Source organism: Haliotis asinina, chromosome 10, assembly GCF_037392515.1.
Source record: "Haliotis asinina isolate JCU_RB_2024 chromosome 10, JCU_Hal_asi_v2, whole genome shotgun sequence".
NCBI lineage: Eukaryota > Metazoa > Mollusca > Gastropoda > Lepetellida > Haliotidae > Haliotis > Haliotis asinina.
Genome location: NC_090289.1, coordinates 17,432,485 through 17,576,663, shown reverse-complemented (window position 1 = coordinate 17,576,663; position 144,179 = coordinate 17,432,485). Strand labels below are relative to the sequence as shown.

At 40.1% G+C, this 144,179-nt stretch overlaps 3 protein-coding genes across 4 annotated transcripts in view; 2 read left to right on the top strand and 1 right to left on the bottom strand.

Moving 5' to 3' along the window:
- Positions 1 to 5,223, top strand: part of LOC137299039 (protein arginine N-methyltransferase 2-like) — an 11,620-nt gene extending 6,397 nt beyond the window's left edge. The window contains exons 7-9 of the mRNA XM_067831514.1: positions 166 to 432; positions 1,859 to 2,021; positions 2,444 to 5,223. Coding sequence (XP_067687615.1) covers positions 166 to 432; positions 1,859 to 2,021; positions 2,444 to 2,482 — 469 coding nt within the window. The 3' untranslated portion in view covers positions 2,483 to 5,223. The remainder of the gene's footprint in view (positions 1 to 165; positions 433 to 1,858; positions 2,022 to 2,443) is intronic.
- A 37,446-nt stretch (positions 5,224 to 42,669) lies between these two features.
- Positions 42,670 to 114,620, top strand: LOC137298045 (metabotropic glycine receptor-like). Its single transcript, XM_067830086.1, has 10 exons — positions 42,670 to 44,058; positions 81,429 to 81,537; positions 84,933 to 85,220; positions 94,991 to 95,059; positions 98,799 to 98,908; positions 102,063 to 102,298; positions 104,491 to 104,629; positions 105,073 to 105,178; positions 109,049 to 109,228; positions 109,530 to 114,620. The coding sequence occupies exons 1-10, from the start codon at positions 43,160 to 43,162 to the stop codon at positions 109,842 to 109,844; spliced, it is 2,451 nt and encodes an 816-aa protein (XP_067686187.1). The 5' UTR covers positions 42,670 to 43,159; the 3' UTR covers positions 109,845 to 114,620.
- A 1,819-nt stretch (positions 114,621 to 116,439) lies between these two features.
- LOC137299131 (sodium- and chloride-dependent glycine transporter 1-like) lies at positions 116,440 to 138,536 on the bottom strand. Of its 2 annotated transcripts, none has more exons than XM_067831662.1 (15): positions 138,241 to 138,536; positions 136,531 to 136,651; positions 135,512 to 135,643; positions 134,188 to 134,388; positions 133,065 to 133,122; positions 131,850 to 131,982; positions 125,728 to 125,862; positions 124,680 to 124,783; positions 124,158 to 124,282; positions 122,881 to 122,993; positions 122,336 to 122,470; positions 121,536 to 121,635; positions 119,291 to 119,412; positions 118,476 to 118,631; positions 116,440 to 117,632 (listed from the first exon to the last, which is right to left on the bottom strand). In XM_067831662.1, the coding sequence occupies exons 1-15, from the start codon at positions 138,283 to 138,285 to the stop codon at positions 117,453 to 117,455; spliced, it is 1,860 nt and encodes a 619-aa protein (XP_067687763.1). In that variant the 5' UTR covers positions 138,286 to 138,536; the 3' UTR covers positions 116,440 to 117,452. The 2 variants fall into 2 exon arrangements, with proteins under 2 accessions (XP_067687763.1, XP_067687762.1); XM_067831661.1 differs by lacking the exon at positions 138,241 to 138,536 and adding an exon at positions 137,770 to 137,889.
- Between the last annotated feature and the right edge of the window lie 5,643 nt (positions 138,537 to 144,179).

The window sequence follows — 144,179 nt, the reverse complement described above, 5'->3', positions numbered from 1 at the left end:
ATGTTATTATCCTGTATTAATACTGTACTCTACTTTGAATGTACTTTTATTCTGTAACCCACTGAGTGTAATAAAGAAATGGAAAAAAAAAACTTAAAAAAAAAAATGTTATTATCCTGCTGTTTCTGTAACTTTAGATCCTGGAGTCATTGCTTGTGTTTTCAGAGGTCCAGCCACCAGTGAGTTCTTCGAGAAGCCATACCACAACTACATATTACAGAGAGAGCAGTGTCTGGCCACGGAGACAGAACTCTTCTCTCTTGATCTCCACACTGTCGTCATCGGCGACCTCGAGAAGATCACACAGCAGTTTGAATTCCATATCACGAAGGATGGCCAGCTCCACGGCTTCTCCACATGGTTCCAGACAGACTTCAAGGGACTTGGATCAGGGGTGAAACTGACCATTCTCAACACTGGACCCGACTATGAGTAAGTATAACCTTGCAGCTGATTGGGTAGTGTAGCAAAGCATGGACCTTTCCTCTATCAGAAATCAAACGCCTTGTCCACATGACCAAAGAAGTTAACACTGTCTGGAAGGATTATTTCTGACATTGTTTACTTGTCATACATTCCAGTAAACCTCTGTTCTAATATGGCCATATGTCCTGGTTCTCTTGAAATGCCCTAGTGGCAAAAAATTGCAACATGAATCATCTTCCTTCTATCCAATCAGACCATGTGTTACATGACTAAGACAAGCAATGGTAGGGCCACAAATGTCCTCCTCTTTCGGGAACTTCTGTTGATGTTTCATACAAGACATGTTGTCTGTTGTCAACAAGGGCAATGGAGACGCAATTGTCCCACCAGTATGTGACTGAGTTCTGTCTAGAAGTAATGTTTGCGCAGGTATGACAAGATAGTAAGGTATGACAAGTAACCTCTGTGTGAAGAGAATGGTCTGCAACCTGACATTGGGCGCCAGTGTAGCAGTCATAAAAGTCCTATTCAAACCAAAGACCATGAGGACTGAAGGTGCACATGACAATAGGGGTTAACTCTATCATCAAGTTGACAGGATAAAGATACCATCAGTGGGATGACTTCACACCCAGCTACAGTAGCTTTGTTCCTAGGTCACAATGGAGCATGAAAACGTTAGTGAAATATGTAAGAACTTTATGGATGACAACTTTTTAAATTATATTGTGGTGAAATGTTTCAGTATCAATTCTCATACCATTGTCAAGCAATTGTACAAATCGTATTCGGAGAGCAGTTCCATATGTGAGTTATCTCTCTTGAATCAACAATTGTATAGTTATGCCAAACTTTTATGCTTGTCTGACCATATACATATAGTCTTACATTGGTATTAGTTAGAATTGATCCTCAGTAACCCTTACTTGTCGTAAGAGGCAATTAAGGGGATTGTGTGGTCAGGCTCATTGATTTGGTTGACACGTCATCGTATCCCGATTGCATAGGTCGATGCTCATGCTGTTGATCACTGGATTGTCTTGTCCACTCTCAATATGTACAGACTGCTGCCATATAGCTGGAATATTGCTGAGAACTGTGTTAGACAACAAACGAAGCAAAGATATATATTATAATGGCTCATCTGCCTAGAGGACCGTCACATCATACATTCATCGGCTTACATTTATGGTATATTGGGTCTTAAACCTGTTGATTACCGCATTTACGGGACACAATTCCCCTTTTCCTCAAAACAACAATGAAGAAAATAACTTCCTTGGCGTCCTCCATCAGTGTAAGAAGTAGTATGTCCTCAGTGTCCAATGGAGCTCTATCTTACATCTAGTTCAGTTGTGGACCATGCTGACACATACAAAGACAGATGGCTTCAAGCAATATCTGTCACCTCCTTGCATATTTTCCTTTTCAGCTTGACACACTGGAAGCAGAATTTGTTTTTGCTGGACACTCCTGTGGATGTTAAATCAAAAGACAGGCTGGAGGGAGTGGCGACGCTCACACGACACCCAGAGTGGAGACGGCATCTTAGGTTTTGGCTGAAGTTTGATCACATCAGCAGTGAAACAAATCAGGTAAAATAGATGTACAGATTTGAAGGACTGTTTCTTCTATGGGAGGTGTTCCTGTTCTGTTTATAGTATTGTCTGTTCTAAGTTCTGATTACATCATGAATAACATTGTACTGTTATATTGTACTGTACAAATCTGTTAGCAGAGTCGAGGGTTAGAATTGACCCTCAGTAACCCATGCTTGTTTGAAAAGGTGACTAATGGGATCAGGTGGTCAGTCTCGCTCATTTGGTATGTCATCATATTCCCGTTGTGTAGATCTATGATCATGCTGTTGATCACTGGATTGTCTGGTTCCAGCTTCAGTTATTTACAGACTCAAGCCATATAGCTGGAATATTGCTGAGAGCGGCATAAAACTAAACCCGCTCACTGTAAGGCAGATATTTCATCCATTGAATAACTTACTTGTTTTATATTTCAGACTGAATCCCATGAGAAGGAGTTCCTAGTATGGAGATGACAAGGAAACCATGAAGATAGCACTCCTGATACTGCTCAACATTTTATCATATTTAGTTACTAATTGCATGTAACGTTTTACTGACATATTACTTGAGCTGACAATTGGCATTACTGATAGTGAGTTGGTGTTGTGTCCACAGTCAGGTGTTGCTGCGTGCCGCAAGTATCTTAGTGAGTGCAAAATGCTGCATCGTCTTCAAGTTTGCAGCCTTTTCTATTTTTATAGCAAATATAATTTAGCACCATTTTATTTACATGACCCAATGTTACCCTGTTCCACATTACTGACCTGGTGCTACACTGTTTCATGTGGATAATAACACTGGTCTTCGTACAAGACCACATACTGACACTGTTCTAATCTCAGGATCTGAGGGTACTGTGCACTTCATGCATGGCCTGGTGTTACCCTGTTCCACATTACTGACCTGGTGCTACACTGTTTCATGTGGATAATAACACTGGTCTTCGTACAAGGCCACATACTGACACTGTTTTTTCTAATCTCAGGATCTGAGGGTACTGTGCACTTCATGCATGGCCTGGTGTTACTTTGTGTGTGACATGATATTGACACTGTTATACACATAGGTATAACATTGTTCTTAGCACATGCTCTGATTTAACAGTATCTGTTTATGAAAGACCATAACTGCTTTTCAGACATGACTTTATTTTAACACTGGTTTACAGACATGTGATATTAACACTGTTTTATAGACATGATGTGATATTAACACTGATTTACAGAAATGACGTGATATTAGCACTGTTTTACAGACATGAAGTGAAACACACACACACAAAATATTATTCCTCAAATCTACATGAAAATGTTGACTTTCCTTTTAATGACTCTAAAAGTTTTTGTGAGCATTATGCTGATTTATGGAGACAAATACCTACCAAAGTAGGCAAGGCTGTGTGTCCAGGATTAAGCAACAACACCAACAAGTTCACAACTTCAAAATATGTTTAGCTCAGGTATCATCTGGAAAGATTCAGTATGTGTTCTGATGCAATGCATGCCATTTTCAACAACCTCTCATACTAACGTTATTGATTGTTGGTAGGGAAATAAGTCTCTAACAAACATGAACATCTCTATTATCTGTATTAATTCAGTAGCAATGTCCGTTTAATGATCTCGTATATTCATTGTCATTTTTCCATTTCAACGCTCATATACTTCATATCTTTAACTTGGTGAGGTTCAGAAAACTACAAAGCAGAAATAAAGGCTCTCATAGTAAATTATTCTTAACAGAAAATTCAAAGTAAATTACTTCAAAATTAACAGTTACAAATTAGGTGGACAAAATGTACAATTAACGAAACCTTCAGATGCTATTACCTTATTATACATTAATATGTATTGTTACAGCAAACAATGCTATGTTTGTGTTCTTGCCTAACAAACAAACAATCTCCAACATGGAGGCAGTGAAGTGGTATGAGTTCTGTGATTAGCATCACTAAGAGAAGGGGGAAGTAATCTTGTCTTGGCAATCCTGGTAATAACTTATAGAAAACTAATAACAGTTGTAACCTAGGTAGACTTTCTGAACCTCTTATATTCTTATGAACCTCTTATCAAATTATTTTAATATTTTTTGTACTTTGCAACATGCAATTATAACCTTTTTGATAAAAATAACATTAAAGCATGAAAGTATAAACTACTTGAAATAAACATTTTTCTGCATCAGCATGGAGTGTGGATCAAGTGGATGCAGGTTCCACAGATACTCATGATATACAGCAACCAGATACAGCATGATACAAGGAGATACAGCTAGATACAAGCAGGTGCAAACAGATACAAGCAGGTTCAGCCAGATACAAGCCAGTACAAGCAGGAACAAGCACAGACAAACAAATACAATCAGGTACAAAGAGATACTAGCACGTACAAGCAGGTATAAACCGATACAAGCAGGGTACAACCAAATACAAGCAGGCATAATCAGGTACAAATGGATACAAACAGATCCAAACAGATCCAAGCAGGTACAATCAGGTGCAAACAAAAAATGCAGGAATGAACAGACACGGTGTCACACCCTATTGCATTACACATTGATGGCTGCTTTGGCAGAGATGATGTATTTTGTGATTGAGATGCACAAATGAAGATGGGTTGGTGATGGATGCCTTACTGCATGATACATGAAACTGGTGTTCCAGTGCTATATCTCGTTTGTATTTGTGATTCAGAGTGTGGAAGTTATGTATGTTTGATCTCATGTTTGTAGTTCGGTCCATGAACTGTGTAAGGATTCTTCAGGTCTAAGAAATACCAGATTTTCATCCTTCCTTACAGAAATATATCATCTGGGGACATTTTATGACTAGATTTTAATGAAATGTCCAAGCGGTGTTGCATGTTTCATTTCACAGATATGATTCTGGATGCATGAATGCCCTACTGGACTGAGGGCTGTTGGAGAGTTTCAGCTAGTAATATGAGTAGGGAATGCAATACTTGAAGACAATGAGGCAGAGTCTTTGATAGTTAGGGTTGAGTTCATGCAGTGTAATAATTAATGTTTGTCTGCTTTTGGTTAATATTTACCTGTTTTACTGTGAGTTCTGAATCCTACTCCAGTGATTCAAAAGGCATGTGGAGGTTAATAGTAAGAAAACCAATGGGTGCTTCATTGTATTGTTCATGCAATAACAGTGTGAGGTCTGTACCTTGTTCAGATTGATTGATGTGCAATAAACTATTTTATCATAGTGTGTGGATCATCATTACCTCACACAAAGGACGGTGTGTGTGTGACCAAGTTCAGTCCTGGATGTATACGTTTGGACATTTGAAATGTAATGGAAGCGTTTTGGGTACGTTTTAACTTTATGAATGTCTAAGGTTGGTGGGTGAAGAACTCTCCTGTCACCATTCTGATACCACATGGGGATTTTCTTTACATTATGTTTGAATGTTCTCAAATTTTTGGACATTACATCAGTGCTTCTAATGTTGTTTTTGGGTTTTGGGCGTATAGTAGTCATGGAAAAAGAGTGTACGTTCATTCACATAGGGTCAGTTTGTGTGTGGTTTTCTTTGCACCCTGTCAGGAAGACCGTGGGTGGAAAGCATAAGACCTGGATTCAGTTCCTGCTTGTGTGAGACACATTTCTGGTTTCTGACCATCAGGGTATCTTTGTGTCACCCACTTATGATATGGCCTTATGGTGAAAGCGTTCGTTCATCCGGGGTTTGATTCCCCACATGGGTGCAACGTGTGAGGGCCATTTCTGGTGTCCCAAGCCGTTTCTGGAATATTGCTAAAAGCGGCATAAAACTAAACTCATCCGCATGTGTAATGCAGGTTTAGATGGGGATGGGGTGTGTGTGATGTTTAGTGTCGCGATCAGTATTTATAGATGAGGAACACTAGATCCGACCTGTATTTAGTATGCGTTATTGTTTACCGAGTACAGTTGAACTGGCAATTTCGCTCCGTGGGGAACCGACGCCATGAAATATTTCACTACGCGGAACTAGTAAGACTGGAGTTAAAGTTTCCCTGACAGCCTCTGAGAACAAAACTAAAATGAAGCCCCACGTAAACGTGAGGTAGTGAAAGTAGCACGAGCGCGTGGTATGAGCCGACTAAACTGATGATTAGGAGTGCTATGGCGTTTCACGAATGTCTAAACTGATTATTACTCTATCAACTACTGGTCTGTGTTCGTCAAATTTGATAAGCTACTCACTACGAAACATGCTTGTTGAAAAATCCTACTTACCTCACGTCGCATAATCAGTGATAGACCCCAGATGAACATTGCTCTTTCGGATTTCAAATGTTGAAACAGAATATGTTCTCACGAATTTGCCAGTGAAGGTTCAAAGATACATCTGCTGCTCCCCGATTACAATTAATTACACCCTTGCAGAGAGTCCAGTGATTTAGTGGTTGGTCAGGTTCTGTATCTTGGTGTCCCGTGAAGACATGGTTTAGAATTGATCTTCTGTAACTCAAGCTTACTACAAAGGCGACTATACTTGTCGTAAGAAGCGACTGACGGGATCTGTTGATCAGTCCCGCTAACTCTCTTGACACATGCCATCGGTACCCAGTTGTGCAGATCGATGCTCATGCTGTTGATCACTGGATTGTCTGGTGCAGACTCGATTATTTACAGACCGCCTCCATATAGTTGGAATATTGCTGAGTGCAGCGTAAAACTTAACTCACTTCATCATTGTTGAGTCCATGTCACCCTACCTCAATCGCGTTAATTCACGATATCAATCAATCAGCAGGTCCTACCGAGTCTTATAGCTCAAACACTGAGTTGAGCATTACAAACACATTCACAGATCACTACATGGTGAAAGCCCTGTAATAACTGCCGACCAATTGCGCTGACCACCGACCTCCATGCAATGCCAAGTATATATGAAGTTACTTAGGTTGTCAGTACGCCAGGCTTCTGTAAGGATGAAGTGTGGTGGTGTGGTGTGTGTGCTGACCTTATCCCAGGGGAAATAACCGGGAACTAAAACTGACATAACCCTTATACGCATCGAAACAGTTGCGTGGGTATAAAATGTGGGACTCGGCCTTTCTACCTTAAACAAATAATTATTCCCAGTTTATCCCAGCAAAGAGGTTAATATCGTGCAGTTTTACAAAGCACACCGACAAAGCACACAGACACAGAATGGAATTGTTCAACAGACGAAGTCGAAATAAACTTCTGTGCAGTAAGAAAACCCCTCCGTATATTTGTGATAGTATTTCCGATTTAACCACCACTGGTGGATGTTGTCTGTCAATCAGGGGAAAGTGATCTGAAGCCACTTTCTCCTGATTTACGTATTGTCATGTCTCTGGTGGTAGTACATAAAACGTAATGTAGAAGTCAGGAACTGTTAGAGAAATCTGTGGAATACACACTCATGTCTGTGTATTTTCAACAGACGGACCTGCAAAGAAGGACGTTTCACTACATTTCCTGCTGGGCACATGCTGCATATAGCTAAGATGGGTACAGGTGTGCTCTAAGTCTGGATAGGCGTGAGACTCTACGTCAAACTGATAAATAATGCATTTTGTCAGGATGATGATAACACGTTTAATGGCGGTGGACACCTGTATGCTTCACCTGAAGTGGTTCTTTTGACATCTTTATCGTAGCCCAACGCCTTCAGATGTTTCGATTTTATTCTCTCTATCCCCGTGGCGTATTGTGAGGATGGTGAAGCCCATTTCTAGTGTCTCCCGTTGTGATATTGCAGGACTGTTGCAAATTCGAAGGCGGCGTAACACTATACTTGCTCGTGAATAAGAACTGTGATAGAACTGAATCATTGGCACATGTGAATAAACACCATGTTCATAGGATTACTTTAGATAGCTATCGAGCTGTTTTAATGAGGCTTTATAACTCTTCCATCATTGAGGAATTTAATTGTCACAATTTCAATTTCAATTTATCACTTGATAATAAGAAAGTTGTCTGTAAGAGCTGTTATTATTTCAAGTCACAACACCTCACATGTCGAGGATGTTGAGCTACTTACCGGAACAGTGACCCGGTCATGCAAATAGGCAGGTCACGTGTCAAATCCTTACATTATGCTCGGCAGATCATGTCACGTGACTTCAAGCACGTGCATTTTGCATTAGTTAAATCCTCAGTGGTGGAAGAATTATGAAGCCCCATACCATATTGGAAAAGGATAGCACTTACAGTTTTAAAGTATAGTTACCAAACACCGTCCTGAAACATTTTCTGCCAGACTATACTTACCAGAAAACTATTTATCTCTGATCTCATCTTTTGGCATGGGTAGTGCTCTCCTCATCACTGTCCAAGTGGCAGTTGACACAATGGCAACTCATAGCATGTGCAGACTGGAAATGTGACCAGTGTGATGAAATGCATAAATAGAAGATTCCAACTTTCCGGACTCAACTTCCGACTCGCCGGACTAGCCTGCTCGTCTAGTTTCCACGGAAATACTGTTGGAACAAATATGGCTTCCTCGTGCAGCCATGACAATAGCATCATCATATCCTCATTAACGGAAACACCTGTCTTAATACTCTGTCGTCCTCATTGGACACCAACTGTTTGCTCAAGTTCGCGGTGGGGCAGCCTTGTGGTTGAAGCGTTCGCTTTGATTCCCACATCAGAACATACAGTGTGTGAAGCCCTTTTCTGATGTCCTCCGTCGTGATGTTGCTTTAATATTGCATAAAACCATACTCACTCACTGTTGTGAGTTTACAACGTATACTTTGAACACAGAGCGACAGGATGTATGGTCATCTTACTCTTACATCTGTGCTGTCACAAATACGTTGCGGAGTTGTAACCTGATTTGTACGTTAGCCCGATGTGAAGTCACTTGCAGCAACGAGATTTGCGGTGGTTGTGTATTGTCTGACTACTACAGCCCAGCAGTTGTGCACCTACTACAAAGGGCTGGTCAGGTCAGCGTTAAGCCTACCCAAGCTGAATCTGTGATATTTACTATCAAATGTGGAAACATGAATTAAATTCTTTGAGTGAATCTAGATTATATTTGCAAATTAAAGACTGTTTAAATTTTGAAAGGTATCTAGGACATATTCATATAATAAAATATTGTTACGGTTAATAATTTGCCGTGACAAAAAATATAAGATATACCTATAAACCAGCAAAATATACCACTGACAAGGCTAAAATATTCAATAATATGTATTGAGCAGACAAATAGCAAGGTACAACGATTAAACATAGAGGCTTCTAGTGCAGTGCCCCCGAGACAAATCTAACGTAATGTGTCACAAATATAATCTCAGCTCACCAAAGTCTTGGTTTTCCGTGAGAAACAGTTCTACTAAATGTTACACAGCGAACAGTCTTGAATGTAGGTCAAGTGTTGACTCCAGTATAATGTATGTCCGTACCTTTATATATACAGTCACTGATTCTTGAACGTTCGAGCACTGTGCCAGTCCCTTATTATTTCTCTGATAGATCATTGTATATCATTTTTATGTACATCCACAAATACCCACAGCTGTGCAATTTTGAAACGGTATAAACCGTTGTTTTTTGCCCATGTCTTCAACCCCCTTTTTCAACCTCCTGTCTGTCTGTTTTGTGGCATTTTTCTGATGCCTCTTCTAGTTAAGCAAGATTTGTGTGCTTGTAGTCCAATGGGATTGTTATGCTGAGGACACGAATTGCACACATATATATATTGTTGTTGTTCACGATATGTCGCCAAATATGTTTCCCAAGAACATGTTCAGACAGATCATGTCATTATTGCCCATTGTATGTCACAACAAAAAACCTAACATTAATTACCCCCCGACACAGTTACTGTCATCATTGGAGGTGTCCAGTTTGTAACTTTGTTGTGTATAAATACTGCCTATATGCTGATTTCCAAAGATAGAAATATCGGTATTTCAGATAGTATTTTATATATGTATTTTCATTAAAAAATAGTTCATAAATAGTTTTATAATGGTATGAACACGTGTTATCACTAGATGAATAGTTGAATGTATTTTACGTCAGTACGGGTCATGAGGCTGGGGCAAATGGACTTGGAGAGACATACGCGGTCTGTGTAGGTTACAATCCCTGACTAGGCCACGTATTGAGCCAGTTCAGACACGTACGACACACAACAGACGGACAGACTGTGTCTTCAGACAAACATATGCAGCTTGGCGCAATATGTTTAGGGGTCTAAATTGGACGCTACTAGTGGCAGAATCCATACACGTGTTCCTAGCCCCCTCACAAACGAACCCTAGAGCTTTGACCCAATCATTGTGATGGAAACTACCTTTTCCGTGCTTTATGAAGAGATCTGAGATGAGCAGAACAAACACTTCTGTTGGTCGTCCAGTTGTTGACCACTGACATACATACAAGTAAATACTTGCCCATTGGACATTCTAGCATGGCCATGTATCTTGTCGGTCAGTATAAAGTTCAGAAGGTATCAGTTCTGAGATCAGGTCACCCTCGAGAGTAATAGTAGCTTATTAGGTCACCCTCGGGGAGATCAGGTCTAGGACCAGGTCACCCTAGAGTGTATCAGTTCCAGGATCGAGTCACCCAGATCGTATCAGTCCTTGGATTAGGTCACCCCAGATCGCATCACTTCTAGGATTATGTCAACCCATATCGTATCAGTTCTAGGATCAGGTCACCCCAGAGCCTATCAGTTTTAAGATCAATAATTTGTATCAATTCTACAATCAGGATGCCCTACAGGATATCAATTCTAAGATCAAGTCGCCATAATGGGTATCAGTTCTGGAATCAGGTATCCCTACAGGGTATCGGTTCTAAGATGAAGTCTCCATAGACGGCATCAGTTGTAGGATCAGCTCACCCCAGGATGTATCAGTCCTAGGATCAGGTCATTATATGACTGAAACTACACTAGAACAGGATCACTCTAGTTTGATATTTAGGCAGGATAGTGTCATTCTACCCTGCCACACCAGCAGTTAGACGATTGCTATCGGTGATAGTTCATTAGCGGTTTGAATGCAAAAGTTGTGCATATTTCTGTCTTCTTATAGTTGTTGCTGGTAATGTATGTACGCTGCTAAATATAGCCTCTTGTGGTCACCTTACTGCCAACCATCACCCGGGGTGAAACTACGTGATTTAAACCCGATGATGTTTATCGCCAGCGAAATGGATATTTCATGAAAATCGCATTTTGCGTTCCTTATCATTATCGTAATTAACGTCTAAAAGACGAAAAGGATAGTCGCCAATGTGTCAGCATATCGCCCATGCACTTATCCTCGTCAATAACTAATCGTGGTATTCAATAATTGTCTTACAAGCGGCAAGGACAACAGTATCAGCAGTTATAAAAATTCTATCTTACTCACAAAACTGCCATTTAAAGAGTCAAAGTGAATATTCATGACGGTACGTTTAGATTTGCCCTATGTTCCCATATATATTCCTCCGCTCAGATGTTCCGAGTCAACGTTGTTTGTTCGATTGACCATACCGCAGTCATAATTTGCTTTTGTGGTCAAGTCACACGTTCTGACATTACCGACTGACGCGGGAAAATATTCCCAGCACACCAGAGTGTGTTCTTCCTCTACCACCACACCGTCTCAAAACAAACCTAACACTCAGCGTTTTCGATCGATGGGAGGAAGATCATTACATTGCAGCAGAAGGATACACGCTCCATACGCTAGCTTCTGTGTCGTCTGCCGCGCAGGCGCAGACGTTGCCACCAGTTCCACGCCCAAGGCAAGCGTGAGTAACAGTTGGTTGTAACAGTGAAAAAGGCGAGTGTGAGAATTTGCTACACCAGCAAGTTGAAGAAAGGTTGGCCAGCAAGCGACGAGCAGCAATATGTCGAGTCAATGGCAGCACGGACTATGCGGATGTTTTGACAACTGTGGATTATGCATTATTTCCTATTTTGCACCATGTTACAGGTTTGGGAAGAACGCTGAGGCGGTTGGAGATAGCTGTGTCTTGTGTGGCCTTCTGTTCTTAGTCCCTGGAGTTGATCTGGTGTTAGGAGCTGTGATAAGAGGAAAAATTCGAGAGTCTAAAGGAATCGAAGGAAGTTTTGTGTCAGATTTGATGATGTGGTGCTGCTGTCCATTCTGTGCTCTTGTCCAAGAGGCTCAAGAAGTGGATGGAATGGTCCCTCAGGCTATAGCGAGGGAATAACTCACCATCGTCTGCATGCCTTAAGAACTCCCGCCAAAATGCAAGTAGTATTCAGTCCTTGCATGCACCTTTCCATGAAGCTGTTAACGTGAGGTTCTTCTGCAAGACGAAATGAGTACTGTTTCAGTGTAAGCTGTCAGCCCTGTTTCAAGCTGGTGCTAGACTGTCGTAGCAAGCTACCATACCCTACCATGTATCCAGTCAGACATTATGTTCGCTGTATGCTAAATGATACTCTGATGGCACAGTTTCGATGCCATTTCGGACTATTGGTTAAACGGATCATTCGCATGTCACTGAACAGACTATATGTTAACCGGATCATTCGTATATCTCTGCTGATATTTTTGTAAACTCGTTTACAGGCCTGTCTTCGATTCAGAATGCAGACGATGACGTATGGTACTGATTCATACTATGCCATTTATGCTTCCATTTCTTTTTCTGATGTTCCAACATTTATGGAATCATGCACATTTCATGTATTTTGCCATGGGTTTTTAACACCAGGAACTATTTTACTATAGTAGTCAATACAAGTCAACCTCAGTACTTTATGTGTCTGTATATTTATATATGCCAGTTAACCCCGGTTCAAGTCAGGATATTTTACTTCCAGTGGATTTATTTTCTGAAGCAATTTTTCAAAACGATGTCGTAGCCCAGCATTGAGCGGTCATTCTGTAACTGTGGTCATCATTTACGGCACATTCTGATATTCTGTCGACAGTCTATTCTATGAATTAATATTACGTTCGCCTTAGTATTGCGAAACTGCTGTGTACTTTAAGTGCTGTTTTGAGCATTCTTTGTCGATCACAGAATATATTGTACACGATCGACCTTTGTATTAAAGGGAGATAACTGCTGTTTCTATTTTCGTATATTTCGGTAGCAACCATATACATATACATATGATATACCAATTTTTATCCTCATATTTCGTTCTTGAAAGATGTATGTTATTTCAACGTCATTCTTATCAATCATGATTTCTTTATGCTATATAAATAAATGCTAAAACTGTATTCGTTGTGTCGTGGTTGTATCCACATCAGGTGTTTGTGGGATTCACGTGACACCTTATAGTATACATGTGTAGTTTCATGGAAGGATCCAGTCAGCCTGGCTCATAAGCTCATATTTCACAAGTCAAATCAGCAATGTCGTAGCTCACCTGTGTGGAATGAGACACACTATTGCGTTGCTACCCGGGTTAGAATTGGTCTTCTGCATCCCATGCTTGTGTGAGGCGAGTAAAGATCGGATGGTCAGACTCGCTGACTTGGTGGACACACGTCATCCTATCCCAATTCCATAGAGCGATGCTCATACTGTTGACCACTGGATAGTCTGGCCCAGACTCGATTATTTGCAGACCGACACCATATAGCTGACATATTGCTAAGTGCGGCGTTACTCAATAAACGAAGAAACATTGAACATTTTACACAGCTTAAGGGGATTCTGAAGCCGTTAAATCGCACACTCGTCATGCTGAAGAACTGTGCTTGGCTCTCGCAATGAGATGTGTCTGTGTGGCATTTCATCATGTAATTGGTGAGTGAGTGAACTTGACAGAACAACCACTGATGTCTCTTGCACGTGGTGTCTGGTACTGACAGGTAGTTATGGCAGTGCGCGCAAAGTGTTTGTCCAAAAGTGATTTGCATTAGGTCGTCTGCTCCAGATGCATCAGATGTATGTCGGTTGTTGAGCGCGTGGGGACTAGATGTAACTTGTATACACTTCACAGTCACGGCATACGGGTGCTTTGAGTTATGCTGATGTGACACTGGGGATGCCAGGGGATAGCACATATTCAATGTTTGTGGTAAATGCCGACATTATTTAGATGTTTCGGTATGACTTAGACAACATGGTTCTATGCTCAGAATGTGTTATCAACTTGTACTTGGAATATGTAGCATGATGTCAATCACTGTATTGTCTGGCCCAGACTCGATTGTTTTAAGACTGTCGTCAAAAACAGTAACTTGCTGAGCAGGGCGTTAAACACAAACATACACACGAGAAGGAAGGGCAATTAAGTGTTCAGCAGTTCCGGGGTTGGATCCACAAGAATAGTCCCTAGCTTGTATTGGCCCCGAAGAGAAACAGATACAGGAATGTTATAATCACTCATAAAATATGCCATTATGTGTGAAGTACAACATGCTGTGTGTTTTTCTTGTCTGTTACATTAATCATGTCTGTGATGAGGAACACTTCAGTCATCCCTGGAATGTTAAATATTCGTCCAGCTAACGTATGAACATTATTGCTGTGGATAATTGGTAGTGCAATCAAATGTAACATTTAAATGTTTCTGCACCATAATGGTTCAGAAAGGATGAATGAAAACTCTTCCGTAAGACTGCTTCTTTCAATACGTCATGCCAACCCTGTACATTAATAAATCTCGAGTGATTATACGAGTTGCTTCTTAATCATCGTCCGCCATCTTGTGTACAAATGTGTAATAATGTAGTCTATTTAAAGACGATGAAAGAGAAGTAATACGTCTTCTCGAACCAGTGATCGTATATATTGTTCATCAAACTGACAATTAATGCACATTAAAACCAGCTATGCATTATGTTTCCTTAATTGAACGTTACTGTCTCTGAGACTGTTATGTGGACTTAAGAGGTGAGATCCTTGCGTTTCAAGTTGATTTCTGTTTGTTGACCGCGTTTCGTTAACCCTCTGACTTTTGTATTGTCACTACAAAAACAAATGGGGATAGTGAACCTCGATCGTGTTGTTTAGCACATGTTTGTTGATGGACTTTGGGGGAAATGTAAACTATTTTGACGGGTTTGGTACTATATACAGAGCATTCTCGAGCCAATGCCAGAACATAAACGGTTTGGTGAGAAATATGTAGGTTGTGATCTTGCGCCTATCGAAGTCACGTGAGTTGCTGCCATAATCTTTGGTTCAATATTATATTTAGCTCACCTGACGTGAGCTTAAGGCACATTGCCTTTGTGTTCAAAGTCTTCGGACAACAGAAGACGCCTTCTGGGAGAAGCCTGTGTTCTATCGAAACGTGTTCAGTTTAGCAATATCACATCGGGGAACATCAGAAATAGGATTCACACTCTCATGTTTGTCTTTTGAGGTTCGTTGATTTTTTTCAATACACGGAAGTTCTGACTAGTGACATGTGATTGTTGTAACGAGTGTGTAGTCTGGTGTTATATGTTTAATTATCGTGCAGTATGTTTGAACATACGAGAGATATGATGTAATTGTAAACGTATGGACATACTAGTATATGATACGCAACGTAATGGCAACCTATTGATATACGTGATATGTGACGTAAGGGTGAACTTATGGACATAGGTGATGTGTGACGTACATGGCAAACCTATGAACATGTGTGCAATTAAGTTATGTCATGACAACCACATGGGCATTTGTGACATTTGACGTACTGTAAACATATGTCACATAACAGAACATATGAGTATGTGTGACATGTAACGTGATGTTTGACCTAAAGGTGACACGTGACGTGATGATAAATGTATATAGGGGTGCACTTTGACTCTCGAGGGACTAATGCCTTCTAAATGTTCAGTACAGTGTGAGAAATCTACACTCTTGCCTTGATAGTGCTGGAATATTGCTAAAGTGTCGTAAAACCAACCTCACTCACTCAGTGTTGCACCCTGCTTCAAGTCGTAAACATTTTCACAACCAAACATTCTCCTGAAATTAGATTCCGCCGGAAGATTTCCACTTTTTCATAAGCATGAATCACATTATAGGTTTTCACTGATCTATTCATATAGGTTTTCAGTTATATATTTATATGGGTTTTCGCTGCTCTATGATATATTGGTTTTCACTGATCTGTTTATGTAGGTTTTCACTGATCTATTTATATAGGCTTCTAGTTATACATTTATGTAGGGTTTCACTACTCTATATATGTAGGGTTTCAGTTATCTATTTGTGTAGGGTTTCAGATATCTATTTGTGTAGGTTTACAGGCTTTTGCTTTTCACGCCTAGTGGAATATGTTTCGCTAGCCATTCGAGACAGAATATTGTTTGAAGTTGACGTATTCTGCTTACTGAGTTTGGTGGGTGCGTCAAGGTAGAAATCATGTCTTAACAAGGGGTGTAGTTATACAGGATGTGTTATGTGGGGCAAAGGCGTACCTAGTCTGACATGTATTTTCGTACACATATGTTATGTAGATATATTGACACTATTTCCAGACCTCCATCATATGGCTGGAATACAGCAGAGTATTCAAACAAACAAACAAACAAACAAACAAACAAACAAACAAGTGTTAACTAAAGAAAGTGAGTGATCTCAGTCAGAGCAACTTCTCTTAATCCATTGATATTTAAGAACACAATGTGCCTCACTGTATAGCCGCGCCAGTACGTCACATATATATGTCACGGAGGGACAAACCTGGCTCAGGAAAGATATGAGATAAAATCTCACATGGAACAAAAAAAAATGACATTTTTCAAATCTTATGAGATTTAACTGTTCATGATCGTTCACAAGAAAAGGAATACACGACAAATGCACTTTCGTGTGTAGTCTTTAAAAATTTAAATATCCCTTTTTGGACGCATGATAATGTTGCAGAACATAACTTCCGTAATCGAACTCCGTACAGCGTCGCTCCGTGCATAAACAACACAGTACTGCCAGGTTCAGAGTTTGCCATACACCTTTGCAGCGCAGCTCGTTTTGTACAGAACTGTGTAACGATGTTGGAAGTTTCATATCGTACATTATATTTCGAAGATTAAAAATAGGTAGAAAGTAACGGGAATATCTTTGACAGAACAAAATAACGACAAAGACTTTGTCAGTAAAACAGATTTAAACACCTCATTATTTCCAGTCGTACAGGTGAGAAGGATGCGTCTTTCAATCGCTGCAGATACATTTGAGTGCGATTTTATAGCAATTGGTACGTGAAAATGGCGATATCGCGGCTAAGTCAATCCCTGTTTCGATAACCTATTGCCGTTACCGCTGATTTCATTCACAGTGCTGTTTAGTGGTGTCACTTTATGCTGACGTTTTAGAAATTACCCTCAGACAGTGAGGTTTGTTTTACACCAGCCGCTCTTAGCAATGTTCCAGCAATATCACAGCGGGAAACACCAAAAATGGGCTTCGAACCCATGTAAGGAGTCCAACCCGCGTCTTCAGGGTGACGAGCGAACGCTGTAACCGCTAGGCTACTCCACCGCCCCTAAACACTCTGACCAGACGATATATTCCACTGTCAGTATTACCGTTCGGGATATAATCGTCCCGCGCCATGTAAATCTAATGTTAATCATATACGACATAACTGCCATCCGGGCATCAGTAATATTGACCGCGTGTGTTTGATAATCGATAGCTCCAGCCAGTGTCCGCATCTTTCTCTTTTCAGTTGGCATCCCTTCATGTACGAGGTAAAACAAGAAATACTGGCGTGTATAAACCGACTAGTTAAATACCCGGCATGGACAGTTGGGACTGGCCCCATTACCAGGAGGCACACCGGCCCTCCAGTGCCATTTACCAACTTGGGGCGAAGTACCTGAAATCCTTAGTTTACAATGATATAAAGAATCCATTAGCCGTCAATGTTGGCAGATTTTCCCCCAACAGCTGTAAAACACCCATTTATTGCGGTATTGATAAACAGAAGCTATATTTCCCCTTTCTCTGGAAAACCGGGTAACTTCGCAATTCCATCGTGATAAATACATGCCGTCGAAACCGTGAATTGACCTGGAATGTAAATAATTTTGGTACTAATACGATGTTACCGTATTAGAAAATCTATTGGAATTCTTTGACTGGTTGAAGTGATTGTTAATGTATCAAATGTGGTTCATCACCTGATTTAGTACCAATAGTCTTTAACTAGGATCATTCTTGGATATGGCGGACCCACGAAAACGCTGGACGTTTGGCGATTTCAGTACTGATCCGTGTCACAAATGAGGATTTCGGATCTAAATTAACCTGGAAAATCATATTTTGGCGTCCCGTTGTGAACGGATCGATAAACTATTAACCACTGCTCTCTGTGCTACAGACAATAGTTTATCCGCCACGGTCATATGGCCGCAACTTTGATAATTTCGTATCGTAAAATGCCCCTTCAATCGTGGTATGAACGATGTTTCTAACATTGCATGAAATGAAATCTTCACCCGTTCGATGTTGCTTCGATCTTTATCCACGATTTATTGACTGCATCTTGATCTCGGCTTCACTTCAAGTTATCCAGTAAGGTCATTACTGGGGACTTTAAACTGCTTGCTTATACTGTGGCACATGTCGATAAAAAGAAATGCAAGCAGTATTTGAAAATATTATCACATATGTCTGCTTGAAATATAAATGTACCTTGCGGGAGTGATGAAGAATTTGAAAGTCCCAAATCTGTCAATGTTCTGTCAGTGTGATACACATTTGGCAACAGTGTTCACTTGATGAGGGAACGCTTCATTGAGATCTGAAGTGAGAGAGAGAGAGAGAACGAGAGAGAGAAAGAGGGGATAAAGACAACGGGAGAGAGCGAGGGCGAAGGAGGAAGAGAGAGACAGAGGGAGAGAGATGTGCTCGAGAGAAAGGGGAAAGTGGGAGAGGGAGAAGGGAGAGAGAGGGGAGATAGAGAGAAGAGGGACAGAGAGAGAAAAGTGGAGGGAGAGAGAGAGCAGGTGTAGGGGAGAGAGAGAGGTGAGAGAGTAGCGTGATATGTAGAGAGAGCCAGTCAGAAGTAAAGAGACAGTACGTTTGGTGGAACAATAAACGAACAGACACAATGAATACATAGTGAAGACTAATAATTAGTTAACAGAATGTAGACAGAAAGCTAGAGCGACGTCACAGAGACAGCTGACCTGCAGCTTCCCGGCTCATTTTCCAGCTCATCCACGGCTGGACTGCAGCATAGTCGGCAAAGTAAACATGCTGGTTAATGTCGGAGCGCCGATTTCGAGACAAAAGCGTCGATATCGAGATATTGATATCAGTATTTGTACATCCTGCTGATGCAATCCCCGTGTTTGGAAATCCATATAATATATCTGTGTTGTAAATCACCCATTGCCATGACAACATGTCATATGGGAGGAGGATCTTGTCAGTGGCCGTATGTGCCCGTGCACAATCATCTCCGCACACAAAGTGCATCTCCATCAGTAATCTCCATATTACGAATATTTTCATGTAATTTGCGTGCTATAGCGCCAGGTCTTCGCTGAGGGAGGCCCTCTGAGGTTTCACAATCGCTCATCATGGTTGCTATAGGAACCGATTTTCACCCATTTACAGCGAGGAATACAGGCTAGTCGTTGCACGACCACCACTTTACAGAACGTGAAGTCGTTGCCGTGCCGATGATGACAGCTGGTAGCTGGTAATTCCAACCTGTAGTCTGAAGTCATATGCGATACGTGTAGATTCGTTGTCCTAAACACCTGTTTAGTGAGTGTCTTAATTAAGAGAGGACGTGGATGTCCTGGCCCTACATTTTCGAAGCTCTCTTAGCACTAAGACAGTCGTAAGTGCCATGCATTACCATTAACTTACGACTATCTTAGCACTAGGAGAATTTGAAAATCTAGGCCCTGGGGTCTTGAATATACTCGCTGAGGTCCATCTGGATAATATTCAACCGTCGAAACAGCTTTCTATTCGAATACTACGGTTACTTAGGAGTATCTTGAGCCCATTGCTATGTATGAACTTGGGGAGATTCAACTGTAGAACAGACAATACTACTGTCACCACATCAAGCCGTGTATTGTGACCAGCTCATCCTCTGTCATCGGTTCTTAACGGAAGCCAGCATTGGTCAGCTACATCATCATCATCATCATCATCATCATCATCATCATCACCATCATCATTAGCAGCAGTAGCAGTAGTAGTAGTCGTCGTCGTACTCGTAGTAATAGTAGTAGTAACAATTGCCGCAGTAGTAGTGGTAGTAGTGGACATTGTAGTTACTGTAGTAGCACTGGTAGCAGCAATAGTAGTAGTATAAATTGTAGCAGTAGTAAGTAGTATTAGCCATAGCAAACAGTAGTAGTAGTAGTAGTAGTAGTAGTAGTAGTAGTAGTAGTAGTAGTAGTAGTAGTAAAACACATTGGAAACCTTGTCTAGCCGAGTATAAGGAGTTATGAGTATTAAGCAGTTAAGGCAGCATCCTTCACTTGACGCCTTGCTTTCAGGTAGGTTACATGTAGTTGTTTTTGAGCAGACATATCGCCTCCTGTTATTGTGCATATATCTATCTTGACAGCATGAGCAGGTTTGACGCAACAAGGCTCGCACTTAACGGAGCGATAACATTATGTACTCTTGTTTGGGCCTCACTCGTCCACGTGTCACTCAAAGGAATCGAGGAATAACACTTTTTGACATGCCAACTTGAAATATTGGCGTCCCTCACCCCGCCTATCGTGTCTACCATTCTCCGATTTCTGTCTGTTACAAGAAATACTATCCGTGAAGGTTCGGTTAAGGAATGACTTTCAGTAACTCATGCTTGTCGTAAGGGGCAACTAAGGGGCTCAGGTGGTCAGGCTCGCTGACTTGGTTGGGACATGTCATCTGTTCTCAGTTGCACAGATCGAGGCTCATACTGTTGATTGTCTGAGGCAGACTCCATTATTTACTGGCCGCCGTCATATAGCTGGAATATTGCTGAGTGTGGCGTAAAACGAAACTCACTCCAAGAAATGCTGTCTCGAATTAGTTTTCCAGTGTATTACGAGCCAATTTGCACCAATGAAGGTTCGCTTGTCAGCACACACCATTTGTATCTGTGTACACCAACATCACTTGCTCCTCATGTCAAGATGAAATGCCATGGTATTGCAAATGTACACCAAAACGAATGCTACGCTATTAATATTAGTTTCATTATTTCGCGTCGTCAGTATACTATACTCCTTCTTGTTGAGTTGCATTGTATATAATAAGTGATATAATTAAACTGTGAGGCATAAATAAACGATAGCATACTGGTATTGTAAATAGAATAATTGTCATATATCTTCAATAAATGTAACCCCGAGGACCTCCTAAACGTCACTAGGTTTAATCACATCCTATATCTGTCTAATCCAAGCTTGCCCCACCTATTAATAGTCTACTGAAAGTTCACAGATACGGTTTACTGCAGGGTTTAATAGGCTTGGATTTGCTTTTCAGAAGGCTAACAGTTGCACGCAACACACTTGTAGTATAAATGTTACCTAGTACTCAGCCAGTGCAAGTGTTTATTTTGTGTTTGATTTTGACCACCAGCTTGCACTTGGTAAATATGGTGTGTACGAAATAAACCCTTCAATCAATACGTTCTTAGGAGAACAAGCGGCCTGAGTTGGGCAAATGACGAGCATTTATCTGTCGAGATATGCAGATGTGGTGTCTTAGTCTGAGATTGCATTCTACAGTTAAATGAACAAATCGCACGCCATATGCATTGTGTGGACGTCCTTATGTGGAAACTGTCACTGAGAGATATTCAGTTGAGATAGGTGTATCGGCGTCTAGAGTGCCTTCCCAACTTTGAAATTTCCCGACATTCTAACTGCCGTATGGACGACTACACTTCCTTGAGTACATTGATTCGTGGCTCCTTCATTTTGCTGTGCCAGCCTGGCATCGATGGACCTGGAATAGGCCATTTTCATTTTACGAAAGCGTGCTCGTTTAGCACAGTTTTAGGGACGTTTAGTGTTAGTGTTTTATCTCGTCCGAGGTCTGGTAAATTGCCTATCGACTACAGCATTTGATTGCCCACCCGGGCAAATTGTGGAGCCATTCATCCTCCGCGCTGCAAAGAACTTCAAGAAAATGTTTATGAGTGACTTGAATATACTTACTGTTCAATTACTTTAGCTACATACTGAGGCTTGGAGCACATATTAGCGCTTAGGGTCTCACCTTCATAATGACAAGCCGCAATCATATACTAACTACATAATGGCTATATATATATAGCTGGTGATTTGGGTTCTCTTTAGTTCATTCACAGTATAGCTACTGTACTCATCTTGGTTTCACTAGCCGCATACATTGTCAGTAGAGACGGTTACGACTGTTAATATTAGTTCTCCCTAAGCTCATGCACAGTCGAGCAGTAAGTCAACTCACTTAATCACTTCTGAAAAAAACAAATTAGACGTAAGCATTGGTGTTTACTCCCCACGTTTGACAGGGTGTTTAATTGGTTACTTTGCGAGGTCAAAATCTGAAATAAATCACAGTGAGGGACTGAACCCATAGTGTCTGAACTGGGGTATGTTTGCGAATTTCTCATACAGGTACCAACCGAACATTCTGTGTGCCTGTTAGGAAAGCTTAAACACGAAGACGACATCTCTGGGTCACCGTTAGTAGCTGGTGAATTTACCAGAGACAATCTGAATTAACAGACACAGTGGTATTTCAGTGACTGTTCGGATCTGTTTTGATTCCCTGAGGAGAGCAGGTGACTCCTGAGCGTCATTCTAAAGCTCTCGAAGTTCAAGGCACACGAAGTATAGGACCTGTCGTAGAACAAAACATTAATTTTACAATTAGCTTCAAAATGAAACTGATATGTATTTAATTCACGAAACAAAATGCAAAAAACGCGTATAATTTCAACAGAGCAAAGGAGGCCCCTCACTATGTGCCCAATATTTAAGGAGCACATTGTGTCGTGTTTGCAAGTTAGGTCTGTTTGTTTCCAGATTAGACTTTTTCATTTTGATGCATTCAAATATAAATGCATATATGCTTTTAATAGTATTTGCAGTAAAGACATCAGGACACAGTGCTACAAACATATGTTCGTCCGTCTTGACTTTCATATTTTGTTGATATAATTTGTAACAAAACTCGCTGTTGCCATTCGTTGTATTTTCTGGCCAGGATAGGATTTGGACAAGTCAGGAGCTATATCTGACAAGCTTGACACAGAGCTCACATTGCGTTCAGTGTTATTGTAGTGGCAGTTGTCGTGTACCTGGCCGCACATAGCAAGTTTTCCTGATTTCAGCGAAAAAGGAATATTTCAGAAATCACTCATGTATATGGGAGGGGAATTTGACAAATTATCAGGCTTAATTCCCTGATTGTTGCCAGGAACATATCTCAGCTGTGACGTACTAGTATCTCAGCTGTGACGTACTAGCTGAAAGCACAACGACCTCCAAGTTCCATCTTTCTCAATAATACCTGCTCACGTCTCTATGTCAAACACTTCCCTGACTCATCATACACCCTCCCAAATACCTCTGCCTCCCCCACATCTTTCACAGAATCTCCCCTTATTGAGGAAGAGAGGTGTTATTGAGGGAGAAACGATAGCGGTGTTAATAAAAGAGAGATGAAACACAACTCTGTCCATCCCTTCACCTCAGTAACACCTATCTCCATCTCTACCTTAATCACACTTCTCTCCATATCTCCCTGAATAACACCACACCGTCAATAATATCTCACACCCCATGAGAGACTGTGTATATACAGTTACGTATGGCCACAGTAAATAACCTGTTTCTCGAAACAGTCTCCAAAATACATGGATACATGGACTCTTCTTGGTAGAACGATATTTGCAGTGTATGTTTGTGTAAAAAAACTTTCAACATACAACATTAACAAGTACTTCACAAAGATCAAACAGCATCTTCTCTTGAGACATTAACGTTTTTATTGACTATCCTTTGCAGACAAATTCAGATAATCATTCGTCAAAGAGGAATAAAACACATCCCTGTCAACCCCGAGATGTACATATACAGTTTTTGTTTTCGCGTCCTGGCTTTGTCACAATGTTTGGGCTTTATATATTTTTTGGACTGATCAGCCATGCTTGATATATGGGCCATATGATTTGAGGGATACATAATTGAGACAAATTCTGTGAGATAATATTGAACAATAGTGTCTTCTCTTTACCTACATGCATGTATCTCGTGAAGACCGCTTGACCGTGAAGCACGGTATGCAGGTGGTAGGTGGATAATATTCCATCTGGAATATTTACTATAATGAGCAAGAAATGTACTTGCAACATGTCTATATCATAGTAGATTTATCTATGAGAATAATTTTTCACGATCTGATTAATCACGATCCACACTAGTCCAAACAACACAAACGAAGAGAGTCGAGGAGTTGTTGCAGACGATACTGGCTTGGACGTCGGACTGCATGACTTGAGTACCCAGGCATCAGGCCATTTGTCACCATGGCTTAATAGACCAGCCATGGCAGTCTTGTCCGCTCCGTAATAACACTGGTAAGTGACATTGGGATACGTGCTGTTGTTGCACAGAACGAAAGTCTTTCTCCACGTGCCTTGGCAGGACGGAATGTCGTCGTACTGATCAGGGTTTAAATCAGGGATGTTGTTGGCTCTGTCTCCTGGTGGGATAAAACAACTGTTAAAACAAGCATATAATCTGTCTATTAGAAGTGGTTGATGCAACGATATTTTGATACTAGTACATTGAATGACAAAGACAGCAACAGTCAAACACCGCTGTGTCGAACTTCGACGAGTCACACTCACTGTTGTCCCGGGTTGGTCCATGTGTGTTACGTCAATTTTCCGTCGCCTAAGACTCGCTGTTCCATAATGTTGTAGTTTACTCCATCAGATACACCGTGTCACATTTTAATATTCCCAGGTTGGTTTGCACGCTGTTCTGAGAAGTGTTAACTATCGCGAGACACACACTGTTCCATATAATGATACACTAGCTACACCTGGGAACACGTTGATACACACCTACTGAGGCAGGTATTCATAACAAAATGAGGTTAATGTTATTTCGATGTCTTGTCATTCTAACGTTGTTCGGGGATCAAGGGTAAACTTTACCTATAAATCATTCTTCGTTATGTTTAACTGCTACAAACGCAAACAATGAAAAGTGATCTTCTGACATGCTTTTTTATTACGTCCACGCCGATTTTTGCAATCTTTCAGAAGTAACACAGCCGGGGATACCACCTGCACACAGTGTACCCATGTGGGTGTGACCTTCACACAAGGCACTGCGAACTGCACAAGACGAAATAGAATCGGCTCAAATGGACCAAAATCGGGGTAATATGGTTAACAGATGCTGCATGTCACCGCCTGACTGTAGCTAGTGGTCGCCCTGGAGGATTAGCTGACCACAACTACCCCACAAGTGTGTGGGCCACTTCTGCGCCCTATGTCTGGCCATACTGAGGACATGGGCATCTTAGGTCACATAATCAGCGTTATCCATTTGACTTGGTACCACCTGTACACGAGGGCGAGAAACTAAAACTGCCAGTCAGGAGGTGTTTACAATTTAATATTCTGAGCCGCTCTCAAGCATGCGGATAAGATAACCCAAGATTAACTTGAAAGTGTGATCGTACTGTTGCAAGAAAGCCCAGGTAGAATGCCTCCAGGAGAAGCACCTTTCCCGTAGTGTTCCATGTACTTCTGCTGATTTCAGGGTCTGCCCTCGTCTTGCAAAACACATCCTAATCTTCCAGGCCTCTAACAGTCTGCTGGGTTTGCTGTTGGACATAAGTAGTGGGCAATCCGCTGATATCCCTAGGAGTGCTGGGCACCTTATCCTTTCTGATAGTTACTCAAGCTAGGTCAACATGGGACCTGTTTTTCACACTATATGTTTACACCATGCTGTCTCTGAAGGATGTTGGTAATTTTGTGCTGTGGTTCAGTTAAAGTAAGCACTGAAAGTATATCTTGAACCAAAGGCAGCAGATATTCCGGCAAGGTATCAGTACCGATTTGTTCCAAGGTGCAACAGACACTGTCTACAACACACCTTTATCTCTGGGTTGCAAGCACAGAGTCATATGATCCAGACAGATGATGATTCGAAGAAGTTGGCAATCACACGTCTTTGAAATGCATAATGGTAGCTAGAAAGACTGAAACAGTTTTTCCCTTTTCATGGAGAAGATCAATTTCATTTGTTGACTCGCCATCGGGTCAAGGAAGTGTGCATGCATCCCTCGAGTCTTGCTTGCTGGTGTAATTGTTCTCCCGTATGATGGCGTCTTTGTGGCCAGAGTCTTTTCATGTGAAGCGCGAGTTAGGAATAAACGTATTCAGTCTCTGTAGATTGATTATTGATCTCAGTCTCTGTAGATTGATTATTGATCTCAGTCTCTGTAGATTGGCTATTGATCTTTCTCCTTCGTCTTTTGGGGTAACTACAAACATAAGTTTCACAACCCGCGATGGGAAACCAAACGTATTCAAATACTGAGATACCTCCCATTCTCCTCGGTCTGGAACATTTTCTTAATAACGTTTGAAAACCTTACCGTCCGAAGAATACATAGTGGCGATGATGTCTTGTATCAGCTTGTTTGAGGTTTCGATCATCCCTTTGAACATTTGGAAGGTTGTACATAGGATCGCAATTAATCATGTGAGGTATAAATTACCGACATGAGCGAAGCTGTGCTAACGCCATGTTGAAAAGGGTGTATGAGTAATAATATTATAACTTCGTTTTCTTTTACGATCTACCGCAACCTGTGAAAGTGATATTTTTGGCATGAGGTGATTAACAAACTTCTTTCACGTTTGCAAGCTTTTTGTTGTGAATTAGAAATTTCCACACATGACATAAAGCAAGATACACACAGTACTGAACGGTTATACGTACTGATCCAGAACACCATGAACAGAATGAGAGTCAGGATGATGAGAAACAGCGCCGTTAACCACCATAACACACAACAGCAACACCGTCTACCATGGCGCCGTCTGTCTTCAGGAGAGGCTTTGTCCTTCAGGCAAACATATAATCGGTTTGTAATATGTTCTTAAAACCAACATGCTCTTAGCCTATCTTTGAATACGCCACTGTAATATCTAGCAATGTGTCCCTATATATTTCCTCTACTGTTCAACTGAAGTTAGGTTTACCCTGTGATATTTGCAGAGCTTGAGTTAGATCTGTAATTGTTTAATTTTGTCCCCACAGGCAGCATCACTTACGTAAAGTCTTATACTGACATGTACGTTTTTACATGCCAAAGTATTCCAGTTAGAGGGTTATAGTATATGAGTCTTAGAACTGGATTTTAAGTTATGGTGCCCTTAGGTGTTTTGAGTGGAATAAAATTTGTAATATTTTGTCGGTTCGTTTTCTTAAGAAAGTCTTCAGAGTATGCTGAAACAGTTACAAACTCGTGTGTGAATGAGATATATTTATATGTGTAATATTTGATAAAAGATCTCAGAGTTCACATTTACTTGTATATATTTGGAGATGGGATACAACTGGACGCAACTTTGTCTTGTTGGTATTTTTAACAAACGTTTAAATAAATGTGTTACAAATAGAACATTGTAGATATGATATATAAATATATGGGATAGCCACACCTATACCTTCTTCTTCTTTCGATTGTTTCGCATCTTCTTCCATGTCCAGTTACGATAGGCATAATGGCGTGACCAGGGGTCGTCGTTGTCGAAGCCGGTGGCGATGTTGTCGACGGCTGTCGGTTTGGCATAGTAACTAACTGGCCAGTCGAGCGCGCCGCTGGATATAGGCATTTTCGGCCACGACTGAAAGAAGACAGATAATCGCAATAGCAATATGAGGGCAACCTATTGTTTTCAGTGTAGTTGATTTACAAAGGCGCTGCAACATTGAATCAATACTTACTCGCGTCTGTCATTTTGTTAAAAGAAAAGGGGAATAGAAAGATGAGAGAGATTCATTATTGATTCAAACCACAATCAATAAATTAACTGGACAGTCCTTAAATTATCGAGATTATACCTCGAAAACCAGTGACTGATAGCATTAACAACAAAGTTTGCGGTCGAGAAACGATGGCGTCGACAACTGTATCCCGTCTTCATCGCTTTAAAAGACGACAAGACTTTTACAATGCAGGCCCGTTCTGATCTGAAATGTCTGGGTGGATCGAGAAGAACGAATAAACCTTTCTCTATTGAACTAATCACCATGAAACACCTGCTTCTAACAGAAATTCATTTAGCCTGTTTAGCCTTAGCACTCCCATGACAAACAAGATTTCTTACCTGGCAATGTTCAGTATTCAGTAGTACATTTGACGTGTTCACCCTTCAGAATGGATACTTGAGGGTATGTAGATATGCACCACAGTCCCACGGACCTACAGGGCCTTAACACATACCTATACATGATCCTTTATCTGCACATGCCGATACGGGCTTTATCTGACGTACTTATCCAATTTGACTCGATATCTGACGACAGACGTCGAAATGAATTGATCTATTTATCTTTTGTAAGATAAGAAATTAATTGTGTTCTGTTTATACCTTTCCCTTTATATGACAGTGTAATTTATCAGGTTATTCTTTTCTGCCCAGTCGCCATGATTACATTGTTGTCTGGGTTGCGTACAACCTCTGTTGTTAGTCTACCAGCAGGGCATGTATGTGTTCATGGTGAATTGTAAAAGAAGAAGCAATTTTAAACATTTAAGGCTATTGCCAAGCGTCTGTCTACACACACATGTAACATGTTGTCACTACGTGTCCTCGGTGTATAGGTTCTTCAAGTAACGAAGTATGCCTACGGATTGTCACTAAGTACGTAGGTCATGGTGTTGATGTTAGGAGGATAGTAGGAAATGGTGTGACCACATAGGTCGATCATATGACATGTCGTCCCTACATACGTCGATCATGTGACATGGTGTCTGCATGCCTAGATCATGTGACATGGCGTGACAACATATGTCGATCATATGACATGTCTTTCCTACATACGTCGATCATGTGGTATGGGGTCGCTGCATACATCAGTTATGTGACATTGTTTTTGCGACATGGGTCCGCCATGTGACATGATGTCGCTTACATGTGTCGATCACGTAACATTGTGTCGATTTTGTGACTTTTGATCACTCGGTGATGATATGTGGTGGCGAGATGTTCGTCGATCAAGTCAAATCTGTTCGATATGATGTACAATATTTCAATGCGTGGTGTCGACTTACGCTTCGATGACAATACATGTTGTGTATACATTCGTCGATGATTTGACGGTGTTGATAATTGTTATGCATGTATTCGTCTGTCATTTGACGGTGTCGATATTTGCTCTGTATGCATTCGTCGGTCATTTGACGGTGTCGATATTTGCTGTGTATGCATTCGTCGGTCATTTGACGCTGTCTATACATGTTGTGTACACATTCGTCGGTCATTTGACGGTGTCTATACATGTTGTGTACACATTCGTCGGTCATTTGACGGTGTCTATACATGATGTGAAAATATTCGTCGGTCATTTTTATCACTTTATAACGCCGATGCGCGATGCCAGTGCATTAAATCTCCGTGGCTAAAACAACCTAGTATTATCACCAAAAAACAAGAAATACTACATTTATACAATATACAGCTTCCTACTACTTTAAATTGCCGCTATCTGACAGGTACTTTTGTTTGGTGGAAGGGGTTAAAAATTGGTGACAATGTACATCAGTCTCAATCAGTTTCCCCAAAGTAAATAGATAAATGTTGTGTTTTAGCAGATAGGAAGACTGAAATTACGTGTGTTTTAACAGTATAGATTAGATGTATGATCTGGTTATTCAGTGACGCGTAAGCAAAATGACGACATGTGGCAGTTTAAGGAACATTCCTCATCACCTGCCAACGATTATCTTCCACGCGTGAGTGAGTGAGTGAGTGACGCCAGAATTCCATCTACATCATGGGGTGTGACTGTTAAGGAGGAAGTAAAGTCCGGTAATTTGAAGTCTTCTTGACTATGTTGTTGTTGACCCTAACAACCTTATTGGTCTGTGAAGATCCGAGTTAGAATTGATCTTCAGTAACCCATGCTTTGGGTGGTCAGGCTTGCTGACTTGGTTGACACAACTCATTGTATCCTAATTGCGTAGATCAATAGTCATGCTGTTCATCACTAAATTGTCTGGTTCAGACTCAATGTTTCACAGACCACCGCCATATAGCTTGAATATTACTAAGAGCTGCGTAGAACAAAATTATCTCACTCACTGCAACTTTTGTTAACTCATGATTAGGGGTAACGTGCTTTCACACGATGGATTAGAAGAACAGGAGAACCCGCTTCGGGGATCGTGTATATTCTCCATACACTGCATCTATGACCCGATGTCCCTTCCCGTTGCTCTACCTAAACAGCAAGTCACTGTGTATGTGTCTGTGCCTAAATGTGTGAAGTGTGCCCCTCTCTCCTATTTTGTGAGATTGTCTTGATTATTACTTTTATGCGTGTAGGTACTACGCTGGAATGTTTATAAGCTGTTCATGTCGATGCAAAACGAGCACATAAAAGGAGGGGGATTATTGGGCCGCTTCAAACCATTGGGTATGTTCAGAAACGTGTATGTTCCTCATACGTATATCAGCTCTTACACATTTAACGCGAATGGTAGTGCTGTCAGTCATACTTCCGTTCATACAGAATGAACAGAGCTTCATTCCAAATTTATCACAATTAATCTAAGGACTATGCAGATGTAAGGGATGCAAGTACTTTTTGCTCATCTTGATAACATTGATTTCTGCATATCCAAGGGAGCTGACTCCTGAAGCTTTACAATCAAAAAGACTCCGAGGATAAATGCTTTCTTCCATCCTGTTGAGGTGCAATGTGAAATGGAGATATATATTCACATCCTAAACGATTTGAATTTTCATTTTACTGTACCGCAACTGGCGGAGTTTGGACAGCAAAGGTCAAAGACCTTAATACAAATGTTTGATTGGCATTTTAGAACTTAGTGCCTCAATGATAAAATTTGCTACTTTATGAATAAGAACATATTGTTTAATGCATATAGCGACGTTTCAGTGAACAGTTTTTCACCGTTTCCAAGTTAAACAGCGAAAGCGATGTAAAAATCTGTGCACTAAACAATAAGTTATTATCCAGATTATTTATCCACAAGTCGTCTGCATTATTACTGACGTTCGTGTAGTTTGAAGCCCATACTGTGTAGCTTTGTACTTGAATTACCTTACATGAACTTCTGAAATTCTGAATACTTCTTCCTTCAAATAAATATCCTACATGTACATATTCCAGATGTAAAATATAGCACACGCCGAATGCTGCCCTGATAAATGCAATCCCAACTTAATCCTGGTAGTACTGTATATAACAGGACCAGCATCAATGTTCCAGGGTAGCAGATGGAGAGTTACAATATACCAGTGATGACAGCGGTACCTGCTACGACAGGACTAACATCAATGTTCCAGGGTAGCAGATGGAGAGTTACAATATACCAGTGATGACAGCGGTACCTGCTACGACAGGACTAACATCAATGTTCCAGGGTAGCAGATGGAGAGTTACAATATACCAATGATGACAGCGGTACCTGCTACGACAGGACTAACATCAATGTTCCAGGGTAGCAGATGGAGAGTTACAATATACCAGTGATGACAGCGGTACCTGCTACGACAGGACTAACATCAATGTTCCAGGGTAGCAGATGGAGAGTTACAATATACCAGTGATGACAGCGGTACCTGCTACGACAGGACTAACATCAATGTTCCAGGGTAGCAGATGGAGAGTTACAATATACCAGTGATGACAGCGGTACCTGCTACGACAGGACTAACATCAATGTTCCAGGGTAGCAGATGGAGAGTTACAACATACTTAGCATGACGGTATCTGTTACGACAGGACTAGCGCCACTGTTACACGTGAAGCTAATACGCACTTCTGAAAGTACGGCATTCTTAAAGTTGATCCGTTTTTTCACCGAGTTTGCTACTTATTTGCATCTGCATTTAGTTATGTTTTTGTCTGGCTGGTTTTTCAAAGGCGAAAAGTTTTTAGTCGTATCTTTATGCATGTAGAAATCTACATTAAAAATTTTTTAACCCACTGTCAATTTCTAAGCAGAAATATTGCAGGGTGTGTGTGAGAGAGGGAGAGAGAGAGAGAGAGAGAGAGAGAGAGAGAGAGCGAGCGAGATAGAGAGAGAGAGAGAGAGAGAGAGAGAGATAAGTGTAAAGTGGTATGCTGTTGATAATACAATTTCAGTACACCCTCATTAGATTGGCATGTTGCAATAAGAATGCTATGATCAACGATTAACAAAACTTTGTAAGCATAGAATCATGGTTACTACTATATATTTTGTCAATGCCGGAGCTTGTACCATATGCTGGTTTTTGACGGTCAGTCAGTTGATGGTATGTTGTACCCTTTCATACGCCCCGATGATAGTTCCCCAACTCTCTTGTTAAATATAGGTGACATCGTTGACTTACAGTAACCACATGCACAGAAAACGGAACGTCAGCATATCGGTGATGACAACCGCGCCATTAATCATGTGAATTCACAAACGACTCGTCTTCCTATATAAGCGTTCTTATATATCAAGATGAAGGAAAATGTCACTCGGGAAACTAGTTTGTGCTAGTTCAAGATGAATAATTGTGCTAGTTCATCATGAGTAGTCGTGCTAATTTATCATGAATAGTTGTGATATGGTTTGATCCAAGAACATTATTGTGCGGTGATCTGTTAAGAAAATATTGCACATTTTGCGATTTAAATTTGTTTACCACATCTGATTTCGCTGACTAAGACAGACATTCCTATCAATATTACACTTACACTAAGGCGGACTGTAAGTAATCGAGTCTGGGCCGGAAATTCTGTGATATTCATTATGAGCATTGATCTACGCAGTTGGGATGCGATGATTTGTATCAACCCTGACCGACCCTGAAAACACGCTATCGTAAGTTGCCTCAAAGAACAACATAATTTGAAGAAGACAATTTTAAACCGGATGTTCACGGCGTTCAAGGCATATAGTATAATAATTATGTAAAGGGTAATAGATTTATCCAGTCAGAAAAGACATAACCGATGGTATTCATCATCATATACAAATATTCATACGGAAAACAAACATTTAACATTCATCTCTGACTTATTGCAAAGGAATGCAACCATGTTCTGATACTTATAACTAAACAAACACTTGTCTTTCTCTTTATATGTGAATCAACAATATTTGTTCATCATTGTAGGTTGTGTCTGGTTGAATGGTGGGTAAACAATGGATGGTCACTTAGAGGATGCTTGCCCTTATTCACAGACGATTACTATTGTATATGTTCCGTTTTCTCTCGTAAAGGGCTATAACTCTGATAACACTATTCGCCCAAGACGAACGTTAACCGTTATGATCACAGTGGTGATTATGGTTACACACACACACACACACACACACACACACACACACACACACACACACACACACAAACACACACACACACACACACACACACACACACGCACACGCACGCACAGACGCATAAACATGTAAATACACACATGCACATAGACACAGAGAGAGAGAGAGAGAGAGAGAGAGAGAGAGAGAGAGAGAGAACACAAACAACCGCACTCCCGTACCTATCATTTATTACACACACTCTCCCCCTAACTCTCACTCTCTCACACACTTTCTCTCTCACACACGCAAACACAAATACACACACACGCACAGACAATCACACAAACACACCACAGACATGCTCACATTTTCATAACACACACAGACACGCGCGCGCAAGCACGTATGCACGTATATGATCAAACACGTATTTCATTACACAATCCACATTTACAACCGTGTGGCATAAACAACACCTTCTCTACAGTGGAAAGATACAAGAAAGTGTTTTGGGGGGTGACATCGGGCTATAACAGGTTACACCACATGCATCATGCTAATAGGTATCTTACAAGGCGTCGATAGTCTAAACTTTATCAGGACGTTTGTAATTTGAGTCCACCTTTCCAGCATATTCTCTCTTGAGTCCATCAGTTTTGAATTTTCAAGTATGTTACAGGCATTTGCGTCATCTTCACCCCGGAATTGTAATACATTTGTGATTGTGGTACATTTAAACTGCTTCGCTGATATGTTTAAATCCACTAAAATTCTTTTGTATAAAAAAAACCCCAACACATTTTCATTTTTGCCGGTGTAGTTTTCGGTTAAAGAGATTTAATTGCACTCACGAGTAAGTGTTTTTTTCATACCTTTAACATTGTATCTACCCGATGTTTTAAGGTGCTCGTGAACCTTTATACCGAGATGTGGAATTGACTTCTTTTCAGTTTTCTTCATTACTTAATTTGTTAGTTTCTAAATAACTGATCATTGCGAGCGCTTAAGAAAAAGAGCATCCCTTGAAATACATTTTCCGTTCTTGGTTTCATTGTCTAGACCATAACATAGTGTATCTTCTTCACATGTGGTTTAGATAACATTACGTTATTCAAATAAACACATACCACAATTGCAACTCAGTGTGTTCCCATTAAACAGCAAAGCTACAAACAAATCCATTGATATTCTTTCGCACAAAGATTGGGCATTTCATGGAATCGAACACGCGCCACTCGAGCGAGACGATGAGACTGCTACTCCAACTCCTGCCAGGTCAACTAATGAGCCAGCATGCTCGCAGGAGGGGGAGCTTCAACTATAATCCGGGTGAAGTGTAACGTCCAACAGGGCCACAGACAATCAATAGAGAGCTTTGGCTTCTTGTATTGGGTGAACGCCAGTTGGGCCTGTCGTGTCAATAGCCTGCTGCGAGCGGCGCGGCGTTAAAGCTGGCGGAATTTCTTAGTAATGAATTAAGTCCGTCCGTTGTAATACGATCAGTTTTCATATGACCATAGCAAGAATACTAACATAGCCAAGCCATGGCAAAAATGCTTGCATTATTAGAAGGTCACGTGATCAGATTGAGGCCAGTCGATTGGTTGAAGATATTGAGGAAAAGAGAAAGCCAAAGCAATGTGCGGTGCCTACACCAGTAAGAAATGCCTCTCGCATGGAATGAAATCGATAATGTACGGTGCTCTGTTGGGGACATTTCGCCCCTATGCACTCATCGGTTTTCTCCTATGAAATTCCGATCGATTATGGAACGCGATGACTCTCATGTTAATTAAACTGTGTCTTATGCTGCCGCATACATGTGTATATTTTAATCACTATTGCTGTTGTGTAGATAATATATTTCACTGGCAACGTCATAGTTTTAATTATATCCATTGTTACACGGTCATTGATTATTGGCGTCTGGCGAAAACGTCACATGTTTTTCTTTATCTGTGAATCCAAATGAGGTCGCCGATTTCATACTCATTGACAGCAGCAACTTTGATTTGTTAATGATTTCACATGTTGAAATCTGGCTGTATCCCGAATACAGGTCTCTTGTTTAAATGACTCGGACTATAACATACTATGCATTACGTCAAGCATATTTTTTATGTTTTTATTGCATTTTAGATCAATGAAAAAGTATCGATCTCTTCTTAGCGAAATACTTGCATGAGTCAGAGAAAAATCATATCCATACACATACAGTGTTTGGTACTTGGTATACGCCAAGCAAGCTTATCAATATATGCGTGATCGTTAAACAGTAATATTTTTCACCTTATTTCCGCACGATGGGGTAGCCTAGTGGTTAAAGCGTTCGCTCGTCACGTGGTAGACACGGGTTTGATTCCCCCCATGGGTACAATGTGTGAAGACCATTTCTGGTTTTCCCCGCCGTGATATTGATGGAATATTGCTAAAAGCGGCTTGGACTAAAGTTACTCTCTCGCATTGAGATACCACTATATTATACACATTTTACACCCATGTGATAAGACCGATTTCAAAATATTGCCATCCCGCATGTTCTTGAAATTTGGACCAATGTTTCCTTCTCTATCTTTTCTTGAAATATGACATATCTGTGAAAACCACCACATTCCAAGCATTAACCACAACGCGAAGTGTTTTAGTGTTGTACCTCACCTCGGTACGTATTTAGTTGTCATATCTCTATTATCACAGATTCCCGAATATTTCATAAAACCGCTTTATCACTTGAATGAGGGTCAAGTAAGGGGTAACCAACTGGGAGCCACGATCCTAGGAAGGACAGATAAACCGGTCCGTTTAAGTACCATTACAATATTGGCGAAAAAATACAAACAAACACTGTCTTTTGTAGATTTAATCGAGGGATTGGGTTAAAATTTAAAGTAACACCAGCAATATTTAAGGGAGTCAGTTTAATTTTACGCCGCCTTTAGCAATATTCCAGCGATATCATGGCGGAGAACATCAGAAATGGGCTTCGCACAATGTACCTATGTGGGGAATAGAACCCCTGTCTTCGGCTTGACGAGAGAGCACTTTAACCACTAGTTACCTCACTGTCCGGCAGTATTTCTATCATACCGTGACTAGAAACGTTTTTTTTAAAGTTTATTATTCATAATGAATACATGTCATAAAATCAAGTCATCAAAAGGATATGAATCCCCACATGGGTACAATGGCTATGCTAAAAGATGCGTAAAAACAAACTCAGTCAGTCAGTCCCTTCTGATGTTGGCGAATATGACAAGTTTAGATACGACGAACACGTGTTCTACTAGTAAAGATATGGTGGGAAGAAGTATGCATGGACGTTATGTATCCACTCAAAAATGCAATACTTTACCTTACTTTAAACCCTTAGATGATGATAAAATCGCATTTCTCGCAGCTGATTAAATACAATTTTTCTGTTTACGAAATATTTTACTTAAAAGTTGAAAACAGTTTCTTTAAAAACATATTTTATGATCATTAACAAAGTTAAGAGGACCCTGTGTTTTCACACTGAAATATTAATTCCTTGTGGCAGAAAAAAATCACATCATTTTAAGGGTTAAGTTGAACTTCATACCTTAAGAATGGTATTAACGTTTTACCTATTTGTACCAATGGCCATGATTACATGATACATACACACACTCGCATACACAATGTCATAGCATTTCATAGATGATAATCTGAAATATGTGCAATTTATAATTTTACATAATTTATGTACTCAATTTCTTTGAATAAATTCATCTACTGCGTTCTACGTTCACGCTGCTCCATCTCGTTGTGGACACACTGATGGAGCAGCACCATCTCACCTGATGGTGGACACTCTGATGGAGAAGCACCATCTGACATCTGGGTGGACACACTGATGGAGCAGCACCATTTCGCCTCACTGTGGACAAACTGATGGAGCAGAACCATCTGACCTGATGGTGGACACACTGATGGAGCCGGACCATCTCACCTCACTGTGGATACACTGATGGAGCAACACCATCTCACCTCATTGTGGTAGCACTGATTGAGTAGCATATCTCAGCTGATAGTGGACACACCGATGGAGCAGCACCATCTGACCTCTGGGTGGACACACTGATGGATCACCTGATGGAGCAGCACAATTTCACCTGATGGTGGACACACTGACGGAGCAGCACCATCTGACCTCTGGGTGGACACACTGATGGAGCAGCGCCATCTCATCTGACGGTGGACACACTGAGGGAGCAACACCATCTCACCTCCATATCATTTCCCATGTTATTTACTACAGACTTTCCTGTTCCTCTCTGCATCATCTACCTGTTCTTTTCGTACTGCTTTATAAACACTAGCACCTTTTTCCATACAGCAGTATATTCACTGGTTCGTTCTATGCTGGGTTATTCAGACTGTTTCTCGTCATACTGCATTATCTACACTGATTTCTCCCACGCTGCAGTATATACACTAGTTCTTTCCGTGATCAATCATCTACACTGGATCTTTCAATATTGCATTCTATATATTGCATCTTTTCACATTTCAATATCTTCACAGGTTCTTTTCATAATGCATTCTATATACTGGATCTTCCCATGCTGTATTATCTACACTGTTTTCTATAGTGCCTTATTCACACTGTTTCGTGGTGCATTATATACATTGATTCTTTTCATACTTAGTTATTTGTACTTTTCTTCCAATACTATATTTTATAAACTGGATCTTCCCATGCTGCATTATCTACACTGTTTTCTATAGTGCCTTATTCACACTGCTTCGTGGTGCATTATATACATTGATTCTTTTCATACTTAGTTATTTGTACTTTTCTTCCAATACTATATTTTATAAACTGGATCTTCCCATGCTGCATTATCTACACTGTTTTCTATAGTGCCTTATTCACACTGCTTCGTGGTGCATTATATACATTGATTCTTTTCATACTTAGTTATTTGTACTTTTCTTCCAATACTATATTTTATAAACTGGATCTTCCCATGCTGTATTATCTACACTGTTTTCTATAGTGCCTTATCCACACTGTTTCGTGGTGCATTATATACATTGATTCTTTTCATACTTAGTTATTTGTACTTTTCTTCCAATACTATATTTTATAAACTGGATCTTCCCATGCTGTATTATCTGCACTACCAGCATCTTTTCTGTTCTTACTGCATTATCTACAGTAGTTATTTTCATACTGTATCATACAGACTTGTTCTTTTCCCACTGCAACAACAGGATAACTCTGCTTCATCTTTCCTAATTCTTTATACGTTACAATGAGTACTATCTACATTGGTTCTTTCAATAATGCATTATCTACACTTTGTTATTTCATATCTATACCTTTTCCTTTTATACTTAAGTTTCCATTCGGCACCCTCTTCATTGGATCTTTCTATAATGCAATATCTACACTTTTGCTTTCCATGATGCCTTAACTACACATTTTTTTATATTGGATCTCTCCATACTTTAACATCTACACTGGATCTCTCCATACATACTCAGTACAGACACTGGATCTCTGCAGTTTATGCATTGGATCTCTTCATGCTGCAGTATATACACTGGGTCTCTCTATACTGCAGTATATACACTGGGTCTCTCCATACTGCAGTATATACACTGGGTCCCTCCATACTGCAGTATATACACTGGATCTCTCTATATTGCAGCATATACATAGGATCTCTCCATACTGTAGCATATACACTGGGTCTCTCTATACTGCAGTATATACACTGGGTTTCTTCATGCTGCAGTATATACACTGGGTCTCTCCATACTGCAGTATATGCACTTGGCCTCTCCATACTGCAGGATACACACTTGGCCTCTCCATACTGCAGGATATACACTATGTCTCTCTAAACTACAGTATATACATTGGGTCTCTCCATACTGCAGTATATACACTGGGTCTCTCTATACTGCAGTATATACACTGGGTCTCTCCATACTGCAGTATATACATTGGGTCTCTCCATACTGCAATATATGCACTGGATCTCTCAATACTGCAGTACATACACTTGGCCTCTCCATACTGCAGGATATATACTTGGCCTCTCTAGACTACATTATATACACTGGGTCTCTCTATACTACAATATATGCACTGGATCTCTCCATACTGCAGTATATACACTTAGCCTCTCCATACTGCAGGATATACACTTGGTCTCTCTAGACTACAGTATATACATTGGGTCTCTCCATACTGCAATATATGCACTGGATCTCTCCATACTGCAGTATATACACTTGGCCTCTCCATACTGCAGGATATACACTGGGCCTCTCCATACTGCAGGATATACACCGGGTCTCTCTAGACAACAGTATATACATTGGACCTCTTCATGCTGCACTATATACAAAGTGTCTCTCCATGCTGCAGTACAAATGTATGTTCACTGGATCTCTTCATAATGGACAACGTTGTCATCATTTATATGTACAAGGTCTCTCGTGACTGTATCAACTTCACCGATTCTCTGTACACTTCATGATCTTCTGGGATTCTCTTCAAACAACATTATCTACTCGCGTTCTCTTCATACAACATCGCCTATATCCGAGTTAAACCGAATTATCATGTTTCTTGCCTTACCTTACCAGGTTTCTTTCCTTAATGCACAATCTACACGTGTTATTTTCATACTCCACCATCAGTACCTGTTCTCCCAGTATTCGTCTTATTCATGATGCATTAATACCGATTGGTTCTTTTCATACTGTGCATTCAACACCTGCTATCTCCATACTGAACCATCTCCATACTGCAGTATATACACTGGGTCTCTCAATACTGCAGTATATGCACTGAACCTCTCCATACTGCAGGATACACACTTGGCCTCTCTAGACTACAGTATATACATTGGGTCTCTCCATACTGCAATATATGCACTGGATCTCTCCATACTGCAGTATATACACTTGGCCTCTCCATACTGCAGGATATACACTTGGTCTCTCTAGACCTTACCATGTTTCTTTCCTTAATGCACAATCTACACGTGTTATTTTCATACTCCACCATCAGTACCTGTTCTCCCAGTATTCGACTTCTTCATGATGCATTAATACCGATTGGTTCTTTTCATACTGTGCATTCAACACCTGTTATCTCCATACTGAACCATCTACATTGGTGTTCATCCTACTGGATCATCTACATAGTTTGTCTTCATACTGCATCATCTACATAGTTTGTCTTCATACTGCATCATCTACATAGTTTGTCTTCATACTGCATCATCTACATAGTTTGTCTTCATACTGCATCATCTACATAGTTTGTCTTCATACTGCATCATGTACACAGTTTGTCTTCATACTGCATCATCTAGACTGTTTGTCTTCATACTGCATCATCTACACTGATGCATTTATACTGCACCACCAGTACTGTTTCTCTTCATACTACATCGGAAATATTGGTTTTCTTATCACAGCACAAATTTTGCTGTTTCTCTTCATAGCGCATCGGAAATATTGGTTTTCTTATCACAGCAAAATCTACACTGTTTCTCTTCATATTGCACAGTATACTGTTTTTCTTCACACTGCACAATCTGCGCCGTTTTTTGTTCCGTCCCCATACTCTGTCGTCCACAGTTATCATGCCTTGGTGATCCCCATAAACCATCATCAGAAATTTACCTTCCGCAAATACTTCAGCTGTTCTTTTAATGTTTTGGTATTTTAGCCTTTTCTAAAGAAGAAACTAATACATGAAAATGGGAATGAGGAGAAGGAGGTGAACATTATATTTGAGTTATTTAATGTCATAATATTTACCGTAGTGCGTCATGTCATAAACCTGTATGAAATACTAGTAAGAGTCATTGTGCAGGCAGCACTTGGTCGCCATACATGACCATTACATCAGAGCCACATTCACCTTGTTTAAGTCGACTTCAGTGGGGATGAGTTATATAATCTAGATGCTAGAGTGTCGTTGCACTTTGCTTGTTTACAGGGGATGCCTAGTAACTTGAATATTGCAGACTTCGGCATAAAATTACTTTCATTTATTCACGTAACTGATTTAACGTGTGTGTATGTCCATGACTGGTGCCAATGCCGTATTGTTGATCTGGAGGCTGTGGTTGACCAGCCACTTGCCTGTAAGCGCCTGCCTGTAAACGAGTGCCTATAGTTTTACGCCGTAGCGAGTTCTAAAAAACAGACTTTGAGAAACCATTCATACCGTCTTCAAACAATGAACAAACCTCGGTCAAGATACTAAAATCATGGTGAAATAAAACTATGCTTTTATTACATCACAACAGATATCATCAACCCAACATCACCTATATTATGCATATGGAAACAAAAGTATTTCAAATAATCCTTGTGGACCATGTTTATATTCAAAGACCTCAGTCCGGACACCCTCTTATCCGAAAATATCTCATTCTGGGCGAAATTAACTTGGACGCGGGATGAAAGTGATATTATAATGTAAATCTAGAATTTTGTTAATAAGATAAATTCCGTTGACTCTAAGGTGAGTTCAGGTGGTCCCACTCTGCACAAAACTAGAGATACTAAATTAAACTTACATGTGCTTTCCTTCTGTGGACATTCTGATCAATGTCGACCGTGTTTAGCCCAACGAAAGAAGGATACAGCATTTTTGCTGTCGGTAAAACCGACAAACGGTTAAAGTTTGAACAACACCGGGTGGTTGCGTTCGAATAACACACCTTTTCTATTATGAACTTGCAGCTACAAAAAAACATTGAAATATCCCAGCCCACATAACGGAGGCTTCATTAAAAAGAAACATACAAAATGGACTCCTGATTCCGGAACTGACCTACGACAAGCGTAGGAAATTAGTATTTTACTGATAAAATTATGAATATTAAAGCTGTGATTGGAAGTCAGGAGTGAGAACAGCATCAAGCGATAGTGCCGCGGGAACCCATTCCAAATGTATAGGAGCGGAGGGATATGTTCAGTCGAATGTTGCCGGAGCCGTCGCTGAACCAGCCGATCGATATGCCTCACAGACGATAACTCAATAGTGGTGGATAGGTGGGAGAGTCTATGTGTAGCTGATACATCGGTCATCACCATGTACAGCCACTGACCGATCGTCATTTCCATGAATATCTACATAGCCAAAGAGCTGGCATCATCCCCGCGCTGATCCGACGGTATTGGAGAAAATACAGAGCGAGCGGCGTTCAGCATTATCAGGCTACCTGCCACCCCTCTAGCCTCAGTAAGAGTGATCGATGCCTGTGCCACTTGCATTCTCTCCGTGTGTCTGCCGGGTTTCTAAGAACGGTTAACATTTCATTGTACAGTAAAGCTGTTTCTGCTATTTCTAACCAACAGCGATGGCGTGATGGTATAATGGACAGCAAGTCATCTGGTAACGACCTTGCTGGGATGGCAGAGGGATTTTAGAAGTGATCGTCTGCTGTGAAGAAATGGCGGCAAGCTTGTACAGGAGGAAAGACGAAGGTGAGGCTGGACGAACCATTCCATGTCGCTTCCTCCGAGTCGCTACACCAGCGCTGCCGGTACTCAGTTCACATTCTATGCCGCGAATGTGATGGAGCTGCCACTGATGTATCTATCAAGGTAATAAGCTTAATCCTACTGTAACGGCCATTTTCTCGGAGGCGCGTGGGAAAAGAAGCGAGTGGAATGATATGTCCCAATTTCCATGGCGTGAGGCTGTGTTGGGAGGGATATAGATTCCACCACGATGGTTGTCGACGTTGTTCACATTGCTGTCTGGGCTGTATACGCGTGTGTGCAATTTCTTCTTCTTACTTCCGCCCGTGTAGCGCCTGATCTACCGAAAATTGGATCCTCGTCCTATCGGCAGGTGCCCCACTATGAAAACTACCGATTCCCGGAAGATTTTAAGCGTTCCCTACGCTCTCAAGGGGAGATAACCTACTCCACCCTCCCTAGTGCTACCCCAAGGGATCACCATTCTGTCCCGACAGCTACTGAAGTCCTTGAGTATATTGCCGATGTTCAACGAGTTAACGAATGGTGTGATAATAAAAAGGAAAACTACAATCCAGTGGAGAAGTATGTATTCCCTGCCAAGTCTTTCTCCAAACCCTTCCGGGAACAGATGAAAAAGGCCGTCGCCTTATCCAACACGCTCAATGCTTACTTCCTGTACCCTGATGTTAAAAACAGCCAACTGAATGAAGATATATATTTTGCCTTAACGCAATCAGTAGTTGAGAACGACAACAAACTAATCGGCTGCGGCATAGCATTCGACAAAGGACAGAATCCATCTAACTCCACGCAGTTCTTTCCTTACACCTACAAACCTGAGAAGCCAACAAACAAAGTGGTAGCATCAGATCTAGGTAAAAATTACCTATACTCGACAGCGTCCTGGTTCGGAACGCTTAAACGCAAGAAGATTCAGTCAAAACGTACGACGGATTTTATTTTTGCGGAAAAAAGTGATGTTGGGAAGTACGAGCATTACGACTATCGCCGGAACTTCACTGTCAAAGTGTCGGAGAAAGACGGCTTTCTGGGCAAACCGTACTTTGACTGCAAACTTGAAAGATGGGTCATACAGTATTCTGTACCATTCTATCAAACGTTTGATAACGATTCACCAACATTCAAGTAAGTACTGTGATTGTGTTCATGTGTTTTGTACCATTACAGCAAAACAGTTTGTACGAGTCTGTATATCCGTGGCAAACATGACGGAATCAATTCGTAAACAGTTCCAATTGATAAGCAAGTTTTTCTGTACACTGTAAATTATGCCCAGAATGCAGTAGAGCGTAGTGAACAGCTGGTCACATGTAGTCGGCTATTGTTCAATGCAGATGTATGATTATTCATCAACAATAGAGCTGAACCATATATTTAGACACACGTCGCTACGTAATGTATGAATATATAACGTATCCAATTACGTTCCGTTGTATCATTCTAATCATACACTTTGTGATGATATATGAAACGATACCTGAAACCCTTTTGGCGGCTGTCACGTCTACTTTGCCCTCATATGACCTTGAACTACATTTGCCTCGGAGCTTTGTTTCCTTCTGAGTTAGTTGCTGCCATCTTAAGTCTGCAGGATTGTCAAACCGTACAGGGCATGGACGATAATTTATGTCACCTGTTTCAACAGAGTGTTTATATCGCGTGGTACCTGTGTACATTTTGGCACTGGCGTGTAAAACTTATTGAACAAGCACATGGCCATCGTTTTACCAACAATCTGATGCTTAGGGGTCTAAAAACCAAGCCATCGTACATAAGACAACTGAAGAATTGCATGGCACCTCAATACATTATTGATGACAATGCATTAGATTAAGTCTCACTGTAACCAATACTATTCCCGATAACGTTGCTTGTCATGGCATGAAAATATCTAGGACTGATTGCCATTGTAAAATCTGTAATAAATTCCCTATTTAGAAAGCCTTATGACACTGAGACTCCCTCGTGTACACTATATAACACTGGTCCACAATGACGGAGCAACCTTTGCCCTCGATGCATTAATTATATATTGTCCCTGCATTTAATGTCACCTGTGTAGTCGGCATTTTCATGTGTCACTATGGACCATCCGCCTTTCAAAAAGAGTGAATACTAGCGATACACATATCCACATATCACCCTGATATCATAGCCAACAGTCGTAATACAATCTTGTTCACAGACGTAAGTAATTGTGACTTAAAAACCTTAAAGTGCAGCAGATAAAGGCACACTATGCAATGTTTAAAATATTTCTACATGTTGACTCTACTACCCATCAGTATGGACTCATTGAAGTGTGGGTATCGATAAACTAATCCTCTGTTGCTCTTGACACATTTTCATTTTAAACAAATATGGCGACCCCCATGATGCTTTGGGAGCGCGTGAATAGATAAAGAGGAAGCTATGTCAATACGAATACTGAACAAAATTGTGTCTCAGAATAATATTTGACACGTTTAACAGATATTGCCGTGTATTGTGCTGTTGTCTAAAGACATTTTGACCAGTGGTTTAGAGAAGAAGATGTTTGAAGTTGTCTCAATATAAAATCCAATATGGCGGAAGAATAGATCGTCTTAGATTCTCCATGTGTGTTAATGGGGAGCATCGCGGTGGTGATGTAGAATGGTTTGACAGAAGTGGGAATGCCAGCTGATGAATTATACATTTTCGTGACACTTTGTAATAATGTGACCATAGCAATACCAAGCGGTTAAGCTAGTGTGAGGTGTTCAGTGTAGGAATGATTTAGTCTTACTGAGTTTGTGAAGCGAGAAATTACGCTAAATACGACTGCTTGTTAATAATGAGGAAATGTGTAAATCATCAAGGTTTGGCATAAAGGTTTCAACTATTTCAACCATGCAAAATAAAAGGTGGAATACTAGGTAAAATACTGGAATACTGATCAGAGAATCAGACAATATTCATGGCCATGTTCAAAATACCAGATATATCCCCTGAATCGACCCCCTGTGTTTCATTTTCAGAGTGAGAAATGTTTATTGGTCTCAGACGGATAGAATATGCACAGATACAAAGCGTTTAATATTCAGGTGCCGACCATGCGTAAAAAGAAAGATACACGCAGATACACACACACACACACACACACACAGAGAGAGAGAGAGAGAGAGAGAGAGAGAGAGAGAGAGAGAAAGAAAGAAAGAGTAGATATGTATGCAGTTTCATGACTTCATACTAAGCAGGCACTGACAACAGTAACACACACAGTGACAAGATGGCCACGTGCATACATAACATTGACAGGTCTTCATGCTCAGTAGATACAAGTAGTATTCCATGCCAGTTACTTGTTTGTCATGGTTAACACAAGGAGGCATATATAGTAGTGAGATGTTGTCATACACAGTATGCATATATGCCAGTTACATGTCTTCACAGAAGGTAAGTACAAAAAGGTCTGTATCTTGTTCAAACTCGTCATACCCCATGTGATACAAGTAGGTATACCCTTTTTCATACTTACATCCGTTCACAGTAGATTAAAGCGGCAAGGATACTATGTTCATAACGTCATATCTGGTATATACATGAAGACATATTCACCGGTTGCATATCCTCGTACCGAGTACATATAGGTGATACACACCTTCGTATCTATTAGGTAGATACAAGTAGATATGCATACTATCCTCAGTCGTTCGCATTCGGTAAACATCAGTATGTAGTAGTTACACTATATACCCATTGTAGGTTCAAGTCTCGATACACTGCAGCTGCATACATCCATACATTGCAGATACAGGCACATGTACATCGCAGGCACAAGTATGTATACAGACATAAGTGTTTATACATTGCAGGAGCAAGTACATATGCATTGTATGTACACTTATATATACAGTCCGTCCAGACGCAAGTGTGTGTACAACTAAGTACACATTCCAGTACCATCATAACTATATATACGTATATTGCGGGTAAAGGTATCCACGCATTGCAGGTACAGGTAGAATGCATATTCAAATACATATACCTTGCAGGTACAGGTACAAGTATCCAAACATTGCACGCACAGGTATATGTATCTACATATTGCAGGTACAGGTACAAGTATATACTTATTTCAGGTACATGTACAAGTATATAATATATACTTATTGCAGGTACAGGTGCAAGTGTATATACATCGCAGATCCAGGTACAAGTACCCATACATTGCAAGTAAACGTATGCAGGTACAGTGCAGGTTACATACAGAGCACGTACATGTACATATACCTCGCAGGTACATGTACACGCACGAATACATTGCTAATAAAAGTATTGCAGGTACATGTATATACTCATTGCAGGTACAAGTATGCACGCACTGCAGGTGTATATGTACCCTGCAGGTACAAGTGTCCACACATTGCAGGTACAAGTACATATACCTAGCAGGTACAAGTACTAGTATTTAACCCTTGTAGGTACAAGTATATACACAGTACAGATACAAGTTTATACACATTACAGGTGGAGGTATACATATACCTTGCAGGTACAAGTTTATACGAATTGGAGGTACAAGTATATACACAGACTAGGTACACGTATTTCCATATTGCAGGTACAAGTACATATACTTTACTGGTACAAGTACATATACCTTTCAGGTATAGGTTGAAGGTATAGGTATATACACATTGCAGGTACAACTACGCATGCCTTGCAGATATAAGTAAATATACCTTGCAGATACAAGTATATTTACACTGCAGGTGCAAGGATATACACATTACAGGTACAAGTATATATATAGACCTTGCAGGTACAATTGTATACACATTGCAGGTACAACTATATAATCTTTCCGGGTACAATTATATACACATTGCAGGTACAAGTATATACACATTGCATGTACACGTATGTGTTTTAGATGGTGGATGTACAAGTACATTGATTTTACAGTACTTACAGGTTCTATATGTACAACAAATACGATGTATCAACAAATTGCTGGTAAAAGTATCCACTCATTACAGTTACAGGTAGGAGCATATATACATTGAAGGTAAAGGTACAACAATATACTTGTTGCAGGTAAAAGTATCCACACATTGCAGGTACAAGTAAATACTCAATGCAGTTAGATGTATCCATACAATGCAGGCACAGGTACACGTATATTCTCTAGGCAGGGACAAGTATCCACACATTGCAGACACAGGTACAAGTAAATATATATGCATGACGTACAGAAATACCCATGCATTGCAAGTACATGTATATTTATCCATCTATATATACACACAGACACCAAATTTTATATTCACACACACACACACACACACACACACACACATGCCAAATACATGCTGCTCTGTCGATGCCGAGTGTCAACTAAATTTAACGTTGCTGCTTTAAATCCAAGTTCATACCATATAGATGTGACACTAGTATGAAAAAGAGAAAACAAAGGCGATGCAACTTTGATGGAGAATTCGAATATGGGAATCGGTTACACGTTTTCGCTGGTTGCTGGAGGTTCTAAAACATTTTACTGGTATATGTTTGGAGTAATTGGCTTAAGTAATATGATTTGTAGGCACACTGCATATATAATATGTACATGGATGTTAGATATTAGTGCACGAACTAGCTCCAAGTTGATATGAGTTCTGTAAGTACACACACAGAGACAGACTGACAGAACCACAGACTGACAGAACCACAGACTGACATTTGTAGTTTGACTCACTGTTATCTATTAACTGCCATGTAGAACTAACTCCATGACAGCTGTATCCATTGATGTTTTCAAGCTGTTCCTCGTGCAAGGCCATTATAGGAATATGAGGAAGCAGTGCATGCCTGAATCACTTACAGGCAATCATCCACAAATATGTCAGTCAGCATCGAGGATTTTCAGGAAGGAGATGGGGACAGTTATTCTTACCATCCATTGCATTGAACGTTCATCACACAGATATACATCCAGCACGTGAAGATGTACCTTATTCCTTGCACTGACAATGCACAGCGTTTGAAGCGGTAGTTGTATTGGGAATGAAATATCTGTTCATTATGTCTTGTTTGTACAGAATTCAATATTTCCCAGGAACAGATCTGGAGGTTTAGAACGCGGATGAATATGTTGGCTTGAAATAATGGACAACCATTAAGTCTTCAAAACACGTGTATTGCCTTCTGAACAGGTATGGAACCGACGAAGATGTGATGAATGTTTTCCTGATTGTACACCAGGAATACCCTGCATGCCGTTTAGTAGTAATTCCGTCTTTGATAATATGCCATTCTGGTACTTGATAAACACAAGGTGAAGATCACATGCAGTGATGTGATCACCAGACATTAACAAAATTGTCTTCATTGACTCTATAGCTATAGCTATTGATATAGATGTACCAAAAGACGATATTGATATACATATGGAAACCAATCAGGGAAAAAACGAAAGTGTTCCTATATTATTTTTCAGGTTTCTTCACGGGGTATGTATTGCACTCTGGGTGAAATGATGGAAATACAAAAACTTGTACTTGTGTTCCCATATTCGTTTCGATGAGTATGCATTAAGCAACTGATTAGATTAAGAGTGCGAGGACATATAAATTAGTACATATGCTTGCTGGTCCTCCTCTGTGTACACTAACCAACACCGATGTAAATATCGATATACGAAGATTCACACATTTGACTCGGCCATATCTAGAGGAACAGCAAATCAATGTATTGTCAACCCACACTGGGACTTGTAAGGCTATCAGGCGTTCAGTGAGGGTGTTTAGCCTACATTGTGATCTCGCTACTACCATACGGGAAGGTAATTTCCACAATAATAGTGTCTATAGGTACTGTCAATTATTTTCTGCAATCTCTATCATTCATAAAAAAAAATCCATTGATCGCCTATAATGGATTTCACGTGGCAATTATCACTGTCGAAAAACCTGTTCCATTCAGTCAGTTTCCATGTGGGATATCACATCCACACCTTTGTTACCGACATCGATTGATATGGTGATAAAAGACATAATTCTTCCATTCGGTCTACACGTACCTGAACTCACTGCACTCCATGACTTTGACATCTTGCAGTTCACAATGTTCCATATTTTCGCTTTTCCCATAGGTCTTTTCCATCTGGTGTAGCCTGGTAGGATGAAACTCTCTTCACACTTTCATTTTTCAAAGTATTTGTTCCCTAGAGACGAGGCCGAGTCGAGGTGCGCATAATGTCTGTGGTAGTCGGGGTCTGTTACTCTGTCATGTGCTTTATGGGGTGGCATACTGTGCGAATCACGTCTCTGGGAGTAATCACTGGTTTTGTTGGTTCAAACCTGAAAGTATGCAGACCTTTTCCATATTACTGGCGGTAACACTTCACCAAGTCACACTACTCAACATTGTGTTATGAATTCGCACCATGCTCTGGTAATACAAAGCCTGTGAAAATGATTATCTCATTTATTAACACTTCCGTTTTTTGGTGGTGTTCTTCTTTTGTTTTCATTCATTCTTCTGTTTTCATTGAATACCCAAGCAACTGCATATGCTGACGTATGGCATTCACTTAAACGCATTTCCCAAATGTATTCGAATTAAGCACATATCAAATATATTTTACCCAAGGATGCATCTAGCTGTAAACGTGTCTCCTATCACACATGTTCATCTTACCTCACACATAAGATGCCGTTTTCTGATTGGCTGATTGCGCTGTTTTGTAATTTTCAATGTACCCCACTTACAAGCGAGGTACATTTCAATGTACCCCGCTACATATGGCAATTAATTCGGTACTTCGTGTTAGAACTTGTTTATTTAGAATAACATTGAATCACACATGATGCACGAAAATTACTGATGGTTTGCGAATGTAAATCGACGGAAGGGCGATAACTCTAAATCTGTTTTTCTTGTGCAAAAATCTTCTGCAAAATCTAGCGATGGCTACGAAAAGATTTGCCTCGCATTCCAATAAATACATTTTGACAAAACGATCAAATGTAGTCAATGTGAAGAATTGGAATTACACAGCGGCGACTTTATTTTATTTATTAATAACAGCAAGATGCAAGATTCGAATCGTTTGAGTCACACAGGTTGTCTGAAATGTACGGTCCGATACCCATGCTTCAAACAGTTCAAAGTTAACATTGAAGTGTTCGGTATGATAAATGCGTTGTTCACTGTCCCTCGATCCCATGGATTGATGTACTGTCGATGTTTGTTTACATTCTCCTCGCCCTTCGGGCTCAGGGAACATAGAGGAACTCATGCACATTTCTATTCAGATGTGCGTAATAGCTTAGCTGACACCTAGCAGTCACGAAATGGCTTAACTGACACCTTTGAAAACCTCGATTTATGTCAACAGTGTAAGTGTTTTCTCCAGGTTTAAGTTAATTATATCAAATATAAATAGGTTTTTCACAGAGTTAAACCTGTCAGTCGTGCGCCGTTTGGCTGTTCGTGATGAAAGCAATAATGTATAACTGTCGTGTTACCTGCTGGTTTTTGCACTTACAAGTAAAGCCATTTGCAATCATTATCTGATCTGAGGTAATTCCTCGTCTGATTAATTAATATTGATTAGGCATTCCCGAAGACGCTGTGAATGCTATAGACAACACTGTCGATGCCGTTACATCATATAGCTCGGGACTCGATGCCATCATTGGTTTAGGTACCTGAAAGAATGTATTCGAAATAAACATGGATAAAGTTCAGGATAAAGACTTACTGTGAAAATAAAAACATAAATGTGAACATAGCAGGTGATTTATTGCACTTTCTTAATTACGCATTCAAAGAAAAACATATTTATGTTCTTATCCCCTGTTTCTATGACTTTACCAAGAAAATCATCATTTTATTTTTGGCTTCCTTGTGGCTGCATTACTGCTGTCGAAGTATCATTTGGCGATTGATTTGAATTATAACGGATAATGCATCATTTCTCATTTAGAGTTTGTTCTTTGTGTTTTTGTAAGAATAAACTTTAAACATTGGAAACAGTAAACTAAACGTTTTTGGTTTTCGAAGTAGCCCACATATGTAGCCCTATTTAGTCAACTAGTTTCCTCCCTCAGTGCAGTGACAATTGTACGTAGGTAAAACAATTTCATAGAACGGAAAGGTTCGTGATCAGTGCAAGTATGTCAACTGCCCATCGTGTTTCTAGATACATGATTCTTGCCAAATAATACTTGGAGAATAACAATAAAAAGGACACGCAATAGAAATTTCTCACAAGCTTTCACTCCTCCAAGGAAACTAAAGACTATCGTAAGGATCAATAAACATCAACAGTCACAAGCAGGCATGTCTTGACCAGAATACTCCTATTCTCCAACTGATACTGGAAGAGCGATCCCGAGGGCAAAGAAGTGCCCTTGACCCTTCTTGAACTTTCAACTACCCAGTGTGCGCATGCGCCGTCCCTCAACATTCCCTAGGACGAATCTTACAGCAATGCCCCAATTTATGTAACCGGTATGTTTCATTGAGCACTACACCAGTGTAGAGACGCAGGCAGATCAATAGATTTCTGTAGACACAGTCTTGTAGAAGCTGAAGCTAGCTCATTGGTGTGTTTCGATTATAGGCTGGGTTTATCGATTTGTAAGTCCTTCTGTGTTGTGGTGATCAGACGTCCCGTTGGACAAATTTACTTGATAGACTGAAGGGTTGCATTTCCTCTGTAAGGGTCACAGCACGGTTGATGTATTATTACAATGCATCGGATAGTTATTGCAGAGATCGTTACTCCCAAGGGATCCCATATTGTCGTTCAAATTGTCTCGTTCTTGTACTTGTTACTCTAATTGCATTGAGTATGTGCAGTTTTAATGAGAGAAAGTAAATGTCACCTTGACACAATGTTCATGCATGGTTGTGCTAATATTGTTATTGCTAAATAATGACAAGTGATATGTAATGTTGATAGTGATAGTAAGCACGTAACAAAAGTTATCCCTAGCTTAACCACAATGGTGTAAATGAATGTCACAGGTGCACTGACGTTTGATATTCAGTCAGCTTAAAAAATGAGGCATGCATCAGTTCATTAAGTAGTTACCATGACTGAGCTACAATAGAATCTGAAACTGAAAGCTCGTGCAGTCCTTTATGCACCCAGTAACCTCGATGCTTTGTTGAAAGACGTGGCTTGGTGATCGTGCCACGAGAGCAAACATTTAAATTGCTTAGGAATGCAGCATACAGTCAGCGTAATACGCCGCTCATTTCCCCGTATAGTCGAACTAACTTCCTTGTTCTATCGACCTTCTGCTTACGGATATAGTTCATCATGGCAAATTGATTAGGGATTATAGGCGCGACAAATCGTAGTTCATGTCTCCACATCACTTGCATCAGTGTTTCGTAACATATGCACTTTCTAAGCTACGAAAACTGTGAATAATTTCGAGAAAACAAAGACAGGTGTGGTTAAGATCAGTATAGAAGAACAATGCATCTCGCCATCTTCTAACGAACCTGCCTCAGTATTGATATTGTGTTGAAAGCAGAGTGTGTTATGCAATGCGTTGCAGCCATGCAATATTCATAAGTACGATATTGTTGTGTCTGCACGGCATCAAGATTATATCTACCTGCATGGCCCATTGGATATACGGATCCTTTAATGACGACGCTAAACAATTTTGTATTTATTTATATATTTCGAAGCTGGAAATTACGATACTGTTGAATTAAGGTGTCTTGGTAAAGCAGTTACCTATATTCGACCCTGTCCCCCAAATGTGTTGGAACATCTCAACGTGAATTATTCATGAACCACTCATTTGCTGAATGTTTTAATGAAGCATAACTATGTCACTCACTGAAGAGAAGCTTATTTAGATCAACAGCCATAGAGTTGGTCGTTTACTGAATTCCCAACTCAGATATCCTCTCTTGGCAGTGGGTTCGTTGAGGCTCTCTCTGTCTTTTTCTTGAAAGTGTGCAGCTAGATCGTGACACATTGAAGGAAGATCTTATACCCACAGCTGACCAAGGAAAATGACGGCCATTGCATAAAACCCAGTGCCAACCGTAACCCCTGACCCGGAAGTAACGTTCTCGATCACTGTGCTCTTCACAAGTGGTAAAACGAGAAACAAGCAGAGACAGGTGAAGTGTTCTTGCTTGGTTGTTGTGAAAGTAATACTGGGTTAACATGATTTAAACAAAGCGAAACATCATTGTATACCCTCCTTTACGCTCTCCCCTCTCCTGAAAATGCGTTCACAGGTGTTTATTATTGCTAACCAAAGACGCGTCAGAAATAGTGTGTTCCTACAGAAAGTGACAGGGTAAGTCTAGTGTTGTACTCAGTACGACGCCTTCACTGTAGACCAACTTGTCACAACAGATTTCGAATGTTTATGCACTGACGTTGTTTCAGGATGCTGCTTCTCGATAAATACGATAAAACAAAATTGTAACATACATCACTATGTCTGTTGGAAAATGTGGGTCGTCCAGATCAATATCCTACATTTCCAAGGATTACATAAATCAGAAACATCACACTACACACATCGCTGTATGACCAAACTTCCTGGTTCCTGCTCAGGCTCTAAGCAGTTCGCTTTACTATTGCTGCCTCCAACTAAAAGGTTCTTCCAGGTAGAATTTCTCATATGTGATCGTGAGAAGGCATAGTAGCTTTGGTCGTCTGTCATGGATGGTCTCTTTTATTGAAACAATTGGGAGGTTACAGTAAGTTACTACAAAGGCTGATTGGTACTTCCTGGTTTTCAGTTGGTGCATGGGTAAAATTCTACTTTACAAAATAAATATTTTATTATTTTTCTTTTTATTAATAAAGACATTTAGACGACAAAACACTTATTGCCAAACAGTGCGTAAATATCCGTGCCCTTATGGAGAAAGTAGTTCCACATATGTAGCCGAGCGTGCAGCGTTTGCGCTTTGCTTGATTACAAAGGTAGCCGTCTATTAACCCATACTTCTGTTACCCCTTTATGTCATTGTATTGGGATTACAATTACGATTATATTTGTTAACCCGAATGATATGACATCCGTTGGGTGTAATGTATTGACGAGATGCCATCGTGTTATGTTCATCGGCTTGTTTTCAAATATCCGCTTTGTGTCCTCGACAACTGGTGAACATAAGAAAAGTGACGATGAACTACATATTTTACTCACAAACTATCCAGAATGGCATTTACTTATATCTGAACTTCTTAAAATATGCCTATTCCAAATGTGAAACAGGCTTCAGCAGGTTGCCTTTGTACTGAGCTACTTTGTACCAGTCAGTTATAGCCTTCGGCAAGTTGCCCTTAAACTGAACTACTTTTCGTGTGTACGACGCCTTCTCGTGTGTGCTCTAGCTTCCGGGCTTCTCTGGGTATAGTGAACTAGTTTTCCGCTTCCAGTAACTCCCTTTAGGTATGTGGTATCTAGCAATACTGCCTCTATTTTGTGCTTGTGGTTTGATTTCCATCACAGACTTCTAACCACTGCCTTGCAAAACGTTCCACTGTAATGTGGTCCCACCTCACGTGGTTTTCAATGTAAATGTCTCAACCTGGATTGTTTTCTCGGATGTTTGAAGCTCATCATATCAGCAATATCCAAATGTTCCGTCTGTTAATGTTCCGTCACGTACAAAATATGACATGTGTGACTGAGGTGTTAGTATATGTAACAATCCGAAAGGAAACATATATTTCTGTGACTGATATGTCAATATATGTCGAAATCTGTAACGAGCTGTATATCATCGTGTCGCTGAGGTGTCAGTGCATGCCACAATCCGTAACGGCTTATTATGTATGATGCTGACTGATGTGTCCCAATCCATAGTAACTATACATGTCTGTATGACACCTGTATGACACCTGTATGAGGTGTCAGTCTATGTCACAATCAATCAGAAACTGTATATCCTTCACCAGTTGTATATCACAATCTGACACGTGTTGTATATCCATGTATGACTGTATGACTGAGGTGTCACAGTCTACCACTTGTTGTATATCCCTGTATGACTGATGTCTCAGTGTATATCACAATCTGTCATGTGCTGGATATCCCTGTATGTGTTAGTGTATATCAGAATCTGTCACTAGCTGTATATCCCTGAATGACTGAGGTGTCAGTGTATGTCACAATCCCTCACCAGCTTTATATCCCTGTATGACTGAGATGTCAGTGTATATCACAATCTGTCACCAGTTTTATATACGTGTATGACTGATGTGTCAGTGTATGTCACAATCCCTCACCAGCTTTATATCCCTGTATGACCGAGGTGTCAGTGTATATCACAATCTGCCATCAGCTTTATATACGTGTATGACTCATGTGTCAGTGTATGTCACAATCCCTCACCAGCTTTATATCCCTGTATGACTGAGGTGTCAGTGTATAACAGCGTAACGAGATAGGTGTGCACGTGTCATTGAAGAGTCAGTACACGTACGAAGTCCCTATTCCCAGTTCCATCATCACATCTATCCGAAACATGTCAACCACGAAGGTCTCAAATGCCCATGGTATAGATCCATCAGCATAGAACACATATCATGCGGACAATATAAACATTAATGATAAACGTTTGACATGACGATTCAAGTGAACGTATGACAAAAATGAGTGAACATTGGCATGCACATAAATTAAGGTAATCATATGGTAAACACATGGGAAAATGTGACTGTACAAATTATAAAACATGTTGCAGTTACTTTTACCTAAAGTACGCTTCACTTCTGACATATATCTTAGGATACGGAAACATTAAGCGCATGTAAAAGTAAACAGTTAAATCTACCTAATGTATGCAATTGTGCCATTGCTCCTCAAATCAGCGTTTCTGCAATGATAAATAAATCACTGTTAAGCTCCTTGAACAAAACGGTGTAAATGTAAACAGTTGCACGGGTCTACAGCACTGAACAGGTATTGAAATCTCGGTCACGAAAGGAGTGCCTGATCCATTGAGACTGGTCTTTGGTTAAGAACATCAGCTGGGTCAGAAATCAATATTTCCTCATATGACCGAGCACCGCTTCTCGACAGCAAACCTTTGAATCCTCCCTTGTCAGAATCGACATGGCATATATATTACATTTCATTTTACTGTTTCGTGTCTACATTTGACAAATACCATTTACAAACATTTCAGTTTCACAGTCTAACAGTGCTTACCGTTTAGTTGAAGATATACGATTTCTACTTATGCTTATATCAAGCCAATAAAACTGTTTATTGTTTATCACATATCATGAGCATGCTGATATCACACAGTATGTGGGTGATTCTTGTACAAGCTTAGCCTCAACACCCTAATGGGTTGTGAGGGACACGTACTTCATTTCATATGTCTTCTAAGTCGATTTTCCAAAATATTTATATTTTTTATTCAGCTTAACGTAAATGTTATAAACGTGATGAGAGCATTTACCAAGACAAATCTATCTTTGATTAGCTTTATCTTTATAGCATATTCACTTACAAGCTCTCTGAAATCGCTGAATATTGACTATAGAATCGTTGAAAAGGCTATCTAATTACAGTTAGTATTATTGAGACGCTATATCATTTGTCCAAACCTTTTAAAAATTGTTCATGCGTGTCGATGGGCTGTGGTGTAGCCTTGTGATTAAAACGTTCGCTCCGAAGACCAGGGTTCGATTCCCCACATGGACAGACTGTGTGAAGCCTTTCGTGGTCCCCCGCTGTGATATTACTGGAATATTGCTAGAAGTGGCAAACTCACTCTTGTGTATCGATATGAAACACACAGTTATTATGTAACATAGACATAAACAACCGTCTCTGTTATTACATGATATTGATACTCCTAGTCTGTCTCTTGAACATGTACGACCAAACTTGTTTTAAAACGAAACATATAGTTTTCCAACTTCCAAAATCATTGGTTGTATACTATCATCTCCCTGGCGATCGAAAGCGCAAGACAGGTAGCTGTAGAAAGTGACGAGATATTCTGATTAATTGCCTAAAGAAGTGTAAAAATTGACGCTTGGAAGCAGAGCTCTTAAGAAATAGTAATAAAGTGATCATGAAGCATTATCGTGTCGCAAACGAACTGTGTTACCCTATTGCACGAGAGCGATGTACCTCAACTTGAGCTTATCTTCTGTACAAGCAACTTGAAGCCGGGAGATCACACGCCTGGTTCATGCATTTTACATCGGGTTATCTTTTACGTGAACTACATATGAGAGTAGGTGTAGGTGTCGAAAGACCCCAGTAACAGATAAGATATGACTTTTTCAAATGGTAAATACATGGGGATACTCGGCTCGTTCCCACGTCTGTCTTTATTTCAGAAAATAAGTTGGCTCTTGTACAGAACAGTGTAGCTGTTTTTCATCTTCATCTTCATCAGGCCCGACAGCGTTTCTTCCTCAAACATTTGCAGCCATATTGAAAGAAGTTGCATTGTAGCAGCCCACTATAACGGTCTAATATGACAGCCGCATCCTAGTAGTGCATCTCTACACCTGAAAAGCGAATATTTACTTCCTATCGAAAGCGTAGACTCACTAGAGTGAATGTAGAATACTAAATTCAAGCAACTGTTCTAAACTAAATTTTGCAAAATATACTATGTTGTTTAAAGGCACTGTTAACACATGGTCTCATGAATTGTAAAACAAATTCGTAACGTTGAAAAGATAATTGTGAGTTAAATAGATGACAAAAATCCGTGAAATTTGGCAAAATCATAACAAACCTTTACAACAAAATGCAGCAGTTCATATGCAAGATATTTGCACATGCTTTTCAGCAATTTGATGCATAATCCTCTTCTAATTCATCCGCAGTTGTTTCCCTCTAAGTTAGTGGAGAAATCTTCCATATCACCATATCTAACATATAGTGAGTTTTTAAACGAGTCTAAATCTTTGAAAGGAAGTATATTTGTGACTTTGTGCTATTGGTTCAAGACAGTTATGATTGTCAATCATGACATTTCCTTTGCATGTTGGAGTATCCCCAAGTAACCTACAGTAATTCCTTATATCTGCTGAATTATCAAATTACAAAACTCACCAACCGGACATGATTCAATTTCAGTATCAAATTGTCACTGTAAACGACAGTTACTTTCATTATGTGAATAACGAACAGATACTTAAAGGTCAGGGCGTAACAGAGAAGTCATGCATCTTGTTCACAGATAGATGCTCTACCTGCGAATCACGATGGAAGTCGACTGATGGGCTATAAGCTGTTGAACAAATTATAACAGCGTTGATGAATTACTATACTCTGACCAAAGTTATATCCCCTGTCAGGGTAATAATAGGCAAATGCGGTCCTTTATAATATGCATGTCCTCTTATTCACGTTATGTGTTGTCTACTGATGCATCATCAGTTTTGACCAAACATCCTCAAAACAAGGAACAATGACGCATTACTCATATAAGTATTTTTAACATTTTTGTTCTCAAGAAACTTTCATCTTGCACTAAAAGTGTTCCGCACCAATTTGCCTTTTTTTCATTGAGTTCTTGAAAGTACTATCAATTCATCGTATTATCTGTATTCCTAACAAAATTACCCTCGCCTCAGTCCATCCCCCTGGGGCGAGGTGCCTCATTAATTATTCGGAAGGGCCAATTGTTTGATGGCTGCAATTAGCTCTTCTCGACAAAACATCGGTAATCCAATAAATTCCATTGCAAGTAATGGCGTGGAGATAACATCAGATGCTAGACTGGATGATGGACAACCTACATGTCGAACTACGTTCGTTCGGATTAGATATAAATAAACAAGGAAAAACAAACAAGTCTGTTTCAGATAAGACGAGCATGATGCAGCGTTAGTAAAACCTGAAAACCTGAAAACAAAACATATTGATCTCAGTGATGCGTTTGGAAAGAACATAAAAATTGTAAGATTATTATGTGCACGTCGTGTGCAGAACACACTGTCCGCACATCAAATATGCGTTACACTTGCAGTGTACAGTACAATTACAGGTTCTGCAATTCGTTCATAACACATAGCGAGTATCAGTCATGCAGTACATACCAAGTTAACCCGCACGTGAAATATAGGATACACTTTAGGTATACTATTAAATAACAGACTGCAATGCGCTCATCACGTGTACAGTACTCATCAAGTATACACCAAGTATACAGCGAACATCAGGTACCCAATACACGCCAAGTATACATCAAGTATACAGTACTCATCAATTATCTTACCTTACACATAAATGTCGTTTTCCGATTGGCTGAGCGATCTTCTAATATTTTCAATGTGACCCGCTTAAAAGCGATTAACATTTCACTGTACACCCTGGGAATGCCGAACTCACTTTATATTTCGTGGTAGTGAATGTTTATCTCCAATAACATTGAATCACGTATGATGTACGGAAATTGCCGATATTTTGCAAATGCAAAGGGAGATAACACTAAATCTGTTTTTTTTCTGGTCGTGGCAAAATCTAGTGATGGCTGCAAAAGGTTTTGTACCCATGCTTCAGACAATTCAAAATTAACATTGAGGTGTCCGGTAAGAATACCTGTCGCCTTATAATATACAAGTATACATCAGCTATACAATACTCATCAAATATTCAAGTATAGATCATGTATACAGTAATCGTCAAATATACAAGTATACATCAGGTATACAGTCCTCATCACACAGGCAAGTATACATCAGGTATACAGTATTCATCAATATACAAGTACATTGTATATATCAGGTATGCAGTACTCATCAAATATACAAGCATATATCAGGTATGCATGCAGTACTCATAAAATATACTAGAGTATATTAGGTATGCATGCAATACTCATCAAATATACACGTATACATGAAGTATACAGTATTTATCAACTGTACAGCTAGACATACGAGCTGCAGTCATGTAAACGTCAGCGGTTCACTAAATATCAGCTACTCAGTAGACATCATCCCATGAAGATCCGGGTTAGAATGGTTCTTCAGTAACACATGTCTGTCGTAAGAGGCAACTAAAGTGATCGGGTTGTCAGGCTCACTGACTTGGTTGACACTTGTACCCGTACCTCATTTACATAGATCGATGCTCATGCTGTTGGTCAATGGATTGTCTGGTGCAGACTCGACTATTTACAGACGGCCGTCGTATGGCCGGAATATTGCTGAGTGTGATATAAAACTAAACTGAATCACCCATATCTGTTGTAGTTATACGCTTAACGACAAACACTCCTATAGTCAAAGGTTTTTTTGTAGTAAAACGTACTGATAATACGCGTGTAGTCAGAACGTAAATAGAGATAAAAGTGATATCCTTTGTATCGATAAACATTATAATTAAAAATATGCACCCATATATTTTTGGATGTGATACACAGTATAACATACTGCAAAATCCTTAATCTGCAATGGCTTATTAATCTGCTGAAAGTTACACACCTCTTAAACATCTTTCCCTTACCCCTTTAATCAATACAGTACAAATTTTATGGATGGCAACTTCTTGGGTTTATTTTCACGACGTTTCGAGGCTTATCCTAGCCCCCTCATCAGGTTGAGCTGAACTGAACTGAACAGTAAGGCTAACTGTTAACACTGCCCATGACCTCACAATGCTTATGACGTCACAATGCTAGGACAACACGATACCAGTAGCTAACAGGAATGTCATGACAACATACTAGAATCAGTCAAATGTACAAAACTAACTTTTTCACCAAGGACATCGTTTACTACAGTCCCTCCAGCCACCTCCCTCTCATGCCCTTCCAGCATCTCTCCCTTCCCTAACGACCACCTAAACCTCGCTCCACGAAACGATCGAGGCGCTAAGATGGTCGTAACTCCCTCACTTTACCGTAGACTTACGACAGTCGTAGCGCTACGTCAGCTCTGTGGAACCAGTCTGTGTCCCTTACCTTGATACCCTTTCAGCCATCCCACATTTTACCCATACCTTCAAGCCTCTGTCTCAATGGCTATATTTTGTTTCGTCCTCTACTTCTTGTCATAAACAAGAACGCACCCTCTCCCAGCGGTGGTGTCGTGATAAGGCTAACACGCCGAGAGTAATTACTCCGCGTATCGATCTAGTCCTTCGTCTCTCAGTGCCAGCGTTCCTAGCATTAGTTGAGGCACTCTGTTTTCATTTGAGGATGTGCACACAGTGAGTAGGCGAGAGATACGCAGACATGGACATTTTATCACTGGAGAAATCTCGATGTTTTCACCAGCAGCGCATGAATACTAAGTCGTGCTTGGGCTAAGGTCACGTTTTCAGGTCAGATTCAAGCCACTTCCGTTGTGTCTCTGCGGCTCGCGCTGCACTTTGGTAAAACCAACACTATGTAAAAGTTGTTATGTGTTGTGCTTCAACTACACATCAGCTTCATCGAATGAATATCAACGCTATCAATATGACTGGAATGGGGAATAGAGCAAATGTACACATTCTCCACACCTACTGACTTAGAACGTTTATATCAAATCGAAAGAAGTTGACATTGATTGATTTTCCATGAGCACGGGAATTGCTTACATTTTGTAATGCGATGCACGTTTGAGTTTTCTGTTTAAAAACATAGACATAACACTAGTCATGCCACAGTGAATAACTAGCCTCTCATACTTTTTGGTAGTATTTGACACAACATTTATGTAATAGGACGTTTGAAACTTTTGAGCAGCGGTTGTTGTATATATTGTTGGATGGCTCGATGTAAGGACTATCTGGTTTCCTTCTTGGGTGGATAAATCGGTCGGAAGAGACAGTCAATTTGCAGCGGATAAATAATGAATAACGTGATTGGTCGTGTTATGTATAACGGCAAAGGACTGTGGTTTTCAATGCAAACAGATGAAGACTGTAACTTACTATAGAAATATGACATTGCTTTTTAGAAAGTATTCATTCAAATGCCATCAGCAAGTATGTCAGCTAAGTCACATTTAACGGTGCTAACTAAGCAGATGCCAGCGGAAGCCACATTGTGTGTCCCTGCTGTCATGTTATCGTTCCCACATTTACGTATCTGCAACAGATGTTTCTGGCACAAAGGAAAATTCAGATTATGTGAATCATAGCATAAATCAGGAAAAGTAAGTGCTACGAAATACATGTTTCCATCTGTGTATATGCTAGAGATCCACACAGACATGGTAACACTTCCCCTGGGGATCTACAAGTATCTGTCAGGGCAACTCCTGACCAGAGAACTACAAGTATGTGTCTTGCCTGCTTCTAACCAGAGCTCTGTTTGTACGGTCATGTCTACACCAGGTAGGCCGGTTACATTTTCATGTGTAGAGTTCACGTTCACGTCACGTTTATCTTCTACAGGTGTGTCTGCTTGTATCACGTCTACCTACATGCGTGTTTATATGAGTGTCGTCTACATCAGTTTCAATGTCTACTTGTGTGTGTCACGTCTGCATCAGTTTCACTGTACATGTGTGTGTGTGCCTACATCAGTTTTAATGTCTACAGGTGTGTGTATCACGTCTGCATCAGTTTCAGTGTGTACAGGTGTGTGTGTGAATGCCACGTCTACGGCAGTGTCAGTGTCTACAGATGTATGTGTCACGTCTACAGAAGTGTCAATGTCTACAGGTGTGTGTGTGTCACGTTTACAGCTATAAAGGTCTACATGTGTGTTAGAGTTCATGTCTACAGCAGTTTCAGTGTCTTCAGGTATGTGTGTCACGCCAACAGCACTTTCAATGTGCACAGGTGTGTGAATGCCACGTCTACAGCAGTGACAATGTCTACAGGTGTATGTGTGACGTCTACAGCAGTTTCAGTGTCTTCAGGTATGTGTGTCACGTCGACAGCAGTTTCATTGTGTACAGGTGCGCGCGCGCGCATGTGTGTGTGTGTGTGACGTCTGTGGCAGTTTCAGTGTCTACAGGTGTATGTGTCACGTTTACAGTAGGTTAAAGATCTTCAGGTGTGTGTCTCTGTGTGTGTGTGTGTGTGTGTGTGTGTGTGTGACGTCTATGGCAGTTTCAATGTCTACAGGTGTATGTGTCACGTTTACAGTAGGTTAAAGATCTTCAGGTGTGTGTATGTGTGTGTGTGTGCCACGTCTACAGCAGGTTAAAGGCCTACAGGTGTGTGTGCATCACGTCTACAACATGTTAAATGGCTACAGGTGTGTTTGTGTGTGCCGACTGTACAGCAGGTTTAAATTCTGCATTTGTGTCATGTCTACACAAGCCACGGGAAGCTCTAAGGTCGACAGAATTGTCGGATGTCAGTTGTACTCATGGTCACGCCCACAACGGACCTTGATGAACAGAAAATATGTCTCTTCTACATTAGGTGATTTGTCTAAACTTTTATTAGGTGTCAACAGGTACAGTCACGTCTAGACAGAACCCAATATTTGTGCTAAACAACACTTTTTTCACACGTAATTACAGTTAAGTAAGTGAATATCGCTTCATAAATCAAAGTGGCCACAAAGATCACCACAACATACATTCTAGCAAAGACAATATGTTCTAGCAAGATGATAATCTGATCACGACGTATGATGCTAGTTGGAATGCAGTTAGTATTGTTGCATTGTGTATTTCACCTCCACAGTTAATCCTAATGACACAGATTTAATGTCCCAACCAATCTTAGACAGAAGAGGAGTAACATGAAATGGCACATGGCCAAGCAATTAGACCGAAATATTTAGACAACCACCACACCATTGAATTCTTGCCGTTATATTCCTGCCTGTCTCAGCCATGTGTATTATATAAGCGATACATACTCCAGCATGTTTCAAAGCTGAACCTATCAATGGCCAATTATGAACCGTCCATACGAAATGATTACTACTTGCACATTTAAAGAGGTGTAAATATCTAATCTCGAGCACACATGTTATTATGTATGGGGATTTTTGAAGCGTGAAATCCAGCAATGGTTATCGCATGGATCACCCGTACTTAGAGCGATGTTATAATTACACTCACGAGTGCCTACAAGCAAAATTAGTTATAGCAACCGCATGAAATACTCGTTTAATTATCAAACCGTGCAAGAAGGAAAAGAGACATGTATGTTCACAAAGCCATATTCATAACAGATCGATAGCACACAACTAGTTACCTTTATCGAGAACCTGCTGTCTTCATACTCACGTGATGTAACGATCTGCTCATAAAAATCCCAAACCAGTAATTTGCATTTTACCTAGACTACACTCTTGTTTCGGAATATTGACGTGATATAAGTCGCCCATACTGTGCCGAGAAGCAGATATCGACCAAGCAAAAACAATACATGTTACGAATCATCTATTAAAATCGTATTAGTTATGTAAGTATAATGTTAATTTCTGAATCGATTTGATTAATCAATTTTTTGCATGCTATAAACATTTGTTTCAATGTGACGACAAACGTATACTATGGTTCCCAGGTGTGACTTTGTGCTGTTTATTTGTTATTTTCAGTTATTCTCTTATCTGTCTGGACTAACTGAACTACACTGAAAAGCATTTTCCCTAGAAAACCGGTAGATTAATTTATGGTTCAAATGTCGATTACACAGTGTCATAGTGGTCTCTCTATATAGACCATAGTTTCGTTTATGCGAGGAATGAGGCACAAGAAAACTCATCAGCTATTCCACCATGTTGTGACGTAGTGCATCCGTAAACACATAGCACATACCAGCTGACCGTATGAATGTCACACTGTATCTATATCTACGTCGATTAGCCAGATAAATAGAATTCAAAACTTTATCGAAGCAAGATATCACATGAAGTGAACAGGAAATGATAGGTTTCGGTTTAAACCATGCAGTCGTTTATTTATAGCATATTTATAGATCCCATGGGATCGTACAGTCCATGCAACAGCATTACCTCCACAACATACCGCACTCGTCTGCTTAAGGGCTTTCCACCAGCCAGTTGAGTAACTCGCTTTACTTCTAAGCTGCTTTAAACATTCGCGTTTCAAAATAATTCTCATCCACGATGAGGGAGGACGAGCACCACACAGATGCCCCTACTGTGGATAGGAACATGCACTTCCGGTCTTACTGCAGGTATGCAGTATTCGTGTTGTGTGTAATTTATCACTAAGCCTACTGTTATGTAATTGGAATTGGACGTCAGCGTTTAGGAATTGAGCGTCGAGATTTTACCGAAGACAGTTCCCAGCTCTTAATGAAAGGAATGTGTATTCCGACAATACTATGAGATGTACGTTAGAGTTTGTTTCAGGCTATTTGGTATGCTTAATCATGGAGCTAAAATACCGAATATATAGATGGATGTACGCGTAGTGGTGTTTTAGAAGGAGCAGACGCTGCATGGGGTCGCCAGAGCCTCACGGAGATATGTACACTTAATGTCGTCAGTGCGCGGCTATGTTCGTTCGTTCGTTCGTTCGTTCTTTCGTTCGTTCCTGTGTGTCCTGAATGTGCCTGATACTAAAAGTGTATCTGATAGTATTGCAGACATTTTTTCACCTGCTGGCTGGTGCAAGACAACAATTTGCAGTGTTAATATAGCCTGTCTCTCAGTCCCTGAAACCATCGATCCAGCACTGCCTCTAATGCAAACACTCAAAATGAAGCAAGTCTAGATTTTATCTGGAATCCACCATTTCAATGGGCCTAATTTTCAGTTTAAATGAATCTGTTTCGATTTCTTAACTTATATATTTACAAATACTAAGCGTTAGTTTGGTGGTGATGAAAACTCAACACAGCCTTAAAAAAGCTTAAAAAGTCCAAACAAGATTGCCTCGAGAGAAAGGCCAGTTGTGGAAATATACCTCTCAGTGACATTGTCCAAAGATAGTCTATAGACTTGGTTTAGTACTATTGTCGCAATAGAGCAGTCTAAAGGTACATACCGCATAGTATCACTGTAAAAATACCAGTCTGCAGAAATCTATCACTCACTACGATTGTCGCAATACCTCTGTGGAGAACGAAGTCACTCCCTCTACGATTGTCGCAATATCTCTGTGCAGGGTGAAGTCACTCTATACGATTGTCGCAATACCTCTGTGCAGAACGAAGTCACTCACTACGATTCTCGCAATACCTCTGTGCAGAACGAAGTCGGTCAGTTCACGCCTCTTAACGTGACAGATTAACTCGACATACAAACACGCGTATTATATGATTAAGGGTCAGTGACAGCAATTATTGTTTCTGCCATCTGCATAATATATCCCTTTATCATTGACGGACGATGCAAGCAGTATGGAGTTTTATCCAAATTCACCATTCCAAATCAAGTTTGTAGATGTAAGGATTCAGTTCAGTTCCACGATTTACACATTAGTAGAGTAATAAGAAAGTCATAAGGCCTAGTTTGAAATTTCCAAAAACATGGACTCACTTCTGTACAGTATCACAAAAATCAGACAATCACACCTTTCTAGGCCCTATATAATACAGTATGACACAAGACGACCACACTGTAAGCGATCTATTTCATTAATAAGTCAACTTAAATAAAGCAAATATTTTGTGTAGATGCAATGTGTAGTCGACATCCTTTGAAGACAAGGTGAATGTGACTGAGGAATGTTTTTGTTATTTTATTGATCGAATTAAGCGAATCTCCATGTGTGTGTTTAGTCTTGAACACTGTCTGTCTATCATGTGGTCAGTGTACGGCTTTCTTAATTAGTTCAGCAGGCATGTTTCAATGGTGTATTGAGGTGTCATATTTCCATCACCTTTCCGCTGAACTTGTGACCTCGGGATTTTGGTGAATCTAGAAATAGACAATTTGTTGTAGATGATTAGCCTACCATGTGTAGTTTTCAGTCAACATGGAGCATTGCGTTTGTTTACTGTATCAACAGCGTAACGTATGCCTGCCAATGTTTATGTCAGGAGGATTATTCCAAACATTTGCTTCATATGTAATTCGCAATATCAATTACTTAAATCTGTTATGTGACTCATGATTATTTTTTAGCAAAATTCATCACGAGGTCACTCACATTCCAGCTTTCACTGACACACCTCTCGACCATGGTGGGGTAGGTTAGTCGTTAAAACGTTCTCTAGTCTCGTGGAAGTCCCGGGTTCGGCCCCCCACATGTGTACAATGTGTGAAGCTCTATTCTGGTGTCCCTGGCCATGATATTGCTGGAACATCCCTAAAGCGGCGTAAAACAATACTCACTCCTCCCTCCATGGTCTAGGTTCGGCGAAATATGTATCTGCCATTCAGTTATCATATTCATGATATCCCATTTTGCACTGTCAGTTGAGACCTCATATACAGACATAAAAGGTTCGGACAGTCTGCCTGGTTCTTGTAGTGCCAGTGACATGTCCGCAGGCGTGCCTAATCGAGGACGATTAATAACCTGTTTCAACTTTTGGTCTAAGAGAAGCTGAAGGTACTTATACTAGCACTTCGTTTCTGGCATATTTAAAATATTTCAGTATACTTAAACATTTCAACAGTCGTGACCATGACCCTCAGAAACTACATGCTCGTGTTAATATGTTTATAATTCCGGTCATACGGCCATATCTGTTAACGCGTCTTAAATCTTATTGTTCCTTAAAATGTAAACACCTGTGATGATGTGAAAACACAAGAACGTATTTCCATGTTTGAATCATCCCATCAAAGCAGTCGTATCAAACGTTTTATGTCCCAGGATCTGCTAAAACTCTTCTTATTGCCGTGTTTATGTTCGATGACATTACTTATCTGTAGCTCTTCTCCCATCTGACACACGTGTCACGACACCTGTCAGCCAGTTATAAAATGAGCAGGTTATTTCAACACTTGTTCTAAAGTAGCTTCGGTATAAACAACGAGGTTGGTCTTGCCGAGAGACGGCGTTGCTAGGAGGCTGAACGTCTGAGAGACTGACATCAGATTTCAGGGTTTGATACTTTTGCAAGCAGCTTCACATGTTTGGTGATTCTTCTCCCACGGTAAGAAGGAAATATGCCAGCAATGTGACCAAGACGATTACACGGAGCTGCTGGCTCATTAACCATCTATGCCGTTTTACCTGGCGTCGAAAAAGAAGTAAAAGTGTTCTTTGTTATCAAATCGGCTCCATTTCAAATATACAGGTGCGATATGATGTTTTGGTAATTCGTGACGATTGAGAAACAGCTTCAAATCGTATATACACAAATGACCATAGCTTGCGTTGTTTTAGAGCATATACCTGCACGATTTCACTGGACATCTCTCAGTTGACCGATCTTGATCTCTGTTTCTTCATATTTGACTGTTCTCCTGTAATCATTCTCTACAAATATTACTGTATTAACATCGGAAGATGAGCTTTATGCATGTATCGTCTAGACTAATACGCAGGAGCTACTGACCAAACTCTAACCAAAGATCAGTTTTTTCTTTACTGGATAATGTGCACGGACTTGTTACCTGGTAGATGCTTATAACATGCATTGCATAGATTTGTAACTGAACAGACATGTCTAAACAATTCTACACGCATACTCACCAGATATATACATGTTTAAGTAAGTGAGTTAAGTTTTATGCCACACTCAGCAATATCCCAGCTATATGGCGGCGGTCTGTGAATACAGACAATCCAGTGATCAACAACATGAGCATCGATCTGCGCAGTTGGGAACCGATGACATGTGTCAACCAAGTCAGAGAGCCTGACTTAACTTCACGGGTCATACATGTTAAGGAAAACTAGTACATATTAGCAGAGATAACTGGCAAAAAATAATACGCATATTAACAGAGACTGATAAACACTACAACACATATTACCAGATATAACTTATGAACAATACAACACATGTTAACAGAGAAAGATAATAAACAATACTACACATATTAACAGGTAACTGATGATTTTATTTTTTGTAATTTTTATAATAAACAATAGTACAAATATTTACATAGATAAGTAATAACAATACTACTCATATGAACAGAGATACTTGCTATACAATGCTACATATATTAACAGAGCAGTCTGTCGTACACTCCCTGAAGTATATATATCCAAGAAAGCCCACGCACGTCTTAGAAAATGTGGCCAGTCTAGATTTCCATAACTTCAATGAAGAAAGTCTCAGGGCTCCATTTCAATAAAATATTTTTTTCACTATGAACGTTTTTTCAGTAAAATATGTTCATTTCAGAGACTAACAGTTAGTCTAATTAACAGAGGTAAAAGATACAATCTACACATATTAACACTATCCACTATCCCCTATAAGAATGACTGTCTGTAAGAAAGAGTGTAACTAAATCAACAACTCATTAACACCACATACACTCCCCAAGCTGTATTTCTGAGAGAAAATATAATAAAAATGCGTTCCTCCCTCGTCACTTGTTTGTAGCAAAACTTAAAAGAAGTCCTACTGGCCTCGTCACATTGAAGAAAAGGTTACCGAGACACATTTATTTTTTTTTGCAACCTAACCCAACCTACACATTGGAAACGTAGACATGGGAAAGGCAGAACTTAAAAAAAAACCTACCCATATACATCAAACAACACAACACAACGCTGTGCACTGATATGTGATAAAACTATGCCTATTACACACAGATACATAATAAACAAAATTATATATTATACTATACTCAGACATAGGACAAACAAAAAGCAAAACCATTGGTACTATACACATACATACAATCATAAAAATATGAACATAGAGCTTCGATGTTCTGATAAAACAAGAGATGTACGTGTGAGGTTCTTGCTGAATCGGGGCTGCAGGGTAGCTTAGTGGTTAAGCGTTCGCTCGTCACGCCGAAGACACAGATTTGCTTCCCCACATATGATTAAAATGTGTGAAGCCTATATTGCTGGAATATGGTGAAAAGCTGCGTAAAACTACTAGCTCGATCCCTCTTGTCGAACATAAGAAAGCAACGTTCACCTTCTTAAGCGACCGTGGTGCCCAAATTTCAACTTCAGTATTATTCAGTTCAAACGGATCAGAAACTTGTTGAATATGGGCGCGAAAAGATGTTAGATAGATACCAGTTAATCATGACTGAAATTTGTTTTCTGTTGGCAACATGAGCAGGCATCCGCAGCATATCCGGCACATCAAAACACTTGATTTTCATTTATCAGACGTGGGTGTATTTTGATAACACTTCCCCATCTGCACTTCAAACATTATCTGTATATCCCCAAGTACGGATCAATTACTGCCTGGAATCTCCAACTTGTGATAAATAATTCTATAATGTTTCTGGATAAAATGGCTGGTCTGTTAATTCCCAGAACACATACCAGTGATAATCCTACCCTACTCTATTGTTATTGCCAACAGGTTATAGAAAGATCGTACCAAATTCTAGTTTCATGCCACTAGACCATATGTCATTGAAGGAGCAGTTCTTTCGCTAACGAGGTTTAAAATGTTTACTTTTTCGCAGGGTAGTTATCTTGTGTAGAGGAGTCTACAGGACGATACGAACATACATAACGCTTAGTTAGATAAGAACATACAGGAATGTAGAACATTCACGCCATGCCGGGCTTGCTTGCTTTCTGCTCTTGTTATATGTCTTTAATTGTTGTATCATACAAAGTGGCACACTTGCGTTAATGGACGGTAAAGGATATTCCCCTTTTCCAACAAACTGCATGTTTCCTTGGCAGTGAAGCTATGTAGACAATGTTAATCCAGGAATCAGGTCATATGAAATCAGTATAGATGGTACTGACGTCACATGTACGTGGCCTAATTACTGCGGTACACCTATGGCCAACCCCATCAACCGTTCAAGATAGTATTTGGAAGGGTAGTGTTTTAACATAGCATGTTTTGGCGGACAGTCATAAGATCAGTATTTATCAATGGTGATCCCCATTTGTTATTGTAGCGTTAAATAAATGCTCAGGGTTTGTCAGATCTCATCACTATCACTTTCTAGTCGGTAGCTTGTTGGGGGGAAATTTTGCGGTGAATACTAAAGACGTTAGTGAATCATTGACGATGTGTAAGTGAATACCTGGTATATATTGAACAGCTGTTGTCCTCCTGGCTGCAGCTCTGGGACTCCTTTCACGAAGCAACCTTTACTAACGTTAACCGTAACTCCCATTCTTTACTACCTCATTCATTTTACTAAGATTACCTTAGTGACTGACGATCACCTTAGTGCTTTGTGACAGGAGGTGTCACCATTCAAATTCAGGCGACTGGTCTATATGACTGGTTCTCTGGTCATTCATGCTCATATACTCTTAAAAATGTAGGGGAACCTGAACTTTCAGTTTGGATTGGAAGTATAAGCGATAATGTTTCAAAGCCGGACATCTTATGAACGCACACAATTTCTCTTTATCACAACGCAGAACGTACATACACGTACGTATGGTGTCACTCTTGATATTGACGATTTTCAAGAAGGTCGATGAATCACTGTAGACCTTTAATGCTGACAACCATCTTGCATCACCTAGTTGTCTAGCTGGGTTTCTATCCCCTACCTAAAGGCGACGTAAAATCACACCCACCCACTCATGTAGCAATCATCTCCCAAGTGTGATTACTGTACATATGGTCATAAGGAAGTGCATGTGGTGATGCGCTATCAAAACATTCATTATTATCATTATGAACGTTGATTGACCCCGATTCTCCATTTTTAATGGTAAATTATATATGAAGCTCTACCGTCTTTTTAAAGATTTTATTTACCGAATTGGTAGTGAAAATATTTTTGTGTATCATGTAACGGTCAGGTTTCTGGGCAAAATAATGCCTATTGTTAAAAAGGCATCTTTTCGGTCGCATCACTGAAAGATAACTATCGAAATTTAACACACAGGGTACCCACAGCATTCAGTGTTTACAAGCAAATATGGAATCCCCGGTATCTACTGACCATTTAGTACCAGCATCAGGAATTTGGGTAAATCACTGGCACCGTTGTTAATATCATACACGTGACCGGTGAGCTGCCACGACAAACAGATACAACAATATTAGAGGGCAATCTCTAACTTGTCTATGTTTAGTTTTACTTGAAAATGATAACACCTTTTATTGAAATGACTAAACACCGACCTCCTGACGTCAAAGTCAAAGGTCTTTATTATGCATGAAGGCCACCGGCACATAAAAATGTTAACATATATACAATCAGAATATTCTGGAAACATGATATAAAACAATTAAGAGTATAAGAAAAACTGTCTCCTCTTATAAGCAGTACATATATATGTGCATAAGTTTATCCATACACTCACCAAATAGATAAATGATCTCTCCTTGTATCCATGCACTCATCACCCGGATAAATGATCTCTCCCAGTATCTATGCACTCATCACCCGGATAAATGATATCTCCCTGTATCCATACACTCACCAACCAGATAAATGATCTCTCCCAGTATCCATGCACTCATACATCACCCGGATAAATGATATCTCCCTGTATCCATGCACTCACCACCCAGATAAATGATCTCTCCCAGTATCCACGCACTCATCACCCGGATAAATGATCTCTTCCTGTATCCATGCACTCATCACCCGGATAAATGATCTCTCCCAGTATCCATGCACTCATCACCCAGATAAATGATATCTCTCTGTATCCATACACTCACCACCCAGATAAATGATCTCTCCCAGTATCCACGCACTCATCACCCGGATAAATGATCTCTCCCTGTATCCATGCACTCATCACCCAGATAAATGATCTCTCCCTGTATCCATGCACTCATCACCCAGATAAATGATCTCTCCCTGTATCCATGCACTCATCACCCGGATAAATGATATCTCCCTGTATCCATACACATCGGTTCGTAGCGTTTCAATAAACATCCAAACTACATCTTCTCAGATGGACCATACACATTTCTCAGTCACATCAGTCTGTTGATTGCCATATAGACCCTGACACTGGAATATAGATTGTAATGAATAATATAGATTACCACAGCTTAACTAAGGCAGTCTCGGAGCTCCTCTTCGTTATATTTTATTATTTATTATATTTTTCTGTAAGATGTGTTCATTTCAGAGACGAGTTGTTTATCTAGTCGGCATGTATACATGTATAGGAGGAAGCACCCCAATCCTGGTGAACACATGTCACACCCATCATATCACAAACTGAATTGATCACATGTACTGGGACGATGTGCCATGATGCCGAAGGGACGTTGATGAGAGTATAGGTTTTATTGTAAGATATCTCCCTCTGAAAGCAATGCGCACTTCTTACCTTGTTTCAAGGAATTTAATCAAGGTTATGACAGACGTTCTAAACAAACCACATTGGCAGGGTTGTCGATTCTGTTTTCTCTTTTCGGCATTTCCACTTTTCAAGTGTCCCGTTTATTGTTTTAAGGGTCGTCAACCACCGCTGAAGCCTAGATGCCAGGTCGCGCGAGACTTTGACGCGAGTTTGGCAGACATCTTTGTTCTGTTGAGAAGGGGTTGAAGAAATTGAGCAAATTAATTGAATATATCGCTCTGCGTTTCAAGGATCCCCCGCCATTGTGACCAGGCTGTTCACCGCGACAATCAATACCAGTGCCTTCTCTCTTCGATTCACTCACTCTGCCCGACAGTCAGAGAATCACCGTTCAGCCTCGCACAAAAACGCCCCATTCTCCCGCTGGATGAACCACTGTCTGAGATAAATCATATCCTCGTGCCTATGTACATAATTGTGGATAGGTTCGTGTAAATTTATGCATACTGTTTCAGCGTCGTGGCCTCGCTACATAGCCCAAGCATGCCGCTCAACAAACCATCTTCACCTGTATTAAACACAGAACGACAGAATTGCGTTGTCAAACATGAACTTGCTTCTATACCGATGCACAACGTACGTCTGTAGTCGCCACTTTGTGGATATTCACGCTTGCTACACATCTGAGACTAATTCCAGGCCCCTTTCATTCATCTTTCTGACCTCAGATATTTTCAAGGTCATCTTGTCTGCAGCGTCATAGCAATTACAGGTTCCAAAGTGCAAATACTCAAGCCATAACTTTACCATAGCAACAACATAGCAACGTCAAAACAGCTTTTCGAAATTTTCTTTACTGGAGCACAGCTTGGTTGAATAAGTGGAATATTGTTTTCACTGACAATGGTTTAACATCATGGTTTGTATAAATTGATTTTCCCTTTCTTTGGCGTTGAGACGAGTGAGACGCTCTGCGCGTTGTTATGATGGTGTAACTTGATTCCACTCAAGTCGATGATTTTGAACACGATTAAGAATTGCAGCATGCTGTACTCGCTAGTGGGGATCACCCAGCACACTACAGTGTTTTCTGTAATTAACCTTTTTCATTAAGTCATGGTCTTTTTGGTACAATTGCTTTTCGATGTTACATCGTAAGCAGTAATCGTTTCAGCTCTTTCCGGGCGAAGGCTTGGATACAAAATACATAAATATGGACTGCACATAATGTCGAGTGTTTGTCTTTGGACGGTTAGTCCGCTTTGTGTAAAAATGTAACTTTGTTGAGCTTTTAAATGTTCAGGTAGTAAGATTGCGGTCTTGCTACGTTATTGGTTTGGAGAGGTCTACAATAGTAAAAATAAAATACACGTTAGTAAGGATATATCTTTGCTAATTTACATATTATATCAAGTTTTTAATTTTGTATCGAATGACATTTTCGCGTATGAAATGTTGTCATGCCTGACAGCCTATATTCGTTGCCGTCACACACTAAGCATTGCAATGGACGACTGGACCACTGGTCTCAGGCATACGACCAGATCATTTCGGTTACAGAGCTGTGACAAAAGATCACAATGTTAATAAAAACGATTATCGGTGTCTTGTTTCGATATTACGCTCATTTACACCATCTGTCCTTTCTTAAACCAGACCATGTCGGCTATAATCGTCTTATACTGCCCGAGACATTTTTTCATTGTGATGCACGAGACAATGTTCGTTTTTCACCTATGGCAATGTTCCCAATGTCACTCGACACAGTGACACGAGACAATGAACACAGTTATAACGCGCACAATGGCACACGATCCAATGATCACTCTGACATAATATGATGCACGCTGATATAATATGATACACGAGACAACTATCACTGATTGTCTGACTGAACACAATGCTTACTACAATATTGAACACAATACTTACAGCGATATTGGACACAATGTTCACTATGATACTGGACACAATAATGGACACAATGTTCACTACGATACTGGACACAATGCTCACTGCAATACTGAGCACAATGCTTCCTACGATAAAGGGCACAATGTTCATTACGATACTGGAGACAAGGCTTACTATGATACTGGACAGAATGATCACTGTGATTTTGGATTGTACTGTGAAATTCATTGGATTTATACTTTCAACAGCTCAACCGGACACAGTGATCACCATGTTAGCATAGACAATGGTCTCGGTGATCTGTATATTACCAGGGTGCCGTTGTTCACAGAGGCTTAGCACTAAGGTCGCAAACCTTAAGGTAGTCTTAGCGCTGAGGATGTTTTGAACAATAACACCCGGGACAATATTCAACACATTAAGATACAAGAAGAAATTTTATTATATTGTCCACGACTACATTCTTCCTGATACACGAGCCAATGATCCATGTATTATACAGGAAACAATACTATGCATATTATCCAGAGACTGTGTTCGATGATACATGAATTCGAAGTAATTAGACCCCTTGTATTGTTGAAACACTGATGTCTGATATACATTTTGAGTTAATACACCCTTGTATTATTCGAAGCGATGTTCGGTTGATACACTAGGCAGATCTATGCTACCTGATACCTGACACTCATGCTACGAAATGTTCACTAAAAACAAGGTTTTGTGTGCTACCTGAGACACAGAAAACATTTCAGATGACATATTTGCAGAATTAGCCTTGTCTTCCTTACGTACACGACGAATGCATAAATAACACATAGAATGCTTTGCACCAAGTATTTGAAGTACTCATCATAACTATTTGTTTTGTACAAATAAGTCAAATGCCCAAGTGATTCGATAAAGAGCAACAGATCTGCCATGGTGATGGCTAATCCTAGTGAACAACTGACTTCCATGTTCTTCGGTGCAGCCTTCAGAAATCCCAGCTATGGCATTACTGCAACATGCCGTGTGTGTATGAGAGTGGTTAGCCTCAACATACATCACACAGCTCCTTTAATCAGTTTTCCCCCAGAGTAATGGGCCTACCTAGCATCGTAGACTTCTCTTCATAAACAGGTACATCTGGCGGGCTCCTCTCACACACACAGGAAGTACTTTCAAAGACTAGCTTCATTTACCCAGTGTTAAAGACCTTCGATCCACTCTGTATTCCGAAACTAGGGCATTTGCCAACTGTACAGGCGAGTGTTTGGATAAAAAGTTAAATCTCACCAAAATCCACGAGAGAATGAAATATAATCATAACAACTCGCATCCGTCGTGATTACATGTTTTAAGCAGGCATACCATTACAATAATGACATACGTTTAATAATTTGATCTATAAATAGATACTGCAACTAACTGTTTGGGATGTGTATATCCTATATGATGAAATGGATACTAGCAGTGACTGTTTAATAGGTGTATGCAAGTACAGAGCTCCAGCTACGAACTGAAAGTATGTTTCAGTAGAGGTGAGTTGCTTTTGGATATTTAAACGTCAGTTTGAGAAAGGGGTATTGTTATTAACTCTTGAGCGTCTATGAAAGTAAATCGTCTGTAGTGTCCATATAAGTAAAGAGGCATTGCTGCTTAGTTTCTAGAGCGTTCATATATAAATATGGGTGTTGTTACTTGGTTTCCATACGTCCATATAAAAATAGCGGTATTGCTACTTTGTTTCTAGACGTCCATATAAAAATAGGGGTATTGCTACTTGATTTCTAGAGCCTGAATTTAAAAATATGGGTGTTGTTACATTGTGCGTCCATACATAAATATGGAGTTTCTAGAGCTTCCATATGAAAACAGGGGCATTGTTACTTGGTTTGAAGACGTCCATATAAAAATAGGGGTATTGCTACTTAGTTTCTAGTGCCTCCATATAAAAATAGGAGTGTTGTTACATGGTTTCTAGAGCTTCCATTTAAAAATAGGGGTAATACTACTTGGCTTTCTAGAGAGTAGTTTTAAAAACGGGTATTGCTAGTTTCTAGAGCCTCCATATAAAATAAGGGTGTTGTTACATGGTTTCTAGAGCTTCCATTTAAAAACGGGGGTAATACTACTTGGTTTTCTAGAGCGTATTTTAAAAAAACGGGTATTGCTACTTGGCTTCTTGATATTACCACCGCAGTATTTTTAATTCCTGCACGATCAAACTTATTGGATCTTTTGCTTGTTTGGTCCAATAGGCGAGAGCGTACATATACTCTTAAAAAAAGTAGGGGGATTTTTATTTATTTTTTTATTTACGATTAAAAATATTTAGGTGATGTATCGGAGTCAATCAATGTTGATATGATATTATTGAATGTTTTGAGAGTGCATCACCATTTGCATTTCCTTTCAACCATAGTTCTTTGGAATGTAGTCACTTTTGAAAGATGATTGGTGTATGGCATGTAATTAGCATGTATACGATTTTCATTTTAGTATAAACAAACGACAAGGAACAAGCACCAACAAATGTGTGATGCAAGATGAGTGTCAAAATCAATGTTCTGGGTGCTTTCTCGACCTTCTTGAAAAATGGGACCCCTTGCACGTGTATGGGACTGATGCGTAGTGCACGTGCATATCATGCGTTGTGTTTAGGGGTGGTAACAGAGGGAAATGGTGGTGCGTTCATAAGATGTCTGCCCTTGAAACGTTACGCCTCCTATGCAAATGTGAAAGTTCATTATTCCCTACTTTTCTAAGAGTGTATGTAGAACATAACCGCAATGACAGTACAGAGAAGGAAGCCTCCATTATGTGTCATGCTTTAGTATTAGGTCTCTCTCGCCATCTCACTACTGACATGAGGTACTCTGGCGTACCGCAGATGAAATACCTGCCTTGCGTGGATGTGCACCACTCACTTCTACCAAGAAGAGGTTTAGTCATTCTGGAATCAATTCAGTCACACTCAAGGCCATGAGAGTTCTACGGTTATCAATATTTGATTACTTCCGCTTGCCTCGTTCTCATAACTTTATCCTAGCTAATAGGCGGAAGTAGTATTTTCTGAAACGCCAGAGTTGCCAGTTCATTTCATAGTGCATGACATCATTTGATAAGCCGTTCAACAAACATCATTCCTTCAGATCATTACTGGACATTACATAATGCCTAATATCTGTTCGCGTTAGGGACTGATAATTACAAAGATCATGAATGTGCATTATGACAACGGGAACAATAACATTGTCTGTATGCATAAGTCAGTCTGGATATGATGCACACATACGAGTCAGGTGATGTAGACGAGAAGTGTGATGTGTCGACGGAATAATGCGTGCTGCAGTGTAGTATAGACTTATATTAAAATAACCCAATCATGTTATGTGAATAGAGTACAAGGTGCATATAAAGTGGATATGTAACCTGAATATGAACTGGACGTATCGACTGACTATGGGAATTGTTGCTCACCCTGAACATAAGTGTTTTAGATGGACAGAATGCCATGTTTCGGGATAGGTTGTGAAGAGATGTGGCAATCTCAGATCACTTGCTCAACAACGTTGTTAGAACCTACACCGAAACGCAACTCTCACGTTGTTCATCCATACATTGGTATCTCTTCTGCAGGTGTGCGGTCTAATACCTGTGTTATGTGAACATAGAAAAGGTGTGCTAGATGACTAGAACGAAGTGTGCTCTGCAAACTGAACAGACATATATTAAATGAACTCCGAACAGTTGTGCTACGCAAACGGACTACTGGGGCATTACGTGAACAGTTTAAAGATATGTGTTGTGAAGAAAGGTGTTTTGCGTGGACATAATACAACTGTCTTTTGTTCATGGTCAGAATACAAGTGTGTTGGACGGACAGGATATACATGTGTATTGGAAGGACAGAATTTAGATGGTGTATTTTTGTTAATTTCTTTTTTTCTTTATTCTTATGTATTTAATACTGTATTTCCCAGTCTCGGTTACCACTGCCTGCTGAAAAGGCAATTGTTTCACAAATTAATTCTGTTTCTGAGATTCATTTTCAGGTGTGATTTACTCAGAACTATAAACATACACTCACTCAGCAGTGACACAGAGTCTAGTTCACACACAGATGCATTTACATTGTTCACTAACAAAAAACTTTGAACATATTTAATTTAAATAGTCAAAATGGTTTACTTATACGATTGAGATCATTGAACATTAGCTAGTCCATGGTATAACATCCACTTTGGATATAACCTACTTTGCTGGCCCTTGCTATAAGCAGTATTTCTTTTTGTGATATAGCTGTTTGTGGATATGTTTAATGTGATTTGCAGTTAGGGTTGTTTTCAAAACATTACATATATAGATATAGATTTTAGCTGAAAGCAGCAAAAGATCCAACTCCTCATATGAAATTATACTTTACTTCAGACCGAACAGAATATGCTGAAGTTCAAATGTCAGATTCTGGATATGTAAGCACCGTTCATAAAGTAGGCTTAATAGTGATTGCCCGAAGTATTGAACTTGTCTACTACCAAAGTTACCAAAATGAGTGAGTTATTGTTTCAACTACACATTCACAAAAACACCAAGAATTATCGTCAGTTAATTTAATTTTAAATACAAATGAGTTAGTAGAATATTATTGAACCGAACCATCAGAACTAAGTATAGGGAAGAATGTTGATGTGTTCAAATGCATTTGGCAGTATAATCAAAAGCTGATAGTGTTTATGGCGGACAGGGTATATTTGTGTTGAGTTGACACAGTACTTGTGCTTTAGTGAATAGAATGCTGGATAGAATGCTGGATGTATAAGGTGGACATGAGACGCGACTTAGGTGCCTTAGGAACGAACATACATGGGTTAGACTGCCAGCACACAGGAGAATGCAAATGTAGTCGTTGGATCGAATGCACGTATGAATGTTTGGGATTCATCAAGAATGTTGTATGTACTACAACCTTATGATAACAATACATCGCACTCGTTACCGTTAATGATTTACTATGCATGTTCATATGATGACGGATGATCGATTGGTTGTGTGGAGGCCGTTGCATAGAGCTCAGGTCACAATCAGGAAGCAATGTTGGCCGCGGAGAGTTCTTGAATGTGTGACCGTGTTTGGCAACTCGACTCCTGAGAGTTTCTAGGATTTAAGTCTGGATTCGCAAAGACGCACTTGTGACACATGTGGTCTCACTTTTGACAAGTGAGGTTGTTCAAAATTACCTCTGTTCACCCAGCATCCGGGGTAATAAATGTGCTGTGCTATTCATTGTTAGCGATGTGAACATGCCTGGTCAGCCCTATATAAATGAACACACTACTTGCTGCATAAATGAACATATTACTCGCTATATAAATGAACACATTATTATTGCTTACTGACCATCATGTTTTGTTTGCTGTTTCAGAGGGGCTGTCCTGTTCGATATTGACCTCTTAAGCTTAGAGATCAACCAGTGTGCTAACGATGACTCCCTATTTGCAAACACACACAACTGTCGCCCTCCCACTGCTAAAGTAAGTACCTTCAACACCTTCCTGCCACTTTCTAACAGACACGTGAGATCCTGAAAAAGGGGCTACCACGGGGTTTTTCGCTTTGTGTAAAGGACACATTAGTCATTAATTAAACCATTTGTTGTTGTGGTTAACACCCACCAAGTGGTAGATTAATGATGACCGATGATCGAGGCCCTTGATGATCAATGGCACACATTACACGCTCCGTTATCATCTTGTTTGCTGATCACGAGAAACAGCTGATAGTCACTTTATCAACTCGTGAATGAGTGAGTGAGTAACACCACACTCACAACATATTTCAGAAGACCTGTAAATATATAAGCAATCCAGAGACTGAAATGCTAAACAAGAACCTATACTTTCAGGGCACAGTAATAGGAAGTGAACTATTTCAGTGAGTGAGTAAGTGAGTGAATGTGGTTTTATGCTGCTTTGTAGACGTATTCCGGCAGTATTACGGCGGGGGACTTCATAGATGGGCACAACGCAGTAGAAATTAGTAACTGAAGTTTACTGGTTATGTAATGGGATTTTCTTTTGTTATTAGATTTATTTATTGCAAATTCAATTCAAAATCAATTCCATCATAAGAAATCCCTGTTAACCGCGGTGTCGCGTGTCATAGTACGACTGTATCACGAGCTTGTGTCATACGACAAACTGTCCAATAGTGACATACCAGGTTAGCCTACATCACAAACACATGCAGGCAAGTTAATATTCACCTAAAATAATACGTGAACACGTAGTAAAGGTCAAAATAGGGAGTTGCATAGGAAATATATTCTTCGAATTGTCTCCAAAATACCCGAAAACGTCCTGTTTTTGAAAAAAACCATTATGCAACACTTAAGATCGAAGCTGCTCAAACTGTTCTACATAGTATGTATTACATTACAGACGTTTACTGTTGGTTTTACTGAGTTTCTCGATTTCTAGTTCGGGTGGGTTGATCTGTGGAAGGGAATTGAGTATCTGATTATTATTGAACAGTATCAAATTATCGGTATGCTCGAAGCATGATATACCTTCTGAAAAAGGATGAAAGGATGTCAAATCTTCCTTGAAATCTACTGCCCACCCACTGTCCTGCCAGTATTTGTTTCAAGCAGTGCCTTTCTCAAAATTCTTTCCGAGCATCTTGTGCTTGTCTCGCACGTGTGGTGACTATCTTATGTGACCTTACTGATAGTGTCAGTGCTCGTTCTTATCTACCATTGGAATGTCTGACCTCAAACAATTTACAGCCGATGAATCAGTTACTCAGTAGATACCGGAATATATATGCTCTGTGATTATGAAATGATATAGTATTGACAAAACGATGTAAATAAGACGACGAATTCCCGGTGGTGTACATTGAAAATAATACATCGCCTGTAAGCAGGGTACATTGAACATAATAGAATAGCCAATCAGAAAGCGACATTCATCTGTGAGGTAGGATAAACTACAATGTATCGCCTCGTGGGTTCTGTTTTATGGGTATTCAACGCCATATGGCTTTCTTAAATGTAAGTGTTTCCAAATTTATGTGTTCCAACGTCAGTGCAGGTTGCAGTGCATCCTATGTGTATGCTCTTTAACTGAATCCAAACTCCAAGACACCTACAAGATGGCCACCTGGTGTTAATGTAAACCCAGTGTCAATATCAAGCAGAAATGAACCATCACTGGTAGATCGCTACTTATGTCTTTGCATCCATGCTTAATTGATGTTGGTGAATACCTCACCACAAACGTACTAAAGTGATCGCAATTTCTTTTCATGAAGTCAGACACTGGTTATCGGTCTTTCCTGACCAGCTAGTTCTACACGTCCCAGTAGAACTATTTGTTTTGTATTGCCTGTAAATGTTCTGTTTAATATATCCCATTATAGTATCAAAGCTTTAAATATGTCTACACGCGAGAAAATGCATACAGCTGGTTGGTTGGCTGGTTGGTTGGCATCCAGTACCACTATCAGCAATATTCCAGCTATGTTACTTCGTCTGTAAACAATCATGTCTGGACCTGACAATCCAGTGATCAAAAGCATGAACATCGTTCTACGCAATATACGATGTTATGTCACCAAGTCAGCAAACCTGAGTTCCTGAATCCGCTAGTCGCCTCTGACGACAAGCATGGGTTTATGACCCAATTCTAACTCGGATATCTCTTCACGGATAGAATGCATATGCAATAAAACTATTCATTGTGGTACCCGAATAATGTTGCTAGACTTACTGCCTTCCGTAAGGAGTTGACATGTTGAAATATTACATAGTTCGCTTCATAACGGCAATGGGCCTTGCTAATATTTCCGTTGGAATAGTGTAAGTGCCTTTGCGTCCTTATCACCAAGCTGACATACTAGTATTCCACACCTGACAATTCTGTCGTTCGGTTTAGTATATATGTTTACAACCCACAAACATTTAATGGGGGAGTGACTTATCCTTACAAATGGAGATAGGATTTCCTCACGGAAGCATGGGGTTGTGCGATATATTCCTCCCCAAACCAATGCGCTTTCGTGAAAAAGCTCTGTCCTGTATGCTGATCATGGTGACGTATATAATATGTCTCCCATTGGTTGGTAGAGCACTTAACAGGCACCAGTGACGTCGCAGATGACATCCCCGTCTGTTATTCCGATGTGAATCAACCTTCCGTTGAACAGTTTTTGGCACAAGGTTTTACAGACAGCCGAAAGAACACCTACTACAACCCTCAAACAGCAACCTCCAGACACGGCTTCCATCCCTACATATACACATTTCAAAAGTCTCAAACATGACTTTTTCTTGTATGATATTCCTTTTCTGCTATGGCATTAATTTGTTACTGCCATGCTTAAGATGTTGTTTATATGCTAACGTTCCTTATGTATGTGCATCAGTGTGTTACTAATTACCACAATCTCGGTCGGGTTGTCTAGTGGAAGGAGCATTCCCTTTCATGCCGAAGACCCGGGTTCGATTGCTGAATACAATGTGCGAAGCCCATTTCTGGCGTCCCATGCCGTGATATTGCTAGAACATTGCAAAGGGCGGTGTAACACTAAAATCATTAGCTCACTCGATCTCATCGTTTCTTGATTTTTCAATCTACGTTATTTCATAACACCAATCCTCCACACATGTTTCCGTTTGGGTAGTCTCTAGTGGTTAGAGCCTTCGCTCGTCACGCCGAAGAACCATGGATACAATGCGTGAAGCTTATTTCTGGTGACCCCTATGTGATATTGCTGGAATATTGCTAAACACGGCGTAAACCTTCACTCACTCACTCACTCACTCACTCACTCACTCCATAGATGTGATGCCATTCAACGTTAATGCGTGTGTTCAAAGCCATTTCTGTCATGTTGTCGTTAACGATTTCTTCCTCTGATGTTTCAGTGTGTGCGTATTCCTGGAAACGGACTAAGATGGGCCAGCTACCGTTGTGAGTGCAGCCAGGAGGCCTGTGACCAAATAGACGAGAACGATAAAAACTTAGACGGAAAGCTTATGGATAAAACATATGTGTTCAGGAATGTGTCCGACAACCACACACAGGATCAATGTCTTCCTTGCATAGCCGTCTACAATATTCTACTTCGCGGAATACCGCTTGGAATTCAGAGTTTTTGCATGACAATAGCATTGGTCATAGGCATCGTTATAGTGAGGTTAAGAAAAACCAAGGTAAGTTGCACATGTAGTTTTCGTAATATGTCATTTGTAATGCCTGGGAAGGGATAATTGTGTTTGAGTCGATCATCTGAACCCATTACTCAAACAATGAAAACATATTCACGAAAGCACGTAAGCTATTGTCCACGTGACATTCCCATGCGTTAACCCACATCCGTGGAGATGTGGAACTTTATGGATGAAAGGCCTGCTATCAAGACGACACAACTTATTTACTACAACATACGTGTCACATACCAGCATCCATGTATCGTATACAATGCACCTTTCTTGTGACATCACACGTGTTACAATAAACGTGCATTCCAATATCATACACATCACGCCGTCCCCGACTTATGATACATTTGTCACGACACCGAACGATACCGTGTTACAGTACTGTACGTGTTCCGACACACCTTTCATGCATGTCACTATTAATATATAATACTAAACGGCTGTACGTTCTACCCAGCGACACAATGCGTGTAGGTGTCATAAGACACCATTCTGACAATACCATCATGTACGTGTCACGACACAATACGTGTCGTAATACACCTTTACGGATTACCGTGCGTGTTATACCACGTTCAGTGTTATATAGGTCATATGATGACGTCATGCTATGGGTAAAGGAAGACATTTACGACATCACGCCTCGTACTGTTACGATGTATTACAAAGAGAGATAGTAGTCTATATAAAGTTAAATGTGTTATGTAATGAATAATGTAATTCGTTAAAAGAAGTGAGTGAGTGAGTGACTTATTGTTATGAGTCGCCGACAACAGTTTCAAAGTCCCATGCAGTCAACATCGCCAAAGATGGCGGCAGCGATACATCTACCTCTGTTTTCTCCCGCATTGCTCTCTCAGGTTGAACAATTTGACCCCATACCTTTTTCCCTGTATGTGACTCTCAGTGCTATACTGCAAGGCTTGCAGAATGTTGGAAGACAGTAATACCAGAATAGCTCTAATGAGCGTCGCTAGCAGATTGTGACAATGTGCATTCATGTCCACCTTCCTTGATCTACGGTACAAAGGAACGTATCGGGCAACGTAGAACCTATACCATGCTTCATCAACATCGACTTGAAGTAAACAAGCACGGACGACAGTTTTGCATGTTCTGTCTATCCATTTTAAAGTATATGAGACAGTCTTTTCGAAGTAAATCGAACGCTTAGCGTAAATATCGTACACGTGTCATATGTTATTGCATGTACATTCCAGCAGCCAGATACAGTTGACGGTGTTGAGTCACTGTGAGCGACCTCTCATGGTGATAACAACGAATACGGTATGGTACAAACAAACCGTGACTCACTACCAGAACGAAATTTAGGGTACGACCCACAAACGTAGGATCAATACCAAAGGGGCGCAACTCTAGACTGCGATTTGCACTCACCTCACGAATCGTGCAACCAATTGACAAGTGATGAGAAATCTGTTATATTTAGATGAACGGATGTCTTTAGGATACCCCAGTCGCAGATAGCAATATTCAAAACATGTTGACAACATCACATCGTGGGTGGAGTCACAACTCCTAACATTACTTGGGACAGACGTTGTAGGCGGAGTTAACCAATACACCTGCGATCTATATTCCTTATCAACACGTGCTGATTCAGCCAAGTCACGTTCCGCATATTCTGTAAATTTACAGTTAAAAATGTCTTTCCTGTTTTGATGGAGATAGAAGGACGTGTTCTGTCCAGATTTCCGCTGCCCCCGTATTCTCTCCCCCTCTCACCATTTAAGCACTCTTCATGTTTAGGTATATGATAAAGCGTCGTTCACAGATTGTACTTAGCACTAAAAGCGTAGATAAAGTAGGGGCGAAAAATATTTTAGAAAATATGACAAATGTCGAATAAAGACAAATAATGGGTTTTGTCCCAGTCCGTAATAAGTTGATATGTAAAATCATACACATTCTCGCTCACACTTCAACTGCTATCTCTTCAGTTGAAAATGTTGCATTATCTGTACAGTTATGATAGTACAGGTATCATTGTTGACACAGTACATGTACAGTTATCGTTGTTGACATAGTACAAGCATCATTGTTGACATAGTACAGGTATCATTGATGACATAATAAGGTATCCTTGGTGACATAGTACAAGTATCATTGTTGACATAGTACAGGTATCATTGTTGACAAAGTACAGGTATCATTGTTGATGTAGTGCAAACATCATTGTTGACATAGTACATGCATCATTGTTGACATAGTACAGGTATCATTGATGACATAATAAGGTATCCTTGGTGACATAGTACAAGTATCATTGTTGACATAGTACAGGTATCATTGTTGACATAGTACAGGTATCATTGTTGATGTAGTGCAAACATCATTGTGGACATAGTACATGCATCATTGTTGACATAGTAGAGGTATCATTGATGACATAATAAGGTATCCTTGGTGACATAGTACAAGTATCATTGTTGACATAGTACAGGTATCATTGTTGACAAAGTACAGGTATCATTGTTGATGTAGTGCAAACATCATTGTTGACATAGTACATGCATCATTGTTGACATAGTACAGGTATCATTGATGACATAATAAGGTATCCTTGGTGACATAGTACAAGTATCATTGTTGACATAGTACAGGTATCATTGTTGACATAGTACAGGTATCATTGTTGATGTAGTGCAAACATCATTGTGGACATAGTACATGCATCATTGTTGACATAGTACAGATATCACTGATGACATAATACTGACATCATTGCTGACATAGTACAGGTATCATTGTTGACATAGTACAGGTATCATTGTTGATGTAGTGCAAACATCATTGTGGACATAGTACATGCATCATTGTTGACATAGTACATATATCACTGATGACATAACACTGACATCATTGCTGACATAGTACAAGTATCATTTTTGACATAGTACAGGTATCATTGTTGACATAGTACAGGTATCATTGTTGACATAGTACAGGTATCATTGTTGATGTAGTGCAAACATCATTGTGGACATAGTACATGCATCATTGTTGACATAGTACAGATATCACTGATGACATAATACTGACATCATTGCTGACATAGTACAAGTATCATTGTGGACATAGTACAGGTATCATTTTTGACATAGTACAGGTATCATTGTTGACATAGTACAGGTATCATTGTTGACATAGTACAGGTATCATTGTTGACATAGCACAGGTATCACTGATGACATAGTACAAGTATCATTTTTGACATAGTACAAGTATCATTTTTGACATAGTACAGGTATCATTGTTGACATAGTACAGGTATCATTGTTGATGTAGTGCAAACATCATTGTGGACATAGTACATGCATCATTGTTGACATAGTACAGATATCACTGATGATATAATACTGACATCATTGCTGACATAGTACAAGTATCATTTTTGACATAGTACAGGTATCATTGTTGACATAGTACAGGTATCATTGTTGACATAGTACAGGTATCATTGTTGATGTAGTGCAAACATCATTGTGGACATAGTACATGCATCATTGTTGACATAGTACAGATATCACTGATGACATAATACTGACATCATTGCTGACATAGTACAAGTATCATTGATGACATAGTACAGGTATCATTGTTGACATAGTACAGGTATCATTGTTGACATAGTACAGGTATCATTGTTGACATAGTACAGGTATCATTGTTGACATAGCACAGGTATCACTGATGACATAGTACAAGTATCATTTTTGACATAGTACAAGTATCATTTTTGACATAGTACAGGTATCATTGTTGACATAGTACAGGTATCATTGTTGATGTAGTGCAAACATCATTGTGGACATACTACATGCATCATTGTTGACATAGTACAGGTATCATTGTGGACATAGTACACATATCACTGATGAGATAGTACTGACATCATTGCTGACATAGTACAGGTATCATTGTTGACATAGTACAGGTATCATTGATGACATAATAAGGTATCCTTGGTGACATAGTACAAGTATCATTGTTGACATAGTACAGGTATCATTGTTGACATAGTACAGGTATCATTGTTGATGTAGTGCAAACATCATTGTGGACATAGTACATGAATCATTGTTGACATAGTACAGGTATCATTGTTGACATAGTACAGGTATCATTGCTGACATAGTACAGGTATCATTGATGACATAGTACAGGTATCATTGTTGATATAGTACAGGTATCACTGTGGCCATAGTACAGGTATCATTGTTCACAAAGTACAGACATCATTGTTGACATAGTACAGGTATACTTTGTTGACAAAGTACAGGCATCATTGTTGACATAGTACAGGTATCATTGTTGACATAGCACAGGTATCACTGATGACATAGTACAGGTGTCATTGTTCACAAAGTACAGACATCATTGTTGACATAGTACAGGTATCATTGATGACAAAGTACAGGTATCATTTTGGACATAGTACAGGTATCATTGTTGACATAGTACAGGTATCATTGATGACATAATAAGGTATCCTTGGTGACATAGTACAAGTATCATTTTTGACATAGTACAGGTATCATTGTTGACATAGTACAGGTATCATTGTTGACATAGCACAGGTATCACTGATGACATAGTACATGCATCATTGTTGACATAGTACAGATATCACTGATGACATAATACTGACATCATTGCTGACATAGTACAGGTATCATTGTTGACATAGTACAGGTATCATTGTTGATATAGTACAGGTATCATAGTGGCCATTGTACAGGTATCATTGTTGACAAAGTACAGACATCATTGTTGACATAGTACAGGTATACTTTGTTGACAAAGTACAGGCATCATTGTTGACATAGTACAGGTATCATTGTTGACATAGCACAGGTATCACTGATGACATAGTACAGGTGTCATTGTTGACATAGCACAGGTATCACTGATGACATAGTACAGGTATCATTGTTGACATAGTACAGACATCATTGTTGACATAGTACACGTATCATTGTTGACATAGTACAGGTATCATTGTTGACACAGTACATGTACAGTTATCGTTGTTGACATAGTACAAGCATCATTGTTGACATAGTACAGGTATCATTGTTGACATAGTACAGGTATCATTGTTGATGTAGTGCAAACATCATTGTGGACATAGTACATGCATCATTGTTGACATAGTACAGATATCACTGATGACATAATACTGACATCATTGCTGACATAGTACAGGTATCATTGTTGACATAGTACAGGTATCATTGTTGATATAGTACAGGTATCATTGTGGCCATAGTACAGGTATCATTGTTGACAAAGTACAGACATCATTGTTGACATAGTACAGGTATACTTTGTTGACAAAGTACAGGCATCATTGTTGACATAGTACAGGTATCATTGTTGACATAGCACAGGTATCACTGATGACATAGTACAGGTGTCATTGTTGACATAGCACAGGTATCACTGATGACATAGTACAGGTATCATTGTTGACATAGTACAGGTATCATTGTTGATGTAGTGCAAACATCATTGTGGACATAGTACATGTATCATTGTTGACATAGTACAGATATCACTGATGACATAATACTGACATCATTGCTGACATAGTACAGGTATCATTGTTGACATAGTACAGGTATCATTGTTGATATAGTACAGGTATCATTGTGGCCATAGTACAGGTATCATTGTTGACAAAGTACAGACATCATTGTTGACATAGTACAGGTATACTTTGTTGACAAAGTACAGGCATCATTGTTGACATAGTACAGGTATCATTGTTGACATAGCACAGGTATCACTGATGACATAGTACAGGTGTCATTGTTGACATAGCACAGGTATCACTGATGACATAGTACAGGTATCATTGTTGACATAGTACGGACATCATTGTTGACATAGTACACGTATCATTGTTGACATAGTACAGGTGTCATTGTTGACAAAGTACAGGTATCATTGTTGACATAGTACAGGTATCATTGTTGACATAGTACAGGTATCATTGTGGACATAGTACAGGTATCATTGTGGACATAGTAGAGGTATCATTGTGGACATAGTACAGGTATACTTTGTTGACAAAGTACAGGCATCATTGTTGACATAGTACAGGTATCATTGTTGACATAGCACAGGTATCACTGATGACATAGTACAGGTGTCATTGTTGACATAGCACAGGTATCACTGATGACATAGTACAGGTATCATTGTTGACATAGTACGGACATCATTGTTGACATAGTACACGTATCATTGTTGACATAGTACAGGTGTCATTGTTGACAAAGTACAGGTATCATTGTTGACATAGTACAGGTATCATTGTTGACATAGTACAGGTATCATTGTGGACATAGTACAGGTATCATTGTGGACATAGTAGAGGTATCATTGTGGACATAGTACAGGTATCATTGTGGACATAGTACAGGTATTATTGTGGACATAGTACATGCTCCATTGTTGACATAGTATATGTGTCATTGTTGACAAAGTACAGGTGTCATTGTTGACATAGTACAGGTATCATTGTTGACAAAGTACAGGTATCATTGTGGACATAGTACAGGTATCATTGTGGACATAGTACAGGTATCATTGTTGACATAGTACAGGTATCATTGTTGACAAAGTACAGGTATCATTGTGGAGATAGTACAGGTATCATTGTTGACATAGTACAGGTATCATTGTTGACATAGTACACGTATCATTGTTGACATAGTACAGGTATCATTGTGGACATAGTACACATATCATTGCTGACATAGTACAGGTATCATTGTGGACATAGTAGAGGTATCATTGTTGACATAGTACAGGTATCATTGTTGACAATGTACAGGTATCATTGTGGACATAGTACAAGTATCATTGTTGACATAGTACAGGTATCATTGTTGACATAGTACAGGTATCATTGTTGACATAGTACAGGTATCATTGTGGACATAGTACACATATCATTGTTGACATAGTACAGGTATCATTGTTGACAAAGTACAGGTATCATTGTGGAGATAGTACAGGTATCATTGTTGACATAGTACAGGTATCATTGTTGACATAGTACATGTATCATTGTTGACATAGTACAGGTATCATTGTGGACATAGTACACATATCATTGCTGACATAGTACAGGTATCATTGTGGACATAGTAGAGGTATCATTGTTGACATAGTACAGGTATCATTGTTGACAATGTACAGGTATCATTGTGGACATAGTACAAGTATCATTGTTGACATAGTACAGGTATCATTGTTGACATAGTACAGGTATCATTGTTGACATAGTACAGGTATCATTGTGGACATAGTACACATATCATTGTTGACATAGTACAGGTATCATTGTTGACAAAGTACAGGTATCATTGTTGACAAAGTACAGGTATCATTGTTGACATAGTACAGGTATCATTGTTGACAAAGTACAGGTATCATTGTGGACATAGTACAGGTATCATTGTTGACATAGTACAGGTGTCATTGTGGACATAGTACAGGTGACATTGTTGACATAGTACAGGTATCATTGTTGACATAGTACAGGTATCACTGATGACATAATACTGACATCATTGTTGACATAGTACAGACATCATTGTTGACATAGTACAGACATCATTGTTGACATAGTACAAATGTCATTGTTGATATAGTACACGTATCCTTGGTGATATAGTACAAGTATCATTGTTGACATAGTACATGTATCAATGTCGACATAGTACAAACATGATTGTAGACATAGTACGGGTATCAGTGTCATCATTATTGTGATGTTAGCAACATCATTGTTGACATAGTACAGACATCATTGTTGTGATGTTACTAATATTGTTTTGTTTACGTACTGCCGACATATTTCTTGACATAGTAGAGGTATCATTACTAACGTCATTGTTGACATAGAACACTCATCATTATTGACATATTAAAGGCATGTTTGTTGACATAGTACAGATATCATTGTCGTGATGTTACCAACATCATTGCTGACATAGTACAGACATCATTGTTGTGATGTTACCAACATCATTGTTGACATAATACAGACATCATTATTGTGATGTTACCAACATCATTGTTGACGTACTGCCGGCATATTTGTTGACATAGTAGAGGTATCATTACTAACGTCATTGGTGACATAGAACACGCATCATTACTGACATATTGAAGGCATGTTTGTTGACATATTACAGTTTTTTTGTTGACATATTACAGGCATCTTTGTTGATATATTGCGAACACAATTATATAGTACGTCAGGTAGTACATGCATAATTACTGATATAGTACATATATTCTTGTTCACATATTACCAACACCATTATTGACATATTAACGACACCATTATTGACATATTAACGACACCATTATTGACATATTAACGACATCATTATTGACATATTAACGATGTCATTATTGACATATCACCAACCTTATAACTGACATATTCCCGATATCATCACTGACATACAATATCATTGACATAGTATAGACATCACTATTGACATGACACATAAGTCGTTATGAACATAGTACAGTCTGCTGAAACAATACATAGACCTCATTGTTAACGTATTTACTTTATGACAGGGTTTGACATTGTGCGTCCTATGAAAACATTATCGGTATCACTATTGGCAGGTTACTCTTTTTGCCCCTATTGGGGAAGACAGGGTTCGGTCACTGTTTTCGTGTCACAAAATATGAGGTACACATGCTGATGAGATATTTCAGATGTATATATGTGGACATATTAATATTCATAATGTAATGTCTGTAAACCATACTTTTCATGCTTTCGTAGTTCTTTTCGAATACACGACAAGCATGCATCTTTTACAATCATTTATGCGACTATGTATTTTCTGTTCATTCAGGAATACTGTACTGGAACAGAAATCTTGTGATATGTTTTTGGATATTTGGCACATTTTAATATTATAATGCGAACTAGCTTAATGGTTAGAGGCAAATCAGCTGTGACAGGTTTATACTATTTGAGGCATGGAATGCTGGTATTGACGTCATAATTAATTGCTTTTGAACATATTTCACGGACATTAAAGGTCAAATGGATTAGCCAAACGTTGTCCAACTTTAAACGTTACATGAGAGTTGTTCCAGGATTTATCTCAGGCAACACTTGGCTGGTGATATTTACGTCCTAAGTTTAGATTTAATGTTGACAATTAACGGGGACAGGATAGCTGAATGTTAGCCGAGATCTGCTCCTTCTAAGTGCCTACTGACACCTCCCACGCTTGTCAACTAGGATGGCCCACGTCGAAAAGCCATCGGGACGAAAACACAGCTATTGTTGCGAGTCATGACGTCATTGATTGCGGAAATAACTGAAGGTCATGTCTTTGTTTTGCTACCGACCTTATGTAACGTTAATGCATATTATCAGTTTTTATTGCTTGGAAAGTAGGTAAAGTTCATCGTGACAGATCAATTGTCTTACGAACTGCATATAACTAAATTAAAAATCATCGTATTGAAATACAGGTAGTTTACAAAACATGGGTATCAGCATGCACATATTTCGAGCACCGCTTTCATTGATTGTGGGTTTCACGCTTGTTCAGCAAAATGGTAAGAACTGGCATTGCATCGGTGTTTCCTGGTACATTTACTACACAGGCAGATAGTTCCTCTCAGTGATTATTTCATGGTAATGTCATGTATATCTTATATTTACTCACTCTTTGTATTTGCAGGTGATGCGCTCCAGTATGTGGATTTTACTAGAGATGATATTAGTAGGGGCCCTTCTCTTATACGCAACAGTGAGTATATAGTCACGTTTCTTTGAAGGTATCAACAAGATCTCACTTCGTAACTCCAACTGACAGGAAGTGAGGATTCAGTGTCTATGGTCGTTTTTCGTCATATGCTTGCGCTAAACCTACGATGAAGATCGTTCGGGGATGTGGCGTAGACGAATGGTAAGAGCGTTCGCTTTTGACGTCTAAATCCGGGTTCAGTTGCCCACGTGGATACCACTGATGAGGCCCATTTCTAAAATTCCCGCCGTGATATTTTTGTAATATTGCTAAACACGACGAAAACCATACTCGCTCACTGAAGTTCATTTAGTTCATTCTTAACATATCAGAATACGTACCTATGTATACTGCAGCGTGAAACACGCCATGTTGTCTAATGAATTAATGTCTAATATATGCAATAAACACGAGATGGTATGTATGACATAGGGCGTCATTGACGTGCATGTAAATTGTCCCCTCTTCGAAATGATTCATACGGTTTGTGCTGGATTGTTCAGTGCTTAATTGTTACCCTGAAGACATGGAGATGAGCACTTAAGTGATAGCTGTGTCCGGCCTTAACCTTGGAACTACCATGACATTTGTCTGTTCGCCGTAGGCGGTCACTTTTATCCGTTCGTACAACCAGCGGAGCCGATCTCTTACATGTTTCTGCCACCCTTGTATGTGAATGTGGGAACGAAAGTGTGCATTGTTAATACTCCCTTCATACTAGAACCGGAATGTTGGAATGAAAAATTCTGGAGATTCCTGGAAATTCAAAAGGAATTCATAAACTCAGAATGCATTCTAACTATTCGGGTCAATTCTTGTAATAGGCCGGAACATGTTCAAAACATTCCTGGTACATTTGTAGTGCAAAAATATCAAACGGCATATGAGGTGCATTCGAGCTATATTCCAACTATCCTGACTGCGCATGCGTTCTAAGTATTCTTCATGCATTCGAACTGCATTCTAAGAATTCTGAATACATTCGAGGAAAAATAGAAAAGACACGCCACTTAAAAAAAATCCTGTCAACATGTCTCGAATGCGCCTCAAAGGTCTCGGAATGTATCTTCATTACTTCTGGACTTCAGGAGGAATATGTTTCAATGTATCGGAATATTTCAACTGAACTTGGAATACAGCTAGAATGTACCTGGAACACCCTTGAATACATCATCAGAACGTGGCCGAATCGCACAAAAACGTGTCCACCTGTCACTGAAGCGACTGATAGCATTTTAGAGTCTCATAAAGTTTGAAAAAAAATGTTTACTTTGACATTCCCTTCCGAATTCGGTTCGAATTTTGGAATTTTTTTTTTTCATCTGGCTGATTCTCCTTCATTCCTGTCAATTCAAAATAAGTGTGAAGGGGCCTTTGCTATAATCTGTACAAAGGTTGGAACAGGGAGTTACACCATGTGTCGTGAGCGCAAATACCTACGATCCATGTAAATGACTTTTGTTCAAAACGTATGATAAAACGTTGAAGTAAAACATAATTCCTAAAACATCTGAAGAGTGAGTGGGTATGGTTTTACACCACATTTACCAATATTCCATCAATATCACGACAGCGGACACCAGAATGGGCTTCAAACATTGTAGTCATGTGGGGAATTGAATCCAGGTCTTGAGTGCGACGAGTGGACGCTTGAACCACTAGGCTAGCCCGTCGCCCCAAACATCTGAAGAAGAGGAACAGGGCGGTGACACATTCAATGAAAACTTGTGTCTATGGCACAGGTGTTCCTGCTTTGAACTTAATCAACATCCTGTCTATTAAATGCCATGTTCAGCCATGAAACAGATAATATTGTACTATCTCAAAACAGCAATACGCGAGACAAACTTATATGGTAACTACTAAATGTACCATGTCATTACACAAACAGAAATGTTACTAACATAAAGCCTTGTGGGTGTACTTCAAGCGACAGAGTCACAGTAAAAACTATTCTTCTCACTGAATAGTTAGGTAATAATAATGATAATTAATTCATGATACGTATTTACATTATGATTTATTTCTATGAGTTGGAATATCATGTGGGTTAAAGTCAATGGTTCAGATAAAAGCGTGACTTTCACGAGTGTAGCTCATCTGTCTCTCCCTCTCCTGTGATATTGTAGGAATAGGCTCACAGAGGCGGGCGCGCGCACACACACACAGCACTTCCAACTTGCCCTCATTAATTCATTACTTACTCCAATATATACACCCAAGAATACTTGTTTCTATCATCTCAAAGTACAAACATAAATAGCAAAGTTATACTCTTGCGTTTGGCAAATATACAAAGACCTAACAACAATGACTCACAAGGGAATTTTACAAACGGTTAACAAAGTGCAATTCACTCAACGTCCATCGGCACACTCTCATTTGTACATTATCATATGCATATACGCACAGGTCTGTGGCCAACTCATACTGAAATAAAGGACGATGAAAATCACTTACCTACAAAGAATGACCTCACGATAACATGTAAACGTGAAAACATGAAAAACATCTTTTCGTCATTTACTCCTTAAATGTGAATGAAGTGGGAAAACTATTCACTTAGTTCCTCTGAACGTATGTCGACAGTTCCCGGCGGTTTTACAAATTCACAATGCCATCACAAGATGCGCATTGCATTGGAGATTATGTCAGCTTCATCATTTGTGGGAAGATATGTCTCTCGAAACACCCACTCGCTTTAGTTGCTCAGGTAAATCATAGGAAATGCCTGAAATGTGAATTCACTGACGCAGATAGAATATAATAATATGATTTGGTATGTTAAGTGATAGATACCACACTATTATTGCCGATGTTAAGTCATTGATATCACAGTAGTATTCACGTGTGAAGTCATTGATGATGCAGTATTCTTCAAATGTTAAGTCACTGATACGACAATATTATACACACGTTAAGTCATTAATACCACAGTATTATTCACATGTTAAGTCAATAATACCATAGTATTGTCCACATGTTAAATGATTGATACCACCGTATTGTTCACATGTGATGTCAAGGATACTACACTATTACTCTCATGTTAAGTCATTCACAGTACTGTTCATCAGAAAACCAACTCAGCATTGGGTCTCTTTGTTTGTGAGAGTTGCATGTCATGTGACCATTATCCAACATCAGCTTCCAGCCCAGAGCACACAGCTGCTTTCCAATCATAAACCATTCCATCACGAACGGTGTACGCCCAATACCTGTATACTGGAGTCGTGTTTACATAGTGCCACCAGCCTGTTTGTTTACGAGGACGCATTGTGTTTTCCGTCATGTAAATGGATGTTGAAATTGAAATAAATAAAGAAAGACTTACGTGTAATCTGTTGCATAAACGACATCTTTAATCTCGAGTTACCTCATTATACAACTGTCTTTGAGTTGATCCGTTTGTAGACAATTATACCATTATGTGGGCAGCAGAGCTACGGTATTCCTGGGTTTCGTTGATGGTAGTCTACAGTCAGTTAGTGCTCATCATCATCATCATCATCATCATCATCATCATCATCATCATTGTTTTGCAAACTAGAATGTTATCGATGGTAATATGAGTGGTCGTGTTATCACGATGGACAGGAATGCACCAAAGCGTTATTGTGACTTGGATATGCATTTTCAGTGTTGCTTTACTCACATTCTCACTATATTTCAATCAGTGACAAATGGTGAGACATATTTTTATGAATAAGCTGTAATAATGATGTTTTTATCTCTGTTTCAGGTGGTAATACAGTACTTCGAACCTACGACGCTAACATGTATAATGGTTCCTTGGTTTAGAGAGTGTGGATTTGCTATAGTGTATGGAGCCCTAGTATTAAAAGTATACAGGTAGGATAATTGTTGTGTGCCCTTATTGGTGTATGTCAGTAGTCTATGTAAATCAGTGCCAGCAATAGAACTGCACTCATGTTTTGAGACATTAGTGGCATTTTCAGAAGTTGGAAAGTTAAATAACGACAAATGTTATAGATGAACAACTTCTTTATTCAGATACCTGCTTGACAAGGATGCAAGAATCTGTATCGAGGCGTCGCATTACCGTGAATAAAGAAAAAACGTGCACGTGTGTCCTTAACTGTCTTCACTCACTCACCCGCACACTCACGTGAATCTAAAGACGCAAAACAATCAGCATTATATATGAAGCATTCTCCAGAAGAGAAGTCATCCTGACACTCCATATTATAGTTTTATTAAAATGTCTGTCATGACCTCGTACCGCTTTGTAGAGCGTGATAGACCATATGGTCCATTGGTTTAACACTGAGTAATTTGTGAAGAGTTTAATGCGCTCACCCATGGTCTGTCAACATCAAAGTAAGAATAAAATCACAAACCCCAGTGATTCAGTGACTGAAATACTTGTTGGAGTGATTTTAAACCATCTCACTCACTCTGGATATGGAGCATCCGGGATATGGTTAAAGATCTGACTGCATATACCAGTCCCTCCTGGATTCCGCTATTCCGCGGTTAAAGAAAAAATCGCGGAATTTACCTTGTCATGCAGATAAAAACGTCTGGTCCGCGGAAAACGCATTTTCGTGCAGAATCCCTGCAGCATTTGCCACTTTTCTGCCGCGGAAGTTGCTTTTTCTAAAAACAGTGAAAACTGACTGTCAGCCGAAACGAAAAGTAGAGTTAATGTCAAAAGTAGGGTTGGTTACGCATAAAATGGTCTGACATATGTGTTGTGACAACATTTTCAAAATAATCATGATTTAAGATACTTTATTAATAAAGCAAGTTTTAGGCATCTTTCAAATAATATGAGATGAATTTGACACTGCAATTACGCTCTCAAAATCGATCATTTTGAAAACCGAGATTATTTGTAGAATATTGAAAAATAGGGTGCAGAATTTGCTTAAATTTGCCGCAGAATTCTTAAGAATATGCCTCGGAATCTAGGAGGAACTGATATACTAAAAACTCCGTCTTTTATTGACGATTGGTTTTACAATTATACAGTCAAATATTATTAATATCAGTTTATACATAATTAGATTGAAACATGGATTAAAGTAACAGATGACTAAAATCTTTCATCATGTATCATGTATTATATATTTTAAATGTAAATTAATTAAGTTATTTGAGCGAACAATGTAATTCGAGTTTGATATGTATTTGAACCAAAGAATTATTGAATACCGTATGGCTTGCACATATAGCGTGTTCGATCAACGCTTAAGTGTATAGTCGCTTCAATGTATTGAGCAGAAAATGTTCTCTTGGTGCCCAAGAATCTTGTGATGGTGGGTTCCACAAGGACCGTCGCCTTCTAAATTCCACAGAGTCTGTGAAGGCGTCTTGCAATGAACGGAAACACAATGATAATGACATAGGTGAGGCAAAACTAAATTTACTCACTGCTGGACAGAGATGTACAGGTGGTACCATCAGTGCAATCGTAGCAAGAGCGACAAACTTCAATAGGTTTTGATATAGGATCTACGGTTGAAAGTTGAAATCTCAGGCTGGCCAGAGTAAGGAGACTCGATCTGCCAGCATAATGGACATTTCCACGTTGTGACGCAAATACGATATATGTTAGAACACAATCCACTCAGTCGGTATCTGTACTATAAAACAGAATGGGCAAAGCACTTTAAAACTCCGCAGTGCAAATTAAAGCAGGTCAAAATCTTAGCCATTCAGTCGTTGTGGCATTTTCTACGGTAACGTCAAAATGGGAAATGCATCACAGCTTGAGCTATAAGCAGTGGGAAAAGGACCTTACCTCGGTCAGTGAGCAAATGAACTTCATATTGCGCCTTAGAATTGTTCATGTCCAACCTTTAATGAAACAAATATCTTTCCTTAAGGCGACCTTCTTCAATGATTTTTCTCGCTTTACTCTGACGTAAATGAGCTAAATTTAGTTTCTCTGAACTATTTTGGGATCTGTCTATAAGTCTCCGACGGTCGGCCATTGATAAACGTAGCTGAACGGAGAGTGAGGCGAAACCAGTCGATAAATAGCTGTCAACAGACCACAGAAACGTGTGTGGATATTTATAGAAATGGTTTAAGCGCAGTTTGTCTTCGGAAAACAGGTATATTCCATGGCTGTAAAATATTTACCACGGCATGATTATAAGAAACAGGTGTTTCAATAGGCACTGGATGCGATCGATATAAACAGAGCTTGCAAGATGTGCATGGCTGAATTACCCTCACAGGAATCATCGATTGCACAGAGGCTTGATTTGTTTGTAGTTTAGAATCACTTATGTAATGCACATTCTTCTTGGTTTTTAATGTTTAGTGCGGAAACCCGTGGTCACGTGATATGGAATATTATGAAACACACAAACAGACAAGAGCGTGGAGAACACACGGGTAGTGCAATTGCTCATACTGTCCTATGTAGGCTGGAGAATAAAACAGATTCTCCATTCAACAGTTTTACTATTGCAAGTTGGAAATGTATATACGCCCTGCATGAACTATGTTGACCACATCGAAATTGTTCAAAACAGAGTTGATGTACACTGGTAGCGGAGAGTTGATGTACACCGGTAACGGAGTGATACGGCTGTTGTTGACATAAGTTTTACATTGCCGTATGATACATACATAAATGATATTTACATTGACGTGTCTCTGTCCCACTTGACCATAGTGTGTAAGTAAGCATTGCGGTAGTGGTGATAATATTTTTTTCGGGAGTCCAGTTTGGAGTTTGGATTCAGGCGATTCAAGAGCTTATACGATGAATCTAATCAGAGTGGAGTTTTTTGTCATAACAAGTTGATCAACACAAGTTCAAATATACAACAGGAAATGAACACTTTTCCAGCGGCCATGGATATATTTGATATAAATACTACTAAAGAGACACAAAGGTGATTTCCTGTTTGTCATCCAATATCTTTATTCTAACGTTCCACGTTTGTAAAACGTTCAACACAGTGTCTCAAAAGCACAAAAGTGCAGTTAAGAACATGTATTGATACGATATGTACTATCTTTACAGAATATTAGCAGAATTCCAGTCCCGAAAAGCCCATCGAGTGCACGTGAGGGACAAAGACTTGTTGAAGTACCTGACCGTCATCATCATCGTGGTCATAGGCTACATGGCAGCATGGACGGCAGTCAACGTGGACCACTTGTCCGAGAACGCCACCCTCCTGGCCGTGGGCAAGACAGAGGACCAACTCAGCTACACCATGTGCAAGTCACATTGGTGGGATTACGTCATAGAGCTTTGTAAGTCATCGCTGGCAATTTGACGTCACGTTTGCAGTGTGTGTATCCGATACGTGATGCTCGTAAGATACGGCGGAATGTTGCTGGACGGTCATACCCACCAGGCGTGGCATCGCAAAGCATCGTTGTTCGTTATGCCACTCATGTGTGAAACTGGGTCAAACCCGTGTTAACAGTGGCGTAAAATGCCATTTGTTCTGTGAACCCTACTCACTGCATCAAATACGATAATAGGATAATAGGAATAGGATTAAATTTAAAACAGACAGCAGTTCTACGACACTTGACTACAAGAATTAGCCAACTTTCGTGTGAACTTTCCAACGTTTTACATATATAGTCCAGATATTTCTTCTTGCAAAAACTCCTTTATATCCCCACAAGATCTCTCGCTGTTCAGCGACTCTTCAGGTGGTTAATGTAAACAAAGTGTCGCCGTAGGCTTACCGGGCGCAACACTTGTTAACATTTAGGTTAAAGGTATTAAGTGTACATGGCAGTAATGTTGTAGTGTTGTAGTACGTATCATAACAAATATAGCGTGCAGTTACCCACACACTGTTGTAATACTGTATCATAATGTATCAGTTCTATACGGACGTAGTATCTTCATGGCACTTCGGGCTTTAAACCGTTTTCATGACAAAAAATCTAATTCTGTTACCTTTCATGCGTATGAACAAGGAAGTGTTATGTCCATTCTGAATTGAAGGGGCGGGTTGGGTAAGCTAATGGTTAACGTCACGATGAAGACCAGTGTACAGTGTGCATGCGTGTGCGTGTGCGTGTGCGTGTGCGTGTGTGTGTGAAGCCCATTTCTGGTGTACCCCGCGTGATATTGCTGGAATATTGCTGAAAGTGGCGTAAAACCATACTCACTCGCTCTCTCTGAACTGAAAAACGTTAAGTCATCTTTTGGCGTTGAACATTAAACGCCTTACTAGAGGAATGTCAAAAAGCACTGAGCCTCACCACAACAATGATATAAATGCAACATTTCTATGTTCGATTTTTCTACATAAAACCTGTCAACCTTAAGCAAATTGGTTTGTTGTGTACCAGCCTCACGATCTCCACTTTATATGACTTTTTTTTATTTTGGTACCCCCCAAAATGCAACATCTGCAATAAAGGCATCACATCCTTCAGGGGGAAACATGAGAGAAACAGAAGTGCACAAAAAGCAATTTGAAACTACAATAGCTTGTTAAAGTGACTCCCCCCATTCATGTTTACTGAAAGAGCATGTTTGGGAGACACTACCCACCCGATTCCAGATGGCTTCATCATAAGGACATAACTGATTCTAATGTTTTCACTATTCATACATGATGCCCATGTTTTAAACTAAATATTGTATGCTCACACAAGTATCAGCTCCCAATATAATGAAAAAAAGTGCAAACTTGAATATCTCAACACAATGTTTGTGAAAGATTAAAGTGAGGGTGTCCCCTGTCTAAATCTAAATATACCAATCCGGATATTTTGCTGTTCATGACGGGAATACACTCAATGCCATTCTGAACAGACTTTATATGATATTATTTGAGGAGATGCCATTATCCAAGAGGTACCAAATGTTCTGCAATTATTTTACAACTATTATACCCCAATGTGTTATGATGACTCATATCTCGTGAACCACATTAACCACAAAAACTTTGGATCTGACTTTGCTCATGATCCCCGTACAATAAAATGGTAACTTTACAAACATTGGATATCGAGAATATAGTTAGGCTCACTACGTACTGACATCCCCCGCATGTGTTTCCGTATGGCGGAACAGCGTCCGGATCCATAAAGCGTTCGTAACTTTACGACCTTTCGTTACACTATACTTTATCATAGGCATACTTTATCAATGGCATCGTGCAGTGAACGTTTTGTGGATCATGTCCCATGTCCGTAACCCAGAATTGGACGAACAATGGTTGACACATCCATTGTATCCCAGTTACGTATAACGATGATCATGCTGTTGATCACTGGATTGTCTGGTCCATACTCGATTATTTACAGACCGCCTCAATAGAGTTGATTACTGCTGACTGCTGAACAAAACGTGGACGAAAATGTTGCAATGTGTAAGATCGCGTTAATTAATCGGCGATGATGAGCTTCCGTATGAACAGTGTCACATGATAAGGTTGTGTGATTTCCAACAATGTCGGTCTTGTGTGTTTCAGCCGAGTTTCTGTTTCTGTGTTTTGGTGTCTACCTCTGTTACTGCGTGCGATCTGCCCCCTCGGACTACTCGGAGAGAAGGTGTATCTCGGTAGCCATCTGCTATGAAGCTTTCTTCTCTACTATATTTTATATACTTAAGTAAGTACTGAATGTTTGAGTTTTCTATTCAGATAGTATCGCAAGGAAACACTTAATTGTGCTGGCAGCACGGACTCCTCTCACCCGTTATCGTCCACGGAGCTTCTCCATCATACACGTTGGCTTGACGACACCAGGTGTTTAAGTCATTCCCCGAACCCTTCCGAAAGAGAGTGATTATGTTACACTTTTGATGGATACTTGATATACGATTGCTATGGGGAGCCTTGTGAAAGGTAAACGTCATGACTAACACATTACCCTCCTGAAATACAAGGGGATATCAGCTGCTAATACATTGCCGAGAATATCCATCGAGAACCTACTCTGGTTTTCCAGCAAGATATGGGACCCGGATGAGACTAAGGCGGTGTTGACCAGTGGTGTTGACCCTGACTAAATTGTCGAAGGTGTAGACTGACCATGCGACTGTTCTCTTGCAGGCATCTGTGGTGGTATACCCTTCACCCCGACTATATGTTCCTCATGTCCTTTCTGCGTTGTCAGCTTACAGTCACCGTTGTTTTACTGCTTATATTAGGGCCAAAGGTGAGTACGCTTTCATTTATTTATTATTCAGTCCACATAAACAGTTCCTGTTCAAATAATGTCAAGTCAGCACCCACACTGATTACAACAAACATCGCGGATCGGGAAGTTGTTTTGCCCAGTACTGTTGGATGGCGGGTGTTTCGGGTGCTGTTAACGTTCATCTGTCTTGCTCGACCGTGGCGCCATTCCGCCAAGTGTTTTTAATTCTTAATGTTTAATATGACAATAGTACTGATTCAGTACAAGTTCAACAATGTCCTTTGGTCTCCATCTGTTGACAATTGAATGTATAAAGGCACCTGGCACACTTTGCTATTTGTACAAAAGTTGGTTGAATTTTCTTACTTCAAATTCAAGAAGCATAGAGGTAGTGATCCTAAACACTGGCTTATGCTACCGTCGGAATCATGCAATAATCTCTCCTATCTGTAGATGTTTCTTGTGAATATGGAAAAGTTTTTGCCACTTAAGTAAGTTATAACACATGGAAGTAAAAGTGTTCCTTTATTCTTGTCTAGTATTCTGCAGACATGTATTGCGCTGGGGAGGAAGGAAAGGACACTTGTACTTTCATGTGTTCTCTTATTCGTTTCCATGAGTACTATCGGGACTAAAACACTGCTATATTTCGGAAATTGCCCACATTAATCAGGGTTCTCAGTACCTTATGTTTGTCTCTAGAGATCATGTCGCTCATGTGTACCTACCTGACCTGTTGCTTACGATGGCCTATGCGTCTCTACTGGTTATTACAACACGTATTTTGTGTCACATTGGCATTCTACATGAATAAAATGTGTTTGAGTGAACGTTCGAGAAGTCGGTGAGACAAACTTGTAGCGCAATCGTTCTTGAACACCAACTTAAGACTTACGCATTACGATCAGTCCCAAACCTTTCTTTCTCTTACGCTGCTATAACAGCAACCAGTGATTGATTTTGAATGACCACACGACGTTACTGTAACAACAAGCAGCAATGTCCACACACGACCACATGACGTTACTGTTATAGGAAGCAGCAACTGATTTTGAATGACCACACAAGACCACATGACGTTACTGTTACAGGAAGCAGCAACTGATTTTGAATGACCACACACGACCACACGACGTTACTGTAACAACAAGCAGCAATGTTCACACACGACCACATGACGTTACTGTTATAGGAAGCAGCAACTGATTATGAATGACCACACAAGACCACATGACGTTACTGTTACAGGAAGCAGCAACTGATTTTGAATGACCACACACGACCACACGACGTTACTGTTATAGGAAGCAGCAACTGATTTTGAATGACCACACACAACCACATGACGTTACTGTTACAGGAAGCAACAACTGATTTTGAATGACCACACACGACCACACGACGTTACTGTAGCAGGAAGCAGCAACTGATTTTGAATGACCACACACGACTACACGACGTTACTGTTATAGGAAGCAGCAACTGATTTTGAATGACCACACACGACCACACGATGTTACTGTAATAGCAAGCAGTGGTTGTTTCTGAATGACCACACACGACCACACGACGTTACTGTAACAGGAAGCAGCAACTGATTTTGAATGACCACACACGACCACGACGTTACTGTTACAGGAAGCAGCAACTGATTTTGAATGACCACACACGACCACACGACGTTACTGTTATAGGAAGCAGCAACTGATTTTGAATGACCACACACGACCACACGATGTTACTGTAATAGCAAGCAGTGGTTGTTTCTGAATGACCACACACGACCACACGACGTTACTGTAATAGCAAGCAGTGGTTGTTTCTGAATGACCACACACGACCACACGACGTTACTGTAACAGGAAGCAGCAACTGATTTTGAATGGCCACACACGACCACACGACGTTACTGTTACAGGAAGCAGCAACTGATTTTGAATGACCACACACGACCACATGACGTTACTGTTATAGGAAGCAGCAACTGATTTTGAATGACCACACACGACCACACTATGTTACTGTTACAGGAAGCAGCAACTGATTTTGAATGACCACACACGACCACATGACGTTACTGTAACAGGAAGCAGCAACTGATTTTGAATGACCACACACGACCACACGATGTTACTGTAATAGCAAGCAGTGGTTGTTTCTGAATGACCACACACGACCACACAACGTTACTGTTACAGGAAGCAGCAACTGATTTTGAATGACCACACACGACCACACGACGTTACTGTAATAGCAAGCAGTGGTTGTTTCTGAATGACCACACACGACCACACAGTGTACTCATTCTACGCCGAGTGAACTGGAAGATAATCCAATATAGTTATATCACTGTCTAGTTATCTGGCTCTCTCACAAACACAACTTTCTCTTGTATGCAACAGGCACAAATGTGTCTGATCACATTTTTCACTTTGCTCACATGGTTGTGCAGATCAGTGGCTCAACAGTCAAGTTGTATTCCGAATATGTACATCGGTTTGTAATATGGCGTTTGGCAGGCATTGTGGAGTCAGTTGTAAGGGAGGACCGCATTGTGCTTGTAAAAAAGTATATAAACACTGAAGACAACAAGGATAATCCGCTAATATAACGGGAAGTGATGCCATTAAGAGGTGATGTAGATCTTGTAGAGTAAGTGATAAATACTCTATGATAGCATATAAAGAATTTAAGGAGTGCTAGTTTAGATGCAAAGTACTGGTTTACTAATATCTTACAATAATAGTTCAAACTTTTAATTATATAGTTTTGTAACGAAAATGAACAAGGAGCTAATTATCAAATATATCTACAAATCCAATCGTTTATATCGATATAGACTGATGTGTACATTTGTGCTGAAAAACGAACATTTCACAAGTTGTGACCATGTATCATTGTCAAAATAGCATTTTGTTACAGATTAATATCAACATGATGTATAAATCATGCCTGTTTGTTTCAGCTGTGAGCTGACGTGTTTGCATGTTGACTACAATTGTCATGTGACTAATCATCAACTAATGTCTGTTTCCTATTGTTTCAGCCGTGATTATGCACTGACAGGTGTATATTGTAACTGCTGTTCGAGCAATATCATGACCAGAGTATCAACTGACTGGTATGCATGCCGTGTCTGTTTCAGCAATATGTGCAGATTATCAGCTGATTGATATGCATGCCCCGTCTCCTTCAGTGATATGACCAGAATATCAACTGATTGATATGCATGCCATGTCTGTTTCAGCTCTCGGTCCAGATGAACAACTAAACGATGTACATATAATCTTTGTTTCAACTATTTGTCCAGATGAACAACTAAACGATGTACATATAATCTTTGTTTCAACTATTTGTCCAGATGAACAACTAAACGATGTACATATAATCTTTGTTTCAACTATTTGTCCAGATGAACAACTAAACGATGTACATATAAATCCGTTCCCGCTATTTGTACATTAACAACTAAACAATCCATATATAATTATTATATATGTTTCCGCTATTTGTCCAGATTAATAACTAAACAATGTTCATATAATCTCCATTGCAGCTACTGGTCCACATTAACAGCTCAACAATGTATATATCATCTCTGTTTCAGCTATTTGTGTAGATTAGCAAACGGTGTACATATAATCTGTTTCCGCTATTTGTCCAGATTGACAACTAAACGACCTATATATAATCTCTGTTAATCTCCAGATGAACAACGAACTGCTGGCCATAACTAGAGTACATGGCTGTTTTAGCTGTATGTTCAGAGTTAACTGGAGTATATGGATGTTTTAATTAAGTATGTATCCAACATCTAGTCCAACTGGCGGACGTTACCGTTTATGATGTATGCCCAGTATTACACTAACTGCTGGATATGTGTTTCAGTTGTGGTATGCACATCGACCATTAGACGATGACCACATGCGGAATAGAGCGTACTCACAGTCAGACGTGCAGGACAGCATTGCTCCAGAGACCATGAAGCTCAACGTGGGCATTTCCTCCAACGGGGACGTTGATGTAGGGGAGATAAGTCTTGCTGAGATGGACCCCGAAGACATCCGGGTTGGTATTATGGATAAACGACGAACTGGCGTAGTGTGAATAACATAATTATGTTTTAGACAATACAAATTATGGTCTCAAAAATATTTTTTGTCAGACCTGAACAAAAGTGTGACACAAGATACTTGGTGTAGGATGATTTCTCTATATTCGGTGCTGGAAAATATATAAGAACCAATATTCACAGGCTGAAATAGTTTCTCAAGCAATCAGACGGCACATCCAATAACAACGTAAAGTACCTACTGATGACCTGATAGCAGTGACTGCAATATTTTTAATTTGGCTTTCTCATTTTTAGGCGGAACTCAAGCGATTATATACACAACTTCAAATATACAAAACTAAAGCCATGCGGAAGGACAACCCACACATTTCTAAGAGAAGAGGGGGAAGGAAACAGACGCATCGTCGTTTTTCTCTTCAAGCGTTTCATCACAAGCATCGCCATCATCACGATCATTCGGAGCACGAGCATGAGATGTCGAAAACTCCCGAAGAGTCTACGAACAGTGCCGAGGCTATGGCATTGACGATGGAGGAAAGAAGTCGCGGTGAAGACAGTCATGAAGGAAGATCGGGCCCTTCCGTATCTTTTAAACCAGGACACAAGTAAGCATGAATACTCGGATCTGTGCATCGGAACTTGCCGGAATACTCGGGAAATTTCGTCTTGCCGAATATTTCCTTGTTAGGAATGTTGACGTGATTTTCAAACTGCCAACAATCGGAAGAAAACGGGAATTTCCGTATCATATGTATTTCCCATTATTGAAGATTTCTGGAGATATGGGACTGGGTATTACATTACTTGTAATTCCACTGTTGTCATGTGGAATATATTTGTCGTTCTTTTTCGTTTAGATGATGATACTAAATTGTATTGTATACTTCTGGATGATGGCCTCGTGACGACAGGGCAGACTCGCAGACACATGGGCGTATGTCCCATAAGATTTTTAACAATCAGGCCTCATCACGTAAATATTGTTGAGATGATACGAGAGTGAAATTGCCCAAGGGTTTCATCTAAACCGAAATTTGTTGACTGTAAACGAAGCCTTCTCTTAACCATTCGCCATTTCATGCCATTTCAACATTGTTGCATCAAAATGGCGGTGTTTGCTGTTTGGAAATGTACTTGTTATTGTAATGTTTATACATAAAGAAGCATATTGGAGGTGTTCATTTAACTTGTTGTATTGTTAGATGGCTATGTTTCATATGTAGCGCAGTGAAATGTAAAACATGATTGTCACAATATGTTACAATGTGTGGGTATTCTACTATATTCAGAAAATCACCATTATACTTCCTTCATTGCATATGTCATCCCAAATGACCTTGTCAGAAACAGAGGTCCAGTACGAAAACTTCATTACATCGCTTTGATCGTTTCATATACTCATGTGTAATGATTTAATGCTCTCCATATTACTGCTGGTCTTGGTCGAGCTGGTGTGTAATACCCACTCACGATAAGGGATGTGTTGTTTTGCTTACTAGCCCCAAACATGTACATGTAACTGGAATTGTCCGTCATGCCGTGTAAGTTCGTAGTTGTTCCTATACTAAACGTGCTAAATGTGCCAAAATTTAGTTGGTCAAGTTTGTCCTCCAATGTGTTTGTTTATGTCCATATCATCAACGTTGAATTATGAAAAGAGGAACATTTTGTGCGGTAAATAAATATACCCTTCCTTTGGGAAAAGGGCTTATTTACTTACGTACCCATGAGTGTTACTTACCCGTTTCCATTCAAACTGATATATCTAGTATCGTCCTTCTTTTTATATTTCGGTTCCCATATTTTCTTGTCCAACAGTCGTATGATGACAAACTTGGATCGTGAATCACCCATGACCAGTTGTTATTTATAGACACATTTGTGCTTTTGTCCTCAATCGACAGGTACGAATATGTCCGAGGCCGATGAACTGAAACATCACCTTAAGGGTTTTGCTGTCTCATCCTAAACCCTAAAGCATTGTGATGTTTCATAGGTTTTGATGCGAGTAGGGGCTATAGCAGATTTTAGGATACATGTTCTTGTTCAGGGCTTTGCTGTCTCACTTACATGCCCAGAGTGAGACCATGTATCAGTAACGTTTGTAAAGAAAGAATCTCCGAACATTTTTCTCTTTCAGGGCTATGCTGTCTCGTTTACTAGCCCTGGATGGGCATTATGTCTCGTGAACCTCTAATATTATTGACATGGATTTTGGTGACAGGTTCTTTCGTTTGGGGCCATGCTGTCTCACTTACCAGCCCTGAACGAAATTAACCCTGTCATTAATATCTGCCAGAAGTTGTCATTTGTAGACACATCATTACCTCTAGGGCCATGCTGTCTCACTTACCAGCCCTGGAAGTGTATTTTGTATCTTCATTTACCATTTCTGTTGTTTTAGAAAGAGCTATGGTCACTACTCCAAAGCAAATAGAAACGTGTTTTGACTTGACGAAATGTGGTGTCGGAGGAACTGAATATGATGACACGACTTTTTGATGACAGGAAACTGTTCCGTTGTCCTGATCGTGATGAGATGGTGGAATCCATGGTAGGGACCACGCTGTATCCCCAATAGGCCCCACTTCATGAAAAGCTGAAATCTTTGTCACATTTTAGTTCTATTTCTGTGACTGGCAATATATGTGTGGTTAACACAGCAGATGACATTATTGGGTAGCCTACATTTCATTAAGGACTATGGAATTTGGATAAAAATGACTATCGGAATGTTTCAGGAAGGAATCAAGAGTGCTTTCTACATACTAAATATGAGAGGGAACGTACGTTAGACCCGGGAAAGGAGGACAACCTCCACCTAGACGAGGTTGTCATGTTACGTTACTAGTAGACCCATGTTCGGGGCAAAGTCGCCTTCATAATCAGCCCAGATCGTGCACCTTTAACATGGTCAAATATTGCTCATGAGCACGACAAAGATCTTGGTTTGATTCTCCTGACTTGGAACATGGCTCTGGTATGATTCAATAGATTTATAGTGTTAGACATGGTTGGGGCAGTGCTGTCGCCTTCGTCAGCCCAGATCGAAAGAGAGCATACGCCTTCATCTGGTTCAGGTACGTCTACAGCTTCCAAATAACACGGATATACACTAAAATGTGACTCAGTTACAAATTGGGATTAGCTCCCAACAGGGATATTAATTGTGACCCACGCGTGGAATTCTGAGCGAAGAATAACATTGTTTAGTCTAGTCATGGGTAATAATTTTGATCACGCGACACTGTCGACTGGTAACTCCTGCATCTACTCGCAGCGAGCCTTGTGCTAAACCATTGTAGACAGGAAACCAGTTTGAACCTTATGCCAAGAGAGTCATTCTGCCGTCGAGGAAGGTAAAGGCTGAATTCAACATAGTATAACCAGGTTCCGGGCTGAACTGTCTCGAATACCAGCTGCGAAATGTGAATATATTGTCTTGAATTCTGATAATGTATTGACATCTGTTGACTCTTGTTTGTTTATGGTCTCAGTGTTGTTTTTATCCTCATCTTGTTGTCATGGTGATTTTATAAAGTTCCCATCATACGAAAGTACTTCTCGGACATCCTCTTAATGACCTTGTAAATTCTAAGAGAAATATTATTACGTATGTACATACCACTGAAACCACGTCATAATTTGAAACTGAATTATCTAGCCTTTCTAGCTAAATTAACTAGTGAGTGTATATCAATGCCTTTACTTTCCTGTAAATAGTTGTAGTTTACGCAGGGTCCAAAAGGAAAGGTTTAATGCAATCCTTATTGTACGTGTGAGTTTAACAACGGACCCTACTGACTGTCGTTTTCATTTCATAGAAAAACATAAACAAGTCTATAATATTGAGATTGTGTATACCATGTTCATCTGTGTTAACGTTGCCAGCAAGGATAACAATTCACTGCATAGAATACGGCATTATTACTGTGGTAAGTACATCATTGAATGTCTCGCTTTTGTGGTGTTTATTTCGAGTTCCATAGATTCTGAGATAAGTTCAAAAAGGACATAATGCGTTTACATCACGTTGCCAATCATTCTAAAACACCAGTTGTTGATCAGTGTATCTGGAAAATGAAAAGTTACATATCTCATATTCATCTGTCTCTAGTATATGCGTTGATCTTCAAACATAAGTATTTGCTGGTTCAGCGTTTAATAATTATTTAATTCCACATCTCCTTCTCTGGTTTACGTCTTGCCGGGGATTGAGGTGGGCTGGCATCCCTTTTACAAAATGACTGACCTATACGACGTTTTAAATATCTGTTGTTGTTTGCGAAATATTTGGATCCCGAAATCTCTGAGGGTTTACATACGGCAGATGTTGTACATAATCATTTCTAAGGTCTTTCACAGTTATTCTAGACTATTTGTCCAAAGCTGATCTATAGGTTCAGCCACGTGAATATGATTTTATTTTATTTATATTCGTATGTATTTAGTTGAATTTGAAATAGTTTATTGAACTTATTCATGAATCTATTTATTGGATAATGTTATCTGTTTTGTTTTTCTTTTAAGACTTTACTATGGTTCCTAATTCATAGGAAGATATTGATGTAATACAAGTCCAAGGAGGGCTCTAGTTGGTGGACAATTAGGACTGCACGACATGGGCGATAACTCCGAAAGTTCACTTTTGAAACTATAACATACGGCGTATATATTCTGAATGATATGGCACAAAATTAGAAATATGTCATACCAGCACACTCATAACATCGTGATATATTCATATTTTCGTCTTATTTTAGATAAATAATGCCAAAATATAAAAAAGATGAGCAAAAATATTTTTGAAAACAGAAAACTCATCGTCAGATGCCAAAAGTTGTCAATTTCATACAGATGACCTAGTTTCAGTGAAAACGCCACACATGGTATTGCAGTCAATCAAATTAGACACGCGGGTAATCACCGGACTTGATGATTTTCCTGATGGGGGCTGTGCTGTCTCGCTTACCTGCCCTTATCTAGTACATCTCATGAAGTTTCTGGTCGTGCTTATCACGTGATTTATCATCGAGAGGTTGTATGCTTCTTCAATCTGTGTAAATAACATGTTCCTTTCTTGAGTGTCATTAGATTTCATTCTTTCAAGTTGTCAGCGACATGGCATAGCTTGTGCATTTTCAGCCATAAATTATTTTGTCCAGGATATTTTGTCAGCCGGGGTTGAAATTTCCTACACACCGGTACATTACAACGATGACGAATCACGTGACCTGCCAAAATGGTCACGAGCCAATTAGAATCGCCAGCTAGATCTGTTAACGTTTCATTTTCATGCCATTGCAAAACTGTTCTAACTATTGCACAGTATGTAGCCATGCAAGGAGAATATGTAACGATTTGTAATAAAATTGTAAATTGTCACCCTTTTTGAGTATTTATTCAGGATAACGCTTTCATGATCCACTAACTCGAGATGTTAGCTGACCTTTCTGTGCTCACACGGTTAAAGAGTGGCCCGTATATGGCTCTTCACCGCTTTTAGCAATATCCCAGCAATATCACTGGGGGATATACCAGGAATGGAATTCAAAATGTACCCATAAGGGAATCGAACGCGAGTCTTCGGCCTGATGAGTGAACGATGTAACTACTGGGCTACCCCAGCCCTCCTATATCACGGCCCATGTAAGAATCGGGTCTTCGGCGTGACAAGTAAACGCTGTGCTACACCAGAGAGTTTAGTTGGCGCATCCGGTAAAGCCGCTAAATCGACATCGTGCTGCAGACATAGTCAGATTATATATAGTGCCAAAAGATCACCAGACAATGCAGCAATCAATTATAGACAAACTGACATGCTAAGACAACAAGGTTTATAAGTGCTTGTGATGCAAGGCAGGATTCATCCTCTATATCTCCAGTTCTGATAAAACTCAACTCTACCCTGGATGCATCTACGGCTCAGTCGGAAGAATGTATTACCTCCCTTGGCTGGCTTTTTATCCAATCAGGTGTCTAGGAACTTGAGCATACAAATCACAACCCACTTTCGCTTCTTAAATTATCGCCGATTAAACTTGACAACACAATTGACGAAGTTCTAGAGGTACTCTGAAAGAGGTAGGAGGCGTTCTTGCATATTTGTTTAAAGTTTCGGACCTGTCAATGTGTCTGTACGATTTCCCTCCAAATCTCAATAGCACTGCGAACAAACCTTCGCAACTGCGACCGCTATCTTTGTTGACACAAGGTCGGATGTAGCAACAAACCCTTCGTCTCTTTCACATTTACGTTCATACCAGTTAATTCATAATCGAAACATTTCATCAGATGTAACTGGACTCAAGAATCAGCAATTGCTGATACATCAGCAAACGTGACAGCAAATATATTATTTCAATCGGGAGATGCATGTATACCTTTGTTACCATTTTCTTCCTCAATGTCAACACTTCGATTAACAAAGATGGTCAACGCATAAAGAAAATAAACAGACACCAGATGCAGCCTTGACTAGCAATTGGGCAATCCATTCCTTACACATCACACAGTCTCTCCTTTTTCAAAATATAACAACCGTATTTCTGACTCACTGCATGGAGCAACCAACGATGGAATCATTTGACTTCTCCTTGTGTCTCACAAATAATTAGTTTGATCGCTGGCGTATTCGGAAGAGCACAGCCTTTCAACAACACACCCTCGTAAGTTTGGCCCCACTTCGGGGTTAATTTTTCAAAGGTGACTTGAAGTTGTTTCACGTAATACTTAGGCCAATTTATTACCTATGTGTAGCTGGTATATAACGTGAGGTGGCACGCACATTATATCCGCCATAGAAAGCTGACGACACATTCCAATAAAGTGCCACTGAGAAATAGTGGTATACTCATTAGTTGATGGAAGGGCGACAACTCCATGTAACCCATCTGGGATTTTGTGCAGCTTGCAGGTTCCACTACACTACACCAGAATCACATGCTCCCCGAGCGAGGACCATATGGAAACAACTCAAACGGACAGAGGCCTGTAACGGATGTGATTGGATGAAATAGTGAAAGACGTTTATGTGTTTAAAAGCACATTCATCCAGTAATTAAAACTTACCACAACTTACCATTTTTATCACCATGACTCATGCTTATGTGTTCACAGATATTTTCAAGTAGGTGACATTTGGTGCGGAATGGAGGGTTGTTGTGTTCCGCTTCCTGTTCTCGGAGAAAAATCGCCGGACAAGTTGGACAGAATTTGTTTTATTGTATTGTAAAGGCCAGACCGCACCCCTATGTACATGGAATGGTTGTTGATAGCCTGGATATTTTATAAAATAATATAGGGTTACTATTGAAGTCTATGGGAAAACATTGGGTGTCGTGTAACCTGCAGCATGTGTGTGCCGACTGCTTTTGTACTGTCAATAGGGAAGGAACACAAATGGGATTTTATATACACTGTTGGAGATATCAGTAGGCGTGGTAAATTTATGGACAAGGGCTAGACCTGAAGTTGGCATATAAACCTCACCTGCAATACTGATTAGTTGAATGGAAACATCGTGTATTGAAATATTCGTGATCCGTCAAAAACGTCCAATAAGTTTATTCAAGTTTCTAGTAGCTGTTTTAATATATAATCGCTTTACTATGATTTTACTATGACAAATGCACATCAGGCCGCTTTAATCTGGACACCTCCATTTTCCATCAAAAAAGTTCGGATAGAGAAACATACGGACTACGTCGACAAAGTTTTATGTACACCGCTTCAGTGGAGTAAAATGTAGTTCCCTTTGACACACCGAGACAAGGACATAAGAAGTACATGATTAACGACATGGAGTAACGAAGGATTAACATCTGTCAGACATTAGTTACGGTCAGATGTGTTTCTCTGAGCAAACTAACAAGTGTTTTTACACATGAAAGCACACCAACAAATATAAATACAAGTGGACAATTCACCGTCAAACAACTTGGTGTCGAAGTTGTAAAAACCTACGTAAATACTTCCAGTTATCCAAGGTGCGACAAAGACAGAACATGGTGTTAAAATACGTACGAAATACGTAGGGACCCAACTCTGTTTATAAATCTGGTGAAACCGATGTACACAGAAGCCTTGGAAGGTCTGAATTTTCATCATGTTGATAATGACTGTAGGGTCTATTTTGCAGTCACGGTGTCCTTGTGTTTGTCGTGTACATTATGGATTTGTGTTTGTCATGTACATTTTGGTTTGGCGTCGATCTTTCTAAAATTTGCTTTTCTCTTCTTCATAGCCACCGTTCATGAAGCCACCACCCTTTTCGTTCACACATGCATTCTCCAGTGTTGGTAGAGACAGTTCTAACTGGGAGGAGTAGCGTCCATGTTTGTTTTCATCCAGCTTGGGGCCCCAATTTTCAAGTGGCTTGCTCAGATTCCACCATACCTTCAAGAAATGTTTTAAGTTAGAACAATGTTATGTGGACCGTTGTGACAGTATGACAGATGCAAATGTCTTACAGTCATTGGTTTAGGATAGGTATCAAATCATCCCAGAAATCTGATACCTATATATTATAAAGCTTTGCAATCTAGCGTGGTTACACGAACGAACGAACGCACGCACGCGCACGCACACGCACACACACACACACGCGGGTCACTACGCGCCTCACTACAATAGAATTCACTTGATCGAACTTTGTTTTAAGATAGAGAGAGTCTTCAATGATGCTATAATTATTTTCGCACGGGGCGATTGTTAAGACCGTTGAGAGCTGAGAGCAATCAAACGAGAAATATGTACATGCCGATTGTATGAGCATATAGTAACATATAAAAACACACAACTGACCCTGGGGTCTGACCCCATGTTTCCCTTATCAGTTCTGAAAAGTAATACATGAGGACTATATCTGTATCCTAGGTCGCTTCTCAGTGAGAGAACCAGTTTTAGTGAAACTGTTAGTTTCTTTGTGCAGACAGGTTTAGAATCTAGACAACGTTGACAACGTTACCTTAATGAAAACGACGTACAGCGCTGTAAATAATTCTGTTTATCATACTGTTATGTCAATGCTCATGTATTTTGAATTATCGGAGCAGTAGTGTGTACAGAGTTGTGTCCCTTAGGTGAAACAAAACCACAGATTCGCCTGACACTTGTGTACGGTGGGACCGCTTCATTTCTTCTGGGTATCACTACAAAATTTAAGACAAATGTCACCCCACAAGCAGCAATAAAACTACCACTTTGTTCTGGTAATCAAAAGCATCAAAACCAACGTACCTCGAATCCTCCCTTGTAGCAGAAATAACCACAGAACCACGCGGGTATAGAGATTAGGATAGCTGCCACTATCAGCCACCCCAGGGCTTCAGACCAGTCTGGATAGCCCGGGCCAATAATAGGGGTGTACTGCATGCACTTGAACACTATGACGACCTGAACATAATGAACATGCATGCATACATGTACAGAATGTATATAGTGAATCACAGTTGCATTCAAACAATAAAATTAAGTGTACAGCATTACAAGACAGAAGTCATATATACAGGTTCTGGGTTGTATTCTAGAGATCAGTTTGGAATGACTTGTCCGCAGTTGTAAAGAGTTGCCTCCTCTGTTTCTTATGTCTATACCCCGTGAATCTAATTTTTCTAGACCAGAACGCTTGGTTAGCCTTATATAACGCCTGCGACCTCAGTCTGACTGGGCTCCGATCTGTATCTATGCGTCCTGACAAAATGTATATTCTCAGTTATGCTGTTCATAACTGTCATGTGCTTTCATTACATGATATTATCATATACATTGTAATATTTCAACAAATACTAGTGCTATGTTGACAGATCAGTCGGAAAATATTGTTCTTCCAACCATCATCTGATTGAACTCAGACTTAAACAGGATCGGACAGTCTCTCTCTCTCTCTCTCTCTCTCTCTCTCTCTCTCTCTCTCTCTCTCTCTCTCTCTCTCTCTCTCTCTCTCTCTCTCTCTCTCTCTCTCTCTCTCTCTCTCTCTCTCTCTCTCTCTCTCTCTCTCTCATTATTGCTGAAATGGCGATACACAACATGCACTCGGTCACATGTTCGCTCACCACCAGCAGCACAGGGGAGATAATTCCCCAGCACAACAGGAAGTAGTTGTAAACTATGGTTTCCACAATGTTCATCCGGAGCCCAATCATCATCCTAACATCGTCTTTGAATCGGCGAATACCTGAATGGATTAAGAATAAAATGAGATGAATTCTTAAATAAATACAGGAAATCATTAAAATTATCATCGCACAGGTCTCGGTGACCCGCGTAACGTGAATAGCCTACCGGTGAACATCAAGCACATGCTTACTAATGCTGCACGAGAAACATGTGGGACCACACAATCTGTTAAGAAAAAGGGCGTGAAGAGAACTTATAAACTGTGGTTCAGAAATGAAATGAAATTTCACAGAAAACAATCTAACAAAGCGAAGAAACTTTTTGAAAAACAAATAATATTTTGAATAAAGAAATCGTTCCATAAAAAGAGTGCAAAAATATATGGATAGGAACAGTTGCCAATATTAACAGTAGTTGCACGACATGTTGAGAAATTCACAAAAACGCTCCTCTTGAATTCTGGAAGTTATTTAATAAACATGCGAAATGATGCAATGCCAGATACTGAAACTTTTTCAAGTATTTCAAAGCTCAAGATACAATCAGTAATGATAACGAGAGCGCAGATGAAAGTGATCCTAATTCAGAAACATGATTGTGCAGAATTGAACGACCATATACAAGGATGAAGAAATCACTAAAGCAATAAAGGATTTGAAATGAAGTATTCTGCGAGTGTCGATCAGCTAGGAACCGATTGCAATATGGATTCGGTCGAAATCTTATCACCAGTTAATGTTGAATTCATTGATTTGATACCTACAACAGGTACTTTGCCCGAAATGTTCGTAAATGACATTATTTAGCCTATGTTTAAAAATAACGGTGATATCAAAGATCCAAGCATTTATAGACCTATCACAATTTTACGCTGCTTACGGAAATTATTTACACAAATTATGGTAAAAAATGCAGAAAAAAGGTAGTAATACTATAATATTCATGTATAAAGACATCAAATCTTAAGTCCAGGTAAATAATACTTATTCAAATTACTTAAGTTTCCATGCTGCCCCGGAGTAAGACAACGAGAGAACCTTTCTCCGCTACTGTTCTCTATATTCTCAAATAATTTAGAATCATACTTCAAAAGAATGTCCAGGGTTAAGTGCCGATATCAAGTGTCCAAATAACCCCGATGCCATTATGTGGATTATTTTATGCTGATGACAAAGGTTTTGATATTACAACAGAAGGCCTACAAAAGTCACTAAATGCGTTTTGTGATTACTCAACAATGAGGTTAATTGTTAATATCAATAAAATTAAAACAAACATATTTGTAAGAGGACCAGTTAAATCCTCGAAACTAACATTCTTTTACGGTAGGAAACTGTTAGAAATAGTTGATACCCATATATATCTTGGGATTAATATTCATAGAAACAGACAATTTAAAAACGAATTAAAAACATTATGTGATAATGCTCTGAGGCAATGTATGCATTGCTCAAGAAAAGCCCGTACCCCAAACCTGCCTTTGGATATGGTATTAGCATCATTTGATTCTCCGGTTGTTCCTATCCTAACATATGGCTCAGTGGGGTGGGGTTATGAAAATACTGACTTAATTCAACGGGTTTGCCTTACATGTCTTAGGCTAGCTGCAGGTTTAAGAAACTGTACGCCATGCTTTATGGTATATGGCGATGTTAGAATACAGATACTTAGATATACAAACGGATGATACCTTTCTGGCATAACTTGAATCTCACAAATGAGGTAACAAAATTAGCCAAAGTAATGCATAATTTTATCACACTGGACTCTCAAATCAACCGTAATGATTATCCCTGGCATAATTTCATCAGGTGCATCCTAAATAATTTTGGACTAAGTAATGTTCTAAACAATCCACTTGGGTTTTCTGCTCCGTGGCTAGTCTCAAATGTTGAGCGAATCCTTAAGGACCAGTTTATTCAAAATTGGAAAAACGTTGTAGACGTTGACAAGTTAACATTATCAGTAACGCATTCCATTTGACCGTGTCATAAAGTTTGCCTTCAAGAAACCACTGAAACTGAAACTGTATCTTTCATTGAAATGACTCGACTTGGTCTGCACAGTGACTCGTCGTGACACATGAGCGTTGATATTTTATATATTTTATATATATATGTTTAAAATTAAAATTGTTTAGATTTCATTCATTGTGTAGAAGACCCTTTTTCTAGAACCTACCATATACAAAAATGACGGCCACAATTTCTGTGAGACCAATGATGAGGAGTGGAAATCCGCCAACGAATGTGTCCATCAGGTTCAGGATGTAGCTCCCACCCTGTCACACAAACAAATGGATTCATTAGCTTGTAGTAACTCTGCGCGGTCCATTGAAAAGATGCATTTAAAATTGACACAGTAGTACCATCGTTCTATGTAAACCATCAAACAAGAATAAGATCAGATTCTGTATAAGGAAATGCGGATATTCCGACACAAGATAAACATCAACATATGTAAAATTGGTTAAGGCACGGTTGATATTATGTTTATTCACATAGAAAAAGGCATACACCATGTATAATATACAATATGTAGACCATATTGGATTACATTCAGGAGATGATATTGTGGTAAGATGTACATTCATGGATGACTGTTTATGGTAACTTAATGACAATACCCTGCCTTTCATTGGTAAGCATCACATTTGACAGTAAATAATTATAGACACAAATGAGTGAGTTTAGCTTTACGCCTCACTCATCAACATTCCAGCTGTATGGCGGCGAGCTGTAAATAATCGACTCTGGAGCAGACAATCCAGTGATCAACAGCAATAGCATCGATCTACGCAACTGGGAACCGATGACATGTGTCAGCAAGCCTGACCACTCGATTCCATTAGTCGCCTATTACGACAAGCATAGTCGCCTTTTGCGGTAAGCATGGGTTGCTGAATACCTATTCTACTCAAGATCTTCACGGGTCGCTATTACAAGAGTACCTTCATACCTGTGCCAAGTATCTATACACACCTGTGTGACTTGGGGAAGGCCGAGAAGGAAGCCCAGCAAACATCCACCTATTCGCAACAAATAGTTATTTCTGCCCGTCGCTAGTTGAGGGAATACATCAATGATGGATGTTAGGACGGACTCTACTCCAGATATCTGTCAAGGAGAGAACACTCTCGGTTGCCTTCCTTTGGAGCATGTTGGTAAATAATTAACTGAAGTTGACACATCTGCATCGCTTCAATAAGTAGAAGTGTTATTGCAGCTGTTTTACAGCCAGTAGCAATACTTTATCAGTATTCAATCCAATACTTTCACAGAAATGATAAGTAATGTTACTTTTGTGTTCTGTCACAACGGTAGTAGCTTTTATTAATACATGTGCAGAAAACTTGGTTATAGAAACTAGGGTCCATTTCACATGTTATAATATGGATTGAACATGGAAATACGATGAATCATTTACCCGTTTTCGAATCCTGGTCAGACACTGAAACTCCCAAGTTAGCTACAAATGCTACCTAACGAAAACCGTGTACGGGCCCAAGTATTCCCCACTTATGTACCATAGAGCTCCATCCAAGTGTAATCAACATGATGAAGAAGAGGATGGACCATAGAGGTGGAATCGGCATCCTGGACAGAGCCTCGGGATATACAACGAACACCAGACCGGGTCCTGAAACACGTAATTCTCTAAATGTCTTCTCCAAGGTGATTATCGTTATAAGCTAGGGATAGATAATAATAATAATAACAATAATATGTGAATTTATAAAGTGCTAAAATACTCAACGACCTAAGTGTCTGCTCTAATCGCTGTATATGATAGGTACATACCCAATATTTGAAAACGGGTAGGAATGGAGAGGTGATACGTGAGGTGATTTTCGGAAAAAGAATGTCTTTGAACATGTCTAGTGCTGGTGACAGTCTGATATCATGGGGAAGAGCATTCTAGAGAGAAGGCACAGCATGGCTGAATGAGCCATATGACTTCAGTTGGCATTTTGGTATTTCCAGAAGATCAGGATTAGTTGACTCTAATGTTCTTACGGGATTGTGCTTGGATAGTGTGTCAAAGCAATGATAAGCAGGCAGGAGAGTCTAAACGTCTACTCTTGCTCGCATTGGCAGCCACTGCAAGGACTTCAAGACAGGCGTGATACGACTGCGCTTTTTTGGTCTGCTGTTAATCCTTGCACAAGTGTTCTGCACTCTATGGAGCAAACCGTAATACAGACTGTTCCAATAGTCTAATCGTGATTGGAACAAAAGAGCCAACAAAGCCGCATGTGTCTTCTCCGGACAGCATTTGTCGAATGTGACCAATGTCGCGAAGATGGTGATAGCGGGTTCTGCAAGTGTTGGTAACCTTGGCTCACAGTCACAAAACCATGGTTTCTAACAGCAGGAGAGAACTATTACCAATCTATATGTCCCTGTTCCCAAAAGGATGTGTTTTTCTACTTTGTCCAACAAGGATTGCCTTAGTTTTCCCATCATTCATCTTCGGTTTGGTACAAGTCAGACATGACTTAATAGTAACAGTTCACTCCTCTAGATGGAGATAACATTCCGGGAGTTCTCAGAAGTTGCATGTTTGTTTGCATAGGCGTGAAGATCAACACCTTGCATCTCGATACAATCACCTCGGGCCTTGATGTACAACGCGAAAAAGAGAGGTCCAAACACGGACAGAACTATGATCATTCACGTAATACGTTGATAATCAATTTTCTCTCGGCATAATGTGACAATATTTCCCAAGCTCTACAGATAATACAGATATACAGATAATAATTTGTGTTTTATTTACATGATTCAGAATGATATCTCAAACCTTGTGCTGTCACGTCCGCAACGTCCACGTGTTTTGTGTACGCCATGAAACCGAGCACTGAGAATATTGCGAATCCAGCAAAGAAGCTTGTAAGGCAGTTAATCAAAGGTATCAGCATCGCATCCCTGAAAACATCAGTTAATCAAAGGTATCAACGTCGCATCCCTGAAAACATCAAAGATATATGAAAATATACCACGTGATGGATAAACAACGTTAATCTGATTCCGTAAGTAGAATCATTTTGCACATTCTGAGCACTGACGTTCGTGTCTTTCCTTTGATTATAGATTTAAAAAGAGATATTTTGAGATGACGCCCGACTCGAAATTCTCACACGATGTATATTTTAAGTCTTAAATTCTCTTGTGCTTCAGAGTTCGCTGAAGGATGTAAGTTTTGTTCTGATTAATAATATTATTATAACATATTTTCTGTGTACCTTTGAATAATGGTCTATTGAGCTGTTTTACGTTTTTAAGAAAGCGAGTTCGGATAGTGTATTTACAGAAATGCACTTGCCTGAGGGTGTTGTTATTGAATTTGTTATAACTAGCCATCGCTATGAGGGCCCCAGAACAGGTACTCGTTGAGAAGAAAATCTGCACTGCTGCATCGCCCCACACCTTCAATATAGGACGAAGACAGCTACAGATCTGTGTTATAACTACTTATCTTACCGTCGTGCATATTACTTTAATTTCATCGAGTCAATGACGCTTTAACAAGTTTCAAATGTTACACCTCCCAGGAGGATGACAACTGGAAACAATATTACGTTACGGCCACGTTAACCACCAAACCCTCCGAAGAGAACCTAACAATCGTATAATTATCGTCATATGACGTTCGGGTTCGAAAAATCTCGCTTAGCTATTTTTGAGTTCACAGTTGTACACATAATTGTTACCGACTTTCACTGCTTTGTTTAAATTGTTTCATACATTGTATTATTTGTACACTCAACTGACACATAATTAACAGTTTTTATAGCAGCTTTAATCTTGTCCGAATATATTTCACTCATTTCAAAAACCCAGTCGAGAGGCAGACGCCATTTTGTTTACATATCATATTGTCTATAACGACCTTAGCCGTCTTCAAAATGTGATAAAATGATATTCTGTACATTTGACATGACTAAGATAAATACGTTGAACTTCTCAACTTCTCCCTCGGGTAGTAAGGTCTGATGTAGACCTCATTGTAGCATTGCAGCAGTATTGAAACTCCAACAGAGTCAACAGGAATGGACAGCACAGGTCCTATCAGGTGTTTATTCCTAAACATGATCGTCAAAGCAGTTGCTTCCAGTCGATATCACACGTGTCTTACATAGTCAATGGCGGTAAGGTAGCCTGATGGATAAACATCAGCTCGACACCCTGATTCCCTACATGGGTACAATGCGTTACGCCCATATCTAGTGCCCAACCCAACACCCAACACCCAACACCCAACACCCAAACACCCCATTCCAGATCTGCATGGGCCTTCTTGGATATTTTTGCTTTAGGGTCTGTTCGACAGACTACCTCTACAAGAAACTGGTCTGCGTCTTAATGCTTACAGATGCAGATGAGAGTTTTTCTGGCTGTGGGGTGATGTAGTACTTGACACCATCCAGATATCCATCCAGAGTCAGACCACGGATAAGCATTACAGTCAGTAGAATGTAGGGCAGGACAGTGAAGACGTAGATAACCTGTTGTGAAATATTGTACATGTTGCATAGCATCTTAAACAACACAGGACTCATACTCAGTAGTCACATTCATGGACAGCATATAAAAGTCGAGGACTTTTGTACTGACATTAATGTTGATGCTATCTTACCTTCCCCAGTCACCTGATTCCTTTGATGATGATGATGATGATGATGATGATGATGATAGACGATGATACAGTCAAGGACAGGTGCATGATGATGGTGGTGATGATACAGGCAGTCGAGGACAGGTGTACCTCCTGTCCATACATTAATGTTCAAGTGCTATTACCTTCCCGAGTGACTTGATTCCCTTGATGATGATGATGGTGATGATACAGGCAGTCGAGGACAGGTGTACCTCCTGTCCATACATTAATGTTCATGTGCTATTACCTTCCCGAGTGACTTGATTCCCTTGATGATGATGATGGTGATGATACAGGCAGTCGAGGACAGGTGTACCTCCTGTCCATACATTAATGTTCATGTGCTATTACCTTCCCGAGTGACTTGATTCCCTTGATGATGATGATGGTGATGATACAGGCAGTCGAGGACAGGTGTACCTTCTGTCCATACATTAATGTTCATGTGCTATTACCTTCCCGAGTGACTTGATTCCCTTGATGATGATGATGGTGATGATACAGGCAGTCGAGGACAGGTGTACCTCCTGTCCATACATTAATGTTCATGTGCTATTACCTTCCCGAGTGACTTGATTCCCTTGATGATGGTGATGATACAGGCAGTCGAGGACAGGTGTACCTCCTGTCCATACATTAATGTTCATGTGCTATTACCTTCCCGAGTGACTTGATTCCCTTCATGATGATGGTGATGATACAGGCAGTCGAGGACAGGTGTACCTCCTGTCCATACATTAATGTTCATGTGCTATTACCTTCCCGAGTGACTTGATTCACTTGATGATGATGATGATGATGATACAGGCAGTCGAGGACAGGTGTACCTTCTGTCCATACACTAATGTTCAAGTGCTATTACCTTCCCGAGTGACTTGATTCACTTGATGATGATGGTGATGATACAGGCAGTCGAGGACAGGTGTACCTCCTGTCCATACATTAATGTTCATGTGCTATTACCTTCCCGAGTGACTTGATTCCCTTGATGATGATGGTGATGATACAGGCAGTCGAGGACAGGTGTACCTCCTGTCCATACATTAATGTTCAAGTGCTATTACCTTCCCGAGTGACTTGATTCCCTTGATGATGATGATGGTGATGATACAGGCAGTCGAGGACAGGTGTACCTCCTGTCCATACATTAATGTTCATGTGCTATTACCTTCCCGAGTGACTTGATTCCCTTGATGATGATGATGGTGATGATACAGGCAGTCGAGGACAGGTGTACCTCCTGTCCATACATTAATGTTCATGTGCTATTACCTTCCCGAGTGACTTGATTCCCTTGATGATGATGATGGTGATGATACAGGCAGTCGAGGACAGGTGTACCTTCTGTCCATACATTAATGTTCATGTGCTATTACCTTCCCGAGTGACTTGATTCCCTTGATGATGATGATGGTGATGATACAGGCAGTCGAGGACAGGTGTACCTCCTGTCCATACATTAATGTTCATGTGCTATTACCTTCCCGAGTGACTTGATTCCCTTGATGATGGTGATGATACAGGCAGTCGAGGACAGGTGTACCTCCTGTCCATACATTAATGTTCATGTGCTATTACCTTCCCGAGTGACTTGATTCCCTTCATGATGATGGTGATGATACAGGCAGTCGAGGACAGGTGTACCTCCTGTCCATACATTAATGTTCATGTGCTATTACCTTCCCGAGTGACTTGATTCACTTGATGATGATGATGATGATGATACAGGCAGTCGAGGACAGGTGTACCTTCTGTCCATACACTAATGTTCAAGTGCTATTACCTTCCCGAGTGACTTGATTCACTTGATGATGATGGTGATGATACAGGCAGTCGAGGACAGGTGTACCTCCTGTCCATACATTAATGTTCATGTGCTATTACCTTCCCGAGTGACTTGATTCCCTTGATGATGATGATGGTGATGATACAGGCAGTCGAGGACAGGTGTACCTCCTGTCCATACATTAATGTTCATGTGCTATTACCTTCCCGAGTGACTTGATTCCCTTGATGATGGTGATGATACAGGCAGTCGAGGACAGGTGTACCTCCTGTCCATACATTAATGTTCATGTGCTATTACCTTCCCGAGTGACTTGATTCCCTTGATGATGATGATGGTGATACAGGCAGTCGAGGACAGGTGTACCTCCTGTCCATACATTAATGTTCATGTGCTATTACCTTCCCGAGTGACTTGATTCCCTTGATGATGATGATGGTGATGATACAGGCAGTCGAGGACAGGTGTACCTCCTGTCCATACATTAATGTTCATGTGCTATTACCTTCCCGAGTGACTTGATTCACTTGATGATGATGATGGTGATGATACAGGCAGTCGAGGACAGGTGTACCTCCTGTCCATACATTAATGTTCATGTGCTATTACCTTCCCGAGTGACTTGATTCCCTTGATGATGATGATGGTGATGATACAGGCAGTCGAGGACAGGTGTACCTCCTGTCCATACATTAATGTTCATGTGCTATTACCTTCCCGAGTGACTTGATTCACTTGATGATGATGATGGTGATACAGGCAGTCGAGGACAGGTGTACCTCCTGTCCATACATTAATGTTCATGTGCTATTACCTTCCCGAGTGACTTGATTCCCTTGATGATGATGATGGTGATGATACAGGCAGTCGAGGACAGGTGTACCTCCTGTCCATACATTAATGTTCATGTGCTATTACCTTCCCGAGTGACTTGATTCCCTTGATGATGATGATGATACAGGCAGTCGAGGACAGGTGTACCTCCTGTCCATACATTAATGTTCATGTGCTATTACCTTCCCGAGTGACTTGATTCCCTTGATGATGGTGATGATACAGGCAGTCGAGGACACGTGTACCTCCTGTCCATACATTAATGTTCATGTGCTATTACCTTCCCGAGTGACTTGATTCCCTTGATGATGATGATGATACAGGCAGTCGAGGACAGGTGTACCTTCTGTCCATACATTAATGTTCATGTGCTATTACCTTCCCGAGTGACTTGATTCCCTTGATGATGGTGATGATACAGGCAGTCGAGGACAGGTGTACCTCCTGTCCATACATTAATGTTCATGTGCTATTACCTTCCCGAGTGACTTGATTCACTTGATGATGATGGTGATGATACAGGCAGTCGAGGACAGGTGTACCTCCTGTCCATACATTAATGTTCATGTGCTATTACCTTCCCGAGTGACTTGATTCCCTTGATGATGATGATGGTGATGATACAGGCAGTCGAGGACAGGTGTACCTCCTGTCCATACATTAATGTTCATGTGCTATTACCTTCCCGAGTGACTTGATTCCCTTGATGATGATGGTGATGATACAGGCAGTCGAGGACAGGTGTACCTCCTGTCCATACATTAATGTTCATGTGCTATTACCTTCCCGAGTGACTTGATTCCCTTGATGATGATGGTGATGATACAGGCAGTCGAGGACAGGTGTACCTCCTGTCCATACATTAATGTTCAAGTGCTATTACCTTCCCGAGTGACTTGATTCCCTTGATGATGATGGTGATGATACAGGCAGTCGAGGACAGGTGTACCTCCTGTCCATACATTAATGTTCATGTGTTATTACCTTCCCGAGTGACTTGATTCCCTTGATGATGATGGTGATGATACAGGCAGTCGAGGACAGGTGTACCTCCTGTCCATACATTAATGTTCATGTGCTATTACCTTCCCGAGTGACTTGATTCCCTTGATGATGATGGTGATGATACAGGCAGTCGAGGACAGGTGTACCTCCTGTCCATACATTAATGTTCATGTGCTATTACCTTCCCGAGTGACTTGATTCCCTTGATGATGATGATGGTGATGATACAGGCAGTCGAGGACAGGTGTACCTCCTGTCCATACATTAATGTTCAAGTGCTATTACCTTCCCGAGTGACTTGATTCCCTTCATGATGATGATGGTGATGATACAGGCAGTCGAGGACAGGTGTACCTCCTGTCCATACATTAATGTTCATGTGCTATTACCTTCCCGAGTGACTTGATTCCCTTGATGATGATGATGGTGATGATACAGGCAGTCGAGGACAGGTGTACCTCCTGTCCATACATTAATGTTCATGTGCTATTACCTTCCCGAGTGACTTGATTCCCTTGATGATGGTGATGATACAGGCAGTCGAGGACAGGTGTACCTCCTGTCCATACATTAATGTTCATGTGCTATTACCTTCCCGAGTGACTTGATTCACTTGATGATGATGATGGTGATGATACAGGCAGTCGAGGACAGGTGTACCTCCTGTCCATACATTAATGTTCATGTGCTATTACCTTCCCGAGTGACTTGATTCACTTGATGATGATGATGGTGATGATACAGGCAGTCGAGGACAGGTGTACCTCCTGTCCATACATTAATGTTCATGTGCTATTACCTTCCCGAGTGACTTGATTCACTTGATGATGATGATGGTGATGATACAGGCAGTCGAGGACAGGTGTACCTCCTGTCCATACATTAATGTTCATGTGCTATTACCTTCCCGAGTGACTTGATTCCCTTGATGATGATGATGATGGTGATGATACAGGCAGTCGAGGACACGTGTACCTCCTGTCCATACATTAATGTTCATGTGCTATTACCTTCCCGAGTGACTTGATTCCCTTGATGATGATGATGGTGATACAGGCAGTCGAGGACACGTGTACCTCCTGTCCATACATTAATGTTCATGTGCTATTACCTTCCCGAGTGACTTGATTCACTTGATGATGATGATGGTGATGATACAGGCAGTCGAGGACAGGTGTACCTCCTGTCCATACATTAATGTTCAAGTGCTATTACCTTCCCGAGTGACTTGATTCCCTTCATGATGATGATGATACAGGCAGTCGAGGACAGGTGTACCTCCTGTCCATACATTAATGTTCAAGTGCTATTACCTTCCCGAGTGACTTGATTCACTTGATGATGATGATGGTGATGATACAGGCAGTCGAGGACAGGTGTACCTCCTGTCCATACATTAATGTTCAAGTGCTATTACCTTCCCGAGTGACTTGATTCCCTTCATGATGATGATGATACAGGCAGTCGAGGACAGGTGTACCTCCTGTCCATACATTAATGTTCATGTGCTATTACCTTCCCGAGTGACTTGATTCACTTGATGATGATGGTGATGATACAGGCAGTCGAGGACAGGTGTACCTCCTGTCCATACATTAATGTTCATGTGCTATTACCTTCCCGAGTGACTTGATTCCCTTCATGATGATGATGATACAGGCAGTCGAGGACAGGTGTACCTCCTGTCCATACATTAATGTTCATGTGCTATTACCTTCCCGAGTGACTTGATTCCCTTCATGATGATGATGATACAGGCAGTCGAGGACAGGTGTACCTCCTGTCCATACATTAATGTTCATGTGCTATTACCTTCCCGAGTGACTTGATTCACTTGATGATGATGGTGATGATACAGGCAGTCGAGGACAGGTGTACCTCCTGTCCATACATTAATGTTCATGTGCTATTACCTTCCCGAGTGACTTGATTCCCTTCATGATGATGATGATACAGGCAGTCGAGGACAGGTGTACCTCCTGTCCATACATTAATGTTCATGTGCTATTACCTTCCCGAGTAACTTGATTCCCTTGATGATGATGGTGATGATACAGGCAGTCGAGGACAGGTGTACCTCCTGTCCATACATTAATGTTCATGTGCTATTACCTTCCCGAGTGACTTGATTCCCTTGATGATGATGATGATACAGGCAGTCGAGGACAGGTGTACCTCCTGTCCATACATTAATGTTCAAGTGCTATTACCTTCCCGAGTGACTTGATTCCCTTCATGATGATGATACAGCAGACAGTCCAAGACAGGAGGTTGCACAGCGTTAATTCCCACTTCATCTTTCCCACGGAGCCGATACCGTCTGACATCTCCAGCACATGGAAACTGCCAATATGAGTACAAGTGATGACGTTTGTATACATAATGAAGACATCCTGGAAACTGGGATCCCTTTGCAAAATTCAGCAGAATATTGGATTGAATATGGGTCTGAAGTAAATCCAGTTCTAGCTGTTTTCTTAAATTATTAGGTTTGGTAGAAATATCCTTTTCAAAAAATAGGATTCGTAAATATTTGCCTTACTAATTACAAAACGTCATGGAGTGAAAGAGTTAAGATTTAACGTCACATATGGCAATATTTCAGCCATATTGTGACGAGAACACATTTGACACTGAAATGGAATATTCCTAAAATATTCAAACCTGTCGTAGAAGGACAGTAAATCAACTAGAATATCAAAAATACAACTAAAACGTGGATGGAAAGTTAAAAGTAGTTGCATTGCTTGGACGATACAATATACAAACGGGTTATAGATCGCCAACCTCTGGAGATAGATACTAGGGGCCAGGGAGACTTACAGCACATTCGCTACCTGTATGGATCCTAGCTGGACTTATATGAACGTTTCAGTAGCTGATAGTTGTGGTCAAATTTAGCCCAAATTAGAATAACAAAAAAAATTAAAACGGCTGATATTTGTAAATTTTCTTCGAATTCTGGACTTACGTACTAGCTCAGGAGGACCCCCTTTGAGGGTACAGCCACTAAAAATCGCAGTCACTAATCTAAACTACCAATAATAAAATCGCTATATATTTACAAATCATTTAACAAAATAAAATCTTTATAAATTGCAATAATTAAATGAGAACTGATATTGTTAAAAAGACCCCTCATAGTTCATGATTTGAAATAGTTGTGATGGAATACTCAACACAGTCAAGTTCAACACGACATCGTGGCAAGATGACTTCTTCAAATCTGGACTGACAACCCAAGTAGGTGTAACTGATATAGGGTTTTATTGCATGTAATTTACTGATACCAGCTTGGGTGTCCCACTTCTTCTGCATGGAATAAGAAGGGGTGTGGCAGATTTGTTGAGTGCAGCAAATCATGCAGGTGTTAGAACTGTGTAAAAAAACGTTCGCTGGAAATGTGAAGGTTTTTAGTTACTTACTTGTAATACTCTTCACTGGGTGATCGTGTGGCATTTGGGAAAACAACGTCCCGATCCGCTGAAGTACATTATTATTACATTATAAACTTATTGCTTAAACTGATGTGCCGAACGTCCAGGCTTAGTCACTTGGTACACATTTGGTTGTCTCTTTACTCAGATGAACAAACCACACACTGAATTCATTTAATCTTAGAATGAAATACCGTACCGTACGCAAGCATATAATTACACGTGGCCTACAATCAGAATATATAATACAAAAATATAATTTATTTAATGTTTATCAATCACACATTTCTGTTGTATACTGATGATGACAATACCCAATACGTGTACCTCCAAGCAAACTGCGAAATACTTTCCAGATCTTGCAAGCCAGTGTGACTACAGTCATAAGCCAAATGCTAGAAAGGTCCCTACGTTTTAGGATCTCCAAGCAGCAGTACACGTGTTATTCAGTAATTAGTACGTCACCCCCCACCCTCCAAAACATCTTGTTGATATGGAACTATCCACGGGATGCATCAGATTACTAAAAACAAACTGGGTTCAGTCCACTGTTGAAACAGTGTCCATGTGTTCATAGACCAACTGTATGAGTATTGACCACAAGGTCTAATGAACGGTGACAAGAACTGCTGTTGAACACGGTCAAGGTAGGCAGTTGGGGTGATAAGGCTAGGTTGTGATATTAACTGATTTTGATGCTATCTCTAGATTTGGCCTAGGAGTAACTAGTTATACCTGGAAGTTACGAACCCACGAATAATTCACTCGCTCAAAATTTGAATGTAGACACGGATTTCATCATTAACCTGCTAAGATAATGATGATTTTTATCAGGTCATATTCTTGCATGATCTAAAAGTATGCTGTAACTTAACAAGTCGAAGATAGCGGCATATTTACAAAATGACCCCATGAGCATTCACCAGCCGGTCGGATCAGTGACTGTGAAGATTGACTGACCCGACAGTGGTTATTTCGCACACCGCCTATAAGGGAGAAGGAAAGGTGGACACTTTACAGTTTACCTTGGTGATGTTTTAGTTGTCACTGCTTTTGAAAACATAAAAGTATTAGTAATTGCTCACTATCGGTTTACTACAGGCATACTCACTGCAGTTGATGTTGGTGTTGTTCAAGTACGACGTATCGTTGGCATCGATGCGACAGGAACATGTATTCCATTCGTGAAGACATGAGCTCCAAGGGAGTTCTGACGTCATCGACGCACACAGGAAATATATAAACTGCGCGATGACAACACTGTAGTAGATCATGATGAATGATGTCACGGTTACCATGGCAATACCAAGACCTGTTAATGGGAGGAATGGTATTATGGACAGTTTTCCATTACAGTGTGCCAAAGGCAAGAAGTAACGCTTGTCGTAGATACATGCCTTTTTCCTACAACCCACAAGTACAGGTGTGGCGGTTACTAAGCACGGTATATAACTAGGAGTTGATGATAATCGGACACAGGCGCGCAAAGGGATGTAACACCGTCAGATGAGACCCTGATCTCCGAGTGAAAAATATAAAATATCCATATTCCAATATCCAGTCCACTGTTTTCTACACAGCCTAAGGAAATAAAATTTACTTGAATATCATCACCGACGGTTGATTTAACTACTGTTGTTACTACTACGTCTACCACTACCACTATAACGATTACTGCGATATCTACTACCACTATAACGATTACTGCGATATCTACTACCACTATAACGATTACTGCGATACCCACTACCACTATAACGATTACTGCGATATCCACTACCACTATAACGATTACTGCGATACCTACTACCACTATAACGATTACTGCGACACCCACTACCACTATAACGATTACTGCGATACCTACTACCACTATAACGATTACTGCGATACCCACTACCACTACAACGATTACTGCGATACCTACTACCACTATAACGATTACTGCGATACCTACTACCACTACAACGATTACTGCGATACCCACTACCACTATAACGATTACTGCGATACCTACTACCACTATAACGATTACTGCGATATCTACTACCACTATAACGATTACTGCGATACCAACTACCACTATAACGATTACTGCGATACCAACTACCACTATAACGATTACTGCGATACCTACTACCACTATAACGATTACTGCGATACCTACTCCCACTATAACGATTACTGCGATACCAACTACCACTATAACGATTACTGCGATACCTACTACCACTATAACGATTACTGCGATATCTACTACCACTATAACGATTACTGCGATACCTACTACCACTATAACGATTACTGCGATACCCACTACCACTATAACGATTACTGCGATACCCACTACCACTATAACGATTACACAAATTACGACCTATATGTAAAACAACATTGAGCATATGTGTCATCCTTCGTGCGAAAATCAGACCAACCTCTGAAAATAGGACTCAGACGCCATATTCTGAGTGGTCCAACACTTGCGAACTGCCCAAGGTTGATATCAAGTGCAAATAGCGGCATTCCCAACAGAAAAAGGCTCAAGAAGTACGGCAGTAGAAATGCACCTGAAAATGTTAATGGCATTTAGTGAAACATTGTATTGTATCTAATGAACATTAGAATGTGCACACATCAGGTCTAGTCTGCTATTGTTTCCGTAGTGTAGGCTCTAGCACCATTATTTGAAAAAAATTGGCAGAGTTCTAAAGCGTTCAAAAATCTGACTGGTTGAAAAACATCACCGAATGGTGTTCAATTCCCTGAATCGGCCAGCCAATGGCATTTCACTGCTGTGCCCGCACCACATGTCACTGAGAGCAGAGTGGACCTTTTTTGTTTTGCTTTTGTGTTTACATTATCGATAAGCATTATGTGTTGACCAATTTACCCCCTGGAGAGAACATTCACGATCTATATCTTACGTAAAACGTGTGTAATCGTATTGTTGTGTAAACATAAGCAGCTAACTCATGAATGATGGATACAGTATAAGATGATTGACATAATAAACGTGAGTAATCTCAGGAAAACGTGTTATTTACCTAGTCAGACATTTGTAGTTAGACATTACAAACATGACCATTCTTCTTCACCGGTGAGGCAGTCTGTCTAAATTTGAAGATCATAATCCACCATATCATTTCAGCATCATTATAAGCTCAAGGCTTCATGCTAACATCAACTAAGAGTCACATGTTATCTGTTGTTAATATCATTCTAACCAAACGTGTATTCTTTTACCACAGCATTGCTTCCTTAAACACTTCCACTCATTCTCACACATACTTGTAACAAAACTGACAACAAAAATTAACTACAGTTCGTATGCGATATCAGCGGACATTTATGAAACACATTCTATTTGGGTCCGTTTATCAAAATATACAAATGAGCCGAATTATTTCTTCTCCAGAAAGACATACACGTGCTGTAAAGTTCATGAATACAATACCTCCTCCATTCTTATAGGCCAGATACGGATACCTCCACACATTGCCAAGTCCAACAGCGCATCCTACGCAGGTTAGTACAAACTCCACTTGCGATCCCCAAGTGGCCCTTTCGGGAGTTTCCTAGAACGAAAATAATCAAGCCTTACAGGTAGGACTTCGTTAAGATGTCTGAATGCTGATGTTGCTGTTCTGACTAAAAAAGCGAATTGTCGGTGTCGGACCAGTCCTCGAGCGTTGTCTGAATGTTCAAGTGCCATTTCTCACAATTACCTAGGTCATGACTAAAACTAAGACATAGGTAAAATTCCTGAAGTGTATTTTGGGCGTTCCATGCCCTGGGGCAATGGGGTAACCTATAGCTAGTGGTTGAAGCGTTCGCTTGTCACGCCGAAGGCCCGGGTTCAATTCCCCACCGGGGTACACTGTACGAAGCCCATTCTGGTGTCCCCGGCGTGATATTTGTGGAACGTTGCTAAAAGCGGCGTAAAACAATACTCACTGCCGTGATATTGCTAACGTTGTTCACTCACTTACAAACTCACTCACCCTTGGGTTTTACCTAAAGTATCATGAAATGATGATGACTAAGTACTTGGCTTAGATAAACACTTTCTAAAATCCATGACTCTCCCTCTCTCATTGCCGAACTGTACGCCTAGTGCTCTAACTACGTGAATACCTTATCACATTCCCGAGTAGACTGCTGTGAATATTCACTTTACAAACACTGAATGCAAAATACGACGTGGAGCTTCTGCTTTTGTGTATTTTGATATCCATTAACCTAAATATGTAAACATTCCTAATCAATCAAACTTTGGGATCATAATTTTACACCTAGATTTATATTACGTGCGTCGGTGCATGCTAGATTACACACATACTTGATGAACATGAGTTTAAACGGACTTGTGTCCAACTCCGTTTGAATGGTATTTCATTCGGCGTGTGGGGCGGTGGGGTAGCCTAGTGGTTTAAACGTCCGCTTGTCACGCCGAATGCCCGGTTTTTCGACTCCATACATGGGTATAGTGTGTGAAGTCCACTTCTGGTGTCCCCAACCGTGTTGGTGACAAGTTGGTGCGTGCCTAATACCACTTTATAAAATCACTGACATCCAGCGTATGATCTCGACATTATGATACGTCTCATTCTCCACTTGCATATGAACACAGTGAAGTATCATCAGACAGAAGCCGGTGCGTTATGAGAAAAGACACAGTAATTTTTGTTATTACCTTGCCCTTGAAATCAGTGGGGGAAAACGACTGGACGCTAGTGAGTTGCATGTGTGAACCCAATGTTCAGCTGAACTGCAACTTAGTATCTCCAGGGGCGAGCGCTAGTAAACTAACATTAATCTTGTCTGATAAAAACAGATATCAACATATCCATATACATATATGCATCCAGATAGATAGATAGACAGACAGGCAGGCAGGCAGGCACGCAGGCACGCAAAATGTCAAAAATAGTACAGGTGTTCAGTCATCTAACTCAGTGAGAGATGACTTCAACTCGGCATTATAGACAACAAACCATGAGAAGCAAATTCCTCAGTTCATACGAAGACGTTCAGAAGTGAGGGTAGTGGTAACTATTATTAACGATGGTTGTTTCAGCGTAATAAACGTGCTCCATGTCATTGAATAGTTACAGCAATCATTGAAACAAAACAACGATATCTCCATGAACAAATATAATATTACCTTGATATCCGCCATGACAGCGTCTTGATTATACAACGTCCACATACACAGTAATAGCGTACTGCTATATTGGGAAGGTCACATCTTATCAGTCAAATTTAAATATGTCACGTTGTTGAAGTGGGTGTACTTGGTCCTGGTTGCTCGAGTTATCAACGTTGTATTTTCTGGCACCCGAAAGTATCTGACAGCCTGATCAACAGGTCTATCAACAGTTGTTCAAGCGTTTTATCAGTTGATTACCGTAATTAAAGCTCGTAATTACGTAGCTGATTAAAGCCCGCAACGCCGAAGACCCAGATTCGATTCTCCACAGGGCACAATGTGTGATGCTTATTTCTGGTGTCCCTTGTCGTGCATACCGAAACTTAAGTCTCATTAACATATCCAGACATCGACTTGCTTTTCAGTCGATTGGAATTTTTCTCGTGTGAAAGTGAAAATTGATACCACAAACAGCTCTGGTTAAACTGAATTCCAATTCCTTGTTTCATTAGAAAATGGTATTTACAAATGAATTTTATTTTAAAACTTTAATTGCACCGTCATTCACTACATTATGTCGAGGTTCAGGCAACATACTTGAATTATGGAATCACAGATTGACCCTGTCTGCTGAGGTCGTAAAATGATTTACAATGCATCTGGCTCACTGGTTACACCTGTTATGTGTTTTCTGCGCTAACTGAACGTAGTTCTGTAACGCACAATGAGGTTGATGTAATAACAGTTCCGTCACAGACCGCCAAACATTTCTAGCGGCAGCGCCTCGTTTTGAGATTTCCACGATTTCCATGTTTCCGTGTGTCAGAGCTCGCTGTAAGACAGAACACATTGTACGACGTGTTTGTCAGGATTATAGGGAGCTTAGTGTTGCATTATGCAAGTGCGTAGACTTATCTCATCATACTGATTAGTATTTATCCATCCAGTTAAATGACAGTCTCAAAATTCTGGACTGGCTATCGTATTAAGTTGCGCAACAGGACGGAACCCAGTAAACAGTAAACGAGACTGTTCTGTATTCAATGTTTTGACATGTATTGCTGAAATAATGCTAAAAGAGCAACATAACAAAAATAACATACATGCTTTTTTGCTTGTCTTTAAATCCTTTGAGCTTCCTGCTTAATAAAGAGACGGGTAACTATTCCGGACCTAATGAGCACAGATCCCTAACACGCCTTTACATGGATGATATCGCGCTCCTTCTAGGCCGAAACGGTTCGCCCACACACTGACTAATCATGCGCCCAAACGCAGCATGTTGGCTGTGGAGAAGCACGTGAATTTGTGAAAAATGGCAAAACGCGCATCTCGGATATTTAGTAACATGCTTGTCGAGAACACGCAAACGAATAGGTGGCCATACATCTCGGCTGACAAAAAAAAAGAAGCACCAGAATTATGCCACGGGCAACAGCGCAAGAGAGGACGGACGTCAACAACAGCAATATTGCAAGGACCATGAGGTGTACACGTGGTACCATCTTCAGGCCGTTCCAGCGTTACAAGCAGTCTGGCAGCACCCAAGACTGGTCACGATCAGGCAGACCACCTGACCACCTGCGTTCTCTTTATCTGCGCAAGCAGGTAATCACGGCAACAGAAACGACGGCAACGGCTCTAGAACATGCCATAATTCGACGTACCGTGCTACGACGTCTGCCTATGTGCAGCAGGTATCAGAACTCGACGTCTTCTGAATGGAATGGCATTGCCCAAGGAACATTGTCGACGTAGGTGAAAGTGGGCAAGGACTGCACGAGTGTTTTTCACAGACGAAAGTCGACTCACCAACTTCCAATGGTGGCCGGGTGCGAGTATATTGTCACATGGGGAAAAGACAAACGCCGAACTGCGTCCAAGTAGTACATCCTTTTGGAGGAGGCAGTCCGGTGGTGTGGGGAGGGATTTGTGGGAATCAACGTACACAACTGGTCGTAATACGAGGAAACCTGAACGCTACGAGATACAGAAATGACATTCTTCAGCCCGTGGCGATACCATTTCTTCGCCAGCAACAACAGAAAACAGTTCTTCAGCACGGCAACGTCAGATGCTAATTGTCCAAAACTTCTCGAATGCCCAGAAAATCCAAGTTCCTCCATTTCCAGCATGCTCACCGGACATCAACCCTGTAGAGTACTTGTGGGATCACCTCAGTCGGCAGGTGAGAAGACGACCACGGCCCACAGCGATCCGACAAGAACTTGCAGGCGCTCTCAGGAACGAGTGGAATAGGATTCCGAAAGAGTCTGTGCGTGTATTGCTGCCAGAAGTTGTCACACTCGCTACAAAGGATGTGTATGCGTAACCATTTGGAGTAGGTGGTCACACTTGTTATTAAGGATGTGTATGCGTGACCAAAGACAGGACATATCTGAGACATTCCATGACTGACTCTTGCTGTATCTGTGAACTGTACTACTCCTACCTCTCTTTCCATTACATGACACGTGCTTTTCATCTGGGATGTGTTTCTCATTGGCACTGTTGGGACATTGTCCCAAATGCTGGCACTCGTTTAGAGAGAGCAGGTTCTCCTTGTCGAGTCTTTTTCTAATGATAGTGGCATGGCATTTTGGACTTTGGGCAATTGTAATACTATTCATTTGAAACGTGGCAAGTTGACAAATGTTACAAGGGGTAGTAGGGATTATGGCACATCTTATGGAAGATCAGGCCCACACCTGTCTTGGAATGCAAGTTCCAGACAAGCTCCAGATTCAAGACAAACTTCGGGCAGAGTATAAATCTCGCTTAAGGAAAATCGGGAACTCAGAGCTAAATGCTCCAAGGTTAAAACAGCCATACTTTTGCTGTGCCAGTCCTTTCGTATTCCTTTGGATTAGTTGATTGAACAAAACAAGATATCCAGAGTCTCAGCCACGTGACAGGAGGTATCATGTCTGATAAAAGAGTCCACTACCCTCGTTCCTCTCTTAATCTTTTGTATATGCCAACCTGTTGTGGAGGTCGGGGTTTGATTAATGTGGAGTCTCTTCATGATAGAATTTTCTTGTGTACTTTTGCTCGTATTTATTTATGAGATGATCTTCTGGTGATGCATGTCAAGACTCATGATGAAAGCAAGTAACTCCACAGCTATTTCAAGAGTACCAGCGTTGTAGGACACAATGTGAAAAGTGAGGTTGATTTTGTTGATGGCATTGTTCTGCTGGGCGGTACTGTGATGCGAGAAAACCAGGTGAAGGTATTCACCAAATCTGCTCAGAGTCGGTCACTTGTGGAGAAGCTCTCTAAGAAACCACTGCATTATATGTATATGTAGTGTTTGGAACAGAATAGCAATCCAACCGACTCCTTCGCCTTGATGAAATCAGTCGGTCATAAATGTAAAATCGAGGACCTTTTCTGAGAAACGTCTGTATAGTGGATTTTCAGAGACTGTCCAACACCTCGTCAGTGGATGCCCTTCCTTGGCGTGAACAACATATCTTAAAAGACATGATGGCATGGCTACTTGCATTTTACTACCATCTCTGCCTTGCATGTGGGTTTGACACCGAGGTCCATCCATGGCATGACCCTAAACATGTCAGAGTGTTATGGAAAATGATGCTTTTAAACTTCTTTGGAATAGGCCTATACGCAGCCTCAGAAGAATTACAGCCAGTAAACGTTTTTGATAAAGCTAATGAATTATTTGTGTCATTGAATTTTGACAGTGACGTGTTTGGCAAGATTCAGGAAAGCACGGTAATTATGCGGACCTCGCCTTTGAAATGTCACGCTTGCATCACAACAACACGGTCCCTATTGTTCATACTAGTGCCGTTGATTTGGTACCTCCTGATCTCTTGTCTCAGTTGTCTCAAATTAGGAGAGTGCTCGGGTTCTCCATCGGGAACACTGTCCTTCTCACACTCTAGATAAGGTAGAGGGCTGCAGTGATGGGGGAGTCTACATGTTGGTTGACTCTTGTTGGGTACGACTAAGCAACGTGTCCTGAGGGAAGACCCACTCGCTATCTGGCTGCGTGTAGAGAGGGCAAGGGTCCTGAGCTGATGAGCCTTACCGGCTTGACTGTGTTAGGATCATCCTTCCCAACCTTCCCCCATAAGAAAATACACACACACACACACACTCACTCACACACACACACACACACACACACACACACACACACACACACACACACACACACACACAAACAAACAAACAAAAAAAGAAATAGCCTTTGCTGTTCCTTAGTAAGACCATGTTGAACCTCAAAAGGTGTTGACGCAGTCACGTCACTTGGTCTGGAATAGTGTTGATGAAGTCATTTGTCTGATAGTTTGCAAATATTTGGATGCCAGTTTCGGTCTCTTCTATCATATGTGAAATGTTATGAATAAATAAACATAAATACAGTATGCTATCATAGGATTTACGTATGTTTCCAGAGATTTTCCATGTTCGGGAATATATTTCTTACAAATCGTTTCCATTTTCGTTTCCTCTTTCATGTATACCCTGACTGGATTGTCAGGTATTTCCAAACATGAATTGCGCAAGGGATACCTCAGTAAATACATGATCATGCAGTATTTCTAATGCATTCCTGCGAATTTCAATCGGAAACTTCCGATTTCGTTATAAGTTTTTTCGGGTTGCAAACATGTTAATTTGCCTAGGTGGGGAAACACCTGTAAAACTGAAATTTGCAAATGTTTACACACCCTGGATATTTTTGTATCATACAGGATTTCAGGGGCATCATTTGTGCATATTTATTGTTTATTTTTGACCTGACAAACTTGTGTCAAAGTCATCAATGTTTTATGGTAACTGATTTATCTCATTCTACACATTACAGTAACAACATTGGGGAAGGCATATTTTCATATCTATTTTAAACCCCAAACCACCAAAGTTTACTCATGTTTTCATGTGGCACAACTCCTGTGGCCGATGTGCAAATTTCACCTCTTTTTCATGTTTCCCAAAAGACTTTTTGTCATATAATAATTAATTATGTTACCACCACATGCTTTGCGTTGTTTGGCCCTTTTTAAGGAAGTGTGCTCAGTAAATTTTGGGGACACGTTATTGTTTTGAAACTCATTGTTGTTAATGACCTTCACTACCGTTATGGTCACTGCCGTTATCATCGGTATTGTTACGATAAATACAGGTTTTGTGACGGCAGGGACATTTTTCCAGGTTAATGTTGTTGTTGTCTAAATTTCAATTCAATATCTGATGTTGTGGAATCTTATTTAGCATATTTTTTTGGCATCCGCTGAATAAAATCAATAAGCATATAAGTATGTCTTTTTTAGGGTAAGGACAGGGTAGTGTAACGGCTGTGACAGAGGAGAAAACAGCCTCGATAGGGTTGTTACGGTAGTTAAATTTACCGTCACAATGTCACTATCGTAACATGAAGTCTTCGCCTGTATTTTACATGACAGGAAAATATAATTAAACCTGTTGTCTGTGTTTTCATATTCTGCAAACATTATGAAATAGGTGAATATTGATGCATATTGATGCTTTGTATATTCAGAATACAATAAATGTAATCAATATTGGTTATACTACAGGGGCTGCTCTCTTCTGTTCGTCTGCCTCAAGAGACACGGACATGAAAAAGATTAACCTTTATTTCGGGAATTACAATTTTGCAACCTTCACATTGACCGTAAATTCCAAAGACCCAGCGTCACATGTGGACGTCGTAGACGTCGTCCTCACAGAGCCTTCATGACCCCGTTTTCTTCCACCATCTCCTGCTGCTCGCCCGTTTCTCGCCCGACTGCATTGCTTCTGTGCCCAGTATTTCGTGCGATCAACTGCTCACCAACCCCGTTGTTGAATAGTCGTGTTGCACATGTTGTCCCAATGAATTATTTGCGTAGAAACCTGTAAAGTATAATAAATAAATACCTCTATTCTCATTCAAAATGATTTAAATTAATAATTTCATT

Coding starts and splice junctions, on each gene's coding strand:
- LOC137298045 (XM_067830086.1), top strand. CDS start 43,160: ATGGTTGTCGACGTTGTTCACATTGCTGTCTGGGCTGTATACGCGTGT. Junction 102,299..104,490: donor GGATTACGTCATAGAGCTTT/GTAAGTCATCGC, acceptor TGTGTGTTTCAG/CCGAGTTTCTGTTTCTGTGT. Junction 105,179..109,048: donor TGCTTATATTAGGGCCAAAG/GTGAGTACGCTT, acceptor TATGTGTTTCAG/TTGTGGTATGCACATCGACC.
- LOC137299131 (XM_067831661.1), bottom strand. CDS start 137,820: ATGCAACTCACTAGCGTCCAGTCGTTTTCCCCCACTGATTTCAAGGGC. Junction 135,644..136,530: donor GGCCTATAAGAATGGAGGAG/GTATTGTATTCA, acceptor TAACATTTTCAG/GTGCATTTCTACTGCCGTAC. Junction 124,784..125,727: donor AAAAACTCTCATCTGCATCT/GTAAGCATTAAG, acceptor CCTATATTGAAG/GTGTGGGGCGATGCAGCAGT.